Here is a 115,082-nt window from a genome sequence, read left to right on the forward strand (position 1 = left end):
TGTTAGACTTTTCTGTCATTGGGGATGCTCAATAGAAGAAGAAATGAAGCCAGAGAAATCACCAATTGCTTTCCTTAATGTGCCCCATTAATGAAATAATAACAGTAAGCGTCACCAACCATTTCAACGATACAGAGTAGGATTCAGCCATCAGGACAGCACAATTAATACTTTCCTGCCAACTCAAGGCTTTGTGGATTACATTTTAATGTGGCGGTGCTTTGAATGTGATCATGATTGACTTGGGATTTCAGTTAGGATCTTCATGGCTTAAAGTTTAATCAGCATTGGAAGATGAAAAACCTTCCTTCTTTCAAGAACTGCATTCCCTCATGAGTAATTTGATAAAGAATCACATATCTGCATACAGTAGACAGCTTAAGCTGTAGTTCTTGCTTATGACTCTCCATTACTTCTTCTTACTTCATCCCATTTCCATCTTTCTCTCTGCCTCAGAGAAACTTTTCCTGCCAGAGGTCTTATTAATCATGTCAGAGGATTTTTGAAATTAACCTGAGGCTTGCAAAATTGTCTACCTTTGGTATTTGCACAATAGTCATTATATTACGTTGGGAGGGGAAAAACAGGGAGCCATCCATTTCAGGCACTTGCTCTCTGCTGGAAGAACCAGGCCTTGAGCAATTCTAGCAAAGGGTTCAAAGATACTCATTATTGAAATGTTTTTATGGGTTATACTTTCCAGACAGTTGTGAAAAGATTTATCTTAAGACTTCAAATTGAACATTTAACTCAAAGACTATAATAGCATAGTAAAAAGACATTAATAAATATAGCTATAAAGGCACGTGGTCTTTCATTTCTACTAGGATATAATAAAGGTTTCCCATAGTTATAATTCAAAGGCAGTAGATACAATAGTGAAGGCTAAAACTTTTCTCATTTGAGTGCAATATAGTATGACTAATATTAATCTATGTCTACTGCTTATTTCCATTCCCAATGCATTTTGTTGGCTGCTCCTTGAAATAGGAAGTTTAATGGCTGCTTTAATCAGTCAGTTTCTTTGTTAAAAACACCATTCAATGTTGACATTTAAAAAATAATAACAAAAAAGTTTATAGCACAGCTTCAAATAATGGGAAATAGGCAGATCTGTAAATGTTATTGGTTGTTCTCAAGTAACATCATCTGGAACCTGAATCTGAAACCAAGATGCTAAACACCTGCTTTTACAAACTTCCCAGAAAGATTTCGAGTCTATTCCAAGATTGAGCAGAATTTCATTCATCATATTATGACATGTCAATTTAGCCACACTGGTTGTGCAGTTAAATGGCTGGGGATTAGCTTGTCACTGATCCTTGGAAGAATGTAGTTATCCTGGCCAGTGTCTGTCTGTATTCACCATCTATTGATCCAATAGCCCAAAGGGAATTTAGTTGTTTTGATATGAACTTTCCAATATAAAGCTCTTTTTGAAAGTTTGAAATGTGTTTTCTTAAATCGAATTTTTAGCATTTATTTATCTATCTGTCGATCTCAAAGGCACCACTACATGCTGGACTAACTAAGGAAGATGACCTATTCAGTTACACTATAGTATGGCCAAGTACTTTTTTTCCTACTGTCTTGACCAGTTTCTTACAAATCTGCAATTACTGAAACCCCACTACTGATTTATTTTATTTAATTAATACTGTTATTTAAAAAAAGCTGCTCATCAGATTTTCCATTTGAAGAGAGAGAGGGAAATGATATATTCTCTATTGAACGTAAACTGAGAATTTTAATAGCTTTCTGACATAGCCTGTTTGTTCCATAACTTTACACTATTGATCAAGTTATCTATCTGTGGCTGTAAGCCTATTAAATCATTTCAACTTCATTTGTGTGATGACTTGTGCTACACACACACAAGACTGTGCTAATAATCTCAGTATACTTCGAAAGGCATACTTGAAATTGCTATTTATATGTAAAAAAATATGCAGAGAAAATGAATGGTTAGTTCTTATCCATTTCAAATTAGATTCAGCACACCATTCTGAAGAGAGCATACCTATCCGTGGTTTACATTTGTCTCCCCAGTAAGCTGTTTAATCAAAAGTAATTTGTGTTAAGCATATTGGAGCATGTTTCATTAGTTGAGGATGGTATTTGATTTATTCATATGCTCAGCAACATATGTTGCTTGTGCTTTTGAAGCTACATCATTTTCAACTGTAAATTAAAGCTTCTGCTTTGGGTTGATGACTGGCAGGCTGCCCGTTTTCTTTCGGACACAACTGTAAGGCAGAAAAGCAGCAGTAGATCTCTGGATGAGCGATTGCAAAATTGTCTGTGTGTTTAGGTAGAGGACAGAACACCTTCTGAGAAATCAAATCTAAAATTAAAGATCACAGGGGTATTTGTAGAATACATAAATATTTTAAAGACTGTTTAAATGCTTGAAAACCTTACAAAAAACAACATCAGGAGTTTGCAGTGTGCTACCATTACTACAGTGTTTCTCTCCCTGTTTTGCCCTACACATCTGCATGAATGCAGAAATCCTCAGTCCTCATACTGAGTCGTATTTTTATTGTTTTTATGATTGAACAAGCCACTGTGGATTTGTTCACACATAATGCTAATACCATAAACCAAGATCTGTAAACCACAATGACTTGCTCTCCAACTACACTAAAGCAAAACCTAAGAGATCCTATTTTGTGGGGGCCAGGGAGAAATGGGGGCAATTGCCAGATCTGGAAACACAAGAAACAAAATAGTTGGAAAAGAGGCAGAAGGATGGTCTACAATTTGCCCACCTAACTCGGAAAGGAAAACTTAACTGACCGATCTAGGATATAAAAATCCAGATAACCAATAAATTAAGAATAGAGAAGGAAGTAACCCTAATGCCTGCCTACCCTCCTGTGACCACCTTGGTATTTTGCAGCCCCAGGTGGTAGCTCCATGGAAAGTCTTCATAGATAGTTTGCTGGTGTAGTAGAATAGCTGGCATCATCTTCCTTGTCAGGGATGACAGGTTCTTTTAGAAATAGGAGAATTGTCATCCATCTATTGAGATTGTTCTCGACTTAACAACATTTAATGACCATTCAAAGATACAGTGGAATTGTAAAAAGTGATCATTTTTCACAATGTAGAAAGCCACAACCCACCCCTAGAAGAATGAAATATTTTGAGGAATATTAAAAAAGGCAGGACAAAATATTTTCCCTAAAAGAAAAATCTTAAGGGAGACAGAAACTCAGAGCCTCAGCCAGAGGTGGGTTCCTACCAGTTCAGCGGCACCTATAGTGCTGCCAACTTGTTCTTTGCTTCTGCTCATGCGCAGAAGCAATTTTTTAACTACTGTGCATGCACGCATAGGGTGCATCAAGCGTACATATGTGAAGCACGTCCCTAGGCAAACCAGCAATAACAGGAGCTGGAACCCACCCCTGCCCCCAGGCCCTGCCCCCAAGCAGATACTGAGCTGGGTCAGCTTTTTAAAATGCAGATTTGGTAATCCATTACTCCCTGCAACAAAGGCAGATAGCCCTACCCAAGAGCCAACATAAGGCAAAGCCATTAAGCCATAATAGGAATTATTGCATCACCCTCCAAACTTCAACCAAACTTGGGAGTGCAGACAAACACCTAGGATTGTATTTTGCCTATAGAGCCAGCATGGGATTCTGACAATAGCCAATAGAATAAATGTTCTTGCACAGGAATAAGAATTTCAAGTGCAAAGCCCAAGAGAAGGTATAAAAACCCCTCACTCTCAACTCCATGTGGTCAGCTGCACCAGAACCCATGTGGTTCTGCTTCCTCATTAAACCATCTTTCCAATCAGCCTCCATGAGTGTCTTTCTCCTGGCTGAAACTGAACCAAATGGATATTTCTTCCCACAACACTTATGACCATTGCAGCATCCTCATGGTCACATGATCACAATTTGAATGTTTGGGAACTGGCATATATTTATGATGGTTGCAATGTCCCAGAGTCATGTGATCACCTTTTGCAACTTTCTGAGAAGCAGGGCTGCCAGATTCACAAAACAATGGTGGTAGTAACCTAACAACTGCAGTGAGTCACTTAACAGCTGTGGCAAGATTTTAAAGGTTTTTAAAAATAGGGCAAAATTCACTCACCAACCATTTTGGTTAGCAACAGAAATTTTGGGCTCGATTACGGTCATGACTCAAGGACTACCTGTACTTAGAATGGGTTATCAATTGTCAGAGGGAAGAAGCTTAGATTCTGATTCTGGCTAGGCTGCAGGGATGTCAAACTCGATCCCGTCATGGGCTGCATCAGGAGTTTGCCCTTGGGGGACCAGGGGAGGCTGGCTTGGTAGTCACGGCTGATTGCATGGGTGTGGCTGGGCCTGGGGCGGCAGGGGGCGGTCCCTCACCATTTTCAGGACAGTCCTGTGGGCAGACTGCAGAGCCTATCATGGGCCAGGTCCAGCCCACGGGCCACGTGTTTGACACATCTGGGCTAGGTCCTTTATTGTGAGACAAGTTCCCTTGCTTGCATATCTCATATTAGGCATCATTAAATGAGATGGAAGGTGTTACTAAGTAAGACAACAGATTACCAGTTTCACTATTTGAAGTATCACAGGATGTCCCTGACGACTGATTCTCTTAAAACATTTCATTCATAAGCTCTAGACATTTGGGTCTGAAATTTTAGTTCACAGTGGGCATGAGTTTGGACAGACATTGGCAGATAATGCACAATGAGGTGGGGAGGACTGGCATGCTATGGTCCATGCAGTTGCAAAGCGTTAGGCAGGACTTAGTGATTGAACAGCAGCAACTTTAAATATACAGTATCCAGAAGAAGAGAGAAGTAAGGAGAGGTCGGTGGAAGGGAGAGAAAGAGAAGGAGAGGAGGAAGGAAGAGAGAAAAAGAGAAGGAGGGAGGGTAGGAAGGAAAAGAAAGAGGGGAGAAGTAGGGGAGAAGGAAGGGAAGGAAGAAGGGGAAGGAGAGGAGGAAGGAAGGAAGTAGAGAAGAAAGGGAGGGAGATAAGAAAAGAGAGAAAATAAGGTGATATGTGGAGGAGAGGTAGGGGAAGAAGAAAGAGATAAGGAGAGGTGGGTGGGAGGGAGAGAAAGAGAAGGAAAGGAGGAAGGAAGAGAGAAAAAGAGAAGGAGAGAGGGTAGGAAGGAGAAGACAGAGGGTAGGAGTAAGGGAGAAGTAAGGGAGGGAAGAAGGGGAAGGAGAGGAGGAAGGAAGGAAGGAAGTAGAGAAGGAAGGGAGGGAGGAAAGAAAGAGAAAATAAGGTGGTGTCATAGCAGGTGTGAAGGATGGTAAACAATACATTCCAAATTATACCTTACATCCTTTTAAATGGAATAATAATAATATAAGAATAGCAAAGAAAAAGAATAACTATGTGAATGTATACCTAGAACTGTATGTAAGAGAATAAATGACAGTAAAAATATAAAGCACAATATAGGTAAACAATACTTGATCATAAGTAGCTAAGTATAAATAAATAAATAAATGTATATAAAAATGGATAATGAATAATGAGATTATGAACGCAAGATAGAAATGTATAGAAGCGAAAACACTAACTGCAAAGAAACCAATTCGGAACTGCTGTATGATATATGATGGAACTTATTGTTCCTATGTTGTTTTTAAGTTATGTGGTTATTTTTGTTAATGTGCTTATGTCTTCTGTTGATGGGTTTATGTGTATAAAATAAAAATAAAAAAATAAAAAATAAATATACAGTATCCAGAGGTGGGTTGCTGCTGGTTTGGCCCGGATCAAGCGAACCAGTAGTAGTGGCAGCGGGAGGTTCCACCCACCTGCCTGGACGCTTCTTCGCATGCACAGAAGCGTAACGCGCACATGCGAAGGTGAGAGAGAGCCAGTAGTAACAAAATTGGCAACCCACCACTGACAGTATCTTCCCCTCTCCCAGTTTCCAAGGTTTTTTCATTGTTAATTTTTTGAGCTTTAAACTGTAAAATATAATTCAGTTGCTTGTATTTCTATAGCTGATGCTCCATTTCAATTATAATGGCTCTTTAACTGAGATCTTGAAATTGCTGCTATCATGCAAAGTGGATGCAGTAACACTGTAAAGATCCATAAAGTTTTTAAAGGAATTTTGCAAAATCGCCAGTTCTGTGAGCACATATCTATTAAAATATGTCCATATCAAATATTCATTGTGCAACATAATCAGGATTGATTGAATTAATGGCTTTGTGATGAATCACTCCCATATACTTTTCCCCAGCAAAACTAGTAGGAAATTTTAAACTTGTCCTCCACTATACAGAAGAACATATCTTCTTAATAAACACCACCATCTAGTGGATCTAAGAGTTTGCAATTCAAAATTCTAAGCCCACTTTTCTTATAATTGAGAGATGAAATGCATTAAAAAATATTTCAGTTATGTCAAAGCAACATAGTATTTATGTTAATTTTTTTCTGTCTTGTACGGTCTCTTGACTAACAGTCTCTTCAGTTTTTCAAACTTGAATTAATTGGGGCAGTGTGTTACTCAACACTGAAAAATCTGCACATTAAATCAGAGCATTATAGCATTTTCTATTTATATTCTCTTTCATTTTGTGTAAAACAGGTGCAGTGGACCGTGTTAGTGCCAGAATCCTTCCACACATATAGATTTCATTACAATATTTCAATCCTAATGGAATGCATATAATTATTTTACATATATCCAGGGTCTTTTGAAAGCATCTGTCAAAGTTGTCAATATGAAGCAGGATTGTGTCCTGAAAATGTCATGTATTCGGATTTTTATTTCTTTACCTCAGGCTACAAACACACATATTATCATATGTGTAAAAATCTAATGTCTTTGAAATCAGGTTTAAGTGAAGGGTTGGATTTGAAATCTAAAATGCTTGCTTTCAAAATGCATGCTCCATGTGGACACCATATTCTCAATTAGATATACAGAGAAGATCATTGGATTTAATGTAGAATATCCTAGTTGCCCCCAGGCCGTAACTTGTACTTGGATACACATTTTATATTCTTCCACAGCTCCTGATTTGTTTGAAAGGACCTGTTTCCATGCCTGGTTCTCATTAAGAACAGTAAGGTGAAGCGTGGATAAATTAAGGAAAGAAGAAAAATCACCCTATCCCTCCTCTTTCCCATATAGTTTATGATGTATTTTATTTTTCCTTTAGGATTTCATACACTGGAAACAATAGAGATAGTCCTCAATTTATGAACATTCATTTAGTGACTGTTACAATGGCACTGCAAAAAGGGACTTAGGACTGACTTGCACTTACAACCATCATAGTATCTCATCAGATACATGATCAAAATTTTGATACTTGACAACCAACATGTGTCTACTACGATGGGTGCAGAGTCCCGGGGTCACATGATGGTCATTTCCAACTTTGTCAACCAACTTTATATAAGCGAGGTCAATGGGGGAAGCTACATTTGCTTAATGACCAGTGATTCACTTAACAACCACAGCAAAAAAGATAATAAAATTGGGTGCATCTCACTTAATGACTCCCTCACTTAGCAACAAAAGTTGCAGTCCCAACTCTGGTCGTTAGTCAAGAACTACCGTGTTTTCCCCAAAATAAGACAGGGTTTTATTTTATTTTGACCCCCAAAATAAGTGCTTGGCCTTATTTTGTGGGGGGGAATTCTTATTATTTTTGAGGTGCAGGCGGCGGAGAGCATGGTCACTTTGTGGCTGCTGCTGTGTTGCAATATTTTCAGGGAGGGCTTATTTTCGGGGGAGGGCTTATTTTAGTGCATGCGCTCAAAATCCTGCTTGGTCTTATTATCCGGGGAGGTCTTATTTTAAGGGAAACAGGGTATTGTACGTTAGATATAATAATAAAAGGAGAAAGAGAATACACATAATGGCACATAATAACATAATGAGCCATAGTGTTGCAGTGGTTAGAATGCAATATTGCAAGCCCACGGCCAGGAGTTCGATCCACATTGGCTCAAGGTTGACTCACCCTTTCATCCTTCTGAGGTTGGTAAGATGAGGACCCAGATTATTAGGGGCAATATGCTGACTCTGTAAACCACTTAGAGCAGGCTGTAAAGCATGTTGAAGCAGTATATAAATGTAAGTGCTATTGCTATTGCAAATTTATATCATTCTTCCATATTTATTGATATCATTTGTTAGTTTATTTTTCTCAATTTTTTATGAGTTGGCTTACCACAGTACATATATATAGTAAGTAACAAAATCGCAATAGAAGATTTAAAGACAAGGAGGACATGTCCACCTTCAAAGGTGGCTGATGGACATAATGTAACATCTCCCTCTCTCTCTGCAACTGGTCAAACTTACGATGGCATTGAATGAAAAGATTTATGACCAATCCTCAAAGTTCTCTGCTAAGTCAATGGGGAAGCTGGCAGGGAAGGGCAAATCCACCTCATCCAGCCTTTCTTTACTCACTCACTCAATCACTCACATGCACCAGACCCTCCTTCCCCTGTTGGTAACTCATCCCCATCAATTCCCTCCTTCCCTGGACCTCCCTGCACTTGTATACCAGTATGCGCCCACCAGCACCCTCCCTGAGCTTGCTCACATGCACTCATGAATGCATGCATCTTCCACCTCTTTCCCTGGCCTGCCTGCATGCTCACACACATTCACCCCACACCCTCTTTCCCCAACCTTCCTGAGCACCCTCATTTGGTGCATGGCCTCTGCCGGGCCTCCCACAGTCTTCTCTACATCTCTGCGGCACCCCCATGCTCTTTACCTGGGATTCCCTCTGCTTCCTGTTTAATGGCCTATGTATCCTGGGGTTATGGTGTCAATTGGGGCTGCCTTGATTGCTGTTTGTAAGTAATGCAGTAACTTGACATCACACTTTACGACAATACTAGTTAGAGGTGGCAGTTCCAGTTCTAAATGCCATCTTCGCTCGAGACTACTTGTATCTCTCTGCTCTGAGAGACTAAGGAAGTCGGATTGCATAGCCTAGGGGTGTCAAACTTGTGATGACATGTCACATGATGTATTGCAACTTTTCCCCTTTGGCTAAAATAGGGGTGGGCATGGCCAGTGTGCGATGCATCCAGCCCACGGACTGTGAGTTTGACTCCCCTGGTATAGCCCATTTAAATATGAATAGCTTCCCACAAAACCAGGATCTGAAATGCTAAGAATATATAAAATAATATATGACTTTATCTCTTTCCAAGCATATATTCTACTAGCCATAATAAAGCTGTCTTTTCACCTTGCCTCCCATTATTTGGCATAGGAAAGGAACACAACATATCTAACTGCAAATATTAATACAATGCTCTTCAGCCCTAAAATAATTTAGCAGAGCAGCTAGCAATTAAAATGAGGCAAAATAATTAATCACATGCTGTAATGAAACAGGAGAACATTAGCAATAATGCTCAATGTTTAACTCACTTTGCACAATCCAATTCATTTCAGGTAAAACAAATCCCAACACATGTTATGCTTGGAGACTAAATGCTTGGAAAAGATGGGTATTTAATGCTTGCAGATTGTAACAAAGTACAGCTCTCAACAACAAAAACACATTTTCAATTTTCTAAACCAGTGATTCTTGAAGTACAGTTTACAAACAGTGAGTGATTTGTAAATGTCCACTCAATGGTCTGCCATAACCTTTACCACATTCATGGGCCAGAGCCTGTTCACCAACTGAGTTTCACCTGGTCATGCATGCCAGCAACTGTCAAGAACTTTTTTGGTGCTTCAGCCCCACCCTTATATATCAGTTAGCAAGAACCAGTTCATATCTGAATCTTTTAGTCCTGTCTGCCCACATGCTCCAGTACTCAGTTCATTCTCAAAGATTGGATGATTTATTAAAGCCTGTGCTTGATAATACTAACACCAATGGGAATATACTACAGAGCAAACTGAAAGTTAATTTGGTATAGTGGTTAAGGCATCAGGTGTTGTGACCCGCCAGCAGCCAGCAGATCTGGCAGCAGATTCAGACAGTGAAGAGGATGGGGAGGAACATGGGCCGGTCCTGGAGTCTGGGGAAGGCTCTGATGAGTGCTCTGCATCAGAGGCAGAGAGAGGGCCAGGGCCATCTGACAGTTATCACCTATCTTCGGAGTCGGACATCAGTGAGGCAGAAGAACAGCTAGAACCTGTTCCCAGTATGTGCATGCGCAGAGCTGCCAGGAGAAGGGAACAGCTAAGGAACAAGGATCAACTCAGGAATAAAGCCACAGGTGGACGGTTAACGGAATAAAGAGAATAAAGGGGAGTGGAGATTGCAGGAGACAATTAGTTCAATTCATCAGGGTGAAGACCTGTTCCTGACTTCTTGCCAAGTATTCTCTGCTATAGAGTGGCGTTTGAAAGATATCAGCCTGGCAGTTCTCCAAGTCTGATAAAGGTCTGTAGTTGTGAAATCTCTTGAAAGACTGTTGGCTGGGACTTTGCTGGTGAGCAATTCACTAAATAAAAGGGGAATAAACTAAATAAAAGGGGTTTTATAGGGACAAGGAGTCGGCTTCATGCTTTTGGGAAGCCTAGGTCAGAACATCAGGTTAGGAACCAGGGGACTGCAGTTCTGGTCCTGCCATAGGCACAAAGGCAGCTCAGTCACTCTTTCTCAATCCTAGGACGCAGGCAATGCAAACCACTTCTGAAAGTTTGCCAAGAAAACTGCAAGGGGTTGTCCAGCAGGTCACCAGTACACAAAGTTGGCTTTAAGGCACCCCTCCCACAAATGGGAGTACTAGAATTCATAACTGTTCAATAATGAATGTGAGGTGCAAGTAACTAGGAACAGGAGTTTAGTGCAAAGCACTACAAGTTTATTACCTGCTGATTACACCTAAGAATCTGATCTACTAACAATTAAGACAATGGAATTCATGAGAGGGAGGTGGCTGGACTTAGGTCTCTTATGGAAATTAGCGACTCCAAACCTATGACCCATTTGACCCTGAATTCACCTTAATAATACAGAATAAGAGAGTTAGAAGGGACTTTGGAGGTCTTCTAGTCCAACCCCCTGCTTAAGCAGAAAACCTTACACAACTTCAGATAAATAGTTATCCAATCTCTTCTTAAAGACTTCCAGTGTTGGGGCTTTCACAACTTCTGGAGGCAAGCTTTTCCACTGATTGATTGTTCTAACTGTCAGGAAATTTCTCCTTGGTTCTAAGTTGCTTCTCTCCTTCATTAGTTTCCCCCCATTGTTTCTTGTCCTACCCTCAGGTGCTTTGGACAATAGTTTGACTTCCTCTTCTTCCCCTAAAATATTGGAACACTGCTATCATGTCACCACTAGTCCTTTTTTTCATGAAACTAGACATACCCAGTTCCTGCAACCGTTCTTCATATGTTTTAGACTGCACTCATCATCTTTGTTGCTCTTTTCTTCACTCTTTCTAGAGTCTCCACATCTTTTTTACATTGTGGCAACCAAAACTGGATGCTTCTACCTGGTCATCTCCTATAATGAATAGATCACAAATATACCGGTAGTCATTGACTGAATGTGCAATATGCTGAACTAAATGGAACGGTGAATGCATATAAGCAATCCCCAAAGAAGTTCCTAATAGGAAATATAGTGATGTGGAATTAAAAGTGGGATTTCATCATTCAGATTCATTCACCTATAGCTCCTTAGTGTTAGAGATTTCTATTGAAGAACATTCTTGGTCAGCATACTGGCAATAAAAATTGTTATTATGATATGGGGTACATAATACAATGCAAATGGCATATACATTATTAATTTAAGATTATGTTTTTTGATACCCAATTTGTTTTTAAATGGAGGGAATGGAAAAAGATATACAAATCCAGCAATAATAATTGCTATATTCAAAAAAGATGAGCTCGCATGCTCTTAAATAAAGAAGGGTATTGGTTTGAGTTTCATCCCCCCACCCCATTCAATTTTCCTAATTTTAACAGTGGTCCATAATTATAAAACTGTTCAGAATCATTGTTCTAAGATATGTGGTCTTCCACTTATTTATCCGTTTCTGCAGAATGTGTTTTTTTAACTGAACATCCTGTGTATTTTTCACTGCTGTTTTCATAGCCGCCGCGGTCTGTATATTTTTATTCCAGATCAAATTCCCCTAAGCCAATAATTTACTTTGGATAGTAATATCCCCCATTTTACAGACACATCTGTTCCACAACATATCCTCTGGAACATTTCCAAGTGTTCAATGTTCTGTGAGGTTTTTTTTTTTTTTTACATCAGCAGTATCTTCTGATTTAAATTCACCATTCTTTCTTTCTCCAATTACGGAATGAAGTATCACATTATCATATTTGGTTTGGATGTACAATTCTCAGACAGGAACATTTACTTTGGTCCCCTGGCATTTGGCTGCAGCAAAAACTTTTCATAACAACATATGTATTACTGAAACACACATATAGAGGGAAACAGGCCTTTTTGTTTGTCCCCATCAGCAATCTCATTAGCCAGAAAATAACTGCCTAATTACTACACATATTTCGGCCAGTGCCCAGAGCCTGGATTAACTCCTCAGTTTTTTTCCATAGAGGCCACATTAAAATCTCCTTGTTACCACTGTTACGATGCCTCCTTCTAATTAACTAAGCCCTAATCAAAACTATTTATTAGAGAACAATTAATCAGAAACTAACTAGGGAAAGACAGTAACATACACACAGCCTTCAGCCTCAACCCCATAATAGAAAAGCATCCAATTTAACCTAAATATTTCCGTTTGTTTATTTAATTTACTGAACTTCTCTAGAGCTTCAGTTATTAGTGATTCTAAGCAAGGTACATACTCAACATCCACAATTAGCTTACAATGCATTATGACAACAATACCAATAATAAATAGTAACAAAGTGCTATAACATCTATACCATCTATACTTCTACATCGAGGTACATAAAATACAAGCAGGTAGCCCATTCAAGATTACAACATCCCAAACCCAGCAACTGGCTTCCAGTTGAGTTATGGATAAAACAGCGGTCTCCAACAGGTTGAATGCCAGTGGCTGAGGAGATGACATCATTGCTCTCAGTAGAAGCAGAGCCTTTCATAAGGGCACTAAACTTTCTTATCACATTTGGAAATGCTCAATTTAACCACTTTCTGGATATTAGAGAGCTTCAAAACAGTTTACTTTGATAGCTGGTGAGTTTTACCTTCTTCAAGACATTTTAGACAGAAATTTAAAATAACATACAATTTGCAAAAAGCAAAAAAATGTTTTTTTAAAAGTTTTAAGCAGATTGGGAAACCAAGGAGATTTAAAAATTATTGTTTAAAAAGAATGTAACAAATCAAACAATAAAGGACATTGATGTGCAAAAAGAAAAAAAAAGGAATACAGCAACTGAAAAGGTCCATCCCTCTACTGGTAGTATTCATTTAACAACCATTTGCAGTTTTGACAATGATGAAATAGTAAGTTTATGACCAATCATCACATTTGCAAGATCTGTAAAGCCAAGGAATAAGTAACACCATAAGCACAGTTGTAGCTTCACTTTGCAATTGCTTTAACATCCCAGTTGCTGGGTCCAATTGTGATTGTTCAATGAGGACTTCCTATAGTCACTACTTATGAAAACATTCAGAGAAAATTCATTTTATCAATCAGAATTGGGAACAGACAATCTGAAGGATACCCAGATTAATTGCACCAAGAAGCCAACTGAGAGTTTGTCAGAGTTTTGGCAGCGTGACTATTCAGCTTCAGTTAACAGATTACCGTTTACAACCTTTCATCAGCCGGAAGCTATTAAATCCTCAGTACCTTGACAGAGTTAATTCAATTCCCAAAAATAGCAGCGTGATATGAGAAAAACAAGATGCCTCCCTAAATGCTTAAGTTGTTGTATTGTGGACCAGCTATAGCAGGACTGTCAAACTCAAGGCCCGTGGGCCACATCTGACCCATGGGGTGCTTAGATCTGGCCTGTCGGGTAGCCATGGAAACGGCGAATGATTGACCCGTGGTGCCTCTGCCAGTGAAAATGGAGCTTGGGAGGGTTGTGATGGGGGGGGGGGTATTTTTGCTGGCAGAGGGCTAGCAAAACAAAGCAAAAGGAGAAATGTTTTGCATTTGAGCATCCAAGAAGGGACAGGAAGAAGAAAGGTAAAGGTAAATTAAAAGAAGGAAAGATGGGAAGAGAGCAAGGGAGGAAAAAGAAAGAAAGCGGAAAGGACAAGAAAGGAGAATTAGGAGGGAAGGAAAAAGAAAAGGGAGGGAGAGAAGTCCTGTCTTAGCACTTGGCCACCAGCAGGAAAGCCTCCTCCGGGGAACAAGGGCTTGGTGCTCTCCCTGATCTAGCCTTCCTCCGCTGGAGACAATGGATCCCCCCCCCAGCCCTGCCTGGGCCACCACAGGTGTCCCTTACACAAGGGCTGCTATGCCCATCCTGGCCGTGCACCCCTCAAGTCAAACCCTGATGAGACGTCTCATTAAAATAAAGTTTGACATCTCTGAGCTATAGCCTCCATTTCATCTTTAAGGACAGCCCCATACAGTAGTCCATGCAGCAGTCCAAATGAGAGGTGCATAATTCGTGTGAAGGCAGCCTTTTCTCCAGAAGGGATTGTCACTGGCGCCTAAGATGGAGCAATGCAAAGACTCTCCCATCCAGCATGGCCACAAGTCCATATTATTGTCATTCAAAAACTTGCAAACAATTTGATTCAGTCAGGAGATGGGAACTTTCGGAGGGGGGCGACTTTCTACAGTTTGTTGACCAGAAGTGATGGTATTTTTGAAAGGAAATATAGTCAAAGCCAAAATTTTCATTATGGGCTTTATCATTTCAGCAGGGTAAAAGTCTTTTCTATTTGGAAACTTGTTTGGGGGGATTTTTTTTACCTCATCCAGGCCTAATTATGAGAGTTCAGAAAATCCCTAAGGGAGGCAAAACATCTTTTATTAGCATTTCCTGTCAGAGAGCTGCATAGTTAGTATTGTTTTTAGTATTCAGGGATATACAGATTTTTTGTAAAAAGGAAGGTAAGAGAAAGAAATGGAAACTGATGAGCCATGCACGATATGTCAGAGAAAATTGAAATCAGAATAAAAATGATAGGGTAGCATGTTGGCAAGTACCATCTCCAAAATGAATGTGAAAGCTATTTCTACAATCAGCAAATGGTCCAATTGTTAGAAAGCTGGTGTATGAGCTACATAAGCACAATGCATCTCTGACACCCAGTGGTCAATCGATAAAGGTGCAAGATATTTTTCCACATTCTCTAACCATTCTTGTCTCTATTGGAAACGGCTAGTACCAAATCTACTTATTTCATCAAAGCATCTTTCATTTTATAATCCCGGATAGCATTTTCAAATCAGCCTCCTCCAAATATGTTGGATTATAATGGTCATAATTTTCAGCTCTCAGGGTTAAAGTTGCTCCCAATTACTTTAGTTAGTAATGCAAAACAATCGGTATCAACATAACCAGGAAATGAGGCCCTTCACTCACTTGTGGCCTCAGGCCTGGGCCTTGTGAATGAAAAGCCAGTGGAGTGAGACCCATCCTAATCTCTGTTGGAAAAATGCTCCAGAGGGCAGGGCTATGGCAAAGAAGGCATGCCACAAGGTTCCTGCCAATCAATATTTCCTGTCTCCTAGAAGGTATCTGATCTCTCAATCTCTCTAGAAAGTTTCAAGTCATAACCTAAATCAAATTTAAGGGAATAAGGCTGGGCACCTGTGGCTTTCCAAAAGCTGAACCATAACTGCTTGCAACTGCCATCAGAATTACCAATGGTAAAGCATTATGGGAGCCAGGGGTATCTGTGGGGTATGATTACAAAAAAAGTGAATATGGCAGCCATGATGGTTAAGTGAAGATCATCTATTTGATTCACAGACCAAAAAGGGCAGAATTGTGATTGTATCTCCATAGCCCCCATCTTCACTTTTTTAAAGAACAGTTGCCTTCTAGAAGCAATTATCCAGCAATATCTGGATATCTGTAGGCAAAGGGAAGCTTCCAAGCAGTCATGACTTATTGACAAATCTATGCAGGTTTTTTGGCAAAGTTTTTGTAAGTGATTTGCCACTACTTTCTTACTAAGGACTGAGAAATTGAGCATCCCAAAGACATTTAACTGACTTTCATGCTTAAGGCAGGACTGAAATTCCATTTTCATTCCATTTTGGTGTTCTGTCTTCAGGTTTCAGGCATTCAAAAACACTCAGCACGTCTATTTTGAAGCTCGATCTTCCCTTCCCCCTTCTAATAATAATGTAGAAAACAGGACTATTGAAAAGCAGTTATTTATCGCTCAATTTTGAGAATAGGATTCCACGGAGCGCCGAGGACTATAAAAATGGGTGTACACTCCAAATTCCACACAGATAACAATTCTTGAATTAGAGTTATTTTGGCCGACCTGCTGGGTAAAGGTGATGGAAATTACAGTCCACCAACACTGCAAGGCATCAAACTGGGAAGTCTAAATTACAAGTCACTTGGGAAGTAAACACAACCGATGGCAGTGGTTCTAATTTGTCTTAGAAAACAAAATTCTTGTAGATGTGGTGCCAGAATATACTTCCCATATACCCTGAAGACAATCTTAAATCACAACCAAGCACACTCTAAGACAGTGCTTGCTTAAGTAAGGTGTCAGGTCTTGAGCACCTGTTAAACATAAAGAAGTAGAATGAAAAATAAATTTGAAATATAAATTCAAATATATGCCACAATTGGATGGATTCACATAACAGACTAAGGCACATGTTGGTTTCCTAACCCACTGTTAAACTGCACAACGGTCTCCAAGCCAAACAAAGCATATTAAAGCCTATTAAAACTTCATTACTAGTAGCTTTCCTTAGGTTTGGATTATTACACTTGAGTTCAGCAGTGAGTGCCGGCACATCCAGGAATGGAAGGCTGATTCTCAGACTCCTGAGCTTAGAATCACAGGTTGGTGGGGACTTTAAAGGTCTTCTAGTCCAATCCCTCTGCCCAATGCAAGTATCCTGATACGATTCCAGAAAAAAGGCTATGCAAATAGCAGTTATAGCAGTTAGACTTATATACCGCTTCATAGGGCTTTCAGCCCTCTCTAAGCGGTTTACAGAGTCGGCATATTGCCCCCAACAATCCGGGTCCTCATTTTACCCACCTCGGAAGGATGGAAGGCTGAGTCAACCTTTGAGGCGGTGAGATTTGAACCGCCGAACTGCAGAACTGCTGTCAGCTGAAGTAGCCTGCAGTGCTGCATTTAACCACTGCGCCACCTCGGCTCTTTCTTGAAAACCTCCAGGGAGGGAGCACTCGTGATTCCAGGAGGCGGACTGTTTCACTATTTAGGATCATCATTCTGAGACTATGTGATATATGCACAAACAGCTGCCTTCCTTGAGAGCGCTCCTGTCGGCTTCTATGGTTGTTCGAGAAGAAAAACACTGGAAGGGATCCGAAAAGAAAAGAGAAAATGAGGGCAACATGGAAGAGCCTAAAGTTCCAATCTTGAGAAGTTTAAGATTTTTGAACCAACTCCCAGAATTCCTGTTGCTGGCTAGGGAATTCTGGGAGTTGAAGTCCAGAAGTCTTAAAGTTACCAAGGCTGGATTATCCCTGCTCTAAACAATAAAGCCTCACTGCTCGAAAGAGCAGTATAGTCAGACCCGATCTGACTTTCTCCGACTGCTTTTCCGGCATCTAGGAAACTTCCAAATAATCAGTTTTTCACCTCTTCCCTCCTTTAAGCGTTTCTGCGGCTTCCACTAGAGGAGGAGCTCACCCCGCAGTGGGAAAGAAAACCCCTCCCTCGCAATCCGCACATCCCTCTTTGGCTCCGTTAGTCGGGATCGGTTTGGGTTGGGGCGTTGCAGCATGGCAGATCCGGTCACGGAGCAAATCGGCGCTCGAACGGATTGGCAGCGCGCCCGGGAAGACCCCGCGGAATTGCCACTCGCAGCTGAGCGCTTGGTGGAGGACGCGGTGGGGAACAGGATCCCTTTCGGGACTCTTTACAAGGAACAGAAGACAATCGTGATCTTCTTGCGGGTGAGAGAGCTCCCCACCACCACACCCCGGCCTGGTTGTAACAAACCAGCTGGGGATTGACATCGCAGTTGCAGCCTCCAAGTGGATTGAAGCGTTCCTGGTTAAGTTATAGCATGGGCAAACTTTGGTTTGTAAACAGGCATTTTGGATTTCTATTAGTAAAAGTTAGCTTTAATAATGTTATGATTGACAAGCCGAGAGATCGGACGGACAAGCACTGCAAATGGTAACCATAAGGTGATGGTATCCTGCGTAGCTGTTTGGAGATTGAGCTGGGCTAAACATTGGGTGGGGGGGGGGATTCCGCTCAGGGCGCAAGGGGCTTCCCGCAGCCTCGACCGATTTCTTTTTTAGGGGCCTACTCCCGAATAAGCATGTGCAGCCTAGGATCACACGTATATCCCAAATGCCCAAGCCAATGCTAAATTACTTAATATAAAAATTAAACTTATTTCAGGAATGGTTCACACGAAGGTAGAAGCAAAGCAATCACACCAAGGCTGTGCCTGTTGTGTGAACCGGCCACCGTAGTTTGTGGTTTAGGATGTTCTGTAAAGACCCTCTTTGCAATTTAGACAGGAAAGTTTGTAAACTGGATCAGCACTGTGCCTGAATGTTGTAGAACATTTATTTATTGCTCTGTGATTCTGATTTTTATGAATTCAATGCACAGGAACAAATAAAATGGACTTCAATAAACAGGTTATCTTGCAAATGTATGATCTGACACCCATTGTTTCTCTCCCACCCCCCCACCCCCAGCATTTTTTGTGCTATATCTGTAAAGAATATGTGGAGGATCTGGGCAAAATTCCCAAGAAATTTTTGCAAGTAAGTGCAAGCAAAAGTTATATATAATATGGTTACTAACACAGAAGTTTGAAGTCTCCCTAAAATTACATGGTGTGAAGTTGTTTTCATATATGTGTTATGTGTGTTTTGATTACCAGTACCTGGGATGTTTATTGATGTTGACTCCCAAGAAAATGCAGCTATATTTTAATCTTAAAAGTGCATGGTCAAGATCATCAACCTTTGAAATACTGTATAATTTTAAGATGTTGGATGTTGATTAATACAGAGTACTATAGAAGTAATTATTGTCAGGTTATACAGATTTGGAGAAAATCCTTTGATGTGTGCTTTAATCATCCACTATGGAAACTTCATCTGCTCTCAAGATGAAGTTCAGGATACAGCTAATCTCTCCTTAAAGAATCATAATTGCCTATCTGAAGATTGTAGACCTTTGAGGTCACTAAACCCCAGTAGATTTTGAAATATATATAGCCCTTTGAAGACTGCATAGACTTCGAAATCAGGTAAATGAAACATACTTACAGTTACATTGGTTCCTGATCAGTTTACAGCACACTTTGCTAAGGGCCTAAATAATTTGGAAACCACTATAGGCCGGGAGTTTGACAATTCTGCAGTAGAGGATTTAAAGATTGGATTTTCCCATAGGTATCTCAGAAGGTTTTGAAAATTGCTGTGCCTTGGTGGTTAAATAAACGATGGAATAAGGACATTTCAGTTTTGCCAGTTGGTTTTGAGATATTTTGAGATATTAGGTAACAATTAAATTCCAGGCCTTTCAGATATTCTAACGTGTTACATATTTGGGAACATTGCTTAGCCATTCCTATTATTTACAGTGATGATGATTTTAAATTCCCTGATAAGCCTCTAAGAATTCCTTTGAACAAAGAAAGCTAAGATCCCCTTAGTATCTTAGTCCTAGTTCTAATTTAATGCTTTTTGCAACAGGTTGCTTTTCAACAAGGAGATAATGCAGAAGTGGCAGAATGAACACTGCAGAGGGCTATATTCACTTTCTAAGGAGCTAGTAGAAAAAGTTGTTAATACTATCTCAAATTTTTACAGCCTCTGCCACCAGCAAACAATGACTCACTGTGATTATATCATGGGAATGTTGATTTAGTTATCACTAAATGGTTAATATTCAAATAACTATTCTAAAGTATTAGTAGTGTAATCAGTAATATTATATAATTAACTCAGATATGCTACTATAAACACTTTTAGATCACTATCTCCACTAATGGAAATTTATAGTAAATTCCTAGAAGACCATTAATATTAGGCTGGTCTCAATCCTGACAGGCTATTGGGTTAACCTGAGTTAACCTGTCTAGGTTTGCACAATCCATTGAATTATCAAATAACCACAGGAGCTAAATTCATATACTCTGCTATGCCAAAACAAATATTCTACCCAAATTTAGCTTAATATATTATGCAATGCAAGCACTAGGTCTTTAATTACATGATGCCTCAGCTGCTATGGAGTCCAGGTTTCTGGTATTGCTGCATAAAATAGAATGCTTCATACTGAGAAAGTAACTTGATGTTCCCTCTGTTTCAGGGCATAGACTAATTGCTTTTTGTTAAAAGGTGCATCTTTGTTAAAAGGTGCACCTTTTCTCAGTGGGAAAAGGGCTGCTAGATATGTACAGGAGCTCATTTCCTGTAGCTAAGTGATACAGCTGCTCCGCCTGGTTATTTAAAAGTAGAGGCCATGACATTTTATGAAGTTGCTTTAAAAAAAGGCCAAGCCTTTGTTAAAGTAAGAATTGCTTCAAAGGTTTACACAAATCTCATTTTTAGTTTGACCCAAAGATTGGGTTGTGAAGTATTGGTTCGCAATTTTAAGATCAATATTTTTTTTCGGATTTTTTTGCTTTAGGATGCAAATGTTAGACTTGTGATTATTGGGCAATCAGCACATCATCACATTCGGGTAAGTGTAACTGAAAATCCAGTTTATTCTGCTGAGGGGGTTATAAATGCAGCTCTTTTGTTTCAGTGTTTGCATCCCTAAGCTTGTCCACCCATAAACACATTCACACATATATATCCCGATATAAATAAGACTGCTTAAATTAAATGGACACTAAATCTGCTTTGAAGGCTTCTTTCCAAGTTCCTGGAAATTATCCCCCTTCTTTTTAGGAGGGGTTACTTCCATCATGTTTGCTTAGAGCTGCCAAAGCCTAGATTAAATACATTTAATTGGAAGAAAATTTCACTTAGTGTAATGGGACTTAATTAAAGGCAAGGCTGACAGGATTGCACCATTTGCTTTCAAAAATAGAACTGCATTGTGTATTACATTGATACCTAATATATATTGCTTGCAGCCGTTCTGTAATCTGACAGGTTACCCTCATGAAATATATGTAGATCCACGAAGAGAAATTTATAAAATTCTTGGTATGAAAAGAGGAGAATCCTCCAGCTCAGCAGGTGGGTTGTGCTACTGACTTTCAGTATCAAAAACTGCTAATATATCTTTACCTAATGTTATGTAAACTGAAACTGTACTTTCAGTGTACAAAGTACTGTACTTTGTTTTATGTACATACAAAATCAGGAATACCATTAAGACCTCATTTGATTATAAAATTGGAGGGGCCATTTTGGCCATTGTAAAACCTCCTGCTCAGTGCAGGAATCCAAATGAAAGCATCTCTGTCAGGTAGTTGTCTAGTCTGGCCTTTAGCAAAGTTAACTGGGAAATTCTGGAAGTTCGGGCCATGGCATGACAGAAATCGGGCCACACAAACAAGCGAAGTCCAATCCGCAGAATGCAGGCAGCACACAAAACTATACCCCCTCTGGTCTGCATCTCTTCACAGAACTGGTCCCTAGTGTCCAAAAGGTTGCAGGCCACTGATCTAAAGCACATTTCTTTCCTTTGAACTTAGTTCTGATCTTCCTGGAATTGGTTGGTAGTAACTGCCCAGAGGATTATAGCCTAATGTATTCATAATGACAATAGAGCTAATGTATGCTTTTTGCCAAATAACCTTCCTCTTCTGCTATCTTTTGCAGTGCACAGCCCTCATGTTAAATCCAGTTTGCTATCAGGAAGCATTAAAAGCATGTGGAGAGCAATGACGAGCCCTGCATTTGATTTTCAGGGTGATCCAGCTCAGCAGGGAGGCACTTTCATTTTAGGACCAGGTAAAGTAATAAATGTAGAGCTTTTTGTTGGCTAGGCAATCTATTTTATAGTCATCGAAGCATGAGCCTCTAAGTTTAAATCCTGATAAAATGTTGATGATGCCATGTATAAGACGTGTCATGTGTGGAGAATTGGGACCACATATTAAGTTCCAGTTAAGAAGATTTATTGCTCAAATCTATACACAAGAATTTAGTTAACTAATCATCAGCACTAAATTGGTGCTAGTTAATGGAATTTAAGGAGATGCTGGACTTGGATCACTTGTGAGAATATAAAGACTCTTCAGTCCACCCCCAGATTCTGCCCCTTCTTACCCTAATGAATTGTTACAGAAAGAAGCTGGTTATATTGGCACAAACACATTTGTAATGCAGGGACGTTTGTGGTGGTGGTAGGCCTCTACCACCAATAAATATAAATTGCTTTCTCCTGGGTTTGCATGGCAAATGGACACAGTCCTCTTCCTGACTTGACCGATGAATTTTCATCCATCAGATTTTCTATTTTCATTCTAGGTCAATGGCCAAATAGGTGACAGAACGTAAATGATCTTGCTGATCTTAAAAATCTAAACAGACTATGATCTAGTTAGTACTAGTAGGAGACTACTGGGAACCTCTTGGCCTGTAGGCTATAAAGGGAAATTGGGAGGTGGGGAGGAACCCAGATGAAGACAGTGGCAAATAATCTCTCTCTATTTTTGTCTCTCTCTGTGCATATATGTGTGTCTATGCACACACACACACACAAGAGGATTACCTATCTCCAGTTACCAGATGAAAAGCTCTATTTGACAGTTTTACTTTTTTAAAAAAGTTTTTATCACAACCAATACAATGATCTTTATACTGATGTAGCAACAGCTTCTTTCTATCCTTATTCCCAAGCATAACAATAGGATTTCTTGATGAAAAGGGTATATTGTCCAGATGCAGTGCTCAGGGAAAATATACAGGTAGTCCTCAATGTACAACTATACTTGAGTCCAAAATTTTCATTGATAAACAAGGCAATTGTTAAGTGAGTCAGACTCCATTTTGCGACCTTTTTGGCACACTTGTTAAGCAAATCACAGCAGTGCTGTTTCCTCTATTTTTTATTTTTCATTTTGCTTGTTGGAAACCAGCTGGAAAGGTTACAAGGTTACTTGACCTCAGGACAGTACAACTTTCATAAGTACATGTGAATTGCCAAGTGCCCAAATTTTGATCACAAGACCATGGGAACGCTGCAGTGGTTGTAAATGTGAAAACTGATCATGTCACTTTTTTAGTGCTTTGGAACTTGGAACGTTATGGTTGCAAGTTGAGGACTATCTGGCTAGATAACATGATGCTGCTGCTGAACCTATGTTTTGTGGAGATGAAAGTGTTAATATTATTTGTTTCCCATTTGTTCCAGGTGATGAGATTCACTTTGCACACCTTGACCAAAACAGGTTGGACCATATCCCCATTAATAATATTTTGCAGCTTGCTGGAGTTGAAACACTAGATTTTACCTACAGATGTCCGATTATTGATATATGAATTTTTAGAAGAAAAATACACCTGCCAAGACAGGTTTTGTATGTTTGTGTGTGTGTGTGTGTGTGTGTGTGTGTGTATGTATGTATGTATGTATGTATGTATGTATGTACATATATATATATACATATATATATATATATGTATATATATACATATATATATGTATATATATACATATATATATGTATGTATATATATATACATACATACATACATACATACATACATACATACATCCAATCAGGATGCAACTACACAGCCAATCAATCCACTTACAGGAATAGAGCCAGCACTCCACACACCCCCACCAAGATTTATAGAAAGACGGCAGCTCCGACCACGCTTTACTTGCATAAGCACAAAGCCAAAAACACCAGCCTGAAGATGGTGAGTGGGACCTCGCCAAAACATTGCCAAGACAATTTTGTGCTGATAAATAAATAAAGAATGGAAGTAGTGATCTTCCTCCCATATTTGGGCATACCGGGGGTTGTAAATATATGTATGTATGTATGTATGTATGTATGTATGTATGTATGTATGTATGTATGTATTTGTGCTGATAAATAAATATAGGACAGCACAAATACACAAATGTAACAAAGGCAACAGTAAAAATATTGGGTTTCTGTCTGGATGGTCTCTTGTGACAAGCCGAAGGACAGAGAATGGAAGTAGTAATCTTCCTCCCATATTTGGGCATACCGGGGGTTGTAACTATATATATATATGAATAACAACAAAAAAGTCATTAAACTTGCTGAGCAAATGTAATTATTTTATAGAGTCTATGAGTTTATTTCAAACTATTCCACTTAGAAATTAACTTTTTTATGTTAATGATTGAAACGTATGGGTAACAATTAATGTCCTTTTGCCTCTTCAGTGTTTAATTAAAACAAGACCTCAGATCAAAACAAAAATGCAAACTTTAATTGTCTATAATTGCTTTCTTAGAAACCAAATTGGCGTGAAAGTTGTTCTGAAATCTGTAAACTAGAGACTGAGAAAAAAGTGTTTACAGAATTAATTTCATGGTAGACTACTGACTGACACCCCACTAATCTTGAATTAAAAGTTATCTGCAGTGTTTTCTGCAGTATTTTGTTAAGGTGCATGCAACAAGAATAATCAGTGTTACACCCAACTAATGGGTTTCAGATTATAGTTTTCACACTTTTGCTCACTTTGATCCCAAGAGTTCAGAGAAGGAAAGATCAATTATATAATGCAGAGGTGGCAAAATTATAATCATGCAAGTCTTGTTAGCTATACAGTTAACCAGAAGTCCTCAGCAACAATACAGGTAGTCCTTGATTTACAACCATTTGTTTAGTAACCATTCAAAATTACAAATGCATTAAAAAAGTGACATGACAAGTTTTCACACAACTGTTGCAGCATTAGTTTACTTTATTGTCATTGCATCTCGTACAATGAAATTAAATGCCATCCCCATGATCGCATGATCAAAATTTAGGCACTTGGCAACTGACATGTATTTATGACATTTGCATTGTTCCCAGGTCATGTGATCACCATTTGTAACTTTCCCAGCTAGCTTCCAACAAGCAAAGTCAATGGGGAAAGCCAGATTCCCTAAAAAAAACCTCTGATTCACTTAACAATGCTATGTTTGCTTGACAACTATAGTAAAAAGGGCATAAAGTGGAATGTGACTCACTTAACAACTGCATTGCTTAACAACTGAAATGTTGTGTTCAATTGTGGTTGTAAGCTGAGGACTACTTATAATGCTCTTGGTGCCACCAGGCGTTCTAGTTGAGAAATATTGGTTAAAACTGTTATGAAAAATTATAGTGAATGAGAGATTCTCCAGCTTTGATGTTTTAAGATTATTTATGAAGACATAAAGAAAAACTGCAAAACTGAAAACGCAAAATGAATATAATATGTGGATTTACTGTTTTATTTAGCATGACATTGGCAACTATCTAAAAATCAATGCAGAATTGGAACATAATCATTGTTAAGACAAAACAGATTATATAACTAGCAGTTTTCATACCTGCCAACTACTTTAGCCAGATATAACATTTTATTTAAAAAATATTTCTTATATTGTAATCCTCTCCCCTCTCTCCTCAAAAAACTAGCAATAAACACATTTTACAGAGGACTTTTAGCCTATTTTTTCTGGCAATGTATTTTATATAATTTATGTAATGTAGCCTTTATGAGTAGTAAATGTAAGAGACATGGTCAGTTTTATAAACATTTTAAAAATGTTGGGGGTTTACCCAACAGTAAATTATGGGTTAATTTGATCTATGGTTTACAATACGATTATTCCACATAGTTTAGTTTTAGTTTTAGTTTTATTAAACATTTATAGGCCGCCCTTTTCCCTGAGGGGACTCAGGGCGGCTTACAATAATAGGGGAGGGGAGTGCAGGACAAAACACAAAAAGAAATGTGAGTAAAAATAATTAGCGGTAAAAACACAACATTCATTCAACATTCGGGAGGGGCGAGAGTAAAGTCTTATCCCCAGGCCTGACGGGATAGCCAGATCTTGAGAGCTGTGCGGAAGGCCTGGACGGTGGTGAGGGTGCGGATCTCCACGGGGAGATTGTTCCATAGCGTCGGAGCTGCAACTGAGAAGGTCCTCAAATACTCTACCTAAAAGTTCATTTCCACAAGGCTTGATAGTGTATTTATTTCTTGGATTTATATTCTGCTTTATATTTTCCCAATCATAACCCTATGTAATAGATTGGGCTGAGACACAATGACTTTCATGGTTGAAGATGCATTTCCCAGATTCTGGTTCAGTTCTGTAACCACTCCAGCATATTAGCTTTTGTCTGATGTTTGAGCATTACAAATAAAGGTTTGATCTATATTCCCAAAATATACGCTGAAACATTTAATATGTACTCACATTCAGAACAAATATTTTTATCACTGATCAGTCATTTTCTGTCAATGGCACATCAACATATATATCTTTAAAGTTTCAGTCTCTTTCTCCATATCAGCAATTTTTGTCTATTCTTTTATCATTTCTTTAACATTGTGTTGATACAATGATAAATTCTTATCATATGATTAATCCATCTGACTTCACTGATGTCTAAGATGTCCATTTGTGATATTTCATTTAATCTTTCACTGGGTTGAGCTTTTCCATGTTTGCACTTCTTACCTTCCATTTTCCCAGTGTAATTCTGTCCTTGCAATTTTGGATTTTCATTTCCTGTGTGACAACATCAACAAATTGTTGCAGTGATGTCATGATATCACTATATTATTATGGTATATACACTGAATTATATTGCAAGAAATGTTAACTTGACAATTCAGTATGATTCCTTTTTGGTTTTCTGTTGAATAAATTAACCAGAGAGTTTTCAAAAAAATTTAGGCCAGAGAACCTGTTTTTTTTTTAAAAAAATAATAATCCTGGAATCTCAATTCAGGTCGTAAAGTTTTAATTATAGAAAATTGTATTAAAGTGAGTGTTTTTCGTCTTCATCCCTGACAAAACCCTATCAAATATTTTTGGAATCCTAAGATTCCACAAAATATAGTTCAAAATTCCCTAATTCACCTATAAATAAGTTGGTGGAACAAAATCTGTCTTTTGAAGAATCTTGTTTGTGGCGTGACACTAGAAATGACTACTTTTCTAAGGACTTAACCATCCTGACTTTCTTTGCCCATGAAAATTTGTAATGGACATAAGAGATTAAAAATGGCCTTTGAAATGTGAGAATGTGAATATCCAGCAGATGGCACACTTCCCCCAAAGGGAAATCACAACAGTAAGTACAGTAGCTGCAATGTATGAATATTTCGACATACCCCCAAAACAGGCAGGAAAATTGAGAATAAAGAGAACAGCTGGTAACATTTTATAGATGCACTATGCAAAAACTCCATGCAAATTATGAGGTGTGTCCAAAAACAGTTTGCCTCATGCTGTACTTTTATAATTGCTCTTTCCACACATCTGTGTAGTCATCAGCCAAGTGTATCTTCAAGCAAGGGAAACTAGAATTATTCAAATTTTCCCTCTAGTTTTATTGGACAGGCAGAATTTTTCAAACAACAACTGCTGGAATTGTTTTCAGTGAGAATTCATAAAGGCTAATGTATTTGAGATTGAACAAACATGGATACGTATGCATGTATCTTATTATTACTACTCAATTTATTATGATGTTGGTTTTTAATCAGTTTTCAATTGCCAACCTGGTTCTCTGCCTATCTGCAAAATTTAAAGCAATTTAATAAATTAAAACCAAGAAATTCACAGTAAAGCTTATTTTAACTATTCAGTACAAGCATGCCAGGAATCAAGATATAAACCACTAAGGCTCTCCTCTTGTGATAGCCATGGAATTCAACCATTCCATGGAAATCATCAGTTCCATGCTAATTCCTGCTAAGTAACATGCATAAAATAAACCTACAATCCTAGTTCTTCTATAGAAGTCACTTTTAATATAGTGTCTGCTACCACGTGAAAGAGACTCATCTAGTGAATTGGGGCTTTCCTGACGTGCAAAAATAAAATATTGACTCTGCCTCCTCTATACCACGTTAAACTTTTTGCATGGTATGTTATTACAAAGGCTCAATATATTTTATCACTTTAGAAATGATAAACTTGAAGCCACGGAAAGTAAAAATATTCAAATGTTTCCTCTGAAGTTTTATTTGAGACGTGGGGCCAACCGCTCACAACGGAAGATGTGTCAGGCGGGGATGGGACGGGAGGTTGCAACGCCCGGATAAATTCAAGTGGTTCTTTTTGCAATTTTGTTTTTGGGGGAGAAGAATAGAGCCGCGGCGCAGGACTAGTTCGCCTTTGTGACGGAGGTGCTCAGGTGTATCGCTATGACATCACTCTGTCAGAGGCTCTGCGATTGTGACCTCACACTGGCCCGGCCCAATGAGGAGCGAGCGTGAGGGGAGGCCGAAGAGGGAGCGCTGGCTGAGAGCGGGAGCCGTGGCGGCAAGTGGCAGGTTGGGAGCAGCTGGGGGGGGAGGGGGCGGCGCTTCAGAAAGCGGCCGCAGTTGCCTTCCCTCCGCTTCCTCCTGCTGGTCCTGCTGCCCCTCCTCCTGCGTTGGCTCCCGTTGGGCTGCTTATACCCCTACTGGGGGCGAGGCGCCCGGGATGAACCCGGGTGCCCTGCAGCCGCCGCCGCCGTCTCCTCCGCTACCACCGCCGCCATGAAGCGGAAGACCTCGGGGGTGGGGAGCCGAAGACACTCGGCCCCGGCTACTCTGCCGGCGACGGCACCGCCGGCATTCAAGAAAACTCGGAGCTCCGCCACCCTGCCGATCTTGGGCGAAGCAGAGGAGCAGTCCCCTCGGAATCCCCGGCGCGATATCTGCCTACAAATCTCCGGTGAGGAACGGCAGAAGGAAGGGGCGCTGCGGGGAATCTTGGCGATTTAACCCCCCAACTAGCGGGGCGGTTCGTACGGGCGTTTCTGCAGGCGGACGACTTCTGGGTCTCGGGAAGTGTGGGGTTCGGGGGCCCTTCCCGAGCCTAATTGTAGTAAACAACTCCCGTGGAGTTACTTTCCAGAAGTGCTTCTTGGTTGCCCCGATGTGGGGCTTTGGTGGTGGTTTGCAGTGCTTGGGGGTCGGGGGCGATCCATAAACGGGCAGGAGCGTCTGGATACCTTTCTGGTTTGAGGTGTCTCCCAGTTTTTGGGGTGAATATCCATTTGTATGTATTTCGAATATATTTTTGAGAGAAGGTTTCCAATCTCCGTGGCTGTCCCTCTGGGGGGGAAATGCTGTAATTGAGGAAAACATAAGGTTACCGTAATATTCAGATCGTATCTTATCCAAATTGCAGGTCAAACCTTGGAAAATAACTTAAATGCTTCAGGCGTGAAGATGCAGTTTGAAAAAGATGAGCACTGCTTTCACTTTTTCTTCTGCTAGCTTCTGCAGGATTGGTATACGATTATAGAGGGAAACAATACTTTTTATTTTTTTGCTTAATGGATCTGTTTTCCTGGCTCCTGTTTTGCAAAAATCCTTTATGATTCAGTACTGTTTTGGCATTAAAAATAATGGATAAAAAGTACATCTAATTTGTTTTGCCAGTGGTTCCATTGTTGTGTTTTATTGTTGAGTTGTGTTAAAAATATGATGGAAAATATGATGGAAAGCATTGTACCACTGCTTGGACTTATAAATAGGCAACTTTAGTAGCTTCCTTCTCTTTCTCTTCTTTGCATTTGAATTTTAATACATATTTTGTAGCCCGCATATTATCAAATATTTTGTGTCCTACATAAAATGGATGTACAATCTATGAAATGCAATTAATTTTAATTATTAATATTAAATATTTAACAATTAAATCTAACTGCAAAATTATTTTCCTGTTAAACTTTTTAAAAATGGGGTTGGGGAGAGGGGGGAGAGATGGGAAAGGAACAGGATGAAATTTTGCCAGACCTCCTTATGGCTTCCACTTGATCTGTCCTGTTCTTTTTCCTCAAGCATTTGCATGGGGTTTTATCTCTATTGAGACAAGAAAAGAGATGTCCAGAGGCAATTTCCTGAAAACGATGTTATGTTGATTAGTGATGATTTCAGAACATTCATTTAGCCTGAGGAGATCTCCAGGGATTTGGGGGGGGGGGGGGAGAGGAGAGACAGCAATACAATAGCATTTCTGTGAAAGACATGAGGTGACTAGATACCATAATGATTTCCAATCTATTATGTGGATTGGGACCAAAAAAAAACCAACAACCCCACCTGAATGAAAACAGTTTTGACTATTCAGATCATTAAAATTAAAACCTACAGTGGGTGTCTGCTGTCTATGTGTTACAATTGTAACAATGGGAGTTTATGTTGGGGAGCTCTAGACTACCTTTCATTTGGGGCCACTACTAGCATGATCCCTTTTGTCCAAGAAGGTGAACCAAAAGGCAGAGTAGGCCTCAAGTGAAAAGTTTTAAACATTGTAGGCCTATACTCTTAAATGAAGGTAGTTCATCTGACAAAAAGGGCTTTTTGTTACCTGAAGTTTCTCTTTCAGCGACTGCCCCTTTACTAGATCTCAAGCCCTTCTAAAAGACAAAAAATATCCAGGTTGTTATGAATGGTTAAATGGACTTAAAGCTGCTGAAAAAATAAGGAGACAACTATGTTTAATAACTGGTTTCTATGTGATTGTCTGGGTTTTACTCCAGGGAAATGGTGACCATTATGGCCAGATTCCCTTACAGGATGATTATGGCTCTTTAACTGAAAGACTGATTTTGGTTTCAGTTTTCAAGTCAATCAACTTCCTTCTGATATGTTTACTCAAAAGAAAGACAAGCCTGAAATTTATATAGCCTTACTTCCCAAGAGAATTAATCTGCCTGTTTTACTGCTATACTGTCACCAAAGTTAAGTTTTGAGTACATTATTTTTTATCTTTCTAGAACCAATTTGCAATTGATTTTCCTTGTTCCTTGTTGCAGAGTTCTGTAAACTACATAGCTGGAGGTTTTGAATTATGCATAAACTCTATAACTTGGTATGCTTTCAATTACGATCACTATTTGTTAGAAAATGTACAAAATTGTCTGACATAAATTATTTGGTTCATTTTTCTTGGTACTTTAAATTATTTAAACCAGCAGTTCAAGTTGCCTGCATTTATCGGACCAGGGCACAATAGTAAATTCAGTATTGCTCTGAATCTTGACTTAAAAAGCATTATGTATACAGAAAAGTAGTCCAGACTAGATTATTACACTTGAACAGGAAAAAAAAATACTCAAGAAAACATTATTTTTTCTTGTGGGATTTTATGACATTTACGGTACCCTTGCCTCCTTGAAATCAGTCTTTAACAATTAATCTTTAACTTTTAATAAAATAAAAAGGAATTATAACTGGCAATAATATAAAGGGAAATATGTATTATGAATATTGTATTGAAATTCAACAGCTATATTACAGCTAATAAAATAAAGAAGGCAACTAGCAAAACCCTAACTATATTTTAGTCTTGTTTTTCTTTTCCAAAGTTCTTAAAACTTGCATGTATTGTAATTCTGGTCCACATACCAGCTTCATGTATTGGTTGTTAATAGGAATTATGTTTTTTTCCCATAGTCATGCAACAGCTTCCTCATTGTGTAGCATGCCATCATGATTTTAGTAATATAATTGAAAAATATATCGACCTTATTATTTACTATGTGTTAAGTAAAACAAGACTTGTATTCACAGTCAAATCAGATCTATTGTAAAACCTCTTAAGTTCCAAGCTCTCGCAGTGGAAAATAAAACAGTTGCATCATAACAGTGTTGCCTCTTAATTTATTGGGCAAAGGCTGCATTGGCTGGGCTCACACATCAGTGTCAGCAGTTACGTTCTTTTCTCATTTAACCCCAAATCAAACTATAATTATGGTTTACTTCAATGTGTGAAGCAGCCATTTCATTCCAGAAATACTTGAGTATTTCTCAAGTATCTCAATGGCTAGTTCTTTACAAGCCCTTAATTTTTAAAAAGACATGTTTGACTGTTGCTTTTTCTTCTATATTATGGTTGAAAAACCTCTGTTCAGATTTAAAAACTTTTAGTGACATGCAGCTTCACCATCGATATTTATACTAAAAGATTTATAATTGCTTTAAAATAATTCTTAGAGAAAAATAGTGTATTTTGGAATGTTGGAATGTTTGGAATGTTTATTAACATTTGTAGGCCGCCCTTTTCCCTGAGGGGACTCAGGGCGGCTCACATAAAATCAGGAAGGGGGGAATACAAACAATGACGTAGACACATATAATAAAAATAATAAGCAACATTCATTCATCATTCGGGAGAGGCGACTATCCTTGTCCCCAGGCCTGACGGGCTAGCCAGTTCTTAAGGGCTGTGCGGAAGGCCTGGACGGTGGTGAGGGTACGAATCTCCACGGGGAGCTCGTTCCAAAGGGTCGGGGCTACTACTGAGAAGGCCCTCCTCCTTGTAGTTGCCAGCTGGCACTGGCTGGCCGATGGAATACGGAGGAGGCCCAATCTATGAGATCGAATTGGTCGCAGGGAGGTAATTGGCAGAAGGCGGTCTCTCAAGTACCCAGATCCACTACCATGCAGGGCTTTATGGGTGACTAATAGCACCTTGAAGCGCATCCGGAGATCGACAGGTAACCAGCGCAGCTCGCGGAGGATAGGTGTTATGTGGGTGAACCGAGGTGCACCCACAATCACTCGCACGGCCGCGTTCTGCACTAGCTGAAGTCGCCGGATGCTCTTCAAGGGCAGCCCCATGTAGAGCACATTGCAGTATTCCAGCCTAGAGGTCACAAGGGCCCGAGTGACTGTTGTGAGAGCCTCCCGATTCAGGTAGGGTCGCAACTGGCGCACCAGGCGAACCTGGGCGAATGCCCCCCTGGTCACAGCTGTCAGGTGGTGGTCAAACGTTAGCTGTGGATCCAGGAGGACTCCCAAGTTGCGAACCCTCTCTGAGGGGTATAAAATTTGACCCCCCAGCCTGAGTGATGGAATATTGGTCGAATCTTTGGGAGGGAAGCACAACAGCCACTCGGTCTTTTCTGGGTTGAGTACAAGCTTGTTAACCCTCATCCAGTCCATAACGGCCTCAAGGCCTCGGTTCATCACGTCTGCCGCTTCATTGAGTTGGCACGGGGCGGACAGATACAACTGGGTATCGTCCGCATATTGATGGTATCTTATCCCGTGCCTGCGGATGATCTCTCCCAGCGGTTTCATGTAGATGTTGAATAGTAGGGGGGATAAGACTGAGCCCTGAGGCACCCCATATGTTAGGGGCCTAGGGGACGATCTCTGCCCCCCCACTAACACCGACTGCGACCTGTCCGAGAGGTAGGAGGAGAACCACCACAACACGGTGCCTCCCACTCCCACCTCCCGCAGTCGTCGCAGAAGGATACCATGGTCGATGGTATCGAAAGCCGCTGAGAGGTCAAGGAGGACCAGGATGGAGGAATGTCCTCCATCTCTGGCTCTCCAGAGATCATCGGTCAATGCGACCAAAGCGGTTTCTGTGCTGTAACCGGGTCTGAAGCCTGACTGGAAGGGGTCAAGATAGTTTGCTTCCTCCAAGGACCGTTGGAGCTGGAAGGCCACCACCTTCTCAACAACCTTCCCAAGGAAGGGAAGGTTGGAGACTGGGCGATAGTTATTAAGAACAGCTGGATCCAGAGATGGCTTCTTTAGGAGGGGTCTCACCACCGCCGCTTTCAGTGCGGCGGGGAAGTTCCCCTCCCGAAGAGAGGCGGTAACAACCGCCTGGATCCAGCCTCGTGTCACCTCACTGCTGTTAGTGACCAGCCATGAGGGACACGGGTACAGTACGCAGGTGGAGGCACCTACAGCCCTCATGGCCTTGTCCACATCCCCGGGGGGTAACATCCTGAAACTCAACCCAGAGATGGTCTACTTGATCCTCTTGTGCCACGGCTGGAACTGCGTGGATGGAGTCCAAGTCCGACCGAAACCGAGCAATTTTGTCCGCTAAGAATTGGGCATAATCCTCAGCTCTGCCCTGCAAGGGTTCCCCCGCTTCCCTTTTATTTAGTAGGGAGCGGGTTATCTTAAACAGGGCGGCTGGGCGAGACTCAGCGGACGCAACCAAGGTGGCTATGTGAGATCTTTTCGCTGCCCTAAGTGCCCTGGTGTATTCCTTGGTGCTGGTGGTTACCATTGCTCGGTTCGATTCGGACTTATCGGACCTCCATCGGTGCTCTAGGCATCTCCTCCGGCGCTTCATCTCCCGGAGTTCCTCGGTGAACCAAGGAGGTCTCCGGGATCCGCCGCCTCGGAGGGGCCGTAGTGGCGCAATCCGGTCGAGGGCCTCCGATGCTGCCGAGTGCCAAGCAGCAACCAGAGTCTCCACCGGACTGTGGGCGAAAGTATCAGGAATAACCCCAAGCTCCGTCTGGAACCTTAACGGTTCCATAAGTCGCCTGGGGCGGAACCACCTGGTCGGTTCCTCCTCCCTACAGTGGGGGTTTGGTCTCCGGAAGTCGAGCCTCAGTAGGCAATGGTCTGACCACGACAGGGGTATGATGTCGTTACCCCTCAGACCAAGATCACAAATCCACTGCTCCGAGAGGAATACGAGGTCGAGCATGTGACCCGCCGAATGGGTTGGGCCCCGAATTACTTGGGTCAAGCCCATGGCTGTCATGGAAGCCATGAACTCCTGCGCCCCATCAGAGTTTTCACCGAGCGACGGCAAATTAAAGTCCCCCAGGACCATCAACCTAGGGAACTCAATTGCCAGCTCGGCTACCGACTCGAGGAGCGAGGGGAGGGCTGCTGCAACGCTGTTGGGAGGCAGGTACGTTAACAGCAGACCCACTTGACCCTTGAGGTCCAACTTTATCAGCAGAGACTCACACCCGACAAGCTCCGGAGCAGGGACCCTACGAGGAACTAACGACTCCCGGATAACAACGGCCACACCCCCACCCCTTCCCTGGGCTCTCGGCTGGTGCAGCACCTGAAATCCTTCTGGGCACAGCTCTACAAGGGGGACTCCTCCCTCTGGGACCAGCCAGGTTTCAGTAATACATGCCAGGTCTGCCCTCTCGTCTACAATTAAGTCCCGGACGAGAGGAGCTTTATGTACCACAGACCTGGCATTTAGCGACAGCAGCCTGAGTCCAGGGTCCTGATTACTTGCGCCATCTGGTCTCGGAGTGGGACTCATAGGGCCGGAAGGAGGGATCTCTGTAATGTAGCGAACCCTCCTTCCCCGGTAATGGCCTGCCCTAAAGTCCCCGCCGTATCTGCCCCTCCCTGTTACGACCGTAATACCCCGACCCTCTCCCGTGTCTCTGGTCCCCTCAACCACCCCCATGGCCCCCGCATCTCCCGGCAGGTCCTCCGAATCATACATACCCATGCACTCCCCCAAACAGTCCCCACGTAAGAGTTAAAACACAAAAATTTACAACAATATAATAATAAAAAGTGGGACATTCATTCATCTCATACGTATCTCATGCATATCCCATACAAAGAAAGAAGAGAAAGATGAAAGAAAAGAAAGAAACTAAAATAGTTGCGCAGTTGATTAAAATTTAAAGTGCGAGTTCAGATGGCCAAATTGGCTCTTGATGTTCAGAGTTAAAGTGGCTAGGGACCAATTATAATTCAGATGGAATATATGGGGGAGTGTCTTATAGCCCCTCTCTTCTTCTGCAAATTTGTTGGTCAAAAGGTCCTGCGGGGGTTCAGTGCGAACACACAATTTTCAGAATGTAACCTGTTTTGATAAGCTTATCTATTCATATAAATGGCATAGTAGTCACTACCTCTGTAAAGATACTAGACAGAAGAGAATTGTAGTGCATTTGAGTGTGTGTGTGTGTGTGTATTGAAATGTACTTGGCAAATCTGTCCTATAAAAGATTAAATAATACATTCTGAAGGACTGCTTTGACAGAACAACTCTTCATCTGGATTAGTCTGGAGTTTCAGTGCAGGAATTCAATATTTTAGTAGTGCAGTATTATATCAGTCATGGTGCCACAGAAATATTCACCATCAACAGCTGCTCGCAAGAATATATAAACTATTTTCAGAAAGATGGTGATAAATACAAATTGGCAGATCATCAACATCATATGTACTGTAATATGTATACAATATATGCTCCGTGTACCCAAATTCAGTAATACTTGCTTTGAGAAACTATTATTTATTAAATTATTGTTGTAAGTCGTTGAGAGTTGCATACAAATTTAATAAATTATTATTACCCTTGTTCTCTATATATAAGAATGTGAAATAATAGCTAGTTCTTTAGCTGGTGTTGACCTTCATACACATCAAATTCTTCTCAAAAACCTAGGGAGGTATAATATATCCAAGCATTGTCACCTTTTGTAATTGACAGTTGGAAATTTTGCACAAATGTGCAAAAAACCACTAGACCAACACAGTTAGTTTATGCCATAATCTTTTTGATTTTCAGTTCTTGATACTTTGTGATCTTCTCCCATTCTTTGTCTTCTATATTATTATCCCCTGGTATTGCCACATCAATTATCCGTGCATTCTTCTTTTTATTATTATTATTATATGGACAGAGAAGCTGAACGTTTGAATCAGAAGCTTTGTGGTTTACTTATGCAGATTTGTAAAGCGGGAGACACAGAAAGCAGGAAAAATGCAAAAGAGAAGCTATCTTAAAAATGGCATAGAGGTAATGTGAATTACAATGCGATATTAAGTATAGTATTTAAGAAACATGTATAGCTTCAATATCATTTTATTATATCTCCCTATTCTCTGAATTAGCATAAGCAACCTTGATAAATAAAGCTACCATAAGCCATTACCATACTTATTTATTTTCCATTTTATTTTAACAGGCATTTAAAAATACAACCAGGTAGAAAAGAATTACATAAAAAAATTGATTTAAAGGCTATATAAAATTGACAAGAATTTTTATAGTAGCATTATGTTAATACTACATATAAAGATAAAATATCAGTTTTAAATGTTACTGAAATTAAATCAATAATCATTAATTAGCAAAGGTATAATCAAAATCATCAATCAGAATAAATAAGAGAAATTTCTATTATAATTAAGTCCTATCCTTACTAAAATGAATGCTTTAACAACAGACTTTGAAAACAACCACACTTTGGATGCAATATAAATCCATGTTTAGAATTATAGTCCATAAATAGTTTCCAGATTAAATTCTATATTGTGTTTTTTAACCACAGTCATTGTTTACATTGATGGCTTAGTCTGCTATTCTTCTAAATTAATTTTGCATAATTTCTATTAAAAAATGAAATATTTCCTGACTACTGTTATCATATAGAGAACTAACAGTTGTTATCATATAGAGAATTAATATACTCTCTATACTTTTTAGAAATATAAGGCTAAGTAATATTTAGTAGCAAAACAGCTCTCAGAAAAGAAAAGTAAGTATTTTATTCTATGGTGAATCACCTCATAGAATTATTGAGCTTGAAGACATTACCATTAAGTGCAATATCATTAGTAAGTACTGTATTATGTATTTGGACACTTGGCAATGCAGCTATATATTGAGGGGAGGAGTCTTGTACCAGTTTTCTCTAATGTCATTTTCACAATAAATTTGATACTTATCTTCCATTGATGTGCCCATTGTTATATATCAGTTGTCATGTAAGTAAGCCTCAACAAATGTTCTGGATTTTGTTGATAAGTTTTCCAAATTTAGTCAAATCTACTTTGTTTTTGTTTTGTTTTGTTTTTTTGCAATTTCTTTTGAACTATATTATTCATTGAAGATGATGGAACCAGTGAGGTGATTTTGGTTATTCCAAAGAGAAAGCTACCCAAGGTTTTGTTTTTGTTTTATCCAAAATTTAATATTGATGTCTATATGAATGATCTCTCCATGGAACAATTTGGTATTTGAGAATACTCTGTGTGGCTAAGCAATCATGGCTATTTATAGAAGGGATATAATGGAACGTGTACCTGGAAGAACAGTGAGGGAAAGTATTAGCAACACACAACTTTCTCAGAAAGAGGCCCAGATTAAGATACTGTGCAGTCCCAAGCTACTGGGAGAAGATGGGGATTCAGGATAGCAACACTTTGTAAACCCTTTGGTTACATCTAGTAAGTTAAAAGGTTAAGTAGGTAGCTTTAGTTTGACAAGAGTCTGTCTATTATTGGTAAATGTAAACAAATAAATGAGTGAACTCAATTGGACTTTGCAGAGTCATCTCTGGGCTTGGGCCTTAACAGAGATCCAGATATTTTACAGAATGTATGATGGTGAAGTATTGAGGGCCGCATCAGGGTTGTAAGTTTGATCTTGGGGGACTGTGGTGGGCATGGCCAGGGTGGCATGGCTAGCTCAACGTGACATGTTGGGACGCCTGTGGTGGCCCAAGCGCTCTGCCAGTGAAAACGGGCTCCCGAGCTCTGTTTTAGGCTGCGACAGCCTCCTGCAACCCTCTGCCAGTGAAAATGGAGCTCAAGAGAGCCATGTGTGAACCTCCCAGGCTCTATTTTCACTGGAAGAGGCACTGTGGGCCACTCATTTCCAGGGCAGCCACGTGGGCCAGATCTAAGCATCCCGTGGGCCAGATCCAGCCCCCGGGCTTTGAGTTTCATACCCCTGCCCTAGAATCTCCAAAGGTATATCTGTTATGTTAGGATAGCATATGCTTAGTCTGCTAAGATTCTGGTAAGATTCTGGCAAAATTAAACAAAGAACTGAACTTTTGCGTTATGTCATTTTGTGTTATGTCATTTTTGAGCTAAGCCTGACAGATATACAAAAATAAACAAACAAATACTCTGGATAATTTACAAAAGAGTTCTGTTAAGATTTTGAATAGTTTTGCGAGAAGGGACAAAGGAAAAAGTGAAAAGAAATTAAATTCTATTACATCATTTGAAGAGACTTAAGATCAAGATTGTTAAATGTAAAAGAGTAGAAAGTTGGTTTATTTGATCAAGGTTAAAATAGATATGTTGTTACTGCTGGTAATCCTTAACCCTTTTTGTTTATCAAGACAAATGCTGAGGTTTTAAGGATTTGTTTATAGATAAAAGATGAGAAGAAGAGATCATTTGTTGTATTTTAAGAGAAAGTGATAAGTTACTAAAGTTTTTTATCCTTGGTTGAAAAGGGAGGTCATTTCCTTATGTATTTATTTTCTATTTCTTACTATATTCTTTTACTTTTCCATTTTCTGTTTTCTGCACCTTCTATTTTTCATTGTTTTTACTTTGTTTTAGTTTCTGTCAGTGCAATTATAATTTTTAATAACATTACTATTTAAAACAAAGTATGTATGGTATGTAATAGGTAAAGACAATGATATGCATACATGCTCATATGCAGCCTCCAAAAATTTCAACTGTGCCTCCTATCCCCTTCAAAACCAGTTACGAATTGTAACTTTTAATGTGATACTAGGAGAAAGGTGTTAATAATAGGCACATATTTTTGCCTATTTTTTTTTAAAAAAGTCTTTTTAAAATGTTTTAATATTTCTATATTAAGGCAAGATATCCACTTATTTTACAGCAGGTTATAAATTAACTAAATAATACGTATTAACTAAACTAAATACTTCAAATTATTTTTGGCCTTGTACCTCCTTTTTTAAAAAAGAATTTCAAGTATTTCCCATACTTTGAATAGTTCATTGTTTTTGTTGTTAGTTAGATTTTATGTTGCTCTTTACATACCTAATACTGCTGCCTTTTATTTTCTCCACAACAGCAATCTTGTGAAGTGGGTTGGACTGAGAAAATGACTGGTCCAAGTCACCCAGTTGGCTTTCATGCCTAAGAGAGCCCTAGAACTCACGGTCACCTGGTTTCTAGCCCAGAACCTTAACCACTACACTATATTGGGCCCAGGTTCATGATCTACTTCAGATTAAGCAGCCAAAATCACTACAGTATAAGTAGATAAGGTAGAGAAAATGGGCTAGGATCAGTTTCTAGAGCAAAGTAAGGTACTCAGAATGAGGGGAATTATATATTTGGACTGTTTCTTAGTTACATTAGAGAACTACATTGTTAGAACTTAGCACAAAAGATACCTTTTATCTGAAAATCCAAATAGAGTAAACCTGCTATTATCCCACAGCACTAATGTCATTTGTCCCAATCTGTTTTACGAGTCTGTATTAAAATAGATAGAAATATTTTCACTAAATTTTATAGATCTATATTTCAGGAACCTATCAGAAGTTAGGGCAAGATAAGAGTGGAAGAATGAATTTTGTTGCAGGTCATGGGGATTTTTTCAGCACCTTAAAAGTGGAGCGCATATGCACTGAACTAGCAATACCCATTTAATAACAAAAGGAAATAGCTAAATTAAATTTGGTAAAGTTGCAAGCGAGCTGTAAAAAGCTTGTGGTTCTTAAAATCATAGAATCAGAAGGGATACTGGAGATCTTCTACTCCATCCCCTTGTCCAAGGCAGGAGTCTTTATATCATCTGAGACAAATGGCTGTCCAGTCTTTTGAAAACCCGCAGCAATTGAATTAAGATTCCATTGATTTTAATTGTTCTTACTGCCAGATTTCTCCTTATTTCCAGCTTGAATCTCCTTCTGACAAGTTTCCATTGCTTCTTGTCCTGTCCTCAGGTGCTATAGAAAAAAAATCTTCCCTCTTCTTTATAACAGCCATTCAAGTTTTAAAAGACTGCTGTCATGTCTCCCTTGAGCCTTTTCTTCATTAGGTTTAACATGCCTAGCTCCCTTAGCTGTTCTTTGTACGATTTAGCCTCCAGGCCTGTTATCATCTTTGTTGCTTTTCTCTGTGCTCTTTGTAAGACCACATTATCTTTTTTGTATCATTCTGATGAATGCAGAATTTTTTAAACATCTAATAGCCATATTGGCCCTCAGGAAAACAAATATAAACAAGCAATCCCATGGATTGTTAATTCAGAAATAGGGCCCATAAACTCTTGTTTGCTTACTGTTAAGTGTACACAATATTGAGTCTAAGTTATGTTGTAAATGTACATTTCCCATTACTTAATACAAAGTATTCTATTATTCAAGGAAATTGTTCTGCATTGCCTGTTTTGATTATTGCAAAGCTTTTTCATGAAACATTAAACACTTTCTAACTGCAGTTATTACTCTGCAAATATTGATAATTGATTCAGCACTCTATCTTTTTGTATAGTAATTTAAAGAAGTAATTTTAAACTTGAATGATCTATTTTAGTACAGAAGTAAACATATTACAAGGAAATAAAATATGCCTTGTGGGTAGGATTTCATAAATGTTTTAATTACAGATAATCCTCACTTAGCAACCAGCACAATTGGGTTCAGGGACTCTGTTGCTAAACACTACAATTGTTAAGCAAAGTATTTACTATACTATAGTATTTACTATATGGATTTACTATACCATTTCCCATTTGGTTATATTAAGAAAGTCACCATGTGTTATTAAGTGAGATATCATGTGACTGCAATTTATGATTTTAAATGCCCACTGGTTGCCAAGCACCTAAATGTACATCATAGGACCATGGGCATGGTTATAAATGCAAGAACCATAACTGCAATAGTCATAGATGCGAGGACTGGTCATAAAGTTACAGTGCAGCTGTAACTTCAGATGGTTCATAAACAGGACAGTTGTTATGCTTTCAGAAGTCTACCTATATTTGACATATATACTATGGTAATAGCTATTAAAACATTTAAACCAGGCCTGTCAAACTGGCAACCCGCAGGCCGGATACGGCCCATGCAGGCCACGCCCACCAAGGGTCCACAAAGGCAACAACATCCTGATACATCAAGATACTGCCTCTGATGCTATTGGGTTTGACACCTCTGATTTAAACCATTGATTTATAGCTTTAACACAGTTTGAATATTAACTATAACAGGTTTGTTTGATTTTTTCCTTTGCATGATACATATACAGTATCTAGGCATTGTACTTTGTAACCCAAGACTTAGTATTAAGTGTGTAACAGTCACTCTGGTTTAGTCAATAAGTCAAAAGTTAAACAATACTGTATATAGCTTGACCATTGGCTGTGATATGCAATTTAGAACAATTATTATATATAAACCATACTGAAGCCGTGAAACAAGAATAGTGATGTTAGCGTTTTAGAAATACTGGAAGTTGAAAATTGGGAGAGACTAGTATGGTGCCTTCCTTTAAGATGGAATGCCCTATCTATGTCCAATTTAGGCAGTGAAGAACAAGCAGATATCTATGCTTCTTATGGATTATTTCATTCTACTGACCAGCCCTCTGGGACAAAATTTCCAGATTTACAACATGTACCTTTGACTGCATGAGCTTAATCTTTCAGAAGTCTTTTAACACCTTGCCTTTTAAGAAAGCCAGGTATTCCCCTTAAATTATGTAGTATTCTTTCAGTCTGCAGTAGTAGCTTGGTCTTTTCTTTTTCTGAAAGAAAGGAGGTCAAAGATATAGTGATCACATTTCATGCTATTCTGTATTGGCTGTCATCCCTGTGAAATTCAAAAGCTTTTCATTTAGTACTGACAAAGTTCATCCAACTTTTCATGTAACCAGACAAGTAACACTCACCTAAACTATGACAAGGCTTACACAACTTTCTTCCTTGGATTCGTTGGCACTTTGGGGAACCATTGTGCCTAGCTGTGCCTTGCAGCATGTGCCTTATGTCTTGCTGTAGCTGGATGCAAACCTAGCCCTACTGTACTACTGGGAGGAGCAAGATTTTACTACTGAGAGGGGCAAGATTTGATCTTGCTGAAGAAATATGTCATATCTGAGAAGTGCAGAACTTGGAAGTTTTCTGGAGTTCAATTGCAATGTTATTGTGTACTTTAAAAAGGCAACAAAATTATTGAGTTTGTTTCATAGTAATAGAGATATAAAGAGATTAAAAAATAATCTGAGTGGTTTTTTAAAAATTTACACCCTGAAACTCTTCCACACACTACACTTAGCATCTTAAGTATGCTGCAACTAACTTAATACTATTATTACTTGTTTGAAACAGAAGTGAGCCTTAGGGATAAAAAATAAATATACAATATTTGTGTGTTTTTAAGGACTATTGCCTACTAGACTATTAAAATAATGAGAAGTACATGATAAATTTATGCAGAATTTTAAAAGCATTATTTTAAACAGTTATATTTTGTGGAGTTGGGACCACATCCAGTTTTCTTCTCCCACTACAGTTAGTCTTTGACTTACAACAGTTCATTTAGTGACCGTTCAAAGTTACAATGGCACTAAAAAATATGACTTAGGACTTTTTTTCACAGTTATGACCTTTGCAGCATCCCCATGATCATGATGTTTGGCAACTGGTTCATATTTATGATCATTGCTGTGTCTTGGAGTCATGTGATCACCTTTTTCAACCTTCTCACAGGCAAGGTTAATGGGGAAGCCAGATTCACTTAGCAATCAAGTTACTAATCAACTGCAGTGATTCACTTAACTGTGGCAAGAAAGGTTGTAAAATGGGGCAAAACCCACTTTAAAAATCTCTCACTTAACAACAGAAATTTTGGGCTCAATTGTGGTTGTGAGTCAAGGACTACCTTTATTACCCAAAATGACTGAGAACTTTTCTGCAAAAAAATCAGAAGACCGCCAACTGACCACCAACAGATTTTTTAAAAAGCTAACATTATGCTTCCTTCTACTGGTCATCTTAATTTTTGCAGGTCTCTTCGATATTTATAGTTCATTGAAATTGGTTTTTCAACACACAATGAGTTACAATATACCCAAAGCAAGGAGGTTTATATTATATTATCCAACAACTTTCTGAATGATCAATTAATTGATCATTACCACCATAAATAAAATTTCCATTTCCCTCTGAATATTCTGGTGTAAGATTTATGTACACAGCATCTGAAATATAAAACATATCAGGTGAACTCATTTTATAAAAATTAATGTAATCAATATGTTAATCTTTACGGTATTACAACTAAAATCCTTAGAGGTATTAAAAGAGGAGAAGGCAGTTCAAACATGGTTCCAGTATGGGCAATTACAGGCCAGATAGAAAATAGATCAAAAAATTGGTTTTATCCAAGTTGAGGATAATCTGTTTAAACAAATAAGAGATCAAAGCTCAATGCATATAAAGAGGATATATAACGTATTAATACAGATGGATTCGGAAACAGAATTAGTTAAAGATTGCATGATAAAATATTGAAGAACCAATAATGTTGGATACATGGGAAAGAATCTGGGTAAGAAATGTGAAATTTACACAAGCTCAAAACCTCAGAGAAAATTTTTATAAGATGTTCTATAGATGGCATTTAGATCCTAAAAAGCTGGCTTCTATGTATCCGAATTTACAACCTAAATGTTGGAGATGTGGTTCTCTCGATGCTACATATTTTCATATATGGTGGACTTGTCGAAAGGTTAAGGCATTTTGGATAAAAATATGGTGGATTATGCAAAATATCTTTAAAAGAAGGATAAAGTTTACTCCTCAGTTATTTTTGCTAGGTATAAGTACTGACTTTACAGTGGTAGAGACTAACTTGATTCTGCACTTAATAACGGCAGCAAGACTGTTGGTGGCGCAATACTGGAAGAAGGAAGACTTGCCTACAACTCAAGAATGGACATTGAAAGTTACAAACCTAGCTGAGATGGCTAAAATATCGGCATATCTTAAAGATCATTCAAATGAGAGATATAAACGAGACTGGAAAAAATGGATTGACTATATACAAAATAAATACGGGACTAAGAAATTCCAGATAGCCTATGCTTAAGATCAGGAATGATTTAATTGTTCAAAGTTAGCTTAGCAAGAAGAAGCTAAGATCAATGTAGAGATGTTATTAACTTTTTTTTTTTACTTCTTTTTTCTCAATATATTTTAGACTGTGTTTGTTAAAAATCTATACTGTGTACGGGTTCTGGGAAGTTGGGGGGGGAAGGAGGTGGGGGGTTGGGGGGAGGGAGGGATATATACCAGGTTAAACATGATGTGTTAGATCTCAATGTAATGTGACTTCACATGTATACTGTTTTTCTTTAATTTCTCTTTAAAAATAGGATAAGCTAAGTACATTGACATATAGTGGAAATACACCAAGGGGAGGAGGAGTGGGAAAGAAGAAAGATGGGTAGAGAGGGATGGGAGAGAGGGTGGGAGGGAAGGTGAGAAGGAAGGGAGGGAGTGGATCTGGAGAGAGGAGAGGTAGAGGGGGAGGGGAAGTAGGGTAGAGGGGGATGGTGGAGGGAAGATAGAAAGTTGGAGGGGGGTGGAAGAAAGTGGTGTATGGAGAGTGGAAGAGGTATATTGGGTTTCTATTTTCTGGGGTATTGTTGACAAGAGGAATTGCTGCGATTATTGTTTAATGCTGTATGTGTATGGTGTTGGCTATGCACAGTATAAATGTGAGTGTATGAAAATGAAAATGAAAAAAATAAAAATGAAAATATTTTGCTAAAAAAAATGTTAATCTTTACATTGAAATAAAAGGGAATTTTGAATACTTCATTCTTCTTTAAGATCACCATTTCCCATATCAACCTTGCTGATCTTCAGTACATTTCTCTGTATGTCCCCCATCTATCTGAATTACTGAATTAAATATTAACAGAATAACAGAGCTGGAAGGGACCTTGGAGGTCTTCTAGTCCAACCCCCAACTCAAGCAGGAAACCCTGTAACATTTCAGACAAATGGTTGTCCAATCTTTTCTTTAAAACCTCCAGTGTTGGAGCATGCACAACTTCTAGAGGCAAGTCAATCCACTGATTAATTATTCTATCAGGAAATTTTTCCTTAGTTCTAGATTGGTTCGCTGCTTAGTTTCCATCTATTGCTGCTTGTTCGCCTTTCAGGTAATTTGGAGAATAGATTGACTTTTCTTTCCCCTTAGATATTGGAATACTATTATATCACCCCTCGTCCTTTTCATTAAACTAGAGATGCCCAATTCTATTCCTTGTATGTTTTAGCTTCTAGCCCCATAGTTAATCTTTTTTGCTCTTCTCTGCACTCTTTCTAGAATCTCAACTTCTTTTTTATATCATGGCAACCAGAACAGGATGCATTATTTCAAGTGTGGTTTTACCAGGGCATTATAAAGTGGTATTAACTCTTCTTGTTATCTTGATTCTACCACTCTGTTAATGCAGCCTAGGATTGCATTGGCTTTTTTGGTAGCTGCAGCACATTGCTGGCTCATATTTAAGTGATTGTCCACTAGGATTCCAAGGTCACTCTCGCAGTTACTACTATTGAGCTAGATACCATCTATACCTGTGCATTTGGTTTAATAATATATTGATACTGGTATTAGGAAATACTGTTGTATTTGTATATCAGTAGATGGATAACTATGTACTGATATCTGTGAGCATTGTTGCAACTAGAAAATGAAGCATTCAATTTATTCCATGGGTATTCCATGTTACTGCAACACTTTATTGAATCTGTGATATGAGCTATCCTTTACAACTATGACATTTGCACTGCAGTGCCAAATAATTATTTTTGTACTATGGTCTTAATATGAACAGTTTAAAGCCCTTTGTGGTATAATTACAACTTTACCTGTAGACTTTGGAGATTATTGATCTTATTCTGCAGATAGGGCTTCGGCTTGCCCATTGTTGATTTACTAACAGTTCTTGCTCAGATGTAATCTCAAATGCAAACAATAATTTATCTGTTTGATTTTCAGGGGTCCCCAGAGTTGGCAACTTTAAAACTTGTGTCTTCAATTCCTAGAATTTTGGGAGTTGAAGTCCACAAGTCTTAAAATTGCCAAATTTGAAGACTTGTTGGAGAGTTGTAAACAAACAAATTGCTCCATTTGTTCCCCCCCCTCCATAAAGGCTTCTGAAAAAAAAAGCAATTTTTAAATAAAATATCTAGCGCTTTTTTATATCAGATGTACCAGTGCTTGTTCAACGTTTGAAATCAACTTGGTGACTTAGTATGACTAACCAAAATATATATATATACTTAAAGTCACAACCCCTGGTATGCCCAAGTATGGGAGGAAGGTCACACTTCCACTCTCTGTCATTAGGCTCGTCACAAGAGACCATCCAGACAGAAACCCAATATTTTTTACTGTTGCCTTTTTTGTTACATTTGTTATATTTATGCTGATAAATAAATAAAGTCTCCCTTTATTTATTTATCAGCATAAATATAACATATATATATATATACACACAACAAAACCGGAGGCTAGGCAGTGACCAAAATCCACGAGGAACTAGGTCAGGCCGAGGTTTCGGGAGGCTCCTAGACTGGGCAAAGGCCCTTGGTTGCAGTGCGAGGTGGCCAGCGGTTGGCAAGGAGGGGCTCTGTTTGCTTCCTTCGCCCAGCCAATGGCCGCTTCTCGGTGCGAAGCTTTCGAGAGCTGCCTCCTTGGCTGAAGGAAGGGGACGCGTTAATGATTGTTGGGAAAGTGTTCGTCGGCGCCTTTGGCAGAAGCGGAGGAGCTGGAGGCACGTTCGGAAAAGCTGAGACGCCCGACGCGCGCTCTTGAGGCCCCTTTGCAGGCGGGCCGACGTTTGGGAATTGCTCCTTGGGCCGAACAAATCGGTGGCAAGGGGAGCTGGAGAAAGCGCGCGGGAAGGACTGGCGGCCCTCTGGAGGTTGCCTGTTGAAGAAAGGAGCTGCAGTAAACCCAAAGGGGAAAAGGCTTAGGGGGAAGAGGATTTTGTGGCGCCTTTTTTTCGGAGCGCCCCAGCCCTGGCGTTCGAGTTGGCGGAGACTGCTTTGTCCCCCCCCTTTGAAAGCAAGAGTTGCGGTTGCGGTTAGTACTCCGAGGAGGGAGGGAGGGAGGGAGACATTTAGGAGTTTCTGACCGCGGCTGCAAAAGTCAGCAGCGACCTACGCAAGCAGCCATTTCCAGCAGCTCAGTCCCTGGTTTCTCCGGTTGAATGTTGATAAACCGAGATGAACGCCGCCAAGCGCTTGCCCTTCCGCGCGGAGTTAGTTAAAGGTAAGCAAGTAGCGGAGCTTTAAAAAGAAAAGGCGGGGGTGGAGAATGACTTTCCCCTGTGGCGCGTTTAAAATTCTGACGGAACAGGCAGAAGTTTTACGCCAAGTGGGGGGAGAGACCAACTATAAGCTCACTCGTTGTGGGTTTTCAAGTTCTTTCTTTGATGCAGGGTAAACGGTTAAAAACAAAACAAGGTGCCGCAGGTATTTTGCACAACAAAGAACTTTGTCTGCCTCTGTCTTTGTCGGAACTTGAGCCCTTTAAATCTTTGGAGTAAGTGGAATGATTGTTTCTGTAGGGCTATTAGTCTGTTCCACAAAACTCCCCAAAATTGCGAATCACCACAGCAATTGGTGATGTGTCTACTGGCTTCCTTGCCCGCCCATATACAATTTTTTGGTGTGCCATTGTGTGGGCAACATTTTTGAATTTGTTAGGATTTCCACACGTTGTGATATGTAAGCTCAAGTGTTTTTCAATAAATATTTATTTATTATAGTCTTGTGCTTGTACTCTATAGTTGTAGCAAAACCATAATTACATGGAAATAATGTAACAAATCATGAAGCAGTCTGTGGAACTTTTTTATTCAGAATAAATTAATGTAGCATTGTTCACAGTTTTTGTTTTTGTGCAATTTATAAAAGTTTCTTTGCTTTTAAGAGGGAGTTCTAAAAATATCTCTCATCTTTATGTTCTTTCCCCAGTTAGATTTCAGACTTTTTCCAACCAATTAGAGCTGAATTATGTCTTAGCCGCTATTTTTTAATCTGTATTTCCTGCCAGACTTTCCTGTTTAAAAAATCCTAACAACTGTCACCGATAGTAATTTAAAATCTCTTAATCATAGAATAGAATTGCAAGGCTGTGCCCCTTCTGCAGCTCTGCTTAGAGACCATGTTAACATAGTTACATTGTATTTAGTGTGTATGACTAAGCAACATGAATATATCTGCAAGAGACACTCTATACATGTAGTAGTTACCAACACTGGACTTTCGTCATTCTTCGAAGAACTAAAGGTTTCCAACATGGAAATTGCCAAGATTGGAAAAAAATGTGTTGAGATTGATTGATTTATCTCACCTTTATTGTTTTTTTTATAAATACCAAGACAGCAAATATCTAATATAATAATATAATACTTCTTCCTCCTATTTTCCCCACAACAACCCGGTGAAGTAGGTTAGGCTGAGAGAGTGACTGGCCCAGCTAAGCTCACCCAGCTAGCTTTCATGCATAAGGTGGGACCAGAAGTCATACACTCTAACATCAATAGTATAATTAACAAAACAGTGCTTTGTTAATAAAAGAAACGTACAAACTTACAAGTTTCTAACCTGGTGATTTAACCATTGACCAAACTTTTACTGCATAACTCTATTTCTAATGTGTTAGGAAGTGATGCCAGTAATTTCAAAAGTATCTCATAAATACAGCTGAATTGTAATGTTCCTTCACATGATTCATGTGAATAATTATCTTAATGTTGCACAGAAAAGGATTGTAGTTTCAGTGAGATAGGTAAGAGTTCTTTTTGACAACTCAGATTATGAATTTGAATTTCTTATATCCAAATTTAAAGTTCATCCTCTATGCCATAGTGAATAGTTATTAATACTTATATTGCAAATTTTCTGAAAGCATCAGATTCTGAATGGAAGTTTTTATTTTTGCTGTTGTAACTTGGCTAAAAAGACACAGATAAATCTATCAACCCATTTTCTACAATTGTCTTTGTGTTCATTATAAATACTATTTTGGTGTTTTTGTTTTCAATTTCAGATCGTCTTTATTTTGCCATTCTGTTCCATAAACCAAAAAGCGGTAGTACAAATACACACTATTTCTGCATAGATGATGAATTTGTGTATGAAAAGTAAGTATAATATTATTCCCTTTTTCTGCAAGACAGAAATAAAAAATAAGAGCAACAGCATATATAAAAATACATTGTGAAGCTTTTTGATAAAATAAATATAATATCTAGTCTTCTATCATTGGCCAATTGTGGCCAGTTAGAAATCTTTGATTCCAAAAGCATTGTTTACGATACACATTATTTGTGTATAGTAATCACATAACCTTATTCCTCATAAATTTTACTCACATAGTTTGTAGACCCTCATTACTTGTGACAAGGAATATTGGTGTGATTTCACTGTACTTGGGTGTGTTATATAGAGAGAATTTTATATTGATTCTATGTTGATTGCTATGGTATAGAACATCTTAGTCAATTAAAAATGGTTCAGTTCAACAATTGAATTTGAAACTGAAACGTGAAGTTTGATATTTTTTGCTTTGAAAAGAAGTTGTATGGAATTTGAAATAAAACAGTCAAATCTGCTTTAAACTGAATATTCCTAGAATTCTATTTTCTAATAAGATAGGAAATGCTTATTGAAGAACTACTAAAATGTAGTAAATTAGAAGATTTTCATATTTTCAAATACATGTTTTCAGAAACTTCTGCATCTGTAGACCCTTTATCAGTTAAATATAGTGAAAAAGTGGGTCAGTTAAAATACCAAGCCTATTGGTGTATATAGAGAGGCAGTGATTTACAGAGATTCATTTAGTGACCGTTCAAAATTAAAAGTGCACTGACAATAGTGACTAATGACCATTTTCACACTTATGACTGTTGCAGCATCCCCCTGGTCACTTGATTTGCATTCAGATGCTTGAAAACTGGTTCATATTTATGACAGTTGCAATGTCCCAAGGTGATCAGCTTTTCAGTCTTCTGACAAGCCAAGCCAGGTTCACTTAACAACTGTGTTACTAATTTAACAACTGCAGTAATTCACTTAACAATTATGGCAAGAAAAATCATAAAATGGACTAAAACTCACTTAACATATTTCTTGCTTAACAACATAAATTTTGCAGTCAATTATGGTTGTAACTTGAGGACTACCTATACCTGGGGTACTGCAAACATAATTAAAGAAATCTATCTTGGGTGGGATTTTTTTGCATTTGCATTTGCCTCCTTCCTAGGGTTGAGAGAAAGTACCTGGCCCAAGGTCATCCAGCTGGTTTCATGCCAAGGATGGGATTTGAATGCAAGGTCTCTCATTTTCTAGCCTGGTGCTTTAACCGCTACACCAATCTGACTCTATCTTGAGGGGTTGCATGGTTGCTAAGAATGAGGTGATAATATAGGAAGACAGTATGAGTATACTTGCTGTCTCAAAATATAGTGTTTACTGCAAAAACCGCCTTAAGCTGATTGAAATTCTGAAAAACAGAATATCAAGTTGCTCCAGCATATTTATTTCCTTTCTCAATTTTTAAATTAAAAAGCAACGGTCAGAAGGACTTGGCAAATACTTAGGGAGTGCCATAGTGAATCATGTAGCTCAGAAGAAGTAATTTTATAAAATTCAGTTGGAATAATTAGCAGCTAAAATTAGTGGCGGTGGAAAGGGAAGCAGAAAAGATGATAATAAATAAGGAAATGTATTTTTGCTTTATTTCTTTGAGAATAAATAAAAGGAATCTGATTTTTGTTCTTTTTATTTTAGTTCTACTGAGTATTAAATATTGGTACTAATACGAAGTATTTGCACAACTTCTGTTGCACAAATATTACTTAATTTTTATGATGAGATTGCTTGACGCTTGTTTAAAGCTTTCATAGTACTGTATACATATTATTTTTCTAAATGAACATTATATAGCAGTCAAGAAGGCTCATTTGAAATAGAACTCATTATTGTAGAATAAGCATCTGTATCCATCAATGTTGTCCAAGAACTGAAAAATCGAAAGCCAGAAGTGAGAAAGAGCATTTTAAGTTCTAGGTTTTAACTTAATTACAGTATGTCCTTTCTAGAATACTAGGCAAGAAGAAGAATTTCAAAGAGTTTAAGAATGGTTTAGATTTTTTTCTAAGGTGTAAACCTGGAAGCAAATTGATATGTTTGTTTCTTTTAACTCTGTAAATATTGCTATGTTTTAAAATTATTATTGTATTTTTAACTGATCTGAAGCATGATTTATGTCGAAGAATCATGTTTCATGTTAAATGGAAGAATAATGGTAAATATCCATCTCCACAGTCTCCATTGAGTTGAGCTTTTACTTCTGGTAATTTCATAAAGATTTCCATGTAGCTTTCTTAACAACAAAATGGAAATAATTTGCCACTGCATTCTTTTAGGATGTTTTTTTTTTACTTCCCAGTCTAGCTTATAACTTAATGGCATTCCATCGAAGTATTAATCAGGTCCAGTCCTTCTTTGTTTCCAAAACCAGAAAGTTCAGTTGGGAAATACATTTTCTACTACAGAGGCTAAGCATGCTTCCTTGATTAGTTATTATAATTAGAATACTTGAACAAGATCTATGTTTCATAAATTTACACAGAGAAACTTGTGGCCTATCAAGCATTCTCTTACCCTCCAGATAAATGTTAAAGGCAGTGGAAATCCAGTATACTCTACAAGTAGGGAATTGTAGCTTGGATTGTATATCTTTGAATGACAAGCAGTTGAAATAAAGAGAAGATCTTCTGTTGGAATACAGTATTCTCATTATTGGCCTCCAGAAATTACAAATATGGGAATGTGTAGCATTGTTTATTGCATTTATTACAAGTGAAAATGGTGTTGCAGTGTTATTTTGCTGGATAGACTCAAAAATATTTCCTAACTTTCCATGGTATTTCACCATTGCTTTAAGGAGAGGTATTTTTACAGAGATCAAAAATTTTGTATTTACCCTGAGACAGTTTAAATTATTGACTGGGTTGAAGCTACAGACTTCAATTCATTTTAATAATATGAATCAGTTGAATTATATTAGAAAAGGCCTGCAGTCCAGAAAAATTAATAGAAAATAATTCTGGGTGTCAATTCAGACAAGACCTGTTAAATGGTTTTCTCATAACAATTCACTATGCTACCGGTAAGAGCAAATGGTTGTTCAGTTTTCAAGCTGTTTGAGCATTAGGCTGCCCAAGAAATTGCCATCTATATGGCTGAAATGTTTAGAGGCTGATTTGTCTTCCTCTAGTCCAGGACACTATCCTTATTCTAGTTCCCTCCAGTTATTTGGAAATTGTGGGAGTTGAACTTAACACATCTGAAGGAATACAATGGGAAAGTCTACTCTAGGTTCAGGGTTTTCTCAGTTGTGAAATGTTTTGCCCTATATATCACTAGTTGACTAAAAAAATTCAATCTTGCATATTATTCGCAGAAAATATATCCATCATGGATGCGAAGCAAAACTATAAATAGTTCTAACTTAGGTATTGCTTGTTTGGACTGTTTTTTCCCCCCAACCATCTTATGTGACTGAGTTGATTGTGGAATTCTGAAAAGAAAATCTATACTTAAGCATCATTCATCCATAAATTGATGCATATCATTTGGGATATGTATACTCTGCATGATTCATGGACATGTTTCTTTGTATTCTCCTGAAGATCAGAATGGTACAAATGATGACGTGGCTTTATAATCTCACTTTTAGCTACTGTCATATTAGTCATTCCTTTAGTGCCTCTCTGTCATTATAACCTGCCATAAGATCATCTAAATAGTATTTTCCCTATTTAGCCATGATTAACATTCTGATTTCTGCATCTGTAGATCCTTTATCAATTGCATACAATGAAGAATTGGGTCAGTTAAAACACCAAGCCTATTGGCATATACAAACAAGCTCCAATCAATGAATCATGCAGAGTTGAGTCAATTAGCTCTCTTTTGTGAGTTGATACTTCAGGCTTACACTATCCTTAGTAGTCTGATCTATTTGCAGCATGTTATGTGTGCACTGTTGAATTAGTCACTTTTACATTTTAATTGAAGATATGCCTACAAAATATTGCATTACCTATTCTAAAATGGTTTCACCATTTATTGACTTCATAATCTAGGAGGTGTTGTTGACTTATTTGGCAATATATGTAAAGCTTGCAAGATCCCCCCCCCCCCTTTAATTAAATTGTGTTTCAATGGTTATATTGAAAGAGATGGGAATGTGCCAGTTATAATGCCTATTTATTAAAATCTAAGTAGCTGCAATGGGAGTGTGTTGAGAGAATTTATTTTTTATTTTTTAAAAAACCAGATATTTCAATGAGTTCTTTTTTTCCCTTCTCTATCCTTCTCTTCTCCTTTCCCCTCCCTTTTCCCAAGCTTCTATGCAGATTTTGGCCCTCTCAATCTGGCAATGATTTACAGATACTGTTGCAAGCTAAATAAAAAATTAAAGGTAACATCTAATAGTTCGGTCATTCTCAGTTTCTTTATAAAATGTTAGAGGGAGTGAACATTCTTTTCTATTTGTCGTGTTTGCACTTTTTTATTATTTGTATACTCCCCACCCAGAAGAAATAATAAAATCAAGATTTACAGTATTTGGGCACTGTAGTTACTCTACTGAAGGAGAATATGTTTGCCAAAAGAGTGGGAAAATACATGATCAGTTTTAGATTTTATTTCAGAGTATCAATAATTTTGAATTCATAATGTGGATAATGATTAAAGGGAGAATTGTAAAGTTATAAAACTTGAAGTCCTAGTTACCAGGAGCAGAAGAAACGTATTGAGAAACTGTTGGATCTCTTCCCTGGAATACATTGGAGTCGTTGGTTATCAATATCTGCTTTTAGTTACAGAAGGAAATTTCTTTAGTATATTTTTAACAGCTTATGCATATTCATAGTTATTCACATTCTTGAATATTTTAGTCAACTTATTATGTAAAGTATACTGAAAATACAGTTCTTATATTTTATGGAAATGTACTTTAATGTATAAATAAATTGCTGGAATGAAATCTGTTCCCATTTCATGATCCCTCTGAAAATGAAATAGTTTTTGGTTGCTATGTTTGTTTTAATCAGTTGTGTCATAATACAAATAAATAGCTTGTAATTTCTCTCTCTTTTTTTATTGTAAATAGTCACATGCAACAGCTGACAGAGCTGCATGGTAACTAGCCAGTTATTTTCATGTGTGAAAGTAGTATCCATAGTGTCAGTAATAATTGACACTATTGCAATATGTGGCATTGTAAAAACCACTAGAACTTCTAAAATCACCAAACATAATTCAAACTATTTTTCAGATGTTTTATGCAGCATTGAATTGCTTACTATTAATCTATTAAAATATAATTTATATTAAAAATATCAAAAGTACTTCATATTATTGTGTAACAATATATTTTAATTCAGTTTTTGAAATTCCATTGAAATATGAACATCTTTTATTCAACATACAGCTGTAGTTTTAAGATTTTCAGCTGAAGAGTTATTAGTATGGAATTCAAAAATATTGCCTAATTCTTGAATTCTGTTATTCAAATTACTCTGCAAAACTTGGTTTCATAGTAATTATGCTTTCAGTGATCTAGTATTCTGGCCTTTTTATAGATACACACCTTTAGGAATATAATCCCTGTATGTTCTAGATTATGTCAGTATGTGTCTGTCCCTTTCCTGCTGTAAATGAATAATGATTTATCACAGGCAGGAAAGTAATTAATGCATCTTAAACCACTTTGTAAATTAGTTGGACGTTAAATCAGCAAAGTTGAGAAACATTGCTCTATAGTAATTTCATTCTACAATTGAGTCAAAAATGCTGAACGAACCAATCACTGAAGCATGCTGGAACCTTCTAAATTATTTCATTAAGCTAGTTTAAAATTTTGTTTCTTAAATTTTTTGCTCTCAGGATACCTTCCCAATTTTAAAAATTATGAATGAAATAATGTTTATTTGTATGGATTATATTTATTAATATTTGCCATAAAAATGTAAATTGATACATTTGAAGACTATTTGGAATCATTACATGGAATTATATAAAAATAATAATAAATGCATTAGGTATTAACATAAATAAAAAATTTGTCAAAAGGTGCTAATAACATAAAAAATGAGAAAAATGATGTTTTAAATTTTTACAAATGTCTTTAATATGCAGCAAATAATTCCAATTATGGTGAATTCCCGAGAGGGTCTTAGGGGGCCCCTAGGGGTCTTTGGACTATACTTAAAGGAACATAACTTAAAATATTAATTTGAATGTTCATTTTTTTTCTCTTGCTGTCCTTTTGTAATATATAAGAATCCACATTCTCTTTTTATAGTGCATGTTGTCATGGAACGACTTCTTAAATGTAGCAGCTCTGCATCTGACTATTTAAATTGTATTTGGAATATTTACATTCATTAATATATCTAATATCCAGGGATTACAATTATAATTCTGTTCATTTCTTGATAGTCTTTTACCATGTTAAGGAAGAAGATTGTTCATTATTGTGGTTCGGATCAGAAAAAGCAAGCCAATGCAGCCTTCCTCATGGGCTGCTACACAGTAAGTATTTTAACATCTTAAACTGGCAAGGTTCGCAAATTTGACTTCTATTCGGTGTCAGAATTGGAAATAACTTTCAGCTTATTTCCTTTTTTACATAGTAAATGAGTAGAAACATATTCTTCTATGTTTAAAGATTGAAGAGTTGTGTTGTGCATTTTCTTTCATCAAGGGCACTTCAGTATAAATTCTCTAGATGTCACATAGAGGGAACTTACTTAAGTAAAACAAAAATTAAATTAAAAACAACTCTGTGAAATGGCAATCACAAAGTGGACTCAATTTGAGTGACAGATAGTAAAGAAGGGGGGAGGCTTGTTTGAAAACAAGAGTAGGGTCCAAAAAATGCCCCTAAACAAACAAAAAAAGCTAAACCCCATTATAATGAGCATACCAGGGACTAGAAAAAGTGGGAGAAAATGATCCATTTGGTTTCATGGCTCACTACTTTATGATATTCATTGTTTTAAAAAATGACATACAGTAGAACCTGTGGTAACAAACGCTTCTGACCACAACCAAATCGGGTTCTGACCTAATAGGGTTCCAAGTTTGGAATTGCAGCTTTAATTTCCATCTTTATTCATTATACCCACTCCTTATTTAGCCACAGTTACTAATCATTTTCAAATACATTATAATAAATGACAACAAAAATTTGTTCTTTTGACCAATTCAGACATTTAGAATCAATTTTCCTGTGCCTGACAAGGAACGTTTTCAGTGTAAGACTGATTTAGTTCTGATTAGTTTCAGTTTTGGGCCAAAGATGAGCCAGTGGAAGGGTTCTAATCAGCACAGCTCACTATAGGAGAAACTATTTGAAAGATCCCAGTAGTAACCAGTGATTTTTACTCTCTTTCTCGGTCAGGAGTTTGCTTAGCAACCACTTCACTTAATGGCAAAGTCACTAAAATGCTATCTGAGGAGAGGATGTAGTTATAATTTTTATATAAAAGGTATTTTCATTCATGTAATAAAGGAATCAATCAATGAGGACAAGGTGGAAAAGTGACTGGGCTCCTAATCTGCAAGTTTATCCTTTCACATGTTATCTGTACATGTTAAAGTATGCTTGCTTTATGAAGAGTAAGTGACATGATCCATTGATTCTGATCTGGTTATCCAAAAATAAAAGTCCTTATGAAAGTGACAGTCCTTCCTATTCTTCATAGCATTTGGAATTGTGATTTAATATTTTTCATAAAATCATTGTGCTATTTCTGTATTTGTTAATAGTGCACAAAAATCTGTTTTAAGTCAGTCTTTAGGATCCAGGATAATAGGCATAATTATTTTCTCCTATGCATGAGGGTGGATGAGTGTCATGGCTTTGAAGACTATGCCTGAGAGCCATATGGTCAATGTGCTTTGTTCAACTAACAGATTATCACTGTGCAGTGTAACACAGTTTTTATTCAGAGAATCACACTTGTTTATTTAATTGTCGTCAGGTACACATTGTCGTCAGGTACACATTCTTTTAATCCAATTTAGTTACTGCTAGCAACTGGAAAGGAAGGCATAATCCATTTTTTATTAATTATTTTTGGGCTCAGTGCTTGATCTATAACATCATAATACCACCTAAGGGGCCAGTTTTGACTGATTTGGGTGGATTGTAAGATTTAAATAGCAGAAACTACACTATCATAAAACTATTTTTTACATGATCTGGGAATGCTCTGGGGCTTCGTTAGTGACAGCGGCAAGCAACCAATGTGCCATTACTTGTCATCTCCAATTTACAGCATTCAACATTGTCAAACTTGATTTATCATTATGTTGTTATAACAGAAGAATGTGGATAAAATCATATTTATTAACACAAGTATAGCCTCATCTGTTTTCATTACAATTCCAAATGTATCTTTACTGCAGATTTATCTGAATTAATATTCTAAAAGGAATTTAAATATTTAGTTTACACAATTACTTATTCCAAAAATAATAAGATAGTTTAATCAAACTAATTATTATTGATATAAATTAAGTGTACAGTTGCTAACATGAAAACTTCAGTTGCAGTTTTTTTAGAGATTTTTCTACTCTTGTGCACACAATGAAATGCCTTTACTAGGATATGTAATATATGTATTATGAGATACAAAATGTTACCCATGTATGTAATCGTAAACAAAATTACTGAAAGCCAGTAGTTTTATTCATATAAAATATCTTCATGTTTGTTTGATGATTGAGAATATAATTAAAAACTTACAATTTTCTTGCTTATATAAAAATTATTATGATATACAATGTCTTTCAATCTAATAGGAATTTTCAACAGATTTATTTCCTCCTATAATGTGAGTGTGAGAGAGAGAGAGAAAGAGAAGGAGGGAGGGAAGGAGAGAGATTTCAGTTGATCTGGTCTTTTCAAGTTGAAAACCCAAATGCCTTGAGCAGATTATACAGGATGAGAATGAATAGTCTGCATTATATTTTATTTTCAAATTGGCTCGTACCCTTAAGAATGAAAATAGTTGTATTTAATGTGGAGAGATTCATATTGCTCAATGCTAAATTCCTTTTTCAAAGAACTTGTTATGGTTGTTAATAGCCTTTCTGTTCTAGTCTCCACTAGGGTTTGAAATTGTATTAGATATTTCTAGAGGACATGCTAAAAATATTTAGTAAGATTTCAAGGCATATTAAATATGAAGAGTTATAATAGCTTTCTACTTGATGTGACAATTCTTAAGCATTATTACAATGCAAGTTCTTGTGTTAATTAACTGGGTTACTATAGCTTAGAATTTAATGTATCTAGTAGCTATCATCAGAATATTAATATTTTCAAGCATCCGTAATGTGTTACAGTAAATGCATTTTTCTAATGGTTATTATATTCCTTAAAATGTAATTGACAAAATATTTTCAAATTTTACAGTGCATTGCAATTCTGAAATGTATTTTTAATCTTAGAAATAAATTTATTTACAAAGTTGTCCTATGTAACACAATTCAGACAAAGTTAGAAAAGCTTTCAGGTCAGTGACTCTTTATCTGTTTAATTGGTTTTGGGACCCAGTTGAGAATGGAATGTGCAAGCTTGGGCAAAGAAGAGGAAGCCTAAAATGTTCTTTTTCATAACTTTATAAATAACACTTTCTGAAAATGTGTACTGTACACTGAATCAAGAGATTGCTGCTTGCTTCTTCTGCTCCATCAAGGTTATGAAATGTTGTAAGAACAGATTTTTGTCTTTATGATTGTTTTTCATCTGGTGATATACCTATTTTTATTTTTTTGTTAAATCCTGTCAAGTCTTTTACTTTCCTACCATATTCAGTAAGAATTTCAAACACACAGAATGATTAGCTATGTAAAGTTCTGTAGCAGAAGAAAGAGGTGTTTGAAATAACATAAAAAGATTGCAACATTTCTTAAGATCCTATAGATGTTCTTAGTAAACTGGTTTTTAGTCTTTTGTAATAATTTCTCATCTCTACATGCCTGCTTATTTCACTTCTTATATGCCAAGCTGTATTGAAGTAATTAGAATATATAACGGTGGAATTGTGCTGTTGGAAAAGCATGTAGGAAATGCTGAGGAAATGAAATAGCAATTAGAAATAAGATTAATCCAGTGTTTCTGCTTTGCTTAACTAAAGATTAATATGCCAATTTTGTTTTAAAAGGGAGCACTGTGTGGGAAGAAACACATTCATATTATCATACTAAACTTCTGCAGTAGGTGCTTTCAATCTACTAATACAAGGATTAACACAGAATGTCCTTTCTTCTGTTTCCTTTATGTGTCTTAAATTAGAAATAGCTTCTATATGTCGTGTCCTTCTTTCTTTGTCTTCTGCCTCCATCTCACTTCTTCTTTCCCAACCCTGCATTAACTTAGTAACAGTGTTTCTTTTTCTCAGGCTTGGCACTAATTATGTTTGGAGGGCTACCGTTCTTGGGTCCTACTCCCCAAGAATTGCTGTAATTCAGGTGATCTTCTCCAGGACTCATCTCTGTGTACTTTATTTTCTCATCTTCTTCCTTCAGGGTAAGCAGTTTCCTTCACCCCTTGTGCTCCCTCTCCCTTTTTTTTCTAAAAATCCTTCCTAGGTTTCAACATTTCTAGTTGTAACCCTGTTATAGATGACGCTGTTGAAGCAGACACATCATCTCTGATGTAGCTTTCAAACATGCAACTTCTTTCCCATTAGTATTTTGAAACTAGATGAAATTATGGTAAATATATGACAGTAAAATCAGTTTTAATTTCTAGGTTAATGCATAAAACGTAATGCCAGAAGTATGTTTCATGTTCAGTGTGTAGATTTTCATAGGCATTTCCTTATTTTATTTTTAAAAAATGTGTTCTTCAGATTTTATGTGGCTGCTGGTATTTTTCTTTTGCTTTGTATAATCTCCTTCTCTTTGAGTGTGTACTTCATACAGTATTCTTGTGTGTATTTTATCCAAGAGATCATATATTACCTTATCTTTATCCTATATTAGATGTCAAGGTTTACTTTCCACTGTACATAAGGCCTTTTTTTCTCTCTCTCTTTCACCGGTTTAAGAAATTTCTGCTGCCTTTAATTTTGCATTGTCAGTTCATAAGTTTTATTTATGCATTGGTTAGGATTATGATTTTGTAGCTACAGAGTCTTTAAAAAATCTTTTATGAAAAGATACATTTTAAATAAAAAATATAAACTGCTGGAGACTTGAAAACTACCCTAAGACTATTTGTTTTTTCTAAAAATGTGCTTAACCTTACAGGTCTCCCTCTCTTCCAAACTTCGTGACAGCTGTTTTAACTTTGATTCAACTTCATTGCATGTTTTCAACCAGAAAATATGAGTAACCGATTTGTATGTGTTCGATAAATAAGCTACTTTTGATGCTGCAGACATGCTGTTACCCAACTGTTAACCTAGTTAAGAATGTTTCCTTCCTTCCTTTATTTGAGTTCAGGAAACTTCCTTCACAATAATTCAGTGTTAACATCTCCATCAATATTAATAGTAATTGAACTGGAAGAATTCACTCCTAGGTTGGGGAAGAGAAAATGAAATCCATGACCTGTTCTTAATTTTTTTTCCCAACATGATTGCAGCCAGCTCTATTGTGCCTTTATTGAATCTTCGAATAAATGTCAGAGGAAAATAAGGACTTCTTTCCTTGGTACTACTCAGTGAGAATTGCAAATATATATAGATTTGTGTTGCAGGTTAATCCAGTGTGTTATCGCAAAATGTATTTTGCACGTTGATACTATTAACACTTAGTTGTTGGGGGGAGGGGGGAAACTGAATATCAATGATTGTCAATGATTTATTTGGTGGAATCCATTCCTCTAAACTAAGGGGCATGGTGGCTCAGTGGCTAAGATGCTGAGCTTGTCGATCAAAAAGGTCAATGGTTCGAATCACTAGTGCCGCGTAACAGAGTGAGCTCCTGTTACTTATCCCAGCTTCTGCCAACCTAGCAGTTTGAAAGCATGTAAAATGCAAATAGAAAAATAGGGACCACCTTTGGTGGGAAGATAACAGCATTCCATGTGCCTTCGGTGTTGAGTCATGCCAGCCACATGCCCCCGGAGACATTTTCGGACAGAGCTGGCTCTTCAGCTTTGAAACGAAGATGAGCACTGCTCCCTAGAGTCAGGAACGATTAGCACATATGTGTGAGGTGAACACTTACCTTACTCCTCTAAAGCATTGTTACAATTAAATAAATATGAATTAATCAGTTTCCAGGAAGGCGACTGAGAACGTAGGGATGAAACAACTTCTTCAATAAATATTAGTTTACAAATATTTATTTATTAGTAAACATTTAGCTTTAAATGTTTTCTTTTTGTAAAAGGTATAAAACAATGGTTATTTTTTAAAAAAAAAAACATTTCAAAGAAGTTACCGTAATTGTTGAAATTATTCCAGTTATAATACATGTCTTTCTGGATTTATAAGTAGACCTTGGGTTACACTAATTTATTCAGTCACCATTCTAAGTTATGACAGCATTAAACAAAGGGATTTAGAACCATTGTAGCACACCCATGATCACATGAACAAAATTTAGCACATAGCAATAGCAATTATATATCTCTAAGCCACGGTTGTCAAGTTTGCCACGTCACATGACCTTTCGTGACTTTTCCCCTTTGCAGAGCTAGGGTAAGCGTGGCCTATGCGTGACACATCCGCCCTGCAGACGCCAGTTTGACACCCCTGATCTGAGCAGTTGACAGACTCAGCATATTTCCCACAACAATCTGGCTCCTCATTTTACCAACCTCAGAAGGATGGAAGGCTGAGTCAATCTTGAATTGATCAATCCTGGCAGTGGAATGCAGAGTTAGTCTGCAATACTGCACTCTAACCACTGCGCCACTATGGCTACACATGTTGTGTCTTCCTTCCCAGGTTTCTTGAGCTCGAGTCACTCAAACCATACCAAAGCACCCATTCCTCAACTCATGCACTGCCTGCACTGGGTCTCAGAGCCTTCTCCAGTCGCCCACATTGTACTTTAAGGCCGTATTGCTTCGCGATGGCAATCCTAGTCCCAATTGCAGTCAAAAATCGAAGATTCCTTTTATGCACTGTACTATTCTTTCATATTTTCTTAACAGTAAATCTCCTCTACCTTCCTTTCAGAAACTATAATCCTCCTTGCAGAACTAAGAGGAGAGTTTTTTGTTTGCTACCTTTCTACTTCTGTCTGTTTAAAATTAGTTTACTGTTTTTTAAAAGTAAAATCCAGGGAGCAAATTTTCTTAATTGCATCCATGGCATTTGCCTAAGTGCAGGCTATAGTACCACTTGGTACAGCTTTTCTTGTCTCTAAGGGAAAAAAGCATAAGGTTGCGTTTTGCAAGTTAATTGCATTTATCCAGCACGGTAAATACAGCAAGATTGAGCAACATCTTTGTCTATTTTGCACCTGGCAGGAAAAGGAACAGCAAACATAATTTCATTACAGCCTGTTATATGTGAATATATGCATTCACATTCTTCCTGCATACAGATTGCTCAAAATTTGTTGTGGAGAATAGGAGTTATTTTTCTGTAGAAAGACCAAAAGTATGAAAATGATACTCCGTACAAGCTTGCAAGCGATGATATTTCTTATGAAAAATACAACATTCTGAAGAAAACATAATTAAGCATTATACCAGGCATGTCCAACCCATGGCCCTGGGCAGCTTAAGTAATGCAAACTCACAAAATCATAAATTTTTAAAATATTATTTTTAGTGATGTTAATTAACTATATTGGTCAAAGATAATTCCTCTTCAAGCAATTCTGCCCAGGTAAGCCAAACATTTTGACACCCAGGCACCATAAATTTAATGGCTTTGTATAAATTTTCTAGGACAGAGGTGAGAAACGATGGCCCCTATATGACTTGTGGGCTTCAACTCCCAAGAATTTCTGAGCCCGTAAGAATTCTGGGCATTGAAGTCCAGAGGGGCTATTATTCCCCACCCCTATTGTAGAATGTTGCAATGTACCTCTGGTACTTCAGGGGATAAGAAGGCAATTATAAAAACTGCCATCTTAGAAAGCATCACTTTTTCTTAGAACTTTGTCAAATTTAAATGCTACCTTTGTTTCAAGAATTCAAGTGATATATTGTACATAGTGTTTCCTGCATCTTTTCCCCCAGTGTGTAAGATAGGTCAAAGAATGTGACTGGCTCAAAGTCACCCAGTGAGCTGTCCAGATGAAGTTATTTCCCGTTTCTAATGCAGCACTTTATTACACCATACGAATTCTTCATTTATGCTCCCACTGGTTCCAACATTAAAACCACTAATTCTAACAGAATTAACAAAAGGATTATCAAGTAGTTTTGGGTAGAGCAGGGGAACATATCATTTCTGAGCTATAGCCAATGAATGGAAATACAAGTAGTCCTTGCTTAATGACAGTAATTGAGATTGGAATCTCTGTCATTAAGCAATGCAGTCATAAAGTGCAACATCACATGACCCTACCACTTAACAGCAACACTGCCGGGTTACTGTTAATAACTGAGGACTTCCTATGATAGCAACTTCTGACTTCCTGCTGCTTCCCCATTCACTTTGCTTGTGGGAAGCCAGCAGGGAAGGCCACAAATTGTGTCTGTGGGATGTTGCAGCAGTCAGAAATCCAGGCCAACTGCCAGACACCCTTGTCACAGTCATATGGTCACAAGGGCAATTTGACAGCCAAAACTTTGAAGACTGACCAAGAGTACCACTTGCTAACCCGAGTTTGAATGGTTGCTGAATGAGTGGTCATTTAATGAGGACTACCTGTAGAGTACAATTGAAATGGAAGTATATTTTCTTTTCATTTTAGGACAGCCTTCTTAATCTAGTCTTGAAACTTTTATCTGGGAGGTCAAGTGAAACTATTAGTTTTGAAATTGGGTGTTTAGAAATGGTGCTAAATGTTATTTTATAAAACATTTCCCCATTTTATATGAATGCGCATCTGCTTGTACGAAGTGTTTTACTTAATGTATATCTTCCTCATATTTGAAATTCAAATTTAACATTTTGTAGTTATCAGTTTGGCTTTTCAGAGCAGTTTCTAATTACTAAGGGCTTTTTAAAAAGCTTACATTAACTACATTAATTAACACGGCATGTGAATTTCCTCTTCAAGGTTTGTGGTAATAGCTAGTTGTGCTCATGAGAATGTAGCATCTATTCATCAAGAGATTTGGATGTTCTTGAAACAGGACCTGCAATTTTAATCTGTGTAATGGATAATTACTTTGTGTACAGCTATATTGTCTTGAGGATGCTAATTGGATAATAAAGAGTTGCAGCCATAGAATTATGTTTCACCTATAATTTTAGTCTTTACTTCATCTCCTAGGAGAACATTGTCAGTTTGGGAGACAGAAATTTTGTATTATTTAGTTCTTAGAATGTTTTTAGTTTAAAATTGGGGTTGAAATTTATTAGAAATTGCTAATCATTGAGGGGTCTTTTTTCATTTTTTAACTATCAGAGTAGGTATATGTGTATTTTATTAGTTATTACTGTTAACAGTTACAATTAAATGGGTGATCTGAATACCTGGGTTGATGAGGAGTGATTAAATCACAGTACAATGTTAAGTTTTTAAGATGTTGCCAGAAGTCTTCTGTTTATTGTTCTATTAAATAAACAATACAGATAAAATTTTTTTAGGCCTGGTGGGAGTTCTGTGTAACCATTGTGCTAAAATGATATGGTATGAGTATGATGCAGTTCCTCTTGAGTATTGAGGTATTGGTAAAAGCAATTTGTCTAAAATAGTTCCCAAATGGTTATATTAATAGTAACTGTATAACTACAACCCTAGATCTGGCTACCTAAGTGCCAGAATGTTGTCGTGCTTCTTTAAACATTGATTTAATAATTCTTACTCATGTATGAAATATATGACCTTTTGAATCATGCTATATGGCTTATGTTATGAAGCAAATGTTACAATGAAGGCATAACTAATTTTGAATTGTAGATTTTCTACAGTGGCTCTGTATGGAACTTGAAAAGTACTCACACTTGTATGACATTTTGTTCAGTTTCTCTTACCTTATCACTGACTTCATGTTGGCTAGTATGTTTCATTTTTCAGTTCTATTCTCAAACTCTGTGTCTCATTTGTTTAGCAGGTAAAAATACTAGATAATTTAATAATGGATTCCTTAAAACTTCTGTAAGAATGTTTTCCCTTTCTTTCTTGAAACAGATAATATACCTTAGAGAATCTCCGGAAAGTGTGTACAGGCATTTACTATTTGGGAATGTTTCATATCTTCCATTCAGGTAAATAAAAGCATGCAATTGAACAGTGTCTACTTAAAAAAAACATTATACTGATCTCCTAACCCTTTGGAATATGTAAATTGGTATTTTCTATCTTGACAATTTTAAAATAAGTGGACTTTCATCTCCTAGTATACTTACCCCTGTCTATGTTAGGATTAGGCAGTTGAAGTCCAAATAATATTAAGGCTTTCTGTATGGCTACATTTCTTATTCTGCAGTTGACTAGCATAATGAATGAGGAAAATGTAAGCCATTGTTTCAAAATGACTTGTTGCTATAAAGTAAGTGATGATTTATTTGGCAACCCTCTTAGCACCTCATATTAAATTTAAAAAGTATCAAATACATTGTGACTTTATGTAATACCCAAACTCAGATCCATAAAAAGAGAGATTCTCTGTTCTCAGAGAAGGGAATGGGGTAGGAAAAGGAAAAGAGGAGTAGATATGGATTCTTAATATTACTATTGAGGCTATTAAATCTGTTCTCTTACTGATGAAATTGGTTTGGATAATGGAAAAGACTGTTGGGACTGCTTGTCAAGATGATAGATGGTGTCCATTCTCTCTCTCTCTCTCTCTCTCTCTCTGTCTCTCTCTCTCTTTCTCTCTCTCTCTCTCTCTCTCTCTCTCTCTCTCCTCCCCCCCCCCCCACATCTTGGTGGAATGGAATTTGTTTCTTGTGTTTGGATCAGCAGCCTTAAAATGCCATGTGATAGAAATTATGCCCATCGTGTGCTGTTTCAGTGCTGTGGCTATTTCATGTGACAGATTTTATCAGTTTAACAACTTTATTTATAAGCCCTCACTAGCATAATACGTTGGTGTAAATAGAATCTGGAAAAGCAATAAATAGATGCTAAAGAACTGGAGAACATCTGGTGGTTTTTTAGTCCTTACTAGACCACGTAGTGCTGATGTAGTGAAAATGGGTATACAGAAATATAGGCAAATGAGAAACATCAGCTATTTTGTCTTGCAAACTGAATTTGAGCTCATACATGTATTCCTCACAGGGATGCTGCATTTGGTACCTGTACTTTTCATCTAACTCTGCTTGACTGTTTCCAGGCAATAAATAAGGTTAGTATGTTAGTATGATTGTTATTTATTTAAACTTTTTGGAATCCGAAGGAAATTTAATCTCTGAAACTAGATAAACCAGAGAAATAAGTTAAAACAAGTTCCAATAGTGAGTATGCAAGAAGACTCTCAAGAATTCTTTGGTTTCCTTTCTATGTTATACCATTCATGCATTTTGACCTTCAAGATTGGCTGCTTGTTTATGTTAACTTGAGCGGTGAAAGCTTCATTATAAAGCGACCGTATTTTTCAGAGTATAAGATGCACCTTTTTCCCTCAAAAAAGAGGGTGAAAATTTGGGTGCGTCTCATACACTGAATACAGCATTTTTGGCCTCCTGAAACCCCGCCCCCCTTTGCAAAAATGGCCGTGCATAGCCTTTGGGGGCTTCCAAAGTTCTCCTGGGGACTGGGGAGGGCAGAAATGAGCAAAAAATGGGATGTTTTTTGCTCATCCCCCCCCCCCCCGAGCACTCTACAAGCTTCCTAAAGGCTGTGCATGCCTTTTTTTTTTTTTTGACAAAAAATGGATGTTTTCACAAAAAAACAGACTGTTTTTGGGAAGTCTGCAGAGTGCAAAAACTTCTTTTTATTTGCCTCTTCAAAATCTTGGTGCGTCTTATATTCTGAAAAATACAGTAAGTAGCATTTAAGCAGTAATAACTGTTATGTGGTGCTTTTTAAGCATTAGCAATAGCAATAGCAGTTAGACTTATATACCACTTCATAGGGCTTTCAGCCCTCTCTAAGCGGTTTACAGAGTCAGCATATTGCCCCCAACAATCCGGGTCCTCATTTTACCCACCTCGGAAGGATGGAAGGCTGAATCAACCCTGAGCCGGTGAGATTTGAACAGCCGAACTGCCAAACTAGCAGTCAGCTGAAGTAGCCTGCAGTACTGCACTCTAACCACTGCGCCACCTCGGCTCATAAGTATTCAAAGTTTCTAGCTTGAATATGTTGAATTTGAACTTACCATGTCTGCTAGTTTATAGAGGTTGTGCTGCTAATTTAGAAGGTTTCTGGTAGGAATGTTTAAATCAAATCAGTTACTATGCTGATGATTGGTAAATAAAGTGTTTAGAAAGAATGTTTATCATCAACTCTACTGGATTTTTACATGTTAAATTCATTTCTTATGGATTATAGGCATTGCAGTATGGCTTTCTTGATTTCAATACGTTTGATGTAAATGAATATGAGCATTATGAAGTAAGTATCATTCACTTTTTTTAGTAATTACTTACAGTTACTATTGAGACTATTTTTGCATAAAATTGGCACTTTTATTTACATCACTTGAATGTTTCAAAATAAATTTAAATGGAGGTAGAAAAAATAAGTAACGAAACTTAATTTAAAATTGTCACATTACTATGCGAAGTGGCTTTTCAGCTAAGATTAAAAGCGTGATAGCATGTGGTCTATAATCCCAGATGAAATTGAGAGTATATATTCTTATATACAACAAGACCTTTATATTAAAAATCCTTTCTCCTTTGTTTTGTTCACTAAAACAGGTAGATTGAATGCTATATATCAGAAATGAAGTTTAAAAAAATGTGTTATTTCTTAACAGAGAGCAGAAAATGGAGACTTCAACTGGATAATACCCAAAAAAATCATGGCCTTCAGTGGACCTCACTCAAGAAGTAGAATTGAAAATGGTATGTTTAAATTATAAAGAATTTTATGACATTCCATAGGAAACTACCAGATACAGAATTGAACTGTTGGTCAATCTGGTAGTTGCGGCTGCCTTATTTTTACCCCAGGATATTCCCTTATCAGATTGAATGTTTGTGGAGAAAAACACCTTTGTATAGATTTGGATGCTCTTTTACCAATGAGTTGTATCTGACATATTTTTCTGCATTTGTTTTTTTCCTTCAAGGGTATCCACATCATGCTCCTGAAGCCTATTTTCCATACTTCAGAAGACATAATGTTACCACTGTAATCCGCCTGAATAAGAAGATGTATGACGCTAGAAGATTTAAAGATGGAGGGTTTGACCATTATGATCTCTTCTTTGCTGATGGAAGCATACCTAATGATGCTATCATCAAAGCATTTCTGAATATTTGTGAGAATGCTGAAGGTGCTATAGCAGTTCATTGCAAAGGTATTAAAGTGATGAATTCAGATCATTAATGTCTCATTGCTTATAATTGTGTTCATAAAATGCCTTAGCAATCCCTGTAGAACTCATCAGACGTGGCTCTCTGAATGCTGCCTCAGGATGTAATTTTAATGAGTTTGATTAAAATTAGATCATTTCACTCAAAAAGTTGAAATTAATCATAGCAGAGCGTACTCTTTTTTTTCATTCTTAAAAGACAACAGGTCATTTTGTCTTAGGCTAAACTATTGTGGCCTCTTGCTACAAAACTAATGACCCTGTCTTTGCCATTGTCTGTATGGAAGCATGCTAATCTAATATGCTTGAGACGCAAGTTACGAAATGTTAATATGTTCTGCTAAAAGCTTGATCTTACAAAAGATGCATGTACTGTATTTTTCGGAGTATAAGATTCACTGGAGTATGACACACCTTAGTTTTTGAAAAGGAAAATAGGGAAAAAATTCTTCCTACCAAGTATTCATCTGGCTAGCTTTTTTCGTCTAGTCCACTTTAGCTGGTTTTGAGCACATGTACGCGCACTTTTTATCCCCTGTTTGGGGATAAAAAACAGCTTCTAAAGCAAAGCTGATCATTGGAGAGAGAAGCAATGAGAAAAGCAGGCAAAGCACAGAAGATTGCTTCATTCCTAAACGCCTCAATAGGGCTGAAAAAAAAGCTTCGGAAAAGCTACATTCGGCATATAAGACGCAGCCAAATTTTCGGCCTCGTGTGTGTGTGTGTGTGTGTGTGTGTGTGTGTGTGTGTGTGTGCATCTTATATTCTGAAAAATATGGTAATTGTTACAAGTATTTTCAATCAAAATTATTTGCACAAATGAGTGATAGTGTAGAGAAGATCCAGGATATTATTTATACAAAATTTCAAACTCACTGAAAGGTTGTATTATTGATTTTGTATCCTGAATTGGTCTAATAAAAGTTTTTAGGAATTTTTTTCCTAAAAGCAAATTCAACAACCTTAGGTTTTTGAAAAACAGCTTTAAAGGTTGTCCCATTGTTAAAACTTTGAATTGAAGGTTCTTAAATTTCTTCAAGCCCAAATAAAATAAATTTCCTTATGTTTTTATACAGCTGGACTTGGCAGAACTGGTACACTTATAGCGTGTTATATTATGAAGCATTACAGGATGACGGCTGCTGAAACTATTGCCTGGATTAGAATTTGTAGACCTGGCTCTGTGATTGGAACTCAACAACATTTCTTGTTGGAGTATGTAAACATTTAAATACGGATGCCTGTATTTATGTCTGTATGCAATTCTAGGATGATTAAGTGTTAAATATAATAATAGTTTTTAGTACCAAACTGGACCTCTTTAATCTGGTGTCCTTCAGATATCTTGTCTACCCTAGCCGTTGATGAAGGAATAACAGTCCATTCATGTCTGGAAAGTACCAACTTAAAAAAAGCTACACTTAAATGTATAATAGTTGTTCTTTTTTCATACATACATACGAAATAGGTGTTGGTGTACTCACATACAGGTAGTCCTATTTTTGTGACTACAATTGGGATCAGCAATTTGATCACTAAGTGAAGTGATCATATGATCTTCTGCTTTCCTTTGCTTTGCAAGATTTGCAAAGGTCATAAACATGAAAATTGAAAGTTACTTTTTCAATATGCAAATACTGCAAATGGTCACTAAACAAGGACAACCTGCATATGTTGCAACCATCATCATATTTTTGAACCATATAGCCGTATAGAGAGTTACTAGTTATTTGCTTTTTAAAGAACTGGTCATTGCTTTTAAGTTCTGAATGGGATGAGACACTGCATTATAAACAACCTGCAATTGCCACTGTTTGTTCAGAATTATACACGTCTATTCAGTGACTAAGTGTGTTATACCACATTAGGTTAAAAATACTAGGTTTAGGCATATTAACCTATAATATTGTTTATGTATTTGGCTTAACAAATTATATGAATCCAGTCTTGTTTTTTTAATTATGATTTATAGCAGTCCGATGTGGAAAATGAATTTATAGTTAATCAACAAATTTTGCATAACAAGATAATGGATTAATCAGTGTATTATCCTAAACTATATTTATCAGTGATGGTTAACCTTTTTGGTACTGAGGGCTCAATGTGCACGCATGAGCGAATGCACTGGTGCATGCCCCAATCTCCAAAATGCAATGCGAGCACCCCCTGCCCATTCGTCCTGCCCCGCGTGCACATTCTCTGTACATGCTTTCCCACCCACCCCCTGCACGTGCATCCCCTCCATTTTGGCTTTCAGGTTGGTGCAGAAGGCTTTTCAGGCCCAAAACGGGGCATTGGGGGGTTTCATGAACTCCACAGTTTCTACAGCACGCCCTAGCTTCCTTCTGCATTCCTGCCTCCTGTGCCTTCCCCAATCTTAGCAGTTTCTCCCTCCAGCACACCCTAGCTTTTTCGTCCATTCTTGCCATGGAGAGGCACCTACAGAGGTTGAAACCTGCAGAGATTGGGAAAAGCACAGGCAGCTGAAATGCAGGAGATCGTTAGGGTCCACTGGGTGGAGAAAAGTAGGGCACACTGGGGGTGGGGGAACTGCGGAGATTAGGGAAGGCCCTGCCCCCACACATGCACAGCAGAGATGCAAAGACTAGCTGTTCGGTGGGAGGCACGCGCACATTCGCAGTGGCCTGGGCTGGGTCGATGGCTGGCATGCCTGCAGAGAGGGCTCTGCGTGCCACCTGTGGCATGCATGCCATAGGTTTTCCATGATGGATATCTATGGCTACAAGTGTATCATTCCATATGGTCAGTTTTGCTTATTAAATATGTTCTTTGACAGTCATTCCAATAACACTGAAAAATAAAGTTTGGCCTTCATTTTCAAAATCACACTTCGTTAGGTCTGATTCTGTTTTTTCTGGTAGGTCTTTATACCCCAAAAATCCAAGCTTCTGCTGTTTAGGGATGAAGATGGCTTTTGATGAGCCTCTGTATCTTGCCAGCCTGCCTTTCATACTGTCCCAGTAGCTCAACGTTTTGGAAGAGGCACAAAAAAACAATGTGGGGAAGAAGAATGAGTAACAGTCATGGCTTTTTCCATTAGCGAACACTTTTGTTAGAGCAAAATGGATGGAACCAGATGGAAGACAGAAATAGTTGCATGCAATTTAATAGTGGCATTGTATAATTTCTAGGAAACATGATGCTAGAACTACAACTGATGTTATATCTGTGTCCTTGCAACAATTAATGTCTGATACTGAAACAACTTCATTTGAATTATAAATATAGTCATACATTGGAATGAGCTGGTTTCTAACTTAGCTTCTTTCTATTATAGGAAACAGTCAGAACTTTGGATGGAAGGTGATGTTTTTCGTTCAAAACTAAAGAAGACTCCAAAACTTGCAGTGACAAAAATCCTTTCAGGAGTAGATGACATTTCAATTAACGATTCAAAAAATCAGAATGCCAGCAGAAAAGATTCTGAACCGGTAATCATCCGCATGGTGTGCTGTTGGAAACCTTAGGATTTTTTTTTTTTTAATGTGGGTACAATAAAGCAAAAGTGGTTGGATTCATTTGTATGGCTGTTCTGTATTTCTGTTCCTATCAAGCATTCCAAATAATAGAGAAAATAATGAACAGGACATTCTGCAAGACAAGTATAGTCATAATGGTACTTTTTGCCAAAATACCTTTCTGCTGCTCAGGGTTACCTTTTGTCTTACTGATTTGACCTTCACAAAAACTAAACTAAAATGCTCAGAACATTTTCCATAAGAACTATTGGAACTGGGATAAACAATGCACCCCTATCTTGTACTGTGGTAAATATGAATCTTCAGTAATAGGTCTTGGAAGCTTTGTTATAAATAACTTTAATGACTTACCATTTATTTGCAGTACAGTGATGAAGAAGAAACACACACAGTAACACAAGGGGACAAGCTCCGTGCCCTTAAAAGTAAAAGGCAGGCAAAAGCATATTCAGTTCCATTAACGTAAGTTTAACTTTATTTTGATTTTGTAAATACAAACACTTTTTTCTTTGAAATTTGATTTGGTTGTGTTCCGTGTTATATTTAAAAGCTCGTTGTAATTCTTTGTGATTGAATCACTTACAAGCCTGCTTGTGATTTTATTTTATTATTACCAAATTATTTTGTCTGTCACTAAGGTGTACATGTAACCTTTCTCAAATGCTTTTTTAAATTTAGTGTTACACCAACATCGCAAAGCATTTTTATATTTTTTTATCAACATCAGCAGTATTGAAAATGACTCCTGAATGAAAGGACAGACTCATTGTTTTGGTCAGAATAACCTTGTTTCTAGGGACCTTTGCTTAAGAAGCTGTTTTATGCCAGCCCTTGTGCTGGGATGGGCTGTGCTATATCTTTAAATGTGTATGGTAAGTTTGCTTTTATTAGGGTTAGGAAAAGAAGCATAAGTGATTAAAAATGCCATGCTTTTAAGATACATATTTAAATATTGAAAAACAACAGTGTCCTCAGTGCTACATTTTGTGTGTACAGTATAGGTAAAATGTAATATACATAGAACAGATATAATATGTTAATCATCCACAGAGTGCATGTGATATTGGAAGGTCATTTTGTAAATAAATGGTGTGGTTGGCCATTTAAAAAAAAAACAGTACTTGAACCAGTCTAGAAATAATTCATACTTTAAGATGAAAGTGAGTTGCAGAATAATGGCAAAGGTTCTCCTTCTTAAACAGCTAGCCTTTGCCCAGTGAGTGGAAAACATTTTCCATAGTGAAAATTAATGGACATTTCTTTTAAATGAAATGTACCACTCATCTGCAAAGTTCTTGATTTTCCCACCCCCTTTTGACTTCATGTTCATCTCTTCCTTCCTCACCCTCACCCCTTTTTAGATGTCTCCTAGCTATACTGGCCTCTGCTCTGAGTAGCATTGTCATCTGGTGGATTGTGTGTGGCTCCCTTCTTCCCAACCTGCTATTCTGTCTAGATGGTTTAAGAACATAGGTCCATCAGAACCTCCCTTGGGAGAGCCACTGTGTAAGTGTCCCTATTACATTCTCTTCAGTAGCTCATTTTCTTGCCTTAATCATAAGCGCATTGCATCTGGCTTTTACTACCATCTCCCCTTGACCCTCCTTCTTTTAACTTATCTAGGTACTTTTAGAAACAAAAAGGGATGTAGTACAAGGGGTGATTTATCTGTCTTAGAATTTTCTTTTGAGCTGGAAGTCTCTTCACATCTGTGTGCTGGTGCAGATATTTTGTGTAGAAAACATATATGTGTGTGGTGCTGTTTTTAATGTATGGTGAGATTGCTTCCTTTTGTCTGCATGTATGAGGAATTTAATCTCTTCCTGGAATCCTTTGGGGTTGGACCTGATGACTTGTGTTTTCACTCCATGCGTGTGAAGAACTGTAAACAAATAAGCCCGTAGTCTAGACATTGTTATAGTTCTGTTATATACCCGCTCCTCCTTTAGTGACCAAGTTCATTTCCTTAATAAATATTTTTATTGTACATTTTTCTTTATAATACATTACATTTCCAGTTTTCCAATGGCAGTGTAGTGACTCTGTCCAGTCCTTTTTGAGTATACATTGTTTCATAGATTATAACCAATATTCTCTTAAGCATACATTTATAGTCTCTTTTAATTACATAATGTACATAGGCATTGTTTTGATAATTGTACCATAACGTTCTATAGATTAATCTCTCTCCTCCTCTGTAGTTCCTTCTCCTCCCTTTTCCTCTTCTGCTCTCCCCTCTTCTCTCTCCTCCACTTCCCTCTCCTTTCCTTCTCTCCTTTTCCCTCTCTACTTCCCTCTTCTTCTTCTCCTCTTCCCTCGACTTTTCTCTCCAACCAAGTTCATTTCCAGTGACCAAGTTGTTAAGTGAAATGATCACTAATTAAATAGATTACTGAAATAGAGAGAGGGGGGAAGGAGATGAAGGTCTTTGGTTGTTTCCATCTCATTCAGCTAAGTTCTCTCTTGCAGCTCTGCCAGCATTATTCTTACTGGCATGCATTGTTGCCAAGCACATGAAATTTGGTGATAAATGCATGCATTGGTCAGAAAATGAATGATTTATTACAGTAGTATTTGCAAATGGTGAACAAGGAGTGGGTGTATGCCTTTTTCCTTTCCTTCCTCTCCTGTCTTCATGAATGCTTTGAAAAAATTGGAGCATTCCAATTAATCAACGTAGTATTTGGTTGTACACAAAGTAATTAATTAATAAAAAAAGGTTAACGTCTTTTAGATTGTTGTTGTTTTAAACCATCAGCAGGGGACAGTGTTTTAAGTCTTAAGAATACTTAATAGAATACCAAGAGAGGGGGGTCAAATCCACAACTCTATTCATATTTATTTCTTGTTTGTTTGTTTGATTGATTGATTGATTGACTGACTGACTGACTGACTGAGGCTTCTGTGCTGCCAAATTCCTATAGGCTTTAAGAGGTTTACAAGCCACCAAAATAAATGCTACAAATAGAAAAAATCAAATGTATAAGCACCCCAGAAAACAACAGGTGAAATGCCATCCCATGATGTTTGGCAAAATCTCCACATTCCCAAATACACTATATTGCCAAAAGTATTCGCTCACAACTGAGTCTGATTATGTGGAGGGTGAGCAAATACTTTTGGCAATATAGTATATCCCAAAGATCCATGTCTTCATAGCCGTTTGGAAGCCCAGTATTGGGAGGAGGGCAGGTAAACTGTTCCAAAGGGGTCATCTCAAAAAGTTTAACCCCAAAGTCAATAGCATCCCTGAAAACAGGGATCTTCAGAAAGCTCAAATTACCTGATTTCATTGGTTGTTCAATGCATAGAATGTGGTCTCATAAGTATCCATGTCTGAGCCATAAAAGTTTTAAAAGTTGAAAAATAGCATCTTTAGTTGCAGCTAGAAGCTAATTGGCAGGCATTGCACCTGTCATACTGTCACAGGGACAAATTTTGATGCACCCACAAATTATACAGGGAGATGCATGCTATATACTAGTTGAACTTTGCAAATGTACTTCTAGACAGACCAAGCATATGAGATTGAGAGTCCATCCGTAAGATGATTGACTGTGCAAAATGCATTGATCCATGTACTTAATGCACAAGGTGCAATTGAAGAAAGAACCTGCTATCTACAGCCACCAAGTGCTATTTCAGCTGGAACAATGAACCCAGGACAATTCCCAAATTGTCAGCCAAATCTGTTTAGGGCAGCAGAACCTATCCTAGTATAATCTTTCAAATTCATAGCCCCTTATTCTTGGCTAAGATTCAATCAGAGCTTATTTTTCTCTATATCTTTCCAGCTCTCCTCGTTGTTGTCACAAAGACACCATTGTCTCCTTCTGCAGTGTCCTGTGGCTGATAATTTGATAGTTTAATTTCTAACTACTTAGAGGGACAAGAGCCACATGTGACCTTCTAAATGTGCTCTCTCTTCCCCCCCCCTTCCTGCTCTTCCTAATGTTTGTTTTTTGCTCTTATTTTCTTATTTTGATAGTAATGAAATATGGTTAACAGGACAGTAAAATTATTTGAATTACATTTAGGCATATTCATCATTGGACATTGTGTGATTCTTTGGAATATTTCACATTTTTCTCTACTTCTCTTAGAATCTTGTATCGACCACCTTCTGTTATGTTGTATGTAGTATTTAGCTCAGAATTCTTCTCTTTTTCTAAGTGATAATATGCTTTAATGAATAACCAGATTATATTCATCTGGAGAAAACTGCTCATCATTTTATTTGAATTTTTATTACTGAAAGATAGCACATTTTGTATATTTTTATTTTAAAAATTGTAAAACATGTGACATTTCTCCTGTATATATTGTGTAAGGTGTTTGAAACATTAATGTCAGGTTTCCTGGGAATGAATAATTCCCTTTTTTCATTCTTGACTGTACCAATAATGAAATATTCACTCCAACAGTGAGATAAGTTATTGGATGGTGGCACGTTACCAAAAGGATGAGTCATTTAATCCTTAACTATTCTTCACAATTTTCATTACAGTGGTAGTCATGAGTAGATATTGCTCATTTAAAAATTAGCAGAATTTGCGGGATAGAAAATTGTAGTTTATTGTTGGAAGAAAAGTGTTGCCATCTCCAAATTCTCTTCCCTTCCAAGTGAGATTTTTGTTACTTTGTGGTTACTTTATATCTAAGGCAGGTGTGTCCAACCCATGGCATCACATGCAACCCTGGACAGCTAGTCATGTGACCCACAAGATTGTTAACTTTTGACATTATGTGATTTTATAGATATCTTATAATACATTAACTGTATTATATATTTTATATATGGCCCAAGACAATTCCTCTTCACTCAGTGCAGCTCAGGCAAACCAAAAGGTTGGGCATCCATGATTTAAAGTATGCTTACTGAAATTTGGCTATTTAAAAAAAAAAAAGATAGATTTCCATACATTTGAAGGGATTATCAGAATCTGGAAGTCAAATATATATTGGTGATTTTTTTTAAAGATATTACAGAATAACACAGTTGGAAGGGACCTTGGAGGTCTTCTAATCCAACCCCCTGCTCAAGCAGGAAACCTGTACCATTGCAGACAAATGGTTGATTATCCTACTTTCCACTGATATGGGAGGGGGGGATAATTTTTGGGGGGAGAAATATAAACACTACAATCATAGCTTTGCAACTTTCAAGAGTACAGTATAGCATCTCATTTTGTCTATTCTATGAAATACATAAGTGTACAATTATTATTTGGATACACTTGCCTTCTGGCATACTACTAAAGAGAGGTTTTTTTCCCATTAATCAGTTCATTTTGATAGTTGAAGAGTATATTAATATGCATATAGCTGATTCTTGATCTTCTGTTATCCTTTTTGGCATATATATTTTTTTAAAAGAATCTTATTTCTCTCTCTGAGAAGCCCTAAACCAGAAAAAAGGTAGAAATACTGTTTTCCCTGAAACCTATAAAAACTTAAAACATGAAGACTAAATAAATCTGTCCACACTACACCAATTTTCAGATCTGGAAACCACATAACGTATCACTCTTATTGTGCATTATATGTTTTCAGTTTGTTTGATATAATATATTTTTCCAACTCTTTTCAGAGTAATTCTGCAATCCAGTGTTCAGAAAAGTAAACAGTCTGAACCTAGCATTTCTGACAGTGCAGGCCTTTCTAAAAGAACTACCAGGTCTACTGCAAGAAAAAGCAGTTTTAAAAGGTGAGAATTACTATCCTGAATTCCAGAACCTATCAATTAATGAAGGCTGAATTTTTACATTTTCATGATTCATTTAAAATCATTTTTTTTGGCTGTGGTGGTAACCATAATTTAGACTGGTAAAAAGGAACCACAACCTTTCACACTTCATGGTAGGCACAAAAAAGAAATAATTGGTAGACATAAAATTGCTGGTATGAATGCAAAGCTAGATCATGGTTTAATGTTATCTCTGAATCAGTTCAGCACATTCTTTGCATGTAGTTAGAAAACTGAATTAATATCTGAACTATCTGAAATTAATTTGGAATTTCTGTCTTGTATGTTTTGTGAAATTTGTAGATTATCATCCTCAATTACAAGAGCAAGTCCAATAAAAAAGGAATTAGAACATATTTTTTCAAGGAGCAGCCTAGAAAAATGAAGTAATTCCCTTTTCAGATTACATAGACTCAGCATAAGTATATAAATCATTAGTTGAATATTTTGAATGAGTGTGTAATATAACTCCTTATAAAGAGATCCTTCCACTACTTTGAGAATAAAATATTTGTGCAAAAGGAGTTTAGTCTCTCACCATGCTCACAGGTTTTGAGAATAGAGTTAGTTGGAGGGGGGGGAACCCATGGGTTTTTAATATGCAGCCTTTTCAGTGGTTTTGAGTGGTTCACGAAAACATTATGTGGCTTCATAACTCAATGAAGAAGAACCTATTTTCCCATCTTTAGTAACAGGCAACCTGTTCATAATTACAAGTTCCAATTTACATACAAATCAAGAGTTAAAAACAGACAGGAACAGATCTTATTCTTAACCCAGAGTTAAACCAAGGTTTCTAAAACCCATTCTAAAACCAAACCCATTCTAAAATCAAGGTATTGAAGAGGCAAATTTTTTAAAAACGTTTTTGCACTGTGCAAACCTCCCCAAAACAGCCCATTTTTCGTGAAAACGGGCTCGTTTCCTTCCCCAAAGGCATGAATAGCCTTTAGGGGGCTTGCAGAGTGCTCCTGGGGGGTGGCCTCCCAAAAATGGCCCATTTTTTGTCATTTCTGCCCTCCTCAGCCTCCAGGAGTTCTCTAAAAGCTTTCTTGAGGCTATGCATGGCCATCTTGGTGAAGGGGATTGGGTTTTGGGAGGCAAAAAATGCTGTATTCAGTGTATAAGATGCACCCAGATTTTTTTTCTTGAGAAAAAAAGGTGTGTCTTATGGTCTGAAAAATACGGTACATTGATCAAGTGCTGTGCCAGCAGAAACAAAGTCTTAGGTGCTGCAGATTGTCAGCGATTTCCTTCTCCAACACATGGATAAATACACCTGGAAACATCTACTACCTACCTACTCTCTCTCTCTCCCTACCTTCCTACTGTATTTCTATTTCTTACTGTATCCCTCTACCTACCAACCTACCTACTCTCTCTCTCTCTCTACCTATTTACTGTATTTCTCTCTCTCTCTACCTATCTACTGTATTTCTCTATCTCTTTATATTTCTCTCTCTCTATCCCTCTACCTACCTACACACTCTCCCCCCACCTACCTACTGTATTTCTCTATTTCTCTCTGTTTGTGTCTATCCCTTTATCTACCGACCGACCTACCTACCTACCTATCTACTGTCTCTCTCTCCCTACCTACCTACTATATTTCTCTCTCTTTCTCTCCCTCTCTCTCCCTCTTTACCTACCTCCTTTTTTTAAATTTGCCTCTTCAAAACCTTGGTGCGTCTTATACTCCAGTGCATCTTATACTCCGAAAAATACGGTATGTAGATACACATGCAGTGAAAAGGACTCATCTCTTTATAATTTATTCTGTTGCTGAACTACTTCTATTTTTAATATTTTTATCTCTTGTAACATAAATCCATGGTTCTATCTTTTGAACTATAAAGGAAGAAAAAATAGGCATTGATATTTTGATGATAACCTTCAAATATTTGAACAGCACCATAGGATCACCCCAGTGGTGGGTTCCTACCAGTTTGGACCAATTCAGCCGAACCAGTAGTAGTTTGGCGGCCTGGGTTGCTGGAACTGGCAGCGACCCAGGCCTGCCACGCCACCGAACTGGTTCCCCAGGCTGCACTGTTGGCACCGCCATCTTGTTTTTCAGTTCTGCGCATGCTCAGAACAATTTTAATTGCACTGTTCCTGTGCACATGCAAAGCAAGCATGTGAGCGAACCAGCAGTAGTGCTTGCTGGGATCCACCCCTGGGTCAGCCTCAATTGTCCCTTCTGAAGGTTTTATATAGGCAGCTATTTAAATCATTCTTCATAGGGCTTCATTTCTAGTCTCCTGGAGTCTTTGAATTCACTGTTTTCATTGTCTTTCTTTGAACTTTTTCAATTTTCAATGAATCATTGAAGTGTGATGGCCAGAACATTATACAGTATTTTAACCATAACAGAATATAATAAAATAATTATGGCGCCACGGCTAATTCATATTTATTTTATTGCACTTGAGTCTATTAAGTTTCAATCTGTTACCTTTGACAGTTTTCTCTAAGCAGTTCTTTTCTACAAAAAATATTCTCAGATTTTATTTCTGTCTTCTAGGGTTAGGCTATCCCACTCAATTTTGTATCATCTGCAAATTTGATAAGCATTCTATCTACCTTATCACCCAAATAATTAGTGAAAATAGTGAAGTTTATTGTGTCTCATTTATCCGATAAAGAAACAGTGATCAGCTTTTTCTGAGTACAATTTTTAAGCCAGTTAAAGCATCAAATTAATTCTTGTGTCATGCAAAGCATGGCATGTTATCAAATGCTGTGCTGAAGCAATAGTATACAGAATATCACAGAAATGAGTACATCCCCTCACATTTTGTATATATTTAAGTATATCTTTTCATGTGACAACACTGAAGAAATGATACTTGGCTACAATGTAAAGTAGTGAGTATACAGGTTGTTTAACAGTATAAATGTGCTGTCCCCTCAAAATAACATCACACAGTCATTAATGTCTGTATACTCACTATTTTACATTGTAGCCAGGTGTCATTTCTTCAGTATTGTCATATGAAAAGATATACTTAAACATTTTAAACAATATGTGAGGGGCTATACTCACTTCTGTGATATACTGTATAACCATGATGGCGAACCTATGGCATGCGTGCCACAGGTGGCACGCAGCACACTCTCTGTGGGCATGCAAGTTGTTGGCCCAAATTCAGCATGTGCGCACGCCTCCCGCCAGCCAGTTAGTCATCGAGTCTCTGGTGGGCATGCATGGGGGTGGGACGCCTGGGGGAGCTGCACGTGCAGGGGCAGGGTACATGCGGTAAGGCCCCCACACATGCACAGAGAGGGCATGTGTGGTGGGGCTGCGCGTGCGGCAGTAGGGCGCATATATGCAGGTGCCGTACACACATTGCATTTTGGGGAGTTGGATGCACCCGCGTTCGGGCATATGCACACTTTAGTCCCCCCCCTCTCTCTCATCACTTTGTTCATGGATAATCTTGAAGGTTTCCTGATGCTTAGGAAAAGGGCTCACCCTTGTTGAAAGGGAAATGCTGTATTACGATAAGAGTCTGGTTGATGTCAACCTACAGATCCTATTATCATTAGAGATAGACTAATGTTATAAAGCGCTTTATAGGTACAGGATGATTGCTGCAGGGAGGTTGTTCACAAATAGTACTAATATAAGACGAAGCCCTCAGAGGTATATAAATATATCAGTTGGCTTTAAAACTGGAATCTTAAGCTCATGGAATATAATTTTCAAGAGTATTTAAATAACTCCCTCCCCTCTTTCTCTTGAAATTGGCTGGAACCTTATACTACAAATGACAGAGTCGTCCCTTGTTGCTTCAGTTAGCACTTTAGGGAAGGAGATATTATGTTGAGACGATGAGTGGAGAGAGGATGGATTTTAAGACACTTGAAGAATAGGAACGGAAACACAGTAAGTGTTAACCCTATTATTTAAATAAAGCTGGGGTTTTCCCCCCCACTTTTTCTACTATTTTTAAAGTAACGGTTTTTAAAAGGTGGTGTTTTTTTAACCTTTCAAAGTCCACCACTTGCTTCTAACAATGTCAGTTGCGCTTGACTTCCAGATTTAAATTCGAAGATGAATGAACTGACAGAGCATCATCTGTTTAATCCTTACCACTTACAATATTTTTCCTTTACTTTTTTTCTACTTTTCCCACAGTCTCATGCCTCAGAGGGAAAGAAGGAAAGGGGATGCTTCACAACAAATACGCTTATGGTACTTTTATCCCACTGCTTTTCCTTCATGAATCTGAGCTTGTTTTCTAACAATGTAACCTGAGTGGCTGACCCTTATTGTTGAGGTTATATTATTTTCAGAAATTTAGTCTTTCAATCACCCCTTCCCTCCTCTAAGATGTTTTTGGTTTATCTGCTGGCTTAGTTTTAACTGGTTGTTATGATGGTTAAATTGTTCGTTTCTAACTGCTATTTATATACGTATCTTATATATCTTACCCCACGTATATCTCTTTATCATTTCAGCACTACTCCTAAGACAAGGACGAGAAGTGTGCTGCGTTGAACAATGAAAATTCAAGAGAATGCAGAGAGAGAAAAAGAGACATTGTTTTCAATTAAAACGTTGAAGATTGATTTTTTTTCTTTTAAAAAGTGGTCTATTTTAGCTCTTATACAAGAGTGTTAATTTATTGTCATTACAACAATGATTTTTTTACTGCTTTAATAATGGCCTGTAAATTTTAGCCTTTTGTCTAATATCTCTTTTATCAAGAGAACTTTTTTTTGTACAATGCTTAGGGATAAAATGTGATGGCAATCATTTGATCTTCTGTCCAACAATTGATAGGGGGAATGCATATATTATTTGTTTGATGTATAAATTTCCATCCAAAACTGGTTTTCTCTTATGATAGAAACAGAGAAATTGGGAAAGTATACTCTTCTTCCCTTCATTCCCCCAATAATATGATTGCTCTTTGCATACATTACCTATCCTAATTGTATTAGGATTTTTATCATATATTTCTAAATTACTATCCACCAAAGAGTGCTTTATTTTCATAGATTTAGTTCCTAGTCTTGCAAATTATATCACTGCCTAAAGTGTTACTTACTACTTTTAATTAATAGAAACAGCTGGGAAGAATTGTAATAAATTGTGTGCTGTTGGAATATCACAGTCTTAATTGTTAAACTACTAGTGAATTAAAACCTGTTGTACAGCTACTTCAGATTATAATTGGACAAAATGCAGTAGAAAAATACGGCTTTTCAAATGTTCTCTATGTACTTATACATTTACCCCTTTCTCATTAAAAGAAATGCTAACACTGCTTACAAATTGGAGATCCTGTTCTCAGACACCATTCCTTCCTAGCATTAAAGATTGCATGGTAGTGATTCTCCTAATAGTCAGGTATTCATTTTCTGCAGAAATAGGTGGTTGAATTTGTTTTCTTCTGTATGCAAAATTAGTGGCATGTCAATGTTGTGATTCCAATGACATGTCAACAGGTTGAATAGAAAAGGTGTTTAATTTGCCATTTCTCCATGTCATTAAAATTCAAAGTTTATAATTACAAATAGTCTCGATTTACGAGCACAATTCAGCCTAAATTTTCTGTTGCTAAGTGAAACGATTGTTAAGTGAATTTTGTCCTATTGCATGACTTTTCTTGCTCCGATTGCTAAGTGAATCTGCTTTCCCCATTGACTTTGCTTGTCAGAAGGTTGCAAAAGGTGATCACATGACCCTGGGACATCGCAACCGTCATAAATATGAACCAGTTGCCAACTGGCCAAGTGACCATGGGGATGCAGCAATGATCATAAATCAGCCTTTTCAGTGTGATTGAATGCTTGAATGGTCACTTAATGGTTGTAAGTTGAGGACTACCTGTATTCACCTTTCAGTGCAGAAGCAGCAGCATATCTGTACTGAAATCTAAAGAAAGACAGTGGACTATAATTATTAACATTGTTAGACTTCAAAAGCTAAGCAAGAATTATTATAACCATTATCTTGTCCCATTTAGATTTCAAAGTCCTTGCAAGGAAAATTTAGTTACAGGTAATGCAGGTCATCCTGATGATGGGTTGTGACTCTTGTTAGCCCTCGCCAACACGATTGAAGATAAGAATTGCTGTCTAGTATCTGTAAGGATAAGGGTTGCCCATCCCTGGTACAGAGACTTTGCTGTACTGTAACCTGCTCTATATTTCTGTAGTAAAGAATAATATGTAAAAAAAAAATGCTTGCTGGATCTGAAGCTCAAAATATCTGTAGCTAACCATACCAGTAAGAATGTTGGGAGTCTGTTTTGAACAGGTGCCTTGTAGGAGTAAGGTTAAATTTTAGGAATGTGGTTTTGCTTTTAAAAAGCCCACATACCATTAGTACTAAAGAGACCTACGCCATGTTTTAGGCTGATCAGTCATTTTGATATTCATAACTACTTTAACAGTTTTATACCATTAAGTCTCTTATTGAATCCAAGCAGCCACTTCATGATGATTTGTCTCCAACCTGGCTCTTCAGAAATTTTATTGATTCATTCATTTCCATTGTAATGAATGTTCCCTTGATCTATTTTGCTGCTGATTGTCCTCCTTTTCTCTTTCCGCAGCATTGTAAACCTCTCGAGGACAAAGCTTTCATATAATGTGTCCAAAATATGATGATTTGAGTGTAGTCACATGTTTCATTTGAAATTTCTGGATTTATTTTATCTCTGAACCATTTATTTGTTTTCTTGGCTATCTAGGACATTCTCAAGAATCTTCCACCACCAAAATTCACAAGGACCAGTCCCCTTTTTATACTGTTTCTTCAAAGTCCAATGGTTGCTTCCATAGAGTGTCAAGGCCTACATGATCTGATCTTTCTAAGCATAGACACATTGGTATCTGTTTTTCATAAGGACTTCATTGTTACCTTACCAAGTACCGTGTATGGTGTATTTCTTGACAGTTTGTTCTCTTATTATTGTCTATCCTAAAAAGCAAAAGCTATTCACCATTTCATTGTCTATATTCATTGTCAATTTAAGACTATTTGTTCCATCTGTTGTCATTAGTTTAGTCTTCTTTAGTCTTAGACCTATTTTTTTCACTGTGCTCATTAAGTTTCATTTCTAGAGGTCTCAGATCATTTGTATTTTCAGCAGAGGGCAAGTTACTGGTGTTTCTTTTTCCAGTTTTAAAACCATCCTCATCTTTTTCCAGTCCAGCCTCCCTTATTCAGCTTATGGGTCAAATAAATGAGAAGAGAGTACGCAGCTTTGTATGATTCTGGTACCAACCTGGATCCTGTTTCATCATATTATTTCATACTTGGCTTCCTATCCCATGTACAGATAGTCTTCGAGTTATGACCACAATTGAGCCAAAATTTATGTTGCTAAGTGAAACATTTGTTAGTGAATTTGCCCCATTTTATGACTTCGTGCCACGGTTGTTAAATGAATCATTGGATTTGTTAAATTAGTAACATGACTGTTAAGTGATTCTGGCTTCCCCATTGACTCTGCTTCCCAGAGGTCGCAAAACGGGATCACATGTTCCCGGGAAACTGATACTGTCATAAACATGAACCAGTTGCCAATTTTGCAACTGATTTTGATCACATGACCAGGGGATGCTACAACGGTCACAAATGTGAAAAGCAGTTTTAAGTCACTTTTTTCAGTGCTGTTGTAACTTTGAATGATCACTAAATGAACTGTTGTAAATCAAGGACTACCTGTATAGGCTTCACACAAGCACATTGAGGTATTCTGGGATTCCCTATTTTCTAAGGCCATTCTATATGCTAATATGGTTGATATACTTGAAGGACTTTTTATAATCAATGAGGTGTATATAAACATTTTTATATTCTATGAGTTTCTGAATTACCTTGAAAATACAATAATGTCCTTTGGTTTTTATATTTTTCTAAAATCCACTTGAACATCTGTTATTTCTTTCTCCACATAGAGCTATAATTCATGCTGGAAGATCCTAACAATACTGTATGATGGGTTTATATACTCTGTTAAGTCTACGCGTGGCCAGTCTGTTAGCCAATAATGTCATTTTCCAACTTTGCGGCATAGTTTGATAGAATCTTGATTTATTCTTCTATCGCTTACCTTACTTCTATAAATATTCCATCCATTCTGGTAGCCTTCCAACTTAATAATAACTTTTGATTGAATCTGACTTTTGTAAATAAAAATGTCTCTAAATTATCATGGATATTAACATCTCTACTGTACAGAATTTCAATATACTTCTTCCAGCTTTCTTTGTTCTTTTTTATATCAGTTACTATCCATTGGCATCATTTATCTCCATTCGCATCTTTTAGCATACCAGTTTGGGGTTGTATTTTCCTTTTGAATTAAGGGATCTTTTGGAAAACTTTTCCTTGCTTTTTCTTGTCTCTGTCCATTTCTGTTACATATATTGTTATAATATTGCTTGTCCCTTCTAACAGTTGTCCGGAATTTGTTATGTTCTACTAACTTAGTCAAATTGATTTCTAGGTACTTCATCTGATAATGTCTATGTAAACAGGCATTGTTTTGATTGTTGGAAAAATGTGCTAGCCTGAAGATGTTAATTAGATAGGCACAAATATTGTATTTTTCTAGTTAATTTTAGTTTTTTAAACTATACAGTCCTACTGTATTTGGTTTTCCTCCTTAATTGTGGGAAAACTGATTGGCTTTGTTGTTGCCTAACTGTCCCTAAAATAAATGAAATGTATACAAACTGCTTAGTTTCTAGTTTGGCACTCAGGTGAACTTAAAAACCTCATTATGAACTCTTCATAATTATTAATGGGCTATAGTTATTTATTTGCCTTTGCTGATTTTTTTAAAAAAAGAATTCCAAGACAAATCAATATTGCTCATAACACTTTTTAATGAGCAAAGTTAGATACTTCTGTGCATTCTAATATGAAATTACTTCAATATTTTGTGTTTATTTTTAAAGATTTATGTTACTTACACCTCAGCTTTTGCCATTCAGTTGAATAGTTCACCATTTACTTAGCAGTTGCAATATAGACAAGAGTTATTCATTTATATTTATTGGAATATGAAGAGTTTTCATTTTGTTTAATCTTACGTTCTACTTTATCCACCATGAAACTGAATGCCACATAATTACAGGTAATCTTTGACTTACAACTGTTCATTCAGTGACTGTTTATAAAAGTATGATGGCGTTAAATGGACAACCTCCTCTCTGAACTTATACTACTGCAGCATCATGTAGTTGCGATCTGAGCTTTTGTAATCCATTTAAGATTGCCAAACTTTCTGCGATTATGTGATTGCCATTTGTAATCTTCCATCACAGCTTCCTCAGAAAGTCAACAGGGAAGCTGGCAGGGTAGGTTGCTACCACAGGACTCACTCTGGCTCCTGGGGGGTGAGGTGACTGAAAAAGGTCCATCTGTACCCATTTTGGGGCAGCCCATTTCCATTCTCCAATGGAAATAGAAGATTGATTTTGCTTGCAGCAAGGTGGAGCCTCTCAGCAAAGCAGTTCTGCTCTCAGAAGCTGGCTGGAAAGATCCATGGCAAAAACCAAGAGGGGTTTTAGTCCAAGGTGCTTGCAGCATGGAGCTCTTAAGAGCCAGGCTGGCTCCCAACAGTTCATGCTTCAAGACCCTCCCATGAAAATCTCACTTTAACCATGGACTTTGCCATCGGGTGGATTTCACTTAGTGTAGGACAGAGTCCCTTTGTGAAGCTCTGTTACTCGCAAAGATGGTTGGAAAGAGCCCTTCTCCCCTTTCAAAAACAACACATTTGCTGGCTTTCTAGCCCTAAGGCCAGCAAATTCAGTGTTTCTAAATGCTGTCTGGGAGAGCCAGGATAGCAGTTGCTCAGCAAAGCAGTCACATAGGTGCGTCACTCAACAACTATCATGACTTGCGACTATAATTGGTGGTCTCCATTACAGTTGTACATCAGGGATTATATACTGAATGACATACTCTCTTAGCAATTGATTTTGATTAGCTTTATAAATTGCAATCTACATTTAACAAAAGATGTTCTAAGATCAAGCTTGATACCAATTTTGTTGTCACATGTATTTCTGTATTCATGTTATTTTAACTAATAATGTAGATACTGGCTTTATTCCCAATAATATATCCTACCTTAGAATGTTTCCTGTATCTGTAGAATTTTCAAGGTGGAGTGATTTAAATCAGCTAAATTACTTAACAAAACTGTGTAAGATTTTTAATCACGCATTACTAAAAATAGCTCCCATCTATGTACTACTATTTTAAATATCGAATTAGCATCATTGTTCAACATTTGAAATCCCATTTTTTATTTCTCCTGCATCCTAACATTCAAGCATCAAGAATCAGAGCACTACACATTTTGTGTGCCTGATGATGTTTAAAAAGACATTTGGTACATTAACTGAGGTGGCTGTCGTTTTCATTAGTGCTGATAAACTCATTCTACCACTTGTTTTTGTTTCCTGACAGACAAAAGGATTGGTTAACTATATCTCAGTTACTAAATCTTCCTCTTAATAGCCAACACCCATTCCTAATCTGATTATTTCTAACCATCTCATAAAATCATGCAGCCTTATAGCCAGTATACAAAATATTATTTTGGTTGCAGATTTGTGATTACCTGCTAAGTGCCATTTACCAGCTTATTCTTGATAGGATTATGCTTGAACCTTAGATTAAGATTAAAAGGTTCTTGATAGAGTATACTTATTACTTGGGAGTATAGGTATATGTCCCTACCTCCCTTGATTTTGGTTACATAAGCTTCAAGTGACTCAGAATGCCCTAATTAACATGGAGGAAATCTGCTATTTGCTTAGATATTTTGGTTCAGAAGCTTTATTAATTTATATCAACAGAAGGTACTTGTTACATGTGCACAAAGGTGCAACACTGCTATTTTAGACATGAGAACTAAGATTCTTTGACTGTGGAACCACTTGACTGTGTTATTAATGCTATAAACACAAATCAACCATGCAAAGCCACTTTTAATTGGTCACAATCATGTTGAGCCAGTCTCCACTGAATATCATTTTTTGGTAGAAATGCTTAGTATAAATTAAATAGCTTAAACCATCTTTTTTAGATTTAGTACTAGGTACTACCAGTAGAAATGGTACTAGAAGCAGTACTAGTATCTGGCCAGAAAAAATACTCAATATTTTGGTGTCTTATGTAGTCAAAAGATACATTTAATTTTTTTAGGCTTGAAAACCAAAGAAGGCTCCCAGTTTTTAATTATCTGTGTAATGATTAAGCAAAATAAATAATCTGAAAGATTAATTTACATTCTCATGTGGAGCTACTATGATTCCATATTGGTTAGCACAATTTATTTTCTATCGCTTTAAAGTTATATCCAATATTCATTGCTATGTTCACAGCTATGCTGTGTAAAAGCTTAAAACTTTCAGAGTTGCTACTTTTAGGTCCTAATTACAAGCTTTAGGGGATTTTTTTATGTATTGTCTTTGAAATTTGTACTATGTTCAAACTAGTAAAATCCATATTCCTCAAATCAAATTATTTTGTTAATGTATTTCAGGGTTAACTTGATGCTGTGCTTAAATTTTAATTTGATAGTCTGTATTTTTTCATCAGTGTAATTGAATTATATAAATCTGAAGTAACTTGTAAGAGAAATGTGTACAAATAAAATCTATTGCTTATGTGAGATTACCCAAATGTGGAAAAGACTTAATGAGGGGGGAGAGGTATTGCATCAGATTCTAAGGAAAGTTACTTCAGCTTGTGTGTGGGTACACAGATAAACCTTTCAGCAACTCCCTAAACCAAAAGTTGTTGACTTTTCTATGAATTATTAGTAATGTGCATTCCCAAGAAATTAAGGTTGGTGTGGCAGGTGGGAGTTACATATTAGGTTTATCGTTTTAAGAAGTTGCCAATGGGCACTACTTTGCATTGTTTAATCCTTTATATAGCAAGTTGGGGAACTGCACATAACTACAGAACATGCTCGTGGCTTACTGAGCCACAGTGGCACAGTGGTTAGAGTGCAGTACTGCAGGCTACTTCTGCTGATCACTGGCTGCCAGCAGTTTGGCAGATCGAATCTCACCAGGCTCAATGTTGACTCAGTCTTTCATCCTTCCGAAGTGGGTAAAATGAGGACCCAGATTGTTGGGGGCAATATGCCAACTCGGTAAAACACTTAAGAGAGAGCTGTAAAGGCACTATGAAGCAGTATATAAGTCTAAGTGCTATTACATACCAGATGTTATGGAGAATACTTTTTTAACGAAAACTTGACTTCACCCATTTGTTCTTTGTGAGATACATGTTTCTAATGTTCTTATTTTGCTGAAAAACACCCTTCTCTATCAAAAATCGACCATGAGCAACATTAAGAGTTCCAGCCAACTCATTAAAAGGATTCTACAATGATAAATGAAGAATGCAACTGAAGTTGGTTTGGCAAGTGGGAGATGCATATCAGGTTTATTGTTTCCCTAAAGTGATCTTATTTAATGTTCCTCTATGAAGAATACTATTCTAATCAAGTCTACCAGATAGTTTTCCATGTGTATGAAAATCAACTAGTTAGAAACAAAGCTGTTCCATAGTTTACCACCCTTTCTTCCAAAACACTATTTATTCTAGGATTTATTTGCATGTTGCCTCATTCTTCAAATGTTAATTTCCAAATTGTAATTTTAAAGTTTGTAGCTTTTGATATTAAATGATTAAAAAGATGTACAAATAGCACCCCTGACCTCAACCAGTGAGAGCGTTCCCAACTTCTGAAAATTGCAATTTAAGTATGGCAAATACACACTTTACTGAGTGAAACTGGAAAACAAGTAGTCCAAACATATTGTCCCCAAAACCATCTAATACGGTTTACATTTGTAATAAAAGGGACAAAGACTCATCCATCTGTACCTGTTTGACACCATCATCCTGAATTTTTATTTGAAATTCCTCATGTATGATACCATAAGCCTTCATACAACTAATCCAAAACCAGTGTTACTGGAATTTGCCTCCAAACCCACTGGGTATGTCTTAACACATAGTAATGCAAAATTCACACACAAAAGTCCTTTCTCTCTGTAGACTTCGGTGGCTCTCTTCTACAGCAACAAAGTATTTCCACAGCTATTTTTGGAGGTGTCACTAAGTTTTTTCAAGACAAAGCAGGAAAATCCTCAGGGTCATCTGGGTTTGGAGCAGCAGTATGCATCTAAAAGCAAAAGCAAAAATTAGATAAGAGCTACATATCTGTTTACTAAGTTTGACTTTGTTTATTAAATTGCTGCAATAGTCCAAGTACTATTTACTGTTTATACTTAGGTTTATCCTAAATGTTTAAAACTATATTAGAATTTGTCAAACAAAAACAAAAGGAAAAAATACAATCACAGGGATAGGCACATTAGTACATTTATGCATGCCCCCCTCTACTGACCACTTAAATATTAAGTAAGGTGCACGGAAGTCAATTTGTGACTGAAACTGTGAACATTTGTAGCTGAGACAACAATCGGGTAGAGCATTCCAGATTTTGACAACTCTATTACAGAAATAATACTTTTTACAGTCAAGCTTAGAACAATTTACACTGAATTTAAAGTGGTTGGTTGTACAGAAAAAGTATTTACAGGTAAAGCATTACTATGTATAATTTTGTGTGCAATACCTAGTTCTGACTGCAAGCAACGCAGTTCTAAGTTATCCAAACCGAGAATTTCAAGCCTCGTAGGATAGGGAAATCTATTGTGTACAGAAGAGTGCAAGACTTTTCTCATGAAATACTTCTGAACCCGCTTGATTGTACTGATGTCAGATATATGGTGGGGATTCCAAAGAGTTGAACAATACCCTAAGATTGGTCTAGCATAAGTTTTATAATCTCTAATTAGCAATACAATGTTTCCAGAAGAAAAGCTTTGCAAAATTAAATTTACAACTCTTCATGCTTTTTTAGCAATGCTGTTACAGTGAACTTCTGGAGCATAGGTCACCAGAAATAAGTACACCTAGGTCCCTTTAAGTTTTTGCTTTTAAGTTGTTCACATGAATCGTTGATAGAGAGCAAGAAAAGTGTGGGACCTAAAACGCTACCTTGCAGAACACCACTGTTAACTGATGCAGGATTAGACTGACTTCCCTATTTTGACTTTCTGCAGTCTGTTAGACAGGAAAGCAGCCATCCACTTGTGCAAAGGTCCAGAAATGCCATAAGAGTTGATTTCAACAGTTTATCATGTATTACTATACCAAAAGCCTTAAAAAAATCTTATGTAAATTGCATCTACCTTGATCAAGTCATGTAGTCCACATGTTTTTACAGTGCACAAGTTGTAAATTACAGGATGTGTTCTTCCTAAAGCCAAACTGTTTGTCGGATAGCAAGTTGTTTGTCTCTCAGTGGTGAACGATGGATTGGTTTATAATTGATTCCATAACTTTGCATGTAACACAGCACAGAGAGATTGGTCTATAACTTTCAACTGAATTAGGGTCACCCTTTTAAAAGATTGGTATAATTATAGTTGATGACCATAGATCAGACAGAGAACTAGTTTGAAACAATACCTCAATAACAATTGTACACAAAGATTCAGCTAGGACGGTAGCAAGCTTTTTCAGGAACTTTTATATATTTCATTAATATTAAGGTTTTTTTTTCTTAGCTTTATTTATTCAATCCAAGCATTTGAAAAATCAGGGACTCAGAAATTATATTCAATGGATCAAAGTAATTTCATGAGTAGGAGTAGGTTCTGAAGAAATATTTTTTTTAAATGCCGATTTTTTGGTACATCTACAAATCCTGTGATTTCTGTTGCCTTCTTTTGCCCAAAGACAATGCAATTTTGATTAGGCAGCTGTATAAATTGAATTACAGCAATGAAGTAGTCAGAGATTAGAATTAGCACATAGTAATTACCATCACTCCTGGTCTTGGCCATGAGTTTTCAACTCTTCGGACACGCCCTCGCCCTCCTCGTGCTCCTCTGGCTCCTCTTCCAGGACGAGGCAGATTCCCAAAGTTAATGTCTAGTTGAGAAGTGATGTCATTTGCTGCTTTTCGGGAAAAGTGAGAATCATCCTCAAAATCTTCCTTCAGCACCTATAAAAAAAATGCATCCACGTTTTTTATGGTTAAAACTAATACATCTTCAACTAGAAACAGTGCATCAAGAGCCAAATGACATTCTTAAGTTTAAAAAAATGCCCTGTAAAAATAAAAGGACACTACAGCGACCACCTAAATTCTAAAAAGGATAGAACTCCCCAGAGAAACTGGGCTCCTTCTATGACTCATGTCACAATAGAGTGAAACACAACACAAAAACCAGTTTCAAGAGATGGCGATTCTCCACTGACTTTCTTTAAAAAAAAAAAGCTCCTCTTGGTAAGCTAAGAAAGCAGCTACTAGTACATGTCTACCCATTACTCTCATGAGTTGACTTTAAAGCACTTAAACACAACTACCAGCAAAACTTGAAAAATATGGATATTTCTCCAGTAACCTTGCAAATACTTCATGTAAGTACAGTATAAGTGTATGGAAAACATATCTAGAGGATTCTTCACAAAGAAGTGGGAAAGAGGCTCAATTCATTCTAGCATTTATGGAATCATGCTACATAAATGCAGCTCTGTGCAGTTAATATATGCACACAGCTTTATTCTTTCGTGTGAACATAAGACAATCTGAGTGAAATTCATTGTTTGTTCTCCCTTTCTCTCTGCTGAACATTCAGCTAAATGAAAGATACTTAGCAGTAGACTGTAAACTAGAAACTTAAACTGAACAAGTAATCTTGGAAGAACCACAAATTAGAAAATCAGCAATTTTTTCTTCTTATTGCTATAAATGAATTACGGAAAAAAAACATTAAGACTGTTTCTGATATTTTTTCTAAATGGTTTGGTTGGTTTGGTTTATTAGATTTATATACTGCCCTTCTCCCAAGGACTCAGGGCGGCGTACAACATTAAAAGAAACACATAATACAAAAGTTAAAAAAAATTAAATAGAATATCCCAAACAAACCCAATTAGAATTGACAATAACATTTTTTTAAAAAATTAAAATTAAAATTAACAATGATCAATAATTTATTTTGTTTTGTTCAGGCCAGGTTGGCTTGCTGGAAAAGCCAACTTTTTAGGGCACGTCAGAAGGAGCGGATGTCGGGGATTATACAAAGCTCCGGGGGCAGCTCATTCCAGAGGGAAGGCGCTCCCACAGAGAAGGCTCTCCCCCTGGGGGTCGCTAGCCAACACTGTCTGGCCGACGGCACCCTGAGGAAACCAACTCTGTGGGATCGCACTGGACGGTGGGAGGCTACCGGTGGCAGTAGGTGGTCTCGCAGGTGCCTTGGGCCTAAGCCATGGAGCGCTTTAAAGGTCATAATAAGTACCTTGAATCGCACCCGGAAGACAACCGGCAACCAGTGCAGGCCACCTAAAAGGGGTGTAACATGGGAGCACCTAGGTGCCCCCATGATAACCCGCGCAGCCACATTCTGGACCAGTTGAAGCCTCCGGGTGCTCTTCAAGGGCAGCCACATGTAGAGAGTGTTACAGTAGTCCAGGCGAGAAAGGATGAGGGCATGAGTGACTGTGCACAGACCATCCCGATCCAGGAAGGGGCGCAACTGACATACCAGGCGAACCTGGTAAAAGGCCCCTCTGGTCACGGCCGTCAGGTGTTCTTCTAAACTAAGCCGCGTATCCAGGAGGACGCCCAGATTGTGGCCCCTCTCTGAGGGGGCTAAAATTTATCCCCCTATCATCAAAGATGGAACAAGATACACAAATCGGGATGACGGAAACCACAGACATGAGTCTTGGAGGGATTGAGCTTGAGCCTGTTCCTCCCCATCCAGATCCGCACAGCCTCCAGGCATCGGGACATCACGTCAAGGGCATTGTTTGGGTGATTTGGGGTAGAGATGAAAAGTTGGGTATCATCAGCATATTGATGATGCCATACCCCAAAACCACAGATGATCTCACCCAGTGGTTTCATATATATGTTTTACCAGAGGGGTGAGAGAACCGACCCCTAGGGCACCCCACAAGTGATGCACCTCGGGGTCGAGCCCTCCAGTCAACACAAACTGCGACTGATCCGACAGGTAGGAGAACCTCCGTAAAACAGTGCCCCCCACTCCCAACCCCCCGAGTCGTCGCAGTAGGATACCATGGTTGATGGTATCGAAAGCCGCTGAGAGGTCTAATAGGACAGGACAGAGGAGCAGCCCCTGTCCCGGGCCCGCCAGAGATCATCGACCAATGCTGCCTCCGTGCTGTATCCAGGCCTGAAACCCGATTGAAACGGATCCAGGTAGACAGCTTCATCCAGGGACTGGGGAAGCTGACGTGCTACCACACTCTCAACAACCTTCGCTACAAAGCAAAGGTTGGAGACCGGAAGATAGTTGGCTAAAGAAGCTGGGTCTAGGGAAGGCTTCTTACGGAGGACCCTCACCACCGCCTCCTTCAAGGCGGTGGGAAAGAACCCCTCTCTCAACGAAGCGTTGGTAATCGCCTGGAGCCAGCCTCGTGTCATCTCCCAGGAAGCCGAGACTAACCAAGAGGGACACGGGTCCAGCACACAAGTGGCAGCATTGAGTCTCCCCATAATCCATGCCCTTGGGGATCACAGGATCAAACTCATCCCAGATGGTCTCCACAAGATTCATCCCTGTCTACTCGCCCGAATCTACCGAGTCAGAGTCCAAGCCTGTCTGGATCTGAGTGATTTTATCCTGCAGATACTGAACAAATTCTGCAGCCCTACCCTGCAAGGGGTCTTTCCCAGCTCCTTGGTTAAGTAAGGAGCGGGTCACCCTAAACAGGGCGGCTGGGCAGTTATCTGCAGACGCGATAAGAGGGGGGAAATGTTGCTGTTTTGCCGCTTTTATCGCCACTAAGTAGGATTTAATATGAATTCTTACTAGTGTTCGATCAGATTCAGACTGGCTGACCCTCCAACCACTCTCTAGCCAGCTTTTCCGGCGTTTCATCTCCCAGAGCTCCTCAGTAAACCAGGGTGCTACCCGGGATCGACACCGGGTCAGAGGCCGCAAAGGCACAACATGATCCAAAGCCCCAGTGGCCGCCCTATCCCAGGCTTCCACTAGGGCTTCGGTCGAGTTGTGAGCAAGGGATTCAGGAAAAGTCCCAAGCTCCACCAGGAACCTTTCAGAGTCCATCAGGCGCCTGGGGCGGAAACAACTAGTCAGTTCCGCCTCCCTGCGGTGAGGGGTAGCAGTATGGAAGTCAAGCCTGATGAAGAAATGATCCGACCATGACAAGGGTTGGATAGAAATATCCCCTAAATCTAGATCATTCATCCACTGCCCAGAGACAAAAATCAAGTCAAGCGTGTGTGTCCCATTATTATGGTCTGTGGTTCACATAAGTTGTAGTGATGTTTTTCAATCTATTCAGTCCCTAGCTATAAATTTCAATTTAGTACACCTAGACATGTTAACAGAATTGAAAGGAAGAATGTTCTAAATTCTAAGGTAATGCTTACATCATCTCTATATTTTGACTTATGAATTACCACTGCTTTGGAAGGAACAGTGGTTTCGGGCTTCCGGATGTTGAATTCGGGCTTTGGTCGATTTTGTTCTTGAAGATTTTTCCATTCATCCAATGTCATCTCTTGAACTACATCATCCACTGGTTCTCCTTCAGCAATTCTAAGGATTTATAGTTGTAAAGTAAAAACCATTAGCCTGTGAAATGCCAGTGAGAGAAAGGTAGACTACATCTTAAGTGAAAACAGCTACTTGAATTTCTGTAGAACATTAAATGGTTCCTTGATGGGTTACCAAGTTTGTAGAAATGCCAGTAGCTTGTAGAACTTCTATTCAATGCTCCAATCAGTCAGGTCTGCTTTCTTATAACATATTCTAGTTCCTATCCACTCCAAACCAGATATTCAGTATTTGTAGTTGACCATATGATTAGGCTGCATAGGGCTATTTTGGTATGGTTGGGAGACAAAAATTTTCCTCAGTAAGATGCTTGTCTTCTATCCCCCATTTTTATATTTTTAGATCTTTTCTAAAGATGTTTTTTCTCAACAAACTCTTTTAATAATAAAGCTATAAGGCCTTTGCTCCTATTACATTAAAAGGAAAATAAGCACTTTGAACACAGTACATTGCAAACTACATTCTGGTTTAAGTTTTTGAAAGTATGTGGGGACTCATAACATAATTGCCATGGCATGAGGGCTTGCTTATTCAAACACTGGTTGGTTTTGTAAACATAGCTAGACATAGAAAATAAAGGAATTGGGTTACTCCCCTTCCTCCTACGAATACATCACTTAAACCAAGGGTGTCCAACCGTGGCAACTTTAAGAGTTGTGGACATCAACTCTCAGAATTCCCCTAATCCAGCATGACTTAAACTGTTTTCTTAGCCAGCTATATACATTTCCTAACAAAGCAGTTGTTGAAGCCAGAGGGAGATCAGGCTGACCAAGATGATGATGCCACAGAGACTACTTTGAGGTGTACCAGATTCATTCATTCAAAAATGAAATGAAAGCAATGTAGAGGGATGAGCTGACAAAGGTCCATAGTACATCATGTTGCCTATAGCTTAAGTAGAATAGCACCTATAAATATTTGCAACCTAGAATGTGGTTTCTTGCTAAACCCAATATCTGTTACTGATCAATGATAGTAAATTTAAGGCCTAAATTTGGTAAAGGAATGTATAGAGCTGGTCAAGGAAAAACCTGTTTAGATCACATATCTGCTCTATATTTTGTTGGGTGTATATTACACTACAGTTTTGCTATCTGCTTCCTGCATGTCTTCTGAGATCAAATATGGTTTGAATACATGCTCAGTCTAAACTGATTGTAGCAACCCTGGTGCATAATCTCCCTCATTTAGCAGGGTGAAATGTTAAGGTCTTCCATTACACTCCTCTGGCAGCCTTCCTCAACCTAAATCCATCTAGAATTTTGAGGAACACAGATTCAAATTTTCACTTGCTTGCAAAACTCACTGAGCTAATCATTCTTTTTCAGACTAATATACTTTCCAGGGGTGCTGTTTGAGAGATTGGGAAGTCTCCAATAAACAATGTACTTTAAATACTCAGAAAAAGATGTGATTATAAATGTAACAACTGAGTAAGCATGCTGCTTAATTTTACTATAGAAAATTCAAGGTATAGGATCAAGACTAGTCTCTATTACTGAATGGATAGCTCACACTAGAGACAGATCCCTGTCTTGAAATTAATTCAAAATAGATGTTAGTCTGTTTTATTAGCCTGCTTGCCTGTCTCATACCTCATGAATAAATAAGGTCAGACATTGTCAAACAAAAGAATAATCCATTTTTACTCCAAACTATGAGATCAATATATCCTAATGTGTATGTTTTCTAGAAAAGTATATTAAAAAACGTATGTGATTCTGGATGATATACAGTCTAAATTTAAAATAATATTAGAAGTACAGACATTTTACACCTATGGCAACAATTCTGTTACCTATCCAGTTCTAACTTAATTTGTAGGGAGAGCAGAGTTTTCTTCTAGGGTTCTTGCTATTCTTTTTCTGAAATATTCTTTTAAAACCATATTGTTACCACACAGAGTTCAATGATGGCAAAAAGGCAATATAAATACAGGTTAAAACAAAAAGACTTCAGTGAAGGAATGAATGAGATTTAAAAAATCAAGGAAATATTTGCTTAAAATCTCATCCCTAATATCTAGGTTAACCTAGATCGTAGATTTAGTTTATCCAAGAAAATTATAGCCCACTAGTTATTTGACAACATGTCATTACCAGCTGGCAAAGCCTGATGTAAACCATTACTAACCACCTGGGTAAACCACAACATATTTTTCAATCATTCCAACAATTCCTAAAGATGGGCTGAAATCATTAAAGCACTGTTATAACGCCCCAGAATCAATTCCATTTTTTAATGGCCATGCTGAGATCAGGTCCATTGGCACCCAGGTGGAATAAACCTCAAAGCAAAAGGCCAGATCTTCTGATAAAGATTTAAGGAGCAACAAAAGCCAGATTGTCAAACCAGACCATACTTCATTGGAGGTTCTCCGTCGGGTGCTCCTGAGCTCTCTTCTGTTTCTGCAGTCTCTTCCATAGGAGCAGCCTGTTCCAGCTCACTGTAGAAAATTGAGAAGCACAGATGAAATACAAATGCTACACTAGACAGGATTCCTCACACGGCCTAAACAAAAACAAAGTTTCTCACTACAATCTGTCACATCACCAGACTGGGAAAGCTGCTTCAGAGCTTTGGGATAGATTCATAGAATATGAAAGTCTGCAAGTAGCATGTTGCATTATGCACCGTATGAATCTGAGTAGAACTATGTCATTAACAGAGGCTATGCAAATTTCATCACATAAAAACCCAGAAAATGCATGCCCATGCTCTTCTTCCTTAACCCATTCCTGTGCCACAAAGCCAACAAGGAGATACAAGCATTTAGCTTCTGTCCCTGATCTTTTTCTAAGGTATTTACCACTGACCAATATAGATAGAAGTCATTTTTCTATTTAAATTTCGATCATTTCGTTTCCCCACAAACATAGGCATATGCAAATCTTTACTTTTCCTTCATGGATTACGATCTTTAAAATGATCTGAGCTGGAATTTGAGAAAGCCATCTGTCTTCAGAAATTGAGATAAAGGGTATTTTTTTCCAACTCCTGATTGAAAGAAGATTTAATGTGAACCCACACACACAAATCTAACCACAAGGCTACGTCCTTTTATTACAGGAACTTCAGGTTTTTCAGTGGAGCAAGACCTGACATGTCTTCCTGTTCAAATCCTGCTTGCAAACGATTAAGAAGAAAGCATCCAAATGTTAGTTTCTTTCTCAGTTCTTATAATCTAAGAGAAAAAAGAGACAGCTCTGCCAAAGCCCCTGGAAAAAGAGGCCTTGGGGAAAAATAAATTCTGCACTGTTTAATGCAGCAAGATTAGTCTAGACGAGTGTTTCAACATAAAAAAGGAGGTAAGAGACGGTGGAGGCAGGGTCAGAGTAAAGAAGGAACTGCCAAAAGCTCAAGTTGGATCTAAGGTGAGATAATTAAGGAAATTCACAAATAATTTTTGCATCGTTTCCTTCCCAAGTGGTCTTCAGGGTGTTACATTACAAACCATCCTATACCTGGGAAGGTGAAACTATCACGAAAACTATTTGTCAGGGCACGCAAGGCGTTGCCCTGTCAGCTGGCCAGCATGCATGCGTGCGCTAGCCAGCTGAGTTCAGCCTTTTTTAAAGCCATTTTTCGCCCTCCCCAGGATCCTGAGGTTTTATAGGAGTCTGGGGAGGGTGAAAACAGCACCCCCCAGAGGCCCTCTGGAGGTTTCAGGAACTTCCCTGAAGCCTCTGGAGCACAAAAAACCAGCCCTACGGGCAAATGGAAAGTTTGGGAACGGACTTCCCTTGTAGGGACGTTTTAAGCCTCTTGAGGCTTCCCTGAAGGATCCAGAGGACGAAAAATGACCCTACGAGCAAACCGGAAGTCACTTCCAGTTTGCACGCAGGGCTGTTTTTAGTCCTCCGGAGCTTTCAGGGACTTTCAGGAGGCTTCCCTGAAGGCTCCAGAGAATGAAAAACAACCCTATGAGCAAACTGGAAATCTGTTCCCAAACTTCCAGTTTGCCCATAGGGCCATTTTTTTTGCACTCCTGAAGCCTCCGGAGGACCTCCGGGGGGTGGGGGGAGGCTGTTTTCGCTCTCCCCAGGCTCCTATAAAGCCTCTGGAGCCTGGGGAAGGAAAAAAAAAAGCATGGAAAAAACAGGGGTCGCACCTGTCATGCACATATGCACGCTGGGGGTGGGTGGGTTCACACATTGCATTATGAATGCGGCATGCCCACGCACAACCCCCCCCCTGCACACGAGCCAAAAAAGGTTCACCATCGCTACCCTATACATTTCATATTATTCCGATGTACACTGAAAACAACTTTTCAAAACAATAGGAAGGGGACAGGGTACTTCTCTTTAGTCAGCATCCAATAGTTAAAATAGGTATCTTTAATGTTATGGAGATATGGAAACGATGCCCTGGAAATTACTAACACATTTCTCATACCTCATATCATCCTTAGCAGTTCCCCAGTTACGTGGTCCATTTCCGCCCCTTTTATCTTCTGCACGGACTCCTCTGTAGATAGAAATTTCACTTGTCTTAGAAATTAAATTATGTATATTCATAGAGCTATACAGGTTTTTACCAGTGTGATATCACTTCCCAAGCAGGTGTGTGAAATTCCACTCCCAGAATTCTGCAGCCAACATTTGAGAATTTTGAGAGCTGAAGTCCATGTCTGGAGATTATCCCCAAGAAGCAGAGCTACAAAAGATTAAATTTTACAAAATTATCAACATTCCCATCAGATTTACTTAACACTCCTTATTATGAAGCCATTATTTATTTTGTAAATATATAACTCCTTTTTGGGACCAGCTGTTTCCAGGACAGCAGCCAACAGTTATTAAAAAGCTTTACCCATTAACGAAACAAATACATGTAAAAAAAAATAGAAGTCAATCAATTACAAGTCACAGAACAGCAAAGCCAATTTTCATGCCAAACTCCTGTCTGAATATAAATATTTTGTTTGTTGACAAAACGATAATAACACAGGGAGCCAACCAAAAGCACATATAAAATAACACTTACGTTTTGTCACTCCCGCTCTGCCGGTCAAATTCCCGCTTCCCTCTTTGATCAAAGCCATTGAAGGTCCTGTTCATACCACCTCTTCCTCTGCCCTGCAACCCACCTCTTCCTCCCCCACGACCTCTCATTGGCCTTTCCCGATCAAAGCGCTCTGTTGGTCTAAAAACAAAATGAATCATCCTTCAGTTGTTTACTAAATCAAAGATAATATTATCACACCTTGGTCCTTAAATCAATTGTCATTATCTAGCATAATGAAAGTCATTTTCAATAAGCTCTGTCAATATTCCAAATGCAGCACTGAACAAGTTTGTAATTTCAGTTCCTTCTTTCATTCTGCCCTTGAGAGATTCCGCAGGTTAGAATCTCAACACTAGAACATTCCTGGTACATTTACAGGTAGTCCTCAACTTACAACCACAATTAAGCCCAAAATTTATGTTAAGTGAGAAATTTTGAGTTTTAATCCACTTTTTTTTTCTTGCCACATTTGTTAAGTGAATCACTGCAGCTGTCAGATTAGTAACAAATTAGGATGTTAACTGATTCTGGTTTCCTTATTCACTTTGCTTGTCAGGAAGGTCAAAAAAAGGGATCATATGACTCTGGGACACTGCAACCATCATAAATGTCAGTCAGTTGTCAAGATTCCGAATGTAAATCACATGACCATGGGAATGCTAGAACAGAGGGAAAATGGTCATGTCACTTTTTTCAGTGATGTTGTAGCTTTGAATGGTCACTAAATGAACTATTGTAAGTCAAGGACTACCTGTTTAGAAGAGCAAGCAATAAACAGCCCTACTCCCACATTAAACCATAGATAATAATAAAAATAGATACCAATTTTAAATAAAAATTGAACTACTAATTATGCTTCAAAGCTTTCAATCCTAGTATAGTATCTCAGATTTGTACCAATATCAAATTTAATTTTTTCCATGTATAGACTTTATTCAACTTTACAGGAAACTAGATTCATGGTATTAAATTTATTACATCTTATAATTTTAGCCAATGATTTATATTTTGTGAATATGGCTCCTAATATGTTAATTTTAGCTTAAAGCTTAATAGTGATGTTTAAAATTTTGTGATAATACATGCTATAATTTCATAAGCAGCAATTAATGATATATTAGAAAACTAATCTTCCTGACACATTAGATCTCTTGTTTAGTTTGTATTGTAGTTTGTAATCTTACTGTTTGTATTTACCTTGATGTACTTTTTATATGACTTTTTAACAGATAATCCTGGAGTTAATACCAGTCATTCAGCAACCATTCAAAGTCATGACAGCACTGAACAAGTACTACTTATGACAGGTCCTTGACATTCCAGCTGTTGTAATAATCTTGCTGTCATGATTGTGATCTTTATACTTGGTTAACCAGCTTATACTTATGACAGTTGCAATGTCTCATGGTTGTGTAACCACCATTTGCAACCATCCCTGACCATTTCCCACAAGCAAAGTCAATAAAGAAACTGGCAGGAAAAGTCACAACTTGTTCCCTTAAGTTGCCCCCCCCCCCAAAATCCCACTAGGGATCTCATACTCCATAGCACCTGCCCACTCACACTCCACAGCATGCACCTCTGGCTCTCACTGACCCACCCACATTCCATAGCACCCATCCATGATTCCTAGCCATTGTCTCTAATACCTGCCTCACCCCCACTCTGTAGCACTCACATGCTCCTTGTCTGGGACTCCAACCTCTTCCTGTTTAACAACCTGTGAAGTCCTGGAATTACAACGGCAATTGCCAGGAGTGTTGTCACTAAGTGATGTGGTCACATGACATCCCAGAACAAAAGTTCTCGTCCCAATTGCTGTCATAACCCTAGGACTATCTATATTAACTGTTCACATTGTTTAAAAAAAGTTTAATGTTTCTTAGTTACTGACTTTACATTTTCCAAATTTACAATGTATAATAAATCCTTCAATATCACATACCTTTCTAGTGTAAACTCTGCTTGTCTTTCCATTTCATGAGGACAGTATTCTCTAAAAGGTTTCCATTCCGCTTTATCTTGTTTTATCTCCGTACCTCGGTTTTCATTCCAACCCTGTTGTTCTCCTCTTTTTGGAGCTCGCTTTTGGCCTGTGGAAAACCAACATATTTAGATTAGTGGCATTAGTTACATTTAAAACAGGTGTAATTGCTCCTTGTTTATTATAATCACCCAATCCTATTGGTTTTAATGCTATTTTATTTCTGTTCCAATCAATATCTTAGATCATAAGGCAACTCAGAGCAGCAAATATACCAGTGATAGAGAAATTCCTTGGAAATTTCAATATTCAACAACAAAATCACCACTATCTATCTATTGCTGAATCAAATAACTTTAAGTTCACTATATAGGTAGTTAACAATGAAAACGTGGACTGAAATTTTTATTGTTTAAACAAGGCAATCATAAAGCATAACTGCCTTTCTTAGCAATCCCTCCAGTCTCTACTTCAATGATGTTTGTGAGTTGTTAAGCATGGATCTTCTTGCAACTTCCCACTGACTTCCAACAAGAAAAGACATTGGGGAAACCAGCAGAAAGTTGCAAGCCCCACACAGCTTGCAAGCAGGCCAGTAGGCTGATTAATGGGTGCTGCCGAGTGGAGAGGGAGCAGGGAGGATGTGCAGCTCAGGGACATGGGTTGAGAAGGGATCAGGAAGAATGCAAGAGGGTATGCAAGTGCAATAGAGGCGTAGCACAAGCACAGCAAATTTCAAGAATAGTGCATAGGGGGTATGTAAGTAGCTGGGAAAACAAGGCGCAGGTGCCAACCTTGGAGTGGATGTGCAAAGTGCATGAGGGGTCTATTTGAGAAGGGTGCATAGGGGTGTGCAAGTAGGTGGGAAGGCGTGGCAGCACAGCGAGGCTTATGAAAAGTGCACAAGGGTGACATGGGTGCATGGATAACTGTCAAGATGATTTATGAGTGCAGAGTTGCTGGGAGAGACTTAACTAAGTGACTTGTGAATTCCAGCTTCCCCATTGACTTCTTTCCTGGAAAGCCAGCAGGGAAGATGACAAATGGTGATCACATGACTATGGTATACTGCAATTGTCATAAACATGAGCCATTTGCCAAGGGCTCAGTTCATATTCACATGACCATGGTGATGCTGGAATGGCCAGAATTTCAAAGACCAGATGCAACTACCACTCATTTAGCATTGTCATAACTTCAAGAGGTCACTGAGTCATTTAATCAAAGTGTGTGTGTGTGTGTGTATAACGGGCACACTTCAGGCCTATGAGCTATTTTTTTTACAGAAGAGAAAACATATATTCCCAATATGTTGTTTAAATTTTATAGCAAATGCAAGGATGTTTTAATAAATATAAAAGATCCTTCATGGATTAGAAGTATTCAATTTATATGCAAATGTTGATGATATTTTGTTATTTCATCATTCATGTAAATATTTGTTTATTACAAAACATATATCCCACCTCATGTGGTAGATTCAGTGTGGATCATAGTTACATTAAAATAACAACTATAGTGAACATCAGTATATAAATAGAATTCTTCAAAAAAAGAAGAAAAGCTCATGTTAAAACTAATAATTGTATCTTTGCTTCTTATATTTAATGTCAGCATATTTTATTAGAATTGATAACATACAATTCTGATATGGTTGTATCATTTGGTTTTAAAATACATTGTTCATTATGTAGCAAATATCATACTCAATATAACAAATAGGATCTTCTGTTATGTAGGCATTAGATCAGAATACAGCTGTGTTCATTAAAGCTAAAATGTAAGTTAGATGAAAATTAACTCTATAGAATGCAAAAAGATAGCAGAAACAGACTTTAATACAAGCATAACAAATTTAAATGAAGATTAAAAATCCAAAGAATAAAAGTATAGAGTAGTAGCATTTGGCAGATCTGTTTAAACGTTATTGCATAACATAATTCCATGTATTTATTCATTGAGATTTTTTTTTTGTCAAAGTACTGCAATTATAGTTAGAGCTCTTTTAGAGTTATTATTAAAAGTAATACTAAGAAATGGCCCAGCAGATGTACTTCAATCTATGGAACAGGCTCTCTGATGACTTGATAAATATATGATAAATATTATTTAGCTTAATTGGGTAATTTACAGATGGGTGGATTTCAACTCCTAGAATTCTCTGCCAAACTTACACTGGCTAGGAATTTTAGTAGTTGTAGTACATGCTTTTTGGAGGTTTTGTTAAAGTTTTAAAATTGTAGTCACTTCTTCGTTTCTGATCAAAGTTATTCTCTATAAATTTTAAATTACAAATAATAATATAAAACCCTAGGAAACCTAGAAACCAGCAGACTGAGTTAAAATCTTGCCTTTGTCATGAAAGCCAACTGGGTGACTTTGGGCCAGTTACTGTCTCTCATCCCAACTCACCTCAAAGGGTTGTTGCTGTGGAAAAAATAGGAGGAGGAGGAAGTATTCGGTTCACTGCCTTGAGTTATTTATAATAATAAAGGTGGAATATAAATAAATAAATAAATAAAATTAATCTAAACCTAACTTTATGAAAATGTCCATTCAGAAAATATTATCTTTTCTTTTCCTATAAACACATCAACCTCAAATATCTTTTTTCTCTTTCTCAAGTTAATTTCTGAGAAAAAAACAGATGTACCAAAAGCAATTTTACAAGCGAAGGAAAAATAAGATCAAATCAACTAATGTTCTTCGTTATCTACAAGAAACTCAGCTTTGATAGATGGTTTCAATTTGGAAACCAAGCGCAGAAAAAATGAAGGAATGATATGTGCATTGTGACATAGTGTGCATTTTTATAAACTCAACATGGCTCTGAAGACAAAGTGGCTTTATGCACCACTTTCACATTACCTTTGGGAAAAGTAAGATAATTTGTGACAGGAAAGCAGCTAGTTTATACCGGTTTGGATTTGAGAATTCTTAAAGAATAAAAACAAATGTAAGTGCTTGATGCATTATTTAGACCATCTTGTCTTGCCTGCAAAAATTTGTGAAAAATTCATGAATTGCCAAATAACACAGACTTCAGACTACAACTGTAGAAACTTTACCAAATGAAAACAATTAGTTTTGCATGATTCTACACAGAATCGTTAGAAAAAGATTTTGTAGCAACATGATAGATTCCAGTACAGGAAGTTATCAACTTGTACATTTAAAGAATGTAAACTTAAACCTACATAATTCATCATGCCATTTATAAGAAGTCTTTTACATGGGCTAATTAGCTCTCAAAGATAAAGAATGAAATAGGTTGTTGGTAGGAGTTGCTACTGCTTATCAGCCATCAACTCTTTTGTAGGATTGGCTAAGCAACCTTCAGCCCATTTCTGCCTTAAAAACATCATTTTCAACCCTTTCAACTATCCCAAAACACATACATTCAGGGATGTCCAGTCTTGGCAGCTTTAAGACTTGTGGACGTCAACATCCAGAAATCCCCAGCCAGCCAGTTGAAGTCCACAAAGTTGCCAAGGTTGGATACCCCTGCTCTAAACTTTAGTCTTGTGAATTTTGTAGACTCTAAAAGCCACACATACTGGAGAGGCTTAATGAACCCTTCACTTTGTGTAGAGACCACAAACTCTCTTCCTATAGAGCCAACTATCCATATGCTATTCAAAAGATTGTCAGACCCTGACTGGAAAAAATATACAGTTCTGCTGACTTGGTATACTGTGGTTTACACCAAAATGTGTACATATCTTAAAGAACAGCCTGTGTTCTTATTCCTTGATCATTTTAGTTTTTGCCTCAATACCCGGAGATACGAGAACAAAAACTGCCAGTTCAGGTGTATCTTTTAACTAATATACCTCAATTTAATTTCCACAGTCATGAAACTTACTAGAGCTTTGGAGAACTTGAAATTCAAAGGATAAAAGACCATTTGGATTGCTTGAGGGTGCAGATGTCTCATCTGTTTGCAATTTCTTAAAGCAGCTGTCATTTGCTCTACTCTATACAGCCAGTTTAGTGTGATGGTTAAGGTGCTGGCCTAGAAACCAAGTGACTGAGGATTTTAGGCCTCCTTTAGCCATGAAAGCTGGTTGGGTGACTTTGGGCCACTCTCTTTCTCAGCTTAACCCACCGCATAGGGTTGTTATTGCTGTCAGTAAAACAGGATGCAGGAATATTAGGTATGTCCTGTGTGTGTGTTTGTGTGTGTGTGTATGTATACACACACACAGTATAAAAATGGAATACTAATATGTGAGTATTGTGCTTAGATTTAAAAAACTGCCAAGAGGTGTTGCATCCTTCAGGAGCTACCCCTATCAAATTCAAACAAATGTACAGCCTTACAAATTATTGTAATTCTGTGACAGAAAATCAGTACTGCCACAATAAAGAATTTTTGTAAGACAATAGGGCAGAACGCAGTTCCTTGCTTCTAAAATCAAGGTGCCTGGGATTCTTCATGTCAAACAGTTTTCAGTGCATCTTGCAATTTCACTAACTCTTGCCATCCTGTATGTATCAGGAAAGTCCTAAGAGTGACATAACTAAAACCTGTGGCACTTTGAGTTTGTTACTATAGCACTAAATGCCTCATGGAGATGAAGTCAAGGCACCTCATACAGGCCTACAAATATAATCTATGGAGATCCCATCTTTCTGCTTAGTAATATCTCTGAGAGTTTAAAGTATGTGTGTGTGAGTACAGCTAGTCTTTGACTTACAATAGTTCATTTAGTGACCATTCAAAGTTACAACAGCACTGGAAAAAAGTGACTTGTGATCATTTTTCTTTTTCTTTTTTTCTTTTGTAATTGTGTCTTTATGTCATGTTCAAGAACATAAATTACACCGTTTGCCTAACAATACACATTTTATCTCCATCTCTTCTGAGGATGCCCATGTTAACAGGCAAAATAACATTTTTGAGCTAGTTAAGTTTCTTTCGTTATTTACATATATTTTTCAATTTGGTCGGAGCAAACTGTGATCATTTTTCAGTTACAACCTTTGCAGCATCCCCAGGATCATGTGATCAAATTTCAGATGATTGGCAACTGACTCATATTTATGACCGTTGCTGTGTCCCAAGGTCATCTGATCCCTTTTGCAACCTTCTGACAAACAAAATCAATGGGAAAGCCAGATTCTCTTAACAATCAGGTTGCTAACTTATTAACTGCAATGATTCACTTAACAACTGTGGCAAGATGAGTTGGAAAATGGGGAAAAACTCACTGAACAAATGTCTCACTTAACAACATAAACTTTGGGCTCAATTGTGGTCGTAAGTCAAGGACTACCTTTATATAAAAAATACCACTCATTTTTGTGGTTCCTAAGACACTCAAAACAACACTACTAAGACTATACACTGTGGTTCCCACTAGTACAATAATTCAGGTTCAAGCCAGTGGCATCTGGATACAGTAATAAATTCTTAGGGATTTTATTGGTCCAAATAGCACTATGCTTCATTAATAAAAAAACAATGGAAGAGAAAACTAGTATCCAAATTATTTCTCAAGGCACACATCCTGCTACTTGTCTCCTTTTAACCTGTTTCATTCATATATATTTTTTAAAATATTAATCCCCGGAACACAGACTGACTCCAGGAGACTAGTGAGAGAAGGTCAGGGAAGGCTCTGGCTCTCAAGATGGGAGAGTTTTAAATAACAATTCAATTAATGAACGAATCTTCAGTTGCATGAATGTCACTTCAAAACAAAAAAGAAACATCAAAGTATTGTGAAATTGTTTCCACTAAATTAAGGTGACATCACTTTTCCGGTTGGGTTTAAGGCTACGGGGAGCCCCAACCAGTTCATATGTCCCCGCGTCTTGAAAAGAGCCACAACCCCGCTTGGTGGAAAGCGCCTTTCCGCTGATGAAGCGATGGGCGGGGAAGGTTTCGCTATCTAGTGGCGCCGACTAGCCCGGTTAATTACATCTGAAGGCGGAGGCCGAGCGCAACGGCAAGTTAGAGCCGCCCTTCGCTTTCAGCACATGCACCACCTGCAGTAAACGCCACTGGGAAAGCAAACAAATATATATGTATGTATATGTATGTATCTCGGCCAGACGCCACAATAGCTCGCGCCTTTACGCGGGTGAGCCGCCCCGGCCCGCGCAAGAGGGGAATTACGATCTAGCTAGGGCAAGGCCCCAGGTGGCTTGCTCAGCCCGCGTCCCCTCCACTCCGAGCCAGAAAGACTGGTTCGCGGTATTTTCTGGCGAGAAGAGCCGACAACCTTCTGACCGAAAGGCAGAAAAGGGAGGGAAGAGAGCACGTGCGTCCGGGATCTGCAAAAGGCCAGGACCGGCGCGAGCCCTCCGCCTCCGCTCCAAACGGCGGCTGCCCGTCTCCGATACTTTTTTAAAATAACTCATAAACGGGTTCTACTTATTCCTTGCTCGCATTGCTTTGAGCAGACCGCTTTTAACGAACGAAACGCCCAATTTAAGTGTGCCTTGGAGCAAATTGTCCATATTAAGCCTGCGGGTCGCCGCTTCATTTACCTAGAAGCGAGTTTCGTGGGAATGAATGAGATTTGCCGGGGGGGGGGGGGAGAGGAAGGCGCTTCTAATGCTGCAATGCGAGTCGGTGACTCTTACGGGCAAAAGAGGGAGGAGGGCGATCAAAGCGGGCTTGTTTCAAGAAGGAAGCCCGCCGGATTCGGTCTGCACCACTGGCCGCTTTCCCACTCCCGGCAGCATCACCTGCTTTATCACATTTCCTGGTCCACGCAAGCCCCCTCCCGCTCCATACCGGGTGCTGGGGGGCTCTCCGACTGCAAGAACGGGGAGCCTTTCCGCTCCTTCTGGGATTCTCTTTTGACAGCGGCGGTGGCGGCAAAGACTCCTCCGGGGCCAGGTTTTCTGCCGGTTGAAAAAGCCGCTTCTTCGCGCTTCTTGCTCTGCTGCTTGCGCTGCTCTGCCTCCCGGAGGATGTCGAAAGGGTCGGATTCATCATCGAGCAGCTGGTGGAAGCGGTTGGCGACGGCGCAGCCAAAGCTCTCCTGCATAGTTGTGGCGGCGGCCACGGGGCTGGCCAGCGCGCCTTTCATTGTCGTGGTGCCGTCAGCCGCCGCCGCAGCAGCAGCACCCACCCCTTCCCGAATGCGACAGAAAGAGGCAAGCTTCCCTCAGCACGGCACAAGTAACCACGCCATGACCACTCGCCCGCCCCGTCCGACTGCACTACCAATCGACGCGCCAGCAATGCCTCCAGCCCTACCTGAGCAACCAATCCAGAGCTCCGTTTTTTATCGTCCTACCCAATAATCAGCCTCACAAACGTGTAACGTCATTAACCAATCAGCACCCGGAATTCTGCCTCACTCAAGCAAAGAAAACACGGGATCCCCACCTCTCAGCAATTTCCCACGCCGCTGGTCGATGACGTAGAGCGTCTGTGGCGTCACGTGTTAGAGTCTTGAGTTATTAGGGTTTTTTTCAAATATAGTATTATCACAATTCCGTCTAGTGGGTGCGGGGGAGATTTAGGTGCTGCTTGATTACTATGCTACACTGAATCTAACACTGAAACATCAATGAATCACTCTAAGTGCAGAAGCTATGATTGGCCGAATGGCTTAAGATGATCTTGAATCTGATGGGTGCTTTGTGAGCCACTTTGCAGACCCTTTATTACCCAAACTAGGTAATAACATTTGAACACTGAGCTACAAATGTTCTCTTCTATTGATATTTAATTTCTCTGGTTTTAGTTTAACAATTACATTGCACTCTGACTCCATGCACATATGGACATATTAATATGCAAGTGGGAAGGGCAAAAAAACCAATACAAATATTGGGTTAAAGTTAGAGCAAGATTAATTTCAAACATAGTGTTATTCAAACTGTTCCCGAATTTATTATTTTATTAAGTTTATATGCCATCTCACTGACAACCGAATCTTACTCAATAATGATGCTGTTACTGTTTCAAGTTTTTACTTTAGGACTTCTCTATTGTTACATTGGCAAAGTAGAATCCATATCCTTCACTCAAACTAATCAAAAGCATTTCATGGTTATTTCATTTTGGATCTAGCAAGAAATGTTAAATAATGTTTTTAGCCACAAGCTTTTTTAAAAAAAATTATACTGGAAATATACACAGTGAGCTTAACTTTCCAGATATATATAGACACTATGGCAACTGAATACTGCCCACATGTCCATGTATTTTCCTTGGTAATATTGAAGAGGCTTCTATTCCCTTTTTCCAGGTTTGATCAATTGACAGATACCAGTTTATCGTACAACACTAACATTTTAGTCATATATTTAATTATTAACAGGAACTGACTCTGCTTAGCTTTTTGAGATCAGACAAGATCAGTTAGGTACTTAAGCTAAGTTATCTTCTTTTATTATGCCAACCAGTTTGGATGATATTTATTCATTTATACAGTTAAAACTCAATTTGAAAATTTGTTGAGAGGAAGGGGTTTCCATTAAAGATATTTCTGTGCATACTTCTTAAATCCATATGTCATTTTGCATGAATGTAAAAATATGAATCAGGCTTCCTGACTCTCCCAAACCAACAAAACCTGGTTTGTAGTTGCCATTTTGTCCAGCACACCCCCTGGCTGCTATGAAGAGAGCCAGGAAGAACCAAGTTACTTGTTCTTAGGGAGCAGGAAAGACTTCCCAGACTCTACAAAATCAAGCCTAAGTCATTTTGCTAAATTGTGAGAATTAAGGAAAGCACCTTGCCACTGCTATTGCATCAGTATCATGGAAGCATATCTGACTGCACCTATCAACACAATATTTTCACTTGCTTTACTGCTTCTAATCTTCCCACTGACACACCCATTCATTCCCTTGATCTTCCCAGAAGCATTAAAAATGCTAGTTGATGGAATTTATTATTTGGGATTTGTCCATTACACCTGAACTATGACAAATTGTAGTATGTTAAACAGATTTTATTATATTTTTATTATATAAAATTTTATTATATAATTATGTCCTGCTCTTTTGAGGTTAGCATGTAAGTCATAACATTTATCTGCAACCAAAATCATAATATAAAATCATAAAAATGAGTTTTTTAAAAGGAAAATCCATATAGTATAAAGTATGTGTATGTGTACACGCACATATTTTTCTGGAAATAAGACAGGGTCTTATTTTCTTTTGACCCCCCCCCCAAAATAAGTGCTTGGCCTTATTTTCAGGGAGGTCTTATTATTTTTGAGGTGCAGAAGGTGGTGAGTGTGTTCACCTCATGGCTGCTGCTGTGTTGCGATATTTTTAGGGAGGGCTTATTTTTAGGGGAGGGTTTATTTTAGCACATGTGCTCAAAAGTCTTATTGGGGTTGTTATCCGGGGAGATCTTATTTTCAGGGGAACAGTGTGTGTGCGTGGGCACACACACACACGTGCACACACCTTTCCAAATTAAATATAAACAGAAGCATGGGCAGCCTGAGGAAATATATTTTTTGCCATGACAAGGCAAAGTACAAGATCTACCTACCTGCATCTGAAATCAAATACAAAAACAAACACTGATATTTGCCTTGTGATGTCACTGCATGCACATGATTTCATCATTGTGATGACCTGTAGATTTATTAGTGTGGGTTCCTTGATGCTCTGAACTTGTTTTCTTGCAGCTGTTTCATTATCAAACTAGGTAATACAATCAATGCTAGTAGGGAGTGGGGCTGGCTCCCATTTTATATACCCAGGATGGCGAACCTATGGCAAACCTGCCACAGGTGGCACACAGAGACATTTGTCAGGGCAATGCCTCAGCTGTCAGTGCTCATGCGTGTGCTGGTCAGCTGAGTTCAGCATTTCTAAAAGCCATTTTTCGCCCTCCAAAGGCTTTATAGGAGCCTGGGGAGGGCGAAAAGAGGCTCCCCCCCCCGGAAGCCCTTCGGAGGCTTCAGGAGCTTCCCTGAAGCACAAAAAAATGGCCCTATGGGCAAACCGGAAGTTTGGGAATGGAGTTCTGGTTTGCTTGTAGGGTTGGTTTAAGCCCTCCAGAGGCTTCAGGGACCTTCAGGAGGCTTCTCTGAAGCCTCCGGAAGACTAAAAAGGACCCTACGAGCAAACCGGAAGTCCCTATTTGTTCATAGAGCTGGTTTAAGCCCACCGGAGGCTTCAGGGAAGCCTCCGGAGGGCTTAAACCAACCCTATGAGCAAACTGGAAGTGACTTCCGGTTGTGACTTCCAGTTTGCTTGTAGGGTCTTTTTTAGCCTCCTGAAGGTCCCTGAAGCCTCCGGAGGGCCTCCATGGGGCCGGGGGAGGCTGTTTTCACCCTCCATAGGAGCCTGGGGAGGGAGAAAAATGCATGCAAAAATGGGGGGTGCCTCTCATGCACCCATGCGCACTGGGGGGGTTGTGCATTGCATTATGGGCGTGGCACGCCCATGCACGACCCCCCTGCACTTCCCCCTTATGGCACGTGAGCCAAAAAAGGTTCGCCATTGTTGTTATATACTATTGGCTTGCCCTGTCAGTGTTGGTGGGAGTGGTGGTCTTGATGTTTCCTTGGTTGACCTTGTATTGTTGATGGCTGAATTGTCAGAGTGCCAGGCTTAGAGGAATTCTCTAGCGTTTTTTGACTTGGCTTGGTTTAGGATGTTCTGTTTCCCATTTGAAACTACGGTTATGTCTGTTCATGAGTTTTCATGTCTTATGACTGCTGGTTTGTGTTCATAGACGAGCCAAGGTGGCGCAGTGGTTAAATGCAGCACTGCAGGCTACTGCTGGATCAGCAGGTCAGCGGTTCAAATCTCACCGGCTCAGGGTTGACTCAGCCTTCCATCCTTCC

At 38.1% G+C, this 115,082-nt stretch overlaps 3 protein-coding genes across 14 annotated transcripts; 2 read left to right on the forward strand and 1 right to left on the reverse strand.

Moving 5' to 3' along the window:
• Positions 1–17,744: 17,744 nt before the first annotated feature.
• Positions 17,745–23,587, forward strand: PRXL2C (peroxiredoxin like 2C). The gene is made up of 6 exons (XM_087715909.1): positions 17,745–17,994; positions 18,757–18,825; positions 20,705–20,758; positions 21,159–21,264; positions 21,853–21,984; positions 23,390–23,587. The coding sequence occupies exons 1-6, from the start codon at positions 17,821–17,823 to the stop codon at positions 23,515–23,517; spliced, it is 663 nt and encodes a 220-aa protein (XP_087572035.1). The 5' UTR covers positions 17,745–17,820; the 3' UTR covers positions 23,518–23,587.
• Positions 23,588–28,537: 4,950 nt separating this feature from the next.
• Positions 28,538–83,897, forward strand: CDC14B (cell division cycle 14B). Of its 12 annotated transcripts, XR_015696703.1 has the most exons (17): positions 28,541–28,897; positions 49,800–49,893; positions 54,173–54,248; positions 56,273–56,365; positions 66,062–66,138; positions 67,157–67,223; positions 68,372–68,434; positions 68,802–68,889; positions 69,117–69,347; positions 70,439–70,577; positions 72,661–72,814; positions 73,227–73,324; positions 78,453–78,569; positions 78,912–78,994; positions 82,386–82,497; positions 82,750–82,806; positions 83,073–83,897. XR_015696703.1 is itself a non-coding variant. In XM_014051644.2 (15 exons), exons 1-15 carry the CDS (start codon positions 28,720–28,722, stop codon positions 83,110–83,112), a joined length of 1,572 nt encoding a protein of 523 aa, XP_013907119.1. In that variant the 5' UTR covers positions 28,541–28,719; the 3' UTR covers positions 83,113–83,897. The 12 variants fall into 12 exon arrangements, 7 of the variants coding, with proteins under 7 accessions (XP_087572040.1, XP_087572038.1, XP_013907119.1 ...); XR_015696706.1 differs by lacking the exon at positions 73,227–73,324 and having other exon boundaries at positions 28,539–28,897; positions 72,661–72,795; positions 78,475–78,569; XR_001312651.2 differs by lacking the exon at positions 78,912–78,994.
• Positions 83,898–91,489: 7,592 nt separating this feature from the next.
• Positions 91,490–111,428, reverse strand: HABP4 (hyaluronan binding protein 4). The gene is made up of 8 exons (XM_014051651.2): positions 111,047–111,428; positions 104,260–104,407; positions 102,294–102,452; positions 101,703–101,774; positions 99,667–99,750; positions 97,115–97,283; positions 93,506–93,688; positions 91,490–91,795 (listed from the first exon to the last, which is right to left on the reverse strand). Exons 1-8 carry the CDS (start codon positions 111,342–111,344, stop codon positions 91,739–91,741), a joined length of 1,170 nt encoding a protein of 389 aa, XP_013907126.1. The 5' UTR covers positions 111,345–111,428; the 3' UTR covers positions 91,490–91,738.
• Positions 111,429–115,082: the final 3,654 nt, after the last annotated feature.

This window comes from Thamnophis sirtalis, unplaced genomic scaffold, assembly GCF_051295495.1.
Source record: "Thamnophis sirtalis isolate CommonGarterSnake01/CBP01778 unplaced genomic scaffold, rThaSir2_p1.2 scaffold_5, whole genome shotgun sequence".
NCBI lineage: Eukaryota > Metazoa > Chordata > Lepidosauria > Squamata > Natricidae > Thamnophis > Thamnophis sirtalis.

Bases quoted from the DNA above. Each gene is read 5' to 3' on its own strand.
- CDC14B (XM_014051644.2), top strand. From the start codon at position 28,720: ATGAAGCGGAAGACCTCGGGGGTGGGGAGCCGAAGACACTCGGCCCCG. The intron at 49,894-54,172 runs GTAAGTATAATA...CCTTTTCCCAAG, and splicing joins GATGAATTTGTGTATGAAAA to CTTCTATGCAGATTTTGGCC. The intron at 73,325-78,452 runs GTAAGTTTAACT...AACTCTTTTCAG, and splicing joins GCATATTCAGTTCCATTAAC to AGTAATTCTGCAATCCAGTG.
- HABP4 (XM_014051651.2), bottom strand. From the start codon at position 111,344: ATGAAAGGCGCGCTGGCCAGCCCCGTGGCCGCCGCCACAACTATGCAG. The intron at 104,408-111,046 runs GTATGGAGCGGG...GGTTTTCCACAG, and splicing joins GGAGAGCCCCCCAGCACCCG to GCCAAAAGCGAGCTCCAAAA. The intron at 101,775-102,293 runs GTAAGTGTTATT...TTCTATCTACAG, and splicing joins CAGAGCGGGAGTGACAAAAC to AGGAGTCCGTGCAGAAGATA.
- PRXL2C (XM_087715909.1), top strand. From the start codon at position 17,821: ATGGCAGATCCGGTCACGGAGCAAATCGGCGCTCGAACGGATTGGCAG. The intron at 18,826-20,704 runs GTAAGTGCAAGC...TTTTTGCTTTAG, and splicing joins TTCCCAAGAAATTTTTGCAA to GATGCAAATGTTAGACTTGT. The intron at 21,985-23,389 runs GTAAAGTAATAA...CATTTGTTCCAG, and splicing joins CACTTTCATTTTAGGACCAG to GTGATGAGATTCACTTTGCA.